The sequence below is a fragment of the Centropristis striata genome, chromosome 19 (assembly GCF_030273125.1).
Source record: "Centropristis striata isolate RG_2023a ecotype Rhode Island chromosome 19, C.striata_1.0, whole genome shotgun sequence".
Classification (NCBI taxonomy): domain Eukaryota; kingdom Metazoa; phylum Chordata; class Actinopteri; order Perciformes; family Serranidae; genus Centropristis; species Centropristis striata.
In genome coordinates, this window is record NC_081535.1 from 21578118 (window position 1) to 21722296 (window position 144179).

The following is a 144179-nucleotide window of genomic DNA, read 5'->3' on the forward strand; positions in this document are numbered from 1 at the left end:
TGGAGGAGGATGGAGTGACAAAAATAATCGGGAGGAGAGGTGAGTGACAGGAGTAGATGGTGTCACCGGGAGCATCTTCTGCCTTCTCCAAAAGTGACAGATATGCACACACACCCACACACAAATACACAGATGATGTGTACCTTCGTGCCAAAGCCAATACAGAGAAAGTGATGAAATCAGGTGGGAAATGGTAAGGGTAAAAACAAAAACAGCCTTCTCCTTATTACCAGGTTTAGAAAATAACTTTAAAGGTGACAGATAGAAGTTGTCAGTCAGCATTTCTGTCTCAAGAATTTTAGTGACCCGTTCTCTGTTTCATTTCTATTCTTTTCTGCTTTTGTTCCTTTTCCCCCTAAATTACCATGACTAAAGGGACCATATCAGTAGTACACTGACTGCAACCCATGCTATATTCAGGGTAACAATTGTTTTCTCAACAGTACAACTTGCAGAGAAGTGAAACTGAGATATTCCATCACTATGGGCATCACGTTTATTTTTGTAGCTTGTGCATTCTAATTCAATAAATAGGGGATGTTCAGGGGATAATAGAATACAAGAAACAGGATTTAGTGGCTGTACACTGAATTCAGAGCATATCAGTTGCCTGCACACAGCTCTCAACATGGCGGTGGCCGAAGCAGCCTGTAGCAGCTAACAGTGCTAACACCGCTGTGAACAACAAGATCTCCAACCTAAACGACAGAATAGGTGCCCCATAATGAGCAGTTCGCGGTACAGATCGGATCATTCTAAAAATAGTGCACACATCATTATACATACTTGATGCTTTGCAGTTGTAAAAAACAAAGGCTGCTGGTTTGTTACATTTAGGCTACAAAACCACTGACCTAGGTTTAAGGCAAAAGAAATCCCTGGTAAGGCGCTATAAAAGACAGTTTAAACAGTGATTAAATGCACATAAATGAACGGAAGTTACAGTTATGAGGGTGGTGTGATTACCGGAAGTTATATAGTTAGGTAAAAATGTGATGCACAAAACATGAGTCACGGAAGTTCAATGATGTCTAAATCACGTTGTTTACTTTTGTTTTCACATGGGACATGAACCCCATTCTCCTGGGTGAAAGTCCCCAAAGTCCCTCCTGCCCATAGACTGTATATCAATAATGGACGTAGTCACCGTGACGTCACCCACTGGTTTGTGGACCGCCCGTTGGAAGCCTCGAGTTCATCGTTATACTCGTCACCATCTTGCGTCTCCATCTTGTTTCCGATACGCGGAGCAGACCATAATTGGACTGTGGCGGAGCGAGAGGGATCTGACGAGACTGACTACACGCCTCTCTACACCGGCAACCCGACTGAGAGAAGCCGCTGCTAATTCATGTTAGCATTAATTGGAGCATTAACTGGGATGTTAGTTTTGGCTAGCAAAGAAACAAAAACAAAATGTATCTTTCTTACCTCAGAAAACTGAGCAGCGACTCCTTGGAGTGTCTGGTAGTCCAACCAAACGCTGAACAAGACATTTACTGAACAAAACGTTCAAATAAACTGTCATTAAGTGAAAATACAGTGTGAAAGGGTCAAAGTTATGAGACCAAACGTCCTCTTTTCTATCTATATAACGTTATATATAACTTTATTGACACATTGCCGTGGATACGCATTGCTCTGCTTCTCTCCTGATGACGGCTCGCCTTGTCAGTGACCTGTCAATCAAAGCTAGAAACGCCCCAAATCATACGATTCTTTATCTTATATTTTCTTCTAAATGGGGCCATTATTAGAACTATTGACATCAAATTGTCTTGAAGATGATTTGAGACCGTAATGTTGTCCTGAAATTTTTTTCTGAGGTAATAAATCAAGTGAGAAGTTTTCAAATTTTGCACTGAAATGAATGGGCAGATTTTTTTTGCAGCCAAACTAGCACCCCCTACTGGAATTTTCTGTGAATTGCAGGCTTAATGCACTTCCTGGTTGGCCTCCATGCTCAGGCACGGAGATTGCCAGCTGCTCCTGCCACAAGTGCAACTTCTGTGTTTTACAATGGGCCCCATCGTCATTCATAAGTATTATGGCTGCTAGAGGGCGGGGATGATGTAACGACAGGCTCACCGTTACCCTCATATTTAGTGCATCATTGAAATGAACACGCATATGAGATGCGGGAAAAAAAGGCAATTATTGATCGACTGAGTAAATTCAGGTGTGTGTTTCCGATGAGGGCGGAGACAGTCCGCTCATTAACTGCCTGCACACAGACATGGACCGAGGACACCGAGGGTGATTATTGCAAACAAATGGTTAAAGATTATGCTAATTGAGCTAAAGGTAACGAGGCAAAATTTACCACAACCTGTGGCTCTGTCCGCTTGAGGTGTTACGGCGAAAGAGATCCCCACGGGCGTGACTCTTTAAATATGGTTCCACAGGGACAAGAGCAAGTAGGAAGTGGGAGATGGGGAGTTTGTGTAATTATGTAAATATGTTTATTCATGTATGTGTATTTTTGGGGTGTTTACTAATGGTATTTGAGTTTGTAAAAGTGTTAAATGTTTATATTGTATATAGTGTATTTATGGATTTATGTAAATATTTATGGTTTATTATTAATTATGTAAATATGCAAAACTACCTAATAATGGTTTGACCCGATTAGTCACGTGATGAGGAAATATTATATATAAGGGAGAATAATTGTTTGTTAATGGCAGAGAGTTATGGAGTATTGGTTTGGTTATTGGACAGTGTTGAATTGCAAATTGGATTGAGAATTATTGTTGTAAAGTGTTTGGATTTTGTATGTGTGGTAATAAACCCACATTAATCACCACCGGAAGAGTAATTTTGCTTGTTTTGCCTCATGACCGCTCGGGCAAGCTGACAGATGCACAGTCTTAAATGTAAATATGGGTTGTTTTTTACTAACTGTACATATGACCTATGGGGATTTTGAGGGGAGACCATTCTGCCTAAAAACAGTCTGGACACATCTAACAGTGTAACCTGGGGGGAAACTGGCGGGTCGCTGCTCACCTCCGTGACAGGACCATGGGTCGAGAAGGCTTTATCAGCACTAACCGATGCATGAGAGCAATGCAGGGCAGCGCCCAGTGAGACACACTCAGGAACTCACAGAGACAACTATCGCCAACAATTTGTTGTTGTTGTCAACAAAGAACAGAGAAGCTCGGATTACACATGGTCACTCTGGTCAGGACACCATTCTTTACATGGTAAATAGTTGTTTACTGCTATATGAATGTTCTCAATGTCATGTACAGCACTTTTCAAATACAAATAAATATAAGTAACTGTATTCTGTTACAATTTACAGGTTAAATTTATGGTATTGTGTTACATTTTTTTTATTCAGGTACTATGCTGTAAAATATTCCAATCACCAAAGTTCAAGTTGAAATTGGCAATTCTGCAAAAACCCAGACCTTTTGCAACATCTGCACATGGAAACAGTTGATGTGAAATGAAAACTCAAGTGTTAATTGCAGGTCATTGAGAAAGCAATTACATTACTGTGCTAAATTGAATGGATTCATTTGGAGTCAGGTTTTATCACCAAGTAAATCCAATATAATATCCTCTTATCTCTACTTTGGTCTCCCTTGACTTGCGACAAAAATATCGACCATGTTCACCAGCTGGTTGATAACTTTATCTGTCAGCTGATGAGTTCTGATACAGATAAAGCAATCAGTCTGATGGTAATTTAGCCTCTGGGAACATTGGCCAATATTTCTGGGGTTCCGGTGTAACCAGCTAATATCCAAGCCAAGACTTCCTCTTCTCTTTGCCAGTCAGTATTTAAATTAGACACTTCATCAATACTTTTTGTAGGTATTTTAAGTCCAGGAGACAATTTAGCTAATTCCTAAACTGATGTCTGCATAATATTTTTTTTAAAGCAAATCCATATTGTTGTGAGACCCAGCTAATGGGTCCCGAGACTGCATTTCATCTCTTTCGCTCTCAGCAGACTGTTAACCTGCATGAAACTAAAGCCCACTCAATTATGATTGTAGTCCAAGTAGTACCGACCAAACAGAAAGAGAAACAGAAACCAGAAGTCTAAGGATACCAAACTCTTGTCCAGGTGGCCTACAGATTCAGCATTCACATGCAGATACCTGTTTAAAGATTAGGCCCATAATATTCTCAGTGGGCTGTGCTGCCATTGAGCAAATAGTTTTAAAGGTTATCTGTTTGGCAGTCTGCGAATGCCCCAACAATAAGACTTTTCAAAGCAGTCCCAACTGATAGCATACCTCTCACCAAAAAAGGATTAAAATCTAAGTTTACTGTGATGGATTATCTATTACAAGCCATTTTTAATTTATCTCTGAGTTAATGAGGTTTTCTGAAGTGCTGGAGTGAAACCAATGTCTGGAAACAAATGGCTGCCTGGAAGGAATGAAAATCAATCTAAAAACTTCTGGTGTGCTTTGGAAAACGGTCAACAGCAATGTTGTGTGTGATGTGTAATTAATGTTCTTAAACATACAAATCCACCAGTATGGACCTTTATTTGTCTAGTTCATACAGTAAATAAAAACCCGCTGGGTGTCTGGCACTGTCTCATTTCATTTTTCCATGTTTTGTTGTTTTCTGTCTTGATCTAAATCAGCATCTCTAATTAGAAGGGGGATTAGATGGCAAGGATAATGTGTTATCGCCAGCTTCTGTCTGCCCATGCCTTTATTAGCTCTGCTCATCATCATGGATCATGGAAGAGTGGGGAGACAGATCTAAGTATTGATGGATTAACACTGCCCCTGAGAAACCAGGGAGCTTAGGCAGGGTACAGCTAATACCAGTGCACAAATTTGAGCGTGCTTTAAGAGCCTTTATGATCCTCAAACTACAGTAACCAGCTCTGGGACGTCAGCTGCGTGGACGCCATCGGCACAGGAAGTCCAAAACTCAGAGGTCTATGACGCTTGAGTGGAGGAGGATTTGGAACATGGTGGGCTAGGCGTGATGGCCGCTGAATTGAAAATCTCTTCCACATCCTTCACATCTTGACAAAATAAATGGCCTGTGGACAGGAACTGTGACTCACTGCCGGCGCCGTGACTGGCCCCTGACAGCTGTTTTGGCAATGTCTTATGATCCAATGTCTCATGTTCAGTCACAGGTTTCATGCAGAGACTTTAATCCTCATGAAACATTGAGTTTCTTGGCCACACGCCTAAGGGAACACTGAGACATGGCTGTGTGTGTGTGTGTGTGTGAGTGTGTGTGTGTGTGTGTGTGTGGTGTTCTGCCTCTCCCTCTGCCTCTCTGTCTCCGTGCATGTTTATGCCATCGTGCTGCAATTCTGCCATCTGTCCTAGCTGAGAATCAGGTGCTGAATGCTTTGTGACTTGGCTTCCAGCTAATTCCGTGTTCCCCAGCCTTATTCTCTCTCTGAGGCCAGTTTATGGCTAAATGAGCCCAATTGAAATTACAAGGATACTGGCACTGAGCTGTACAGGTCCAATTTGCATCCTGGAACTAAGCAGTGTGTCAGAATGACAACAGTGCAAACCCCTACCTCCAATACTGAACCAAAACTACAATCTTTTGTACCATATTTGCTTTCTTTTCTTTCCTCCAGAAACAAGAAAACCAATTGCAGCACAAGAAATGAATAAGGTGGTGATTAGTAAGTACTCAAACAGCTGTTCAGCTATTAAATAATTAACACAATATTATCAGTAATAAGCTGTGGTCATGAAACCTGGTTGTCTGAGCATCTTGGTGCCAGATAGAGTATTTTTTCCTTTTTGTGTCCCAGCCCATCCTGTACTGGACACTTGCAGTGTTATCGCAGCACAACATCATTAATAATGCACTGACTGAGAGAACCATGTGGGCCGCAGCACAAAAGCTATTTTCGTGTCAAAGCAAATACACTGATTTGTCGTTTATTTACAGCAAGAAATGGCGACCACGCAGCCGTTATGAGCCTATACAACGTTTTGTTTTCCCATACTGCCACTCTCACAGGAATACACAGGATGATAAATAACTTTAACTAAAAAAAACCTCATACAGACAAAAACAAGGAGAAGCAGGTATTGACAACAATATAAAAGGCTGTGTTGCCTTTTTACAAGCTTATCGTCAACGCAGATTCTTAGTTCTGGCAGTGAATCACACCCACACAGTGCACTGCTCAGTTAGTTACTGCCACCTACATATAAGACCCTGTTGGAGTTTATGGCTCCTGCAGCCAGTTGTCGTGTCACACAGCAGCTCAGCTGTGTTCATTGCTCTCTGTAATGAGTGATACCCCACCTCTCCCCGCTGATCTATCGTAATATATGACATCACACGGCTCACTCTCATTCCCCCAAGATCCAATTTCCTTCCTATGTAACCCCAGGGTATCTGACTGCCGTGCAGCACACTCCCACAGCCCTGTGCAAATAATTTTGCCCCCTTTCTCTTCCCATTGACTTTGGCGTTAATGAGTGGATGCCTGCACATTGCATCAGGCGCTGTGGAGATCATCGGGGCGAAATAGTGACTTAGAGAAAGAGGAGGAATGATAGAAGTGGATGGTAGAGATGTGTCAACAAAGACAGATGGCTGAAAGACTATGCTTGTGTCCAGAGTAATGCATGAATAGCAGAACAGACTGCCGGTATAATTGATGTGTACTCCGAATGCAGTAGTGAATGAATAACCTATGACCCTCCCCCCTTTTTACACACAGTTTCTGAGTGAGACAGATTGCACATAAGCCATTTAACATACAGGCCTGCACATTGTTATACTTTTATATCCACATCAGTGGCAGCCTGGGGTTGGCTGTTTAGGTGGGGCAGATTATCATAACACCCACGTCCCTATCCCGTGAAAGGCTGTGAGTAGGCAAAATAATACATCATTACTATTGTATATTATATAGAGATTGTATATTAAAGCACATATTTCTATTGTATATTATAAACAATCACTCATATACAAAAATTGTAATATATCAATATAATCAGGATACATGCATTGTATGTTTTTGATTGATAATGAATTTCTATTTTTGGTAAGGAAAGGTATAGCAGTAATTCATTTATATTTTTAATACAGAGATAAATATAACCAATATATCTATACAAATGTAGGTATTTGGTGTATAGGTATCACATAAACAAGTAAGCTGTTTAAAAATCTGTGGAGAAGGGGTGAGAATTAATAAATTTGTACTTCTTCTAACTCCTTTTCAAACGTGTAAATCAAGGTAGACAGTTTTTTTAAATAAATGTATGTCCGAGATACATTTCAAAACGAATGAACAAATTAAGGATAAAATTATTAATAGAAGTCCCACAATATTTTTTGTAGTTATAATATGGTGCGCATTAAAAGGTTTGGTATGATACTATGACTACAGCTGACATCCGGTGTTACGGACTAACGAGTGACCAAGTTATCTGGTGACTTTCAGCCGAATGCGGCTGTGGTTGCTGCGATTGAAAACTTCCTCTTTGTTTGGTTTTACGCTAAAAAACATAATGTTTTTTTAAGTTATAATGAGTGAAGATGCGTCACCTAGATGAGCCACTTAGTTTACTTTTAAAAGTAGAAGGGTAAACACTCGGATAAAGTGACTAGATAACACCGTCACTCGTTAATCCATAACACCGGCGTTAGCTCCGTTAGCTTAATTTGAGGCATTTTAACAGTACGATTATCACCAATTCTGCAACTCTAAACCTAGAATCAACTGCCCCTGCTGACAGCAGTACTATTTCGCGGTGCGTTCACGTGTCAGATACTTAAAATAGGAAGAAAAAAAAGCTTAAACCCTCTGTATTTACCATAGACTGCATAAAATGGTATTTACGTTAGCATAACGGTCCCACCCAGTATCATTTATCATGCGCATTTACCGACATCCATTGGCCATAAAACGTACATACATATTTGTAGCCACATAAACCGACCACAAGCAATTCATTAACGTTTTCATTAGTGTTTTAGAGTTATGATGAGCTGTACTTTTTGTGATTCACACAGCTAAAAGAGTTATTAAAGACTTTACAGCTGTTTTACTGCCAAGATGATAGCAGCAGCAACTGCTGCCCACCTGCCTTATGTAAAGTTAAAGGCTACTCAGATCGAAAAAAAAATAGAAATTTAATGGGATAAAACTGCCTGCTTACATATAAATAGCAACCTTTTCCCAAAATGCAGCTGGTTCAGTGGTGTTGGCATTTCAAATCCGATGACTGCCGGGCAATTGACAGCTTCAAATTAGGTGTGTCAATTAATGCTCTCAGAATGTTTGACCTGACACATATACCTGTTTTTAACCACTGATTAGTCTGCTCTCTCTTAAACAAAATACTGTATTCAAAATTGGGTTAATAGCAAGACAATACCATGCAAGTCAATGGAGTCTGGCTTGTAGGTAGATCAGACCAGTAGGCTATGATCATTATATTTTTTGAATGGTAAAACTTGCACACAAAACACACTCCTGTTAGCATTTTAAACATAGATTACTTATTTGATATGAATTTTAAAAATACAGGCTATATATTTTATGTGTACCCATCTGCCCCAGTGGGTCGCCACAACAATATAAAAATAAGATGAGTCTGTCATTCTGACACACTACGACCATTCTCAGCCAAAAATACAGCAGCAGCACCTATATTTTTTATTTATTTTTAGGTGACAAGAGTGGCTGTAGATGTGAGGAAACAAGGAAGTGAAGCCACTTAAATAAAGTTGGAGACAGGTCCAACAACCAAAGAATTGACCCAACTGACTGGTGTTCATGTTCCCTGTGTTTTGGCTTGAAGGGGATATTCTACGTGGCTGCAGCTGTATTTTTACTGAACACCAAGTTAATTTGCATATGTTACATAAAGTCACTTCACATAATGACATCACGTCGCCAAGTTGGAAGTTCAAATATCTCAACATTTTGTTGCACACAGGACAAGAAGACTTGATTTCCTGGGAGAAAGTCCTGTATTTGTTTGACCCCCAACCTTGTAACAGTATGTGACATCATCTAACGTAACAATGTCACATTATCAAGTACTTTTGTTGCCCTACCATAACCGAGTAGTTCAGTAGTTCAACGTTGACCATGTGAATTTGAAATGGTCACATGTTTAATAGTCCAACCTTTTCACAATGTTAACTAGAGCGATATATTTCCAAAATATCCTCACAATACACGCTGTGATATCAGTCCTGACAAGCATCGCTGAACCTACTCACACAAATGCAAAAAGCCAATACATGTTCTCAATAATTGAGGACATTTTTACACTAGATGTTCTGCAATTCTCCCACCAAGTCTTGCAACTCTCACAGTCCTTTGACAGTTGATGCAATGCAGGACGCTTTGCTGAGGACGGACCTCATAATAGCCTGCTGTGATGTCTGAGAGCCCACTGTAAAAATTTCTCATGGTCACGGCCTTCACTCTCAGAGCTCAAACTGGGTTTAATTCCATCCTGTCAGCAGTTGCACCACAGCGAGAGCTGTAGTTACCAGCTACTGCAGGAGACGTGGCTCTCATAATGATTTCCCCCCCGACTGCTGCAGGGTTTTGCTCTCCTCAAAGCTAATACACAGTCCCCCTGCTGAAGATGGACGCAGGGTGTAGAGGAGGCTTGACAGCTGGGAATGAACATGATGCCAGGCTTGGTATCCACACTGTTTCTGAACCCCAAACAAGAAAATCCTCAGGCAGACAGGTGGAATCCAGCAAATTGTCATTAGGAGCTTGTATAGTGAAGCGTTGAGTTGTCACTCTTTTCCAAGCATCTCGGTATAGGTTAACATTTTGTCCCCAAGTTTTCCTCCAAACTGGGCCACAACATAATTAGTATTCGCAGCGGACAATCTGCTTTGTTTTTGCAGTCCATGCATCACATTTCACTTGTTCTGGAAACTTCTAATTCCCACTGTATCCTCAATAAAACTGCCTGCCCTTGTGCAGCTCACATAATGCCCCTCTTCATTCAGTACTTTACTTTATTGCTATTAAAATGCACAAAGATGTCTATGTTTTGAAGTGGTTAGTGAGATATCACACTGAGTTTTCAGCTGTCAGAGCTGTTTCTGCATGAGGCTCTGTAGTTGCCAGCTTCACACCTGTGCTGGTACTCAGTATCATCTACATGTCAGACAGGCACCGCTGCACACTTCTCCGAAAAAGCCACTAAATTGAACAGTTACTGACAACAACAAATGGTAAGGAAGGTTGGGGAGGTATAGAGAAGCGTCTGGATTTTGGTGATAGTCTGCCACTTTATGACAAATGAGTGGTGGGCTGGATTCCTAATTTAATGTTTAGTGCCTTAATTAGTTGAGGAAAAGCATATGCTCATGAGACGTATCCCCTCTTATCTCATGAAGAAGTTACACTCCAAAAAGTCCAAGAAGTGAACGTGTATGTGTGTGCATATTTGCAGTAAAGCAGGAAAGAGAAATCTATCTTCTTGATTTATCATTGATGGAATAAATTTATTCACTAAGCCTGGAAATTATAGATATGCAAATGTGTGTGAGCAAGAGAGTCAGAGGGAGAGAGAGAGAGAAAGATAGAAAGAAACGGAGAAAGGCAATTATTTGTAAAGTAGACATACCTTAATTAATAAAGGAGGATTCAGCAGGGTTGTAGATTCAGATAGATTTAATGGAAGAGCAGGAGATTGAAATGAGGAATGAAAGAGGAATGAAAATGGAACCAAATAAATGTAGCGCAAAGAAGTGCATTAAAGAATCTGAATCTGACTGTATTGAAGTGCTTTTATCTATTTGTCCTCTAAACGCAGAAGATTGATATCCAAATCATCTGCTATCTGAAACCTAAAGGAAGAATTTACCTCAAATTACCTCAACGGTGATAAGAAAATACACCTGTGATGTACTTTGATACCTGTAGAAATTCTAAACCCATAATTTATTCACCGCAATAAAACTCTACTGTCTGTTGCAGGTGTGCCTTGAAGTAATAAGCTCATATTTTTTTCAAAACTAAATTAAACAGCTTGTCACAACATAATGTTGCCTTGATTGATGTAATACATCATGCTGAACACCATGTGTGCTTATGCTTTTGCCATATTGTCTTTTTTTTTTTTAAAAACAGCTGTTGACTGTGTTCCTTGTAAATCTGGGCCCATGTTGTTGTTTGACGCCAGATTTTATTATTACTTTTGCAGTTGATCACTGAGTAAAGTTACATGACATCACATTAGGACACTTCCTGGGCAGCGTGGCCAGACTAACCTGCTGGGGGATTTAAAATGAGATTCTGGTGGGAATGTACTAACACCTATTCATGCTATTGTCAGTGTGTGCCGTTTTTGCTTCAGTACAACCCAGCCCATAGAAATGTTTCAAACAATATTTAGAAAAACATATGCACAACTATATCCTTTTAACGTTGTGAAAATGTTGCATGATCCCTGTTTTAAGCACATTGTTAACATGGTGAAATGGAACTACTTGGTTAGGTTTAGGTACCAAACCTGCTTGGTTAAGTTTAGGAAAAAATTCAGATCAGGGTTTGCGGTAAAGTAATTACTTCTATACTACTATGTAGTTATGTAAGTGATGAAGAATGTGACATGAAACATGACGCATTTATGTCGAGCAGCAATCTTCTGGCATGTGATGTCAATGCGAAAGTGCCTTAAACCTGTATTCTATCTAATGACCAGCAGGTGGCGACTCCACTGATTGCAAAAAGAAGTCAGTTTAAATGAAAGTCAATATGAAAATAGGCTGTACTTCTCACTGTATTTAATACCACAGTCAACATTTTCCTTATTAGTTCATGGTCTCAAAAAAGACATATCAGTTGTAATAATGTATAATAATGTAAATGTAATGTAAGCTGAGCCTTCTTGTTCAAATTTATGTAGGTTAGTTAAAATTACAGTGCATGAGAACAATCTTCACAGGGACCCTCGACAAGAAAGGGCCTCAGAACTCATGATTCTACATCAACAATAATCAACAGTTGTGTCTGTATCCTCAGCAGGAAGGCAAGCGTGTTCTCAGTGGGTGTTTGGCTCTGTGATAATTGTGCCTTGCCACTTATTCTGTTTGTCATTTTCATCGGCAGAATCTCAGGGTGCAGGAGAGGAGTGGAGAATGTCTGTTTTGGTGACCTGAGGATTACATCTCTGCTTTCTGCGGTGATGTGATTCTTCTGGCTCCATCGACCTGTGACCTCCAGCACTCTCTGGCATTTTTGTGATATGTTTGGGATGACAGTTAGCAGCTCAAAGTCTGAGGCTATGATAGTCTGCTGGAAAATTGTGACCAGCTCAATCGGGGCTGGGAGTAAGTTGCTGCCCCTGGTAAAGGAGTTAAAATATCCCAGGGTTTTGTTTACAAGCGTAAGACAAGGCCATGAGATCGACAGGTGGATTGTTGCAGCGCTATTAGAAATGCAGGCGATGTTCTGCACTGTTGTGGTGAGGAGGGAGTGAGCGTGAAAGCAAAACTCTTGATTTACCACTCTGTCTGTTTTCCTATCCTGACCTATGGTCATGATCTTTGGGTAGAGACCAAAGAAATGAGATTGCGCCTTAGAGACGGGGTTAAAAGGTCATTCATCTGAGGAGAGGAACGCTCCTCTTTTCCGTTTAAAGGAGTCAGTTTGTGGGATGAATAAAATGGCATATCTCAAAACAATATAATAGATAGAAATCACATTTTTGGAGAAACTCACAAAAGCTGAAATCCTGAAATAGGTCACATTTGAGGCCTTTTCATAGATGAGAGCATGTCCCAGGGAAAGCTATGCAGTTCAGAGGGTTAATGTTTTGGCATACAGCTGATTAGATACACCCACAGTAACTGACTTTAATTCCAATGAGTAACCAGTATCATGTTCAATTTTTCACATTTATAAAAAAAAACAAATTTCATGATAATCAGATCAGTATTAAGCAATTTACATAAAATTTTATGTAGAAGTCTGCATCTCTGACATGTCTCAATACATATCGTTTAGGTTTCAACGGAAACATAACAGTGACACACAAGGGGACAGGGTGTCACACCCATGCAGAATCCTGGCTTTTTAAAAAAATTGCAGACCACCTGTTTTTGAGTTTCAGACTGTGAGATAATTCTGCCAGAAATCACCTGACTCACCAGCTCACCACTGTGTGGGCAGATCTCTGAAAAGTAGGTGTTGTAAACTCAGCTCTGAAAGAACAGCCTGCAATATGACTGTAAATGTACAACTGCAAATTTTCAAAATAAAGTTTGAACTTTTTTAACATATGGGCACTATTCACAAGGTTTCAAAGAAGGTGAGTGACGAATTTGAAAATGTGTTAGAGAAACACTGTAAAAAGAGTCCTGTTTTAATTATCATGGGGCAGTTATGTTTAATAAAAAAAATGCAATTAAGTGTTCAATGCCCTTTGATTTAAAGTGGGCAGTGAACTCTGGGGGTTTAAAATTAACTTAGACACCATTCATTTGGCTGACACTTTTCCTGCCAAAATGGCAGCATAAACAATACGAGTGACATGACCTTCAGAGCTCTATTAAAGCATTATGAAAGCCTTCAAAAAATGTTTTAATCAAAGTATTAAAGTAAGAGTAGAGTAAACCTTTCAAACCTTTTTTTTTTTCAGTTCTGAAATATGCCATTAAATCAATCCCATATCAGTGGTTCAGGCATCTGGACACCTTCGGTGAAAGGTTTTCCAGCCGTAATGAGGCCCTGGGGCACCTGTTTTTGGGACATCTTGGCGTCCCCCAGGAGGTGCTGAAGGACATAGCTAGCGAGAAGGACGTCTGGGCTACCCTGGTCAGCCTGCTCCCACTGTGATGGAAGATAGATGGATGGATGGATGGAGTCAACAACCATGCAAAAAGAAGCAGGATAGATAACATTTTCTCACATGTTGTGGCCACAATAGACCAGAGTGCAAAAGAAACTCAAGACACCCTTCAGTTTGAATAAAGGGCATGGTAGCAGTGATAGACACTCACCAATGTGTGTGTACTAATTGGTGAGCTTGCTATATTTATATGCTCTTATTCCCGCCTTTGAATAAAAGCTTCATCTTCTTCTTCTCTTGGGTTTGTTGAAAGCCTTTAGGGGAAGAGGAAATCACAAACTGAAATAGAAGTCAAGGTGGTTGACGACCACAGAAGCACCCTACAAACGCTCATCACAGGGGTGTCACAGAGTGATGCTAACTAACAGTGTAAGAATACCTGAGGGTGGATTATTCCTTAAAAACCTAATGCTTCCTGATGCCTGCCTCGGTGCCATTAAAGATGCAACACCCAAGTTTATTTGATCCAGCTCGGTTTTTGATGATGAAACATCTTTGTTGTACTTCTAGCAGCGTGTGCTTGGCGTTTCCTGATCCGGCTGTCATTTTGGGTAACGATTGATGACATCTCACACAGACGAAAGTAATGTGAAGTCAGCCTTTAAACAGAACCGGTTTGACTGAATCACGGGTGATCAGAGCCGTGCTGCCGAGGCACAACAGGTAGAGACGTTTTCAGGTTCCAACACTCAGTTTGAGACTAAAGAGAGGTTGTCTCTTTGTTGAGGACCATTTAGGGCTTATTCTATTATTTGCCACATGGTATGAAACATATTGAGTTTAATAGATTCTCTCTTTTGCAGACAGAGAGATAAGTAGTACTGTAGCAGTGAGAGAAAGTGGAGAATCAGTTGGGAAATGTAGGGCAGTTAAGAGGGAGAAGTTTTCCTCCTGGACTCTATATGAAAAAATATATATATTGGTGTCTGCATGGATGTTGGAGAGAGTGTTTCAGTGTGTGTGTAAACACAGAGTGAGCCAGCAGCCTGGGCTTCTGCTGGTACCAGGGGAGATGTCTGATGACAGCAGTGAGCAGTGTCAACTTAATACCATTAAATGAGTTATTCTGCCCATCAGTCAGTCTGGCACTGGACAGAGAGCTGCACAAGCCTGACAAGTCGTAGTCCAGTTGGTCCGGCTTCACTGAAGTCCTTCCAACACAGAGAACACAAGAACAGAGACTGCATATTGATGATGTATTTAGCATTAGAATAATGATTAAGCCTAATTTGACATGCATATGATTGTTTGTTTGCCATTTGAATTCAGCTATTGCCTTTTTTTTTTTCTTTCTTTTTTTTTTTTTACAGTAGACATGTTTCCATTTACCCATTTTTATGCACATTTTACAGTTTTGCTCCATAAAAAACGATCTTCCTCAGTTTGCGCATCTGATTGTGTTGGGGTAGTATTTGCCTTTGTCAAAGAAGAGTTAATACTCTAAATGGGATATGGAAACACCTTTATCAAGTTCTGACACTGTGACCATTAAACATGACTAATTGCCATTTTTTGCTGTTAGTCTTTCCAGATTTTATATACATTTGCCTTCTTCTCTCCAGACAGCATGAAACATGTCCAATACTGGCTGACAAGAAAAAACATTTAACCTAATCCCTGACTTGTTTTGTTTTAAGGTTGCTATCTTTATTTCTTCTACTGCATAGCATATAGTGCCAACTTCTGATGGAACTAAGCTGTAGCCCAGTTAATCTGCTCCAAGCCAGTTTATGAAAACTGGACTTAATTTCCTTTCCGTCTTTATGATATTTCAAATGTTCACTTAAAAAAAAAATCACTTCACAATTAAATAGAAACATGGCTAATTTGACGTTAAAGCATGAGAAGCACAACTAATTACATAAATAATAGTTCTGTTCATGTCGCGGTGATGGCAGGTATTACCAACAGCATTTAAGTTCAACTTTGGTAAATATTGAGTGGAAGATTCTTTGTCTATGGCTAATCCCATGAATGTATTTTAGAACTGGATACAGCACCGCCACATTTTTTTTCTAGTGGTCACTCTACTTCGATATCCCCATGGCCCAGAAAACATTTTTCACATAGACCACCATATTGACAAACTGTAAAACTGGTGACAGGAGAAAAGCATTTAAATATTGTGACATCACCACAATGTTTATAGGTCAATCAAGAAATGGCACGGGGGTTAAGAGAAGGAAGGAAACATTCATGTGCATATTCAGTGGGCCGTATAACAAGGAAGTAGGCCTGGAAGCAAGAAAACTTTGCTCAATTCCCATTAGAATGAATAGGCCGTATTTGGGTCCAGTCTCCCGGTAAATCCATGGTTATCCTGCCATGGAGTGCAAAAATGACTGCCATTCATCATTATCAGAAAAATAAAAATTGACACATAGAAATATACATCTCGAAAAAACTCGGAAATAAATATATTCCATGTTAAATGATTGTATGTCATGCTGAGTAATTTCACCTGCTTTCATTTGCTCTGTTAGTCTCAGTGGCCTTTCACAGGAACAAGATCTGAACCAATCTTTTTTCCTGCTTATTATTACTCAAACTGCGTAACCAAATACACGGACACTAACCGTTGTGAGGTTTGATATTACTGAAAAGTGCTTAAATGAAAAACATTTATGGTAATTGTGCTTAAAATGTGCATTTTGTAATACACTGAATTCAATTTGAATGTAATGGGAACAGGCATGTAATTGGGGTTGACACATAATAATCTAATACAATCCAATATAATAGCTCTGGCTGCCATACATATTAGCCTTGCAAAGCATAGTCATCATTTTTTTGTTTGGATGGAAGATTGTTGATTTTTGTATTGGACTGCATCATATAATGAGGTTACCATAGACCAGAGGGGAAAAAAAGGAAAAAAAAAAACCCAAATCATTCACAAGGTTGCAGTCGTCTATTTTTAGAAATAAAAAAATAAGAAGAAAAATGATGTTAAATTGCTGTGAGCGATATAGTCTCATTATAATCAAATGTTTCTCATAGGACTAGTTGGAGATCTGTCTTGCTTAGCAGGCAGGGGGGAAAAAACCTCGTCTGCAGGCCGAAAATGCCTCACTGGTTTGATTCTCCTTGGCATCACTGTCTCCACTTGATGTTTAATCAGAGGAAGCTTTTTGACCTGCTGGAAAGGTGTTGATGTTGAAATGACAGTGATGAATTACCTCCATGTGCTGTGACCTCAGGTGGTACATTCGCACTTCCGTAATTTAATATTCCCTTTTTTCAAATTATATCTTTTTTGGCAGGATGCGGTAGATGTGGATGATTCCAGGTGACTTTAATCAATAGAAAATCAAGTTTGGGCAAGTTGGTACCCTGGTGTTTCTCAAAATTTAAACACCAAATGAAAAGAAAAAAGAAAAGTGGAAGTTATTACAGGGGGCTCAGGGACAAAATACAAGCAGTGGAGCAGAAAGGGTCAAACTTCAACTGCTAGATACGCACGCAATGACAAACCCTGCATTGTAGAAGCAGGATTATAAATCATGTAAATGGCCATTTGTATGACGGAGACTGAAGTATCTCAGGCACTGCATGTGGTCAAGGCCAGTCCAAGGAGCCGACCAGTGGCTATTTTAGTGGCCATTATGGTCAGCGTCTCAGTCTGCAGAGAGCTACAGAAAGGCCTTGGTCCCCCGTTTGCATTTGATATATAGAACATATAACAAAATATGCCAAAGTGTGATATATGAAGCCAGTGTTTGTAATCGGTGTGTACATGCACGTACAAGTGTCTCTATGCTAATTCATGCATATGCTTTAGTGGCTGAATTTGCATCAGCAAATAGCCAGGCTGGATCCTATTTTGTCATTTCGCGAATGATTTAATAGCAAATAAAAAGGCACAGAAGAGGAATGTCGATAGCTTTCCAGCCAGCATCATGAAATATTCAGTTGAGTTGTACTCAAATTATTCTATCACCTGATTCTGTTCGGCACATGCTGATGGAGAGCTGAGAGACGCTGTGTCCCGCGGAGAACTGACGACTGAATCAAACTTGCATTTAGAGTAATGCCTTTCATTTTTGGAAATGGGTGATAAATGGTTTGAAATTGATGCTATTTTAACATTCATCTATGTATAGATGGTCTTGATAGACCTTTTTGCAAACTGAAAAAATAAATGTTTTCCATGCACTGCTCCATTTTGAGAATTTTGGCTATTATGGCTTCATAACATCTTCTTTCAGTCTATAGAAAATATCTCAAAATGCACATTTAGGGATCATTCATAGCCTAAATTATATTTATAACATTTTATTCCAATGACAATTTTATTTCATGGCTGTTTAGACTGATTTAATTCCCTCTGTAATAAAAACTAAAATACATTTTATTGCTAAAATCATGGTGGAAATGTGTTGTATTTTTATTTATTTTTTTCATGGCTGTTGGGGGAATTTGCCAATTTAATTCTCTCTGTAACAAAAACAAAATTAAATGTTATTCCTCAAAACAGGACAGAAATATATTGAATTTATTACGAAATTAAATTTTAAATTAAAATTAAATTAAATTAAATTTAAAATTTTTAAAGTTTTTTATTTGTTTGAGAGTGGATGGAGTGATAAAATGGAACTCTGACTCTAATATGTCAAAACAAATTTGAAACCAGTTATTATCCAGTGTTCTGGAAATGTATGCAAATTAACACAAAATAATGCCTCGTTTGCATTCCTATATCCAGGTTTGAAAAAAATATGACATATTGCACTTCATTAAATACAATCATGAGCTTAAATCATGGACACATAAAAGAAAAATTGAGTCCAAAATGTTCATACAGTCTACAACTTTTGGCTGAATCCTTGAGCTACTAATGCAACCGCACAGCTCGGTGCATACTTGCATGATAAACAGCTACAAGATGTCAACACTGTCTGCTTTCACCTCCTCCAAATCCATTAACAAGTCCACATTTCTTTCCCACCTTTTCTTGACCAGCGTATTCATCTGCAAAGACATATCTGTGAGGAGGAGGAGGGGAAAGAAACACAACAGCAGAAGAAATATTATGAGAAATTGTTTGTTGACAGCCAACTGAGCCACATATAAAAATCTCCCAATTGAATCTGAGAGCAAACAATATTGGTTTCTGTGTTCATCGACCTAGTAAGCCCTCTTCAGGATAAGATTTTTTTTTCTTGTCTCCAAATGTCAAACCATAAAAGACCTCCATCTTTTCCTGCCTTTCCATCACCACTAGTTTCTCTCTGTGCACTTCAGGAATGAACAACATCATACATGTTGATTTCCTTCCGAGTTATATTGTCTCCACACGCTTCCACACAGATGAATGAAGACGTGCCGGTGAGAAAGGTTAAGTGAATTCCCTTTGTGGCTTGTAATTGGTTGGTGTCCCTGTGGTTTTATTGGACGTATGATACTTAAAAGACCCTGAGAAGCAATATTCCCAATTATCTCCTTACTGTGAGCAATTGGGTCCAACATAAACAGGAGGATTTTTCTGCCAAAGTTTTGGTTATTATCTCCACCTGGTGTTGGCCTGGAGGGGATCATGGACAAGCAAAACTTTGGATTCTTCAATCACAGTGGACACATTCAAAATATATGTTTTCTTCACCATCTCAAGGATAAACAGGTTGAGTAAAAATGTTCATTTTGGGGATGCGATATTTCTTGAATTGGCCAGTAGGAGGCGCTTATGATCGACCACTGCTTCAGTAGCAAAAAGGCATTTCCTAACCTAATCTGTTGCAGGCCACATTTTGGCTTTTGTCCTTGCTCAAAAACTCACATCCATAAAAAAAACTTTGGTTTCATTTAGAACCAGAGCATCTGCAGAATAATTCCATACCTGATATATTATGACAGGCACGATACAAGATGAATAAACCTCTGTTTTTCTTATGCTTGCTGCCATCTTGACTGTAAGGGAGCCGGAAGGGACAATTTATTGAATTTCAACTCTTCTATATTTAGGAGGGGAGAGAGAGTCACAACTGGCGAAGATCTTCACTCTACTGAGTGCACCTTTCAAGTATTAAATGAGATTATTTTTTTTGTAGCTTGGGTTCTCCCTTAATTTTCTTGTTGGTTTGATGGGAGGTGATGTCATATTGCCATTCACCAATAGGAGTTTAGCACCATTTGAATCAAAACCTGATAAAAAAAAAAGTAGGATCTTTTAATGTTTTTGCTTGCACTGCCAATCAAGTTTTTCCATGTTAAATGATGAATGAACTATGAATGCTTTTCCATAAAAGTAACTGTTGGAGCTATGAATTTCTTGTTAGTATTCAATTGTCTATTTAGTTTATTAATAATAATGAGTATTGTTTGATTATTCTAGACATTTGTTTATTTTGATATTTTGTTTTGCTACTTAATTGTTTAGTTTAATCATCGTTTTTGTTTAGCATATTTAGTTTACATAGTATTTTTGTTTTTTATGTAAATTGGTGCATCAGTGGCATTTTAATTAAGTTTGTGTAAAGTTTATTTTTGTTACTTCCCAGACAAAATTACCACTACAGTTACTTTGATTGTTGCTTATACATTTAAGCCACAACTTGCTGATGAATGATTCATAGACTGTATAAAAGAAGGTGCATGTAGTCGCTGTAACGTCATCGTCACCATCTTGGTTTTTGTAGCCAGACGTGACCATATTTGGACGAGGCGGTGGCGGTCTGGAGGAGTGAGGAGTGGACTGAGAACCTGCAACTTGCCATGGTAGAGACTTTTCAATCAAAAAGGTAGCCACGTCCCAATGCATACCTTCTTCGTTGTCTATTTTACTCTAAACTGGACCATAATTTGCAAAATGATCATTATGCTGTATTGAAGAAGACTTGAACCTAGCAATTGAAACCATAAAACCATCAGTAAATTGTTTACTGAGGTAATAAATTAAGTGAGAAGTCGTTTTTTTCCCTCATAGCTTTTTACTCAGTCTAACTTATTTTTGCCGCCAGTGCAGTCGCCCCCTGCTGAGCCCTAGAAAGAATGCAGGTTTAAGGCACTTCTGCATTGCCTTGCCCGGAGGTAACCACTTGGGATGCTCACAAGAGTCTGTATCATGCAGTCAGAAGGCAGGATTTTAGTATTTGGGCATAATTTTAAGCCTTTAAGTTTTTATACCAAGAATTGCAGCAGCATTGCACACACAACAGTTTTAGGGCAGAAGTGCAGAAGACTGCAAAAATATTTAAAGACACAAACCAATCGCAGAGTCGACAAGCAAGTGAATAATTTATCCCGTCCTTGTTTGTCTCTCTTGAATGACATCAAGAGGAAGAGAGAAAAAAGAAAAAGCTGTGCTCACACTGTGTCGAGGAGAAGTAATTAATGCTGTTAATATGGGCCCGTCCTTGGCTGCTGTTTGGGTCCTGTACCACACAGGTCTCTTTGACCCTGTGTCTCTACAGGGGACCACCAAAGTGTGGAGGAGAGGCCCGGCAGCTTCAAAAGCTGATACTCTGGGATCCCCAAAATAGAACAGAGCTACTGTATGTGAGTGAAGGAGGGGGGGAAAAACAGTGCAGGACCATATGCTCTTCCTTCTGGCCCTGAAACAAGATGATCTAATTAAATCTAGTGCTAAGTTTTACATGAGTGGGACAAAGCTTCTCCTGCTGAGAGAAGGTTCAAAGTCACATCGTTAGTTACCCCTTTTTGGCCCTGAATTCATCAGATTATTCCTCAAAGTCTGCCTACATGGAAACATAGTATAGAAAATGTTCTTTTTAATCTTTAAACATTTTTAATTCTGGAGACATCTTTGAGGATCTCAGCTGTTTGTACCCCTCATGACAATGCTACGAGGTACAAAAGAAACAACACAGGACGAGGGGACTCGTTTTATTCTCTGCTTCCTAATGATGTCTGCTGACACTTATTTGAATATTATTCTAAATATGAACCAAACTCATGTGTTATTTACCTGCTTTTCTGCAGGGAAAACATCACCGGCTGTGTATGGTGTATTTACACATCAAACATCTCCCTCACTTCCCCCACTGCTGCTCTACCTTTTTTTGTCTTCTAGTTTTCCTGCGATTCCTCTCTCTGTCTGCTCTTATCTCTGCTTTTACCTCCTCTCAAAGGACAGAATTATCCCCTAATCTTTGTTGTATTAATCTTAGAGCTATAATCTTTAAAAAAAATCAGACCACAGGATATATAATTACATGCTATACTACTTAAAACTGAATGAACGCAAGCTTGTAGAATTACAGAGCACACAGTCACAGCTGCAGCTAATAAAGTTATTAGTGTTTGACATGATCTTCAATAGTGTACTTTTCATGCATTCGCGAAAATAATTAAAACTCTGAAGACTGCAGCATCTTAAGCCTCTGCACACCCACATGAGTGTCGTTATTTAGCTGATTAGACCTCTCAGAACCGCGTGGGCGTGTACAGGCTGCGCTTGATTGACACCTGCCCGACTCTCCCGGCAGTCTTGTGGCACCTTTGAGCTTCTTCTTAGATTTTAATGACAGTGAAATGTATTTGCTTTTAAGTGCTCGGAGGCTTGTGTTCTCAGTAAGCACGGGTTCACCGGATATCAAACCTAAAAACGGGTCTAATCAGTCGTAATAAGTGCAACACTTGTGTGGGTGAGCAGAGGCTTTGAAAAAACTTGTTTTTGAAGACATGCTCATAATGATCAGAGCTTTGCTTAATCTAGTGCTGTAAAAAGCTCCTGACTTTCTTATACAAGTATGCTATATATCTCTGTGTTTTTCTGTATTTGTAGCTCTTTTATAGGATGAGGCAATAACAGGGCAAATGTGATTGTTGTTTTCTCATCATATTTAAATATTATCCGTACAGTGGGAGAAAGAGGATGGAAGGGCTGTCCCTTTTTAGTCAACTAATGTAATTTTGGTCTTTATTTCTTGAGCAGATTTGTCATTTTTTGTGTTGTGTTTTGTGTTATTTTAATGAATTATTTCCAAGAAACGTAGGCACACAAATCTGGTTAACACCAAAGATTTACAAGTGCATCTCAAAAAATTAGATATCATAGAAAAGTTTATTTTTGTCAGTAATTCAATTCAAAGAGTGGAATTAACACATTATATAGATCCATTACACACAGAATGAAACATTTCATGTCTTAATTTATTTAATTTCTTCTAATTATAATGATTATGGCTTACATTTAATGAAGACGTAAAATTTAGTTTCTCATGAAAAATGAATATTACAAAAGACCAATTTTAAAAAGTATGTTTAATATGGAAATGTTGGCCTCTGAAAAGTATGTCCATATATATGCACTCAATGTTTGTTTGGGGCTATTTGACTTGAACTACTCCAAATTGACTTTTCAATCATATTGTAATTTATTGAGATTCACCTGTGAAGTGGCTCTTTTGCTTTTTTAGATTTTTTGTGTGGAAAAACTTAGATTTCTCTATTTTATTTAACTGATTTATTGACATGCATTCACTCCAAAATACAAAATAAACCTTGATTGCAGATAAATAAATTAGAAAGTAAAAAACTCATCATGTGTGGACCACTTTAGGCCTTCATCAGGGCTTAAAACGTACTTACAGAGGACACAGCTGTGACCTCACCTTTGGGAGGTGATCACATAACCTGGATAATAACATGACAGGTTAAACTAATTGACAATAGCAAAAACACACATTCAAGCTGAATCCATCAACTCAATTAGATTTTTTTAAATGATCATTTAAGATTTATTTAAACTTAAATGTACCATTATGCCCATGACTGAAATGTTGAATGTGAAGAAATAAAAAAAAAAGTAATAATGGTCAAACTACTTGGCTGAAAAGTTAATTTTAAGATATTGTCAAAATATATCTTGTCTTCTTGGACACATGGACTACTGTCTTGGCAAAAGGGAGAAAAAAAAATATTTCAAGCATGTGCCCAAAAACTTCATATAGTATGTATCTGTAGCTCAGAAAGTACAATTAACACAATCAAGTATTTGGTCAAAATGAACTGATAACCATTTGAATATCAAATATAAGCACACATATGCAGTTTAAGCATTTAAGACAATGCTAGTTTTTCAGCCATTGATAAAAGTCAGAATTTTCATGTGATCTAAATTCTTCAAAATGTAATGTTAGATACTTTCATGTATTGAAAGTATCTAACATGTTTAAAATGTTTCACAAGCTTTACATGTCTGCAACACATTTCAAGACTCCAAACAGAACTATTTTTTAGCCATTTTTACTTTTCATAACTCAATATAGGCTTCCCTGTTTCCTTAGAGCCTATGTTTTCTTTAGCCTATTAATAGCTCTCCATCTTTTATTTATGATGTCTGAAAATGTGAAATCCCATCTCATGTTATTCTGTGCTTTCATTAATTTCAAGTCGTTGCACTTTTCAAGTCATTGTGTGGGCCACTGCTTTGATAAAGTCTTTTTTATGTGTGTCCTTCCTTTATGTTATATTTGTTCCGATGTTTTTATCTATATGACTAAGTATACAGAGTCACTTCTTTCCCCTATTCTTCATAAAAAATTGTCCTATAGCAGCTTCATAAAAGGGGTATTTGTAATTGGGAGGTTTGCTTCACTGGATGAACTACAGAGCAGACTGTCTCTTGTGAGGTTGTAGTAGATTTCTGCTTCTCTTTATACCTTTTGCATCATCTAATTGGATGAGCTACAGTAATGACTGAGGGCCTGCAGCTGTGAGACGGTGGGTGGAGTCCATCATTACTGCACACTGAAGATGGCTTGAGGCGGAAATGTTTTGCTGTTTTTATTCTGTCTTTGCTAATAAAAAAATGCCAAAAGGAATCTGAGGTCTTGGACCTGTTTTTTTTAAATGCAGGCTGTGTCTTCACTTAGTGGTTAGATGCATCTTAAAGCTGACATGAGGCTGTGGATGGTTGTGAGCTCCTAACATCCATCAAGTGTGTTAAATTACCGTCTGCAAGGTATATCGTTACTCCTTGATCGAAATTAACATGGCAACTACAGATCATGGATGGATAACTCAACTGGCCTACCAGGGGCAGGCACAGGGGGTCGCACCTGGCCTCAACCTACAATACATCACTTAAAGAGACATGTACCAACCAGGAAGAGACTCCAAATGACCAAAAAGAAAGATTAAATGACTACAAAGAAACATTAAAGACTACAAAGAGACCAAAAAAAATAAAAGAGCTACAAAACAGCTGGAAAGAGACTTCAAAGAGACTCACAAAGACCATGAAATGGGGGGAAAAACAACAGAGAAACAAAATGACCACAAAGAGTGACAAAGCAACTATAAAGAGCAACAAAACAGCTGTAAAGAGACACACAAGAGACGCCAAAGGGATTTACAAAGACTATGAAAAGGGGAAAAAAGAAAAGAAGGGACACAAAACGACAACAAAGACACAAGGAGACTCAAAATGACCAAAAATTTATAAAGACAAGGAGACAGGAAACAACAACAAAACGACAAAAACAACTACAAAAAAGGGCAAAAGATTTTTTAAAAAATGGATCCCAAAACAATGTGCAAAGTGACACAACACACTATAAAGAGACATAAATACCACAGAGAGATGGGTAAAAACAAAACAAAAAGGCTCAAAACAACTATAAAGAGATATAAAATGACTACACATAGATACCAAACAATTACAAGGAAACACGAAACCACAGAGAGATGCGTAAGGACAACAAACAACAGATAAACAACAAACAAATCACAGCAAAATCAGGTAAAGATATGCTAAAGAACTATAAAGTCTGTGTGTCTAGCTTCTATGTTGGAGAGGGGGTGGGGCCTTTTATACGTCTATGCCCGGGCCCCATTGTCTCATGTTACGCCCATGCCAGAGATGATAGCTGAATGTTTTGCTAAAATTAATTTCTGATCTTGATATGTAAAACGGTGATGTTATGGCTCACACTAAGCTTAATAAAGCAGCATACACACACAGCAGTGACACTGTAGAGATGCAGTCACTGTTTGGGTGGCCAGCCCCTAATCATATTAGAAAAACCAGCATCCTGAACTGCAGCCACTCCACGATCTCAGAGTCTATTAGAGTGGAAAAGCCTGGTATTAATATCCCAATATGACAGTCCCTGTGTTGTAACACTATCTTGTTCTCTCTCCACTATCTGATTCATATGTAAGTAGGTCAGTGGTGCCGGGGCCCGGCGATGAATGGGCTCTGTTAGCCGAAGATCCACAGGCTCAAAGCAATTACACATTAACACGGGGCTCCGTCCCAAATTTCCCTTTAAACGTCTGCTGCTTGACCCTTTGTCTCTTTCTTAACCAGCCTGGACCACACATTAGCAGCACTCCTTAACATTTAATAATTGGGTTTTCATGTATTCCATCAATGGTGAGAATGAATACATAGTGAGTGAGCTAAATCAAAAAAGCCCCACCAAAAATCAGGGGTTCAAAAATGAAAAGCCAGGGTACAGAGAGACTAAGAAAATGAAGGAAGCAAAGAGGCAATGGTGAAAAAAAGAATGTGTCAAGAAGCATCAAGTATGACAGGTGAAGCTTAACATGGCAGAGTTGAGGAGCTTGACAGAGAGGCAAAAAACCCCACAGATTTAAGGCTAGTGAAGATACTAGTATCATATAAAACTAGATGATCTAAAGCATGAAAAAAGTCATTGCATCTTGTTGGGAAGGGGCTAAATAATGCCTCAGAGTAAAGTAAATTTGGTGAGGGAAAATTTGTGTATTAAGCCAATTTGACATAGTGGCCAAACTGTGAAATTACAACTACTGAGGCCCACATGTCATGATATTGTGCCCAAAAAATGTTTTCCTCATAGGCTTACATTCAGAAAGAGACACCTCACAACCTCCGGTAATTGACATTGAATTTGATTAATTCTGTCCGATAACATTTGTGAAGTATAGAAGAGATCCACATTCAAGTCTGCGTGGTGCTAAACTGAAGTAGCTGACTCAGTTTGTAGATGTCTCTAGAGCACACGTTCCCATAGAAGATCAAGGTATTTATGCACAAAAGTCAAAGTCACCTAAGTGTTTTGGTTTCATGAGGATTTTTTTTTAAACATCCATGGATCTGCACTCTTGGTGTCTCTACACTGTCATTGCAGCTGGTGAATGACTGCTGGAAATATACTAGTATAATAGTTAATCTGTTAACTACGTTCCCATGGCTGCCTTGTGTGTCCTGCATCTGTTTGGAGTGTTGCTTGTGCATGTTATCAGAAATGAACACTGCTAGGGGTAGTACTCACCATTTTCCTGTTGTGCTTGATTTAACGGCCTTCATATATTTTTACGATGGTGCTGCTGTCACTTTTTCTGCCATCGTCTCAAAATTACCAGTATAGTAACCTCCTGGAGTGCTGCCATGTTTGTTATTTACATCCTGCAAATCCAGTAGTTCTAAATGGTCTGACTTTTCTGGTGCACCCCCTAGTGAAAACCTCCAGTAACACAACAGGCACAAATGTGAACAATTCTGTTCACAACGCAGAAGGTTGTTTGCCAATGCATGGTTAAAGTAGTGCCGCTGACCTAACTGTGCTGTAGTGGCACTTTCTACCAATAGCTGTGACATCACAACCTCACAATAATCCTGACGGCTCGTTTAAAGGCAGTTTCTGAATACATACATACATACATACAGTGGCGGACTCAGACTGTTAGAAGGGCAGGGGCGAAAAAATAAAAAGGGCACATTCTGCACAACATGGGGTCCCCACGCAGAAAGCTATGATGCATCATGCATCATAGCCCCCCCCCCCCCCCCCCCCCCCCCCCCCCGGGAGAAAATTTGTACATTTTTAAGTAAAATGCATCTATTTTGTGCACTTTGAGAGCTTAATGAGAGCAAACATCTCACATAACATTATTCACAGTTGGGTGATACCATATTATAGAATCTCTAGAGGGCACATCATCATAATTTATTGTATAAAGGGGCACCCTAGAGGGCAATCAATAAGTTTTTTCATGTGTAAAGGGCAGCCAATAAGGCACTTTCTCTCATTTTCACCACTCTAGAGGACACTTTTGCGCGCTTTTTCAACCACGGAGGTCCACACAGGAAAAAGGGCACTAGAAGGGCACTCATTAAGGCACATTATCGAATTTTCTTGCTCTAGAGGGCACATCATCATCATTTATTGTATGAAGGGGCACCCTAGAGGGCACCAAATAATTTTTTGCACGTGTAAAGGGCAGCCAATAAGGCACTTAAACTCTCGTTTTCACCACTCTTGAGGGCACTTTAGCGTGCTTTTTTAGCACGCAGTACATTTTGCTGATCATGCTTCTGTACTTTAATTTAAGTAACATTTTGAATTTAGACTTTAACTTGAAATGGAGAGTATTTACATGATGATATTTCTACTTTTACTTGTGTAAGCTACTTTTCCCACCACTGCCTGTTTGCTTTGAACCACTGGACTAAACAACCTAGCTGCATAAAAGTACTTGAACTTTGCTTCACTTCAACAGGCTGCAACATTGAATAATACAGGGCCACTTTTCTGCAGAACAAGCTTTTCTACTTTTGATACTTTAAGTACATTTTTCTCATAATAATTCTGCACTTTCACTTAAGGAAAAAAGATCTGAGTACTTCCTCGTCTATCTTTGAGCAGCTCAGTCTTACCTGGCACACTGCACCGCTCTGCTACACGTCCCAGAGTGACCTCTTCACACATTCTGGACCTGCTCGTTTAAAATGTTTCACAAGCTTATTACCCTCGGATGCTGTTGTAGTCTTTTGACACATCACCTGTTGCCATAATTGGAAGGAGCTAAATCCCGACCTGCTGTTCTTTTCTTTTTAGCTTCTTCCCATCCTCAACCCACTTTGATGCCCCACTTATCCCCCCCGCATTGGAAGCAGTCCTGTGCTTAGATGAGGAATTAGCTTTTTTTTTTTTCGCTTTGGTTTCTGCTTTACTCACCCAGGGTGCTGCCTCAGTAGAATCCATGCATTTTGATCGTCCTAAATCCATCCTGTAAACACTGCATTAAATATTGATCACGGTTTCATGCACAACAACTCTTTTTTTGTTTTGCTGTGCAAGGTTTTCTGCTAATGAGACACTTGAAGTGCTGCAAGTCATCTCCACCACCAAAGATTTGATCAAAGCTTTAAAGATGATTGAAATTAGTGGTGCATGAAAAGGTTAAGGAGAAGATTTTTTATTTTATTTTAATGATCACGAGGAGGGTTTGCATAAAATACATACAGTGGAGGAGTTATCATACATATATTATCTGGCTTATAATGTGCCGCAAGGCAGCGTAGAAACATGATAGAAGTACATACATTAGCTGTCCAAAAATGGCACACAGGAAGAGTCTTTAAGCAGAAGGGAACATTCAAAGGCTCGATACATGTTTGATGACGATTTGCAGCCTGAGAACTTCTTTCTTGTGGTGTATCTGTGGAGCAAAAGTTGTTTGAAACTATTAAAAAATACATAGCATGCATTTATTGGTAGCCTTACCTGTTATGCAGCTTAAACAGCTCAATCATTCATTTAATTTAACCTTCAACACACTCTCTCTCTCTCTCACACACACACACACAGCCAAGAGGTTGTTCATGAGGACTGTATATTTATATAAATGTGGCCAAATGTATCCTCCATTAAAAGGAGCTCATATGTTGTGTAAAATGTGGTAAATTAATAACTTTGCATGTAAAGAGGGGGCCTCTTACACTTACACTATGGTATCATTTAACATTTATTCTTTTATTTTAAATAATACAATAAATATACTACAAACGAACATTGGCTTTGGTAGAGTTACAAGTTCATCATTTCCTCTCCACTTCACAATTGTGGACATGACCGTTTTATTCATCTGTAAGCATTGAAAAAAATGTAAAGATGTATCCCGATGAATAAAAAACGTGGACTTGGCGATCATGTCACTCTACAAAAATTATAACAAGAGAAAAAACTTTACAATTTCATGCATACAGATAGGTTTTAATGCTTCAAAAGACATACAAGAGTGGGATGGCCACAGTAAACTTGAATTTATTGACATAAAAACCAATATAACTTCTATCCTCTTATCCTTACACAGGTTTGACAAGACTGTGAAAACAAACAAACAGACAGACAAACGGAAAATCTACAAAATAAAACAAAAAACAAAACAAAACAATGGCAGCATCACTGCTGGTTCTGGAAATTTACAAAAATTTGTTTCTCCTTTTTCTTTATTGAGAGGAAAGTGTTAAATTTGGGCGCCACAATGATAAAATAAAGCCAAGGATCTACAAGCATATTGCGTTATCTTAACAGAAATGGTTCAAGTCACATATTTGATAGATTAAAAAAAAAAAAAAGGAAATAAAACAAACGTATGTATGAAGGGCTGTAAAAATTCTGTGGTAGATACTAGTGGTCATAAGCATAGAGAGTGCATAGTTCGAACAAAGAGCATAATTACAATAAGGGCAAAAAATAGGAGACCAACAAGCGATTTTTGACGCTGCATGAGCAAAAACTTTCACCTGGCTAATATGGCGACCTGCTTCTACAAGAAAAAAGAACTTTTAAAGTTGTTTCCCGTACAAAAACAAATGGATTTCAAGCCACAATGGCCCTTAAAGCTAAATATATACCTGATAACCTTTGGTGGAAGGGTTTTTATTATTAAAAACACCAAACAAAAACTTTCCCTTTTGGACGCTTTGGCCCAATCACAACATTTCTTAACTCCCATCAGTTTGATGTGGCACAGATGATCCAACAGCAAGAGCCATTAATGCAGCGTCTTAAGAGCAATGATATGCAAAGCCTTCGTTTTCCTCCCGTTAATCCAACATTTGTACAAGTTTTTATATCTGTGCTGTTCCGCTCAAGCAGGAGATAACATACGGCGCCATGCTGCACTGATGTGCGGGTGGATATGTAGAGAAATGGCATGCAAACACCACCGCTGGCTGAATAATTAAAATAAAAAAATGGATGAAGCAAAGATCCACCTGCGTCGGACGTGGTGGTTTAAGAGAGTCAAGGGGGCGGCTGGTGACGGAATATTATCACCACAAATTTCCTTTCATTCAAACAACACAAACTAGAAAAATACATAGCACCACAGAAGAGAGAAAATAGCACCTAGGTTTTGATTTCTTTGTGTTTTCATTAAAATGTGACATCATCTCCCATTGCATAGTCAGACAGATGTGTATTTCAGGAAAAATAGAAGCTGTTTATTAAGTTAATGATATTATGGTGTTCTGTTCAGAGGGCACAAAAGGAGGAATGTATTTTTTTTTTTTTTACGCAAATCAAACTGTCACATAATATCACAGAGCTTGTTTTCGTCTTTTATTTCCATTCTGCTCTTAAATTACAACAAGGTGTGCTCCACAACTGCAACAAGACAGGACTTCCCAATTTGTTTTTGCTTGTTTTTGTCAATTTACAAGTCGAATTTCCTCACTTCACGATATATTTCTACAATTTAGATGTTATCCCTGTATCCATCGTCTCCTACCTCACAATTTATAAAGTCACATGCATGTTTTGAAGCCAGAAGCAATAAACATTACCAGGAAAAATATACAGAATGTACTTACAAACATAAAAATTATTTATATATATTTATATATATAAGGTCCATTCCAAGGGAATGGGGAGAGAATTATGCACAAACAAAGCTCCCTTAGTGAATGAGCAAAAAAACAAAAACAAAAGACTAGTGGAAAAAAAAGCCAGGGAGATGAGGGAAAACATGAGAAAAGAAAAGAGCCAAATCAGATGGAGTCCGTGGCAAATACTGCGACCGTCTGGAACGGCTGCAGCTCTCAGGGTCGCCTTCGTTGGTGACATGGGGGCATGGGTCGTGTGTTTGTGTGTGTGTTTTGTGTAGGAGGCAGGATCTGACATCCAGTTTCAAAACTTGCATGTGATGGAGAAGGCACACTGAGGTTATTTCGTTTTCCTCTATTCCTATAGAATTTCACTGTATTCTCAACTTGATTTTCATTTTACTCATACTTGTTGCTTTATGGAAAAAAAGTTACTTTTTTACAAATAGAATTCTCCTATTCTTTTTCAATTGTTTTTTTTCTTTTCTGAGAAAACAAATATATGCTTTTTTTTTCTCCATTTGTTCAGTAAACAGTCTTAGCCGATGAAACAGACAGGGCCCACTTCAAATCCGAACTTCTGCGTGGAGCCGCCAAAATCGTTGAACATGATGTCCACAAATGGCACCTGTTCCACCTTTGGTGTGTTGATCTCAAGTACTGTCTTTTCATAACCCTTTTTCAGCTAAGGGAGAGAAAAAAACAACAGCAGGAGGGAGAGTCAGCGTGTGAAAAAAACCCATATCAGAAATGAAAACATCACACAATTCTGCAGGGCTCGTATTGACTGAGCCACTACAAAGACAACAGCAACATCATTTTCCGACAGAGTTCATCAAAGGCATCCTGCCGACAGCTTACACACACCCACACATATACGTCTGTTTGACTTACCGCGCAGCCGTCGACCACAGAGCGGATGTAGGGGTTGTTATCATAAGACATCTCCTCATCGTTGGAGCCCAGGAAACGGATGGCCTTGTCGTAGTTGTCCTGGTCCTGGTCGTGCCAGGCCACCGACTGGTAGCAGTTGTATGTCATGTTCTGTCGGGCCGCCGCGCTCAGCAGCCGCATGAAAGTCATCTGCACCACGCTGATGGGGTTGCCCTCCGCGTCCACGTAGGAGAGCTGTAAGGAGGAACGCAGATGGGGTTGAACATCAAAAACGTAGCAGTAAGAGAAGGGACCAGAGTAAAGACTGAGTGGACTGAGAGGAAGAATATCCTAAAGATCCATAAAAAAACACGCTGTCATGTCTACACTGTGCTGTGATTTGGTCTCTTGGGAGCCATTTTCATTAAATTTATGAGGAGCGATTTGTATTCATGTTTTACAGCTGTGTTTGTTTCTTATTGACAACAGAGGTGTCAACCAAGGATACAGAATTAATATACAACCACGCTCTGTGAGCTCACAGATGAAACTAATAGAACTAAGTTCTTACAGTACTGCATATTAAACTGGTCACTAAAGGATTGAGTTAATGATATTCTATGATTTTCTTATAGTCAACAAATCCCATGAAAAGACCAAATACAATAATACTTTCCAACTTAACAAACCTGTTTTTGGCATTCAGCCCCAAGGCTGTTCATTGTCATTGGACACACTTTCCATAAAAAAAAAAGACTTAATTCCTTTTTGGAACTTGGCTCTGTATTTTTTTTTTTTTTAGCAAACTTAACTTAATCTGAAAGGAAAAGTACCATTTTGAAGCCTTGAGTTTAGCATTTTGATGGTCGCCATCTTGTTTCTGGAGCCAGAAGTGACCATATTTGGAGGGTGGATCTGGGAAGGAGGATGCTAAAGTACCAGCTACCACTAGCACTATCTAGCTAGCTTGGTTGACAATGTGTTATGCATCACATTATTATTTGGAATGCTAATTTTAGCTACTAAACAAACTAACTGTACTTACCTGGAAAAAAGAAAAATAAGCTGCTGATTCAGAATGTCTTTTAGTACAACTAAATGCCAAGCGACATTTTTAGACAACCAAAATGTCATAAGGAACTGTCATGAACTGAAAACATACTGCAATGGTCAAAGTTTTTTTTCACTCTAAATGGGAACATGATACAAAAAACCCTCATGCTGATTTGAAGACTTCAAACTAGTGATTGAGACCATAAACTAATTAGGAAAACGTTTACTGAGGTAGTAAATCAGGTGATTAGGCTCATTTTAAAATGAATAATTTCTTCTTGCAGCCAATGGAGTCGCCCCCTGCTGGCTACTAGAAAGAATACAGGTTAAGGCACTTAAGCATTGGCTTCGGTTTTCAGACCAGGTGGTATTTTCAACCACATATGAATACAAATTAAGTGTATTGGGTATTTAAAAAACAAAAGGTATATATTGTATTAACTTAAAATAAACTACAATGCATATGTTGACTGTAATGAAGAATCATGGCAGTCGATGCAACTGTGCAGCTCACTGATGTATTTTTTAAAATAGTTTTTGTACAACAATACGGCCCTTGTTGGGAGAATCAATTTGTTGGCTCTGGTCTTTTCATGGGAACTTGCTGACGATAAAAAAAATATGAATATCATCCACTTTATCTTTAAGTAATGTGCAAATATCCCCAGGGTAAATCTGAGCGTGGATAAAAAGTCCATATTTCTTAAACAACAGATCAGGTGAAACATATATAAGATGTATAGAGTGTATAGATGGGGAAGAAATGCTTAGAATTTTTTCTAAGATGTAATGCCTGGAAGCTGTACTGATGTGCATCGTTTGATGTGGAAAAAACTGCCATCAAAGAAGAAAAATTAAGCATAACTAAACACCTAATTTAAATGTTGATTTTGTAATTATGTAAAATATATCTCAAATATGAGCAAATTATGGTAAGCACATGAAAATGTCATTAACTGTTGCAGTAATGATATGTTAATTGCTTGGTAATTAACCTATAATTAACCTATAATTTTGCTTTTTTTTCATCCCATGTTACAGAAAGCAGAAATAAATTCCATTAAGCTGATTATGGCGCTATGTGACTGATAAGATAGCAGGTTTGGAAGCAGTCACGGTTCAGTTTAAATATCCGTACGTGACTTTCTACATACCAACCGTCAGGAATCCATTAGATCCACATAGTCGCGTCGTCTTTGAGACAAACAGGACTTACTGAGAGTAGAGCGCATGCAGCATCCACACCATGCAACCAGAGCAGCAAACCGTCTGTGAGTCTGGATGTGGTCTTTCTCGACTTGTTGTTCTTGCACATAAGCTCACACACACATACACACACATGCAAAACCCAGAGCACCGACACTCAAACTTGACATTAACAGATGGAGCTCATCATCATCTCCGTCTATTTGTGCAAAAATTTAGTGCCAATGATTTGATTTAATAAGCTAATTAATCACAAGATATACACAATGAGGACTTTGTTGTGCAATAAGTCTGTGAGTGTCGGCGTCGTGGCTCAACAAAGTGCCACCGCTCTGGTGTTTTATATCCTCGGAGTGGCCGGGTAGCCCCATGCTTTTCCCATTTACCCCACCACTCCTCATCCCTCTTCCTCCCCGCGCAGCGTGTGGATCCAGCCCGACATCGCCACAGAAACATTACCTCTTTATCATCACAGCCGCAAGTCAACAGTGACTGAGTACCCAGAAGCCCCTGGGTGGGTGACTGAGTGCCTGACCTGTTTGACTCAGAGCTACTCTGCCGGATCTAAGTAGTGTTTAAGGGAGACAGTGGGAATGTGAGTGCAGCTGAACGGCTGCAGCAGCGAGGGAATGACACTTATTTTTCTCCCCTTGTGGAGGATGGACGACCTGCTGAGGCGTGAACTACAACTGCAAATATGTAATGTGTAAGGAAGCAAAGTGTTAAGTGATGTATTCACTCTTAGGTGTTTTTGCCCAAACTATTAATTCAGCTACGTATGGATATTGCTTCTTGAGTCATGGCAGTGTCGAGGCACACAGTCACTAGGAGATGCTCTCTTAATGTAGCAGAGGTGTGGCAGTGGAGACATTGTTTTCCATTTGTTGAACTCCATTAGATGCCGAATTTATTGCCACATACTGCTCCACAAACCTCTCCTCCATTTCCTTGTAAGAGCATCACCTGTGTTATTGGACTGAAGGTGAGTGCAGCTTGTGCTGAATCATGCACCACGATAAAGTAACAACAAACAAACTGCGTTAACATACTTCACAGGGTAGAACCATGCAGAGCCTGAGGCACACAAAGTCCAGGCCTCAGCCAGGACTCTGGGACCACAGGCAGGGCCACTTACCAGGGAACCTCTCTTGTAGTGACTATACCATGAGCCTGGCGAGTCTTTGGGCCATTTTGCCATTTTGCTCTGCAAAATATAAGAGGCGTTCAGGGAAGGGACTTGGGAAAGGCAGGAGTCTGGCTTACCAGTTTACCACGTTTGAATTCACTGAACCAGGAGCCGGGATTCTCCTTTACCCAGGATGTGAGCCTAGCCTGGGGGCATGGATCAACAGAGAGGCAGAGGAGGGAGAAACAGCAGTGTTAAAGAAAGAAAACAGATCTGACAGAAACACATCCCATCTTTTTTTTTTTTTTCACTCCCTTCCCCATCTTCCTCCTATTTGGCCTCTGAGGAGTCTTCCAGACCTGAAACGGTATTCAGTAAGATCAACCAGACCAACCGGTCCGGGGCAGAAGAATTTTAGTAAGCCATTATGCCATTTTGTACAGTACAAACTGTAGCTGGCAGCTAATTGCTGCTGAAAAATTCATGAGTACACACAGTGATTAATTAAGAAATGATCGCCTGCAAGGAGCTCTTATTCGGCGGCCTCTATCCCTGCTGTTCAGTGTTAGTGCAGTGCAGCCATGGTGCACTAACTTTGTTATGCCATTAAAAGCTGTGAATTGGCCAACAGGGCATGGCTCTAATGATCTCAGCCATGACAATGATGAATTTCGCTATAATTAGATAGCATAGTTTGATATGGAACTGTCATCAATAGCTTAATGCGCTAATGAGTGATGAGCCGGAGATCACTTATCGCTGGGAGATGGCATACATTAGACCCATGCTGCCTTGAAGGTGACCTTGGGTTGTTTTCACTGGAGTGGACTGAGCAGAGGAGGTATTATCTGTGACTTTCTCTCGTCTGTGTACAGTGCATGGGCAGTATAACTATGTGCTCTTATAATAACTGTGCCAATCTAAACGCATGTGGGTGTGTTTGCAGTCCCTACGCTAAAACTGACAGCGCAGGCTTTTCTCTTCACCCCCCGACACAAATGAGAGCAGCCCATCACCGGCACGCTATAAAAAGTCTGCTTCATTATTCTAAGCTTAAGCAAACTCCGGCTCCTCTGAGGCTTGGTGAGTGGGATCATTAAAATGGCTGTAGCACTGTGCGATTACACAACCCCGACTTGTCAAAGACAGTGTTCTCAATGTTTCACGACTCCGCTGCTCGCCTCTGCTCCACACGCTCATGCATAATGAACTGAAAAGCTCCACTATGTGTCTGTCACCTGCCAAAAGGCTTTACAGGTTCTGAATGGCATTCGATCTAAAAATGGCACAGAGACAACACTATGGACGAGTGAATGTGTGTGTTTGAATGAGGGAGTTGTCTCCAGGTGGTTGGCGATTGTAACAACTTAACTGAGATTTAACATGTTTGTGAAATAACTTTGGCCCCTCATGGGAAATGTAGGGAGCCCTGTTGCGTCATCTTCCACTTCTTCTTGGTAGCAGCAAGCAAGGTAATCTCATGGAGGCTAATTATACGGGTACATGAGTAGGCACAATAGAGTTACTTTTGCACATAGTGCTGTCTTGAGATGTTCGGGTTATTTATACAGTATGCGAGGCGGTTAGTCCCAGACGAGAGGAAAAAAGACAATCGTTCACTTATCTGGAGTATTCAGCTGATGTAACTTTACTGTCAATCAAAATAGTAAGTTATTTTTTTTTGGTTTCCTTCTTGCTTGCACAAATCCCGACCTTTTTCGCTTAATATATCCTCAGCCTGACTGTGCACTGTGTGTTGTTGTGTGTGTGTGTGTGTGTGTGTGTGTGTGTGTGTGCTTGCGAGTGTTTGTCTACACGCGGGCAGACTTACCCCTTCAGACTTCTTATCTGGGAAGATGCAGCTCTCTCCACCTGCTGTGAAGTTGCAGTAAACCTTGAAGGAGTCCCGCGAGCAGCCCTGGTTTGGATCAATCCAGTACTCACCTGGAGAAAAGGAGATAGAGAGAGAGCAATTATAGAGCGGTATGTATGACTTGAAGCCTGTACTGTATTCTGGCCATCTCCAAATGGCGGCTCTATTCAGACCCGTGAACAATTTCTAATAGACAAATGAGAATAAATAATAATCTTTACGGGGCATTGTTTTTTTTCTGACATTTGGCTATAGCTCAGGGGCGCAGCTAATCCAGTTAATATGGCAAGGCTTCAAACACTGGGTTCCCACAGCTTCTTAAACATCAAATTCAATGGCCTTTCAAGAACTTCAAGGCCCAATTTCCTCAAATTGAAGTGAATTAATTACTGTTATTACAGTGAGAATTTTGACAATAAGAATTAGTGGACCACAAAATATATACATTTGAGCACTTTCTCACTAAAATTTTATGGATCTTTGCTTTGGGAAACAAGCAATGAAATCGATTGTTTACCATGGTTGACAGTGTTAGAGAGATGTGAGAGAGACGGCAGCATGGAGAGGAACTGACCTGCTTCCTGACTACAGAGAATGTTTCCCCTGGAAAAAGTAGCACTACACACCTTGACCACGTTTGGATCGACTTACAGCTGTGAGCCAGCTCTCTGAACATTATTGAAGTAGTGTTCCAGGCTCACCAGTGAACACCTCCACATGTGCATGAGAACGACACTAACTCAGTAAATAAAGTAGGAATAAATATTGTAGAAAGTAGGCTGCTCAGAGCTGTTTGTATTTTTATATTTTACCTGTAATGTAGGCCTTTAGTTCATTATGCTATAGGACTTAATTTGTTTCCTGTAAAGAAACATATAAGTGACACATAAGTTCAATGTGTCTGTATGTTAAAAGTGCCCTACTTTGAAAATTGGCTTTAAATATTGTTAAAATGATGCATGTTGTGGATTTTATATGATAGACATAAAGGTAGGTTAGGATTCAATTTAGAAATTATGAATTTTGACCATTGCTGTGGGGACATTTTAGTGACTGGGCCCCTTTAAGTTATAATTGAAGAGCCCTGTTTTACTACTTCAGGTCAAACCAATGGGTGAAATTATATGGCCTGGCTAAAAGTATGTTGCATGTCTCTATATCTGTCAGTGTGTACTGAGCCTGTATCATATTCTGAGATGTTATACAGTGAAAACCAAACCAAATCAAACTGTGGGATATTGCTTGCTTAAGGCAAACATTTCACATTTTGTAAAACACAATATACAATACATTCATAATTGATGTTGTTTCTATTAAATGTGGTTTCTGGTAGACAGCATCCTCATGCAGAGATGGAATATTATACAGAAATGGAAACACTTGCATTTACAAGTAACATGTAAACAAGTGGGGCGGATTAGCATCTGATCTGATTTGACGTCCAAAATGCTTGTAATGATGATTGATGGTTAATTGCAGGGCTGCAACTAATGATTTATTTCATTAAAGATAGATGTATATCATTATCTCAATTAATCCAATAATCGTTTGGTCCATAAAATTCCAGAAAAAAGATTATCTAAAGCCCGGGGGAATGTCAAAATATTCTATTTACTGTCACATACGAGATAAGACGAGCTGGAAGAGAAATTAATTTTCTATTTTATTTTAGCTGGAGTGTAATACAAACCATCGGGGAAATCAGGATGGCAGAGCTGCAGGTCTTTGCAGGTACGAGCGGGGTTGGTCTGTGTGCCCAGCGGGTGCTTCATCTGCTCGATCTCCAGCTTAAGGGAGTTGAGCGAGCCAAAGATTTCCTCCATGCCGTCGTCGTAGTCCTTGTAGTTGGCGTCCACGTTTGCTTCGTCCATCATTTGGCTGGCATCGATGCTCCTGCGGGTTCTGCCCTTCATAGAGGACTGGATGGGGAGTGGGTGGATGACATCGCCAGGAGGACCCTGTGGTGAGGAGATTAAAGGAGGGGAGACAAATGCCAGTTAGAGGGAAAGATGGATGATGTAGATAATGACCCACACTAAGGATATAATCACAATAATGACATAGTGACAGTCTCAGACTTACAGGAGGGCCAGGAGGTCCAGTTGTACCAGTCTCTCCTTTTGGTCCAGTTTGACCCTGAATCGGACAAAAAATATATTTTTTTGAATGTCATGATTAGTGCTTGTTACTGTTTCTGCTTCTGCTGCTGTCAGTCAAACACTTACCGATGACCCTTTAGCTCCTTTGGGACCAGGAGGACCCTAAAGACACAAAAAACACTCAAATAATCAATACTAGCTCAGACATTAGATGCTATTAAAATACACACATGCTGTAGTGTGACACATGACGAATCTTACAGGTAATCCAGGAGGGCCGATGGGGCCAAGTGGACCGGAAGGACCAGCAATACCCTGAAGAGAAAAGAAAACGTGTGAAAGTTTATTCTGGGTGCACCAGTATTGACTAAAACAAGGCATATTAATACTGGTGACTTCATTATGACTGAAAAAAAACACCACAAAGATTATCAATAACTCTCAGTGGGCTGATTATTGGCACTCACAGTCTGTTTTTGGCACACACACTTTAAAAAAAGAAGAATGTGTGAGCCTTTTAACATGACTCCAGTGTAGTTTCGTTTACTTACATTGTCTCCTTTGGAACCATGTGATCCTGGTGGACCAGGAAGGCCTCTGTCTCCCTTCTCTCCCTGTTCACCCGGGGGTCCGATCAGACCAATAAGACCCGGATGGCCCTGAGGACAGAGAACAACACACACATATTATCAATATAGCAGTCAATATTACACCATCATCTGCATAATGCATCTGGCTTGCACACCCTCTAATCATTAAGGTAATGATTTGATGGCTGGAGGCAAACAACAGATCTAATCAATCTGTTTGTAAATAGGTCCATTAGTCTTATTATTAAAGCTTCTGTTCTACATAAAAACATTCAGCCGGGCAAGTGGCTCACCTTTTCTCCTTTGACACCAGAATCTCCTTTCAAACCGGGTAAACCAGGAGGACCCTGAGAGAGAGGGGACACATTAGAGAGAGCTGTTGAATGAAGATTCAGATCAGATTGCACATGCAGCTGTTTTCTCTATGAACTGATAGTGTCGCATTATCTGGAGTTGCCCTTTCACACATGCTGCACACAACGGGACTGTTTGTGTGTCTGACACATTGGAAATAATCCATTTGGTGAAGGTGAGGGGTCATGCCTTTGTAGAGCGTGCAGAAGACAGGGCATGGCGCTTGGTTCTTAATTAGGTCATAAACAACCAAGCCTCTTGATGTTAATTGAATTTGTCTGACGATTTTTGAGTTGATTCTTACTGACAAGTTCTTGAATGTCGTTGTCACTCCAGTCAGACATATTTGTTGCTGTATTCGTGTAAATTACCTTTTTCTTTTAACCTCAGATGTTTGTATTTTTCCAGTTTTGCACTAGTTGCATGACAGACATCATCAACTGCCCACTCACTTGCTGGGACTTCAAATAACGACTATTTTCATTGTTGATTAATCTTTCGATTATTTTCCTGACCGATTGATTAGTTGTCTGGTCTATTAAATGACAGACAATGGTGAAAAATATCGATCAGTATTTCTTAAAGCCCAATATAACATCATTAAAGTCTTATTTTATCCACAACTCAAAATATTCAATTTACTTGATCGTTATTGTTAATTTGATGGGGACATTGCACAGTAAATGTATTGCACCAGAAATGGCTGTAAAGCTTATTTGCATCTACAGTCCCTAGACAGGAGTCAACAGTAGCACTTAATTCTGCACATAAAACAGTCTGTCCATACCATAATAGAGTCACACAAAAAATGTCAGTAAAAAATAATAAAAAAATTGAATAATCAGTTTATTTGATCAGTTTGAGACAGTTTCTTTAACAAGACACACACTATTTTTCTACATTTTATGTTTAACTACACACAATATATCATTAACTCATTATTGTCATAGAACATTAAAGCAACCAGAAAGTTTTCTCATATTAGAAGCTGAATCAGATACATTTAGCCATTTTTCCTTAAAGAACTCCTTAAATAATTTAATCAATTATCAAAATAGTTGGTGATTAATTCAATCTAATCGATTAATATTTGCAGCTCTATTGATCAGTGGTCAGGGAACGGCTATATTCACACAAAGGCTGGATCACACATTACACAGACTTTGTAGTATGGAGCCGACAGAGTAAATTCTGGTTTAACTGATTCAAACATTTATGTTCTCACATACTTTACAGCTCCTCCAGGTAACTTATACACGTTTAGAGTTGCAGTATATGTGTGAAAGGGGTTCAAGGAGATACCTCAGTTTAAAGTTCAGGAGTCACTTGTACTCACCATAGGTCCGGGAGGTCCATCTGGGCCTGGAGAACCAGGTAGACCTTGCTCTCCCTGCAAAGAAATACCAATTATGCAGTGCTTTTACCCGCGGCTCAAAAGAAAACAAGTTTCTATAAATAACAAGGCTCCTTTATGTTCAGCAGTTTATTGAAAACCATTTATACACACCTGCTCTGTAAGCTGTTTTAACAACACAACACAACATTGAGACATGACTGTGATAAATTGCTGTGATGGTAAGAAACACTTTACTTACAACTGGGCCAGGGATACCCCTGAGGCCTTCAGAACCGGGCTTGCCAGGTGATCCTTGAGGACCAACAGGGCCTGTCTTTCCTTGGGGACCTTCCAAACCAGATTCTCCCTTTCACACAAAAACAGCAAACACACAACGTCAGATTCTTGCTCATTAGTTGGTGCCCTATGTGAAGAGAATGTCTGCATTTGTTAGATGCGTTACCTTGGCTCCTTTCTCTCCTTGTCTTCCCTCAGGTCCTGCTGCTCCAGGGGGGCCCTGTTTTAAAAAATAGATGACAGATTAATATTGTGGAACACAAAGACAAAACATTTTAGCATTTTGACATTGATAACATTTCACATCAGGACAATACTTACTCTCTTTCCTGGTGGTCCAGAGGGACCAGACTCTCCAGTGGGTCCAGGAGAACCCTACATTGAATTTAAATGAAAAGAAAATAATTAAACAGCATTCTTTTTGTGATTTAAATGGCAGTCTCATAAAATAATTCCTTGTCAGCACATAGAGCTGTGGTAACACAATTGGTATACAACACTCACAGCTTGACCGGCCTCTCCATCATCTCCCTTGTCACCAGAGGGACCATCTAACCCCTGCATAACAAATGAACAGCGCCTCAGTTATGCTGCATTACATCAAAAACAAACTGTAAAAAAACAGAGTTTGCACAATTCATTCACTTATTCGATACGTACAGCTGGACCGGGCTCTCCAGGGGGGCCTGGGTCACCGGGGAAACCACTGGGACCCTGAAAATCAATAAAACTTGCATTACTTTTTATATTGAAGAGATATTTAGTTTAAGGTCACACTGGCCGTCCTTTGTGTGAGGTAAAATCAGTGGTCAGAGTACATTTATTTCTAAAATAAAAGTTACTTTGTGAAGCCGAAAGTGGAAAACAACTTACAGGGCTGCCTTTGGGACCATCATCTCCAGGGGGACCTTTAGGGCCAGGAGGTCCAGCAGTACCAGCCGGACCGCCCTCTCCCTTTTCTCCTCGCTCTCCTCTTGGACCCTGGAATAATATGTAGTATGTTACAGGACTGTTCAAATATGTCAAAAATAATAATCACAATTATTTTGGTCAATATATATTTAATACAATATGACATTTATTTTAATTTATATATCATTTTATATAAATTATAAATGTATAATTCAACTGAAAAAAATAAATGTAAAAATAAATAAATAAATGTGATTTAAAAAAGAATAACCTGTTAATATATTAAAATAAATAAAAACAATAATTACATATAATTACATTATTTTAAAAATGTGATAAATGAAATAAAAATGCATAGGATGTTTTAACATTAGTGCCAAAATGGTAACTGAAAATAACATTTGGTTAAATCACTCAGTTCTAGCAAGTTAATACTTCTAATTCAGAGATTGTAGTAGAAAACAAGTGGCGAATGAAATGTAAATGCCAAAGAATAATTCAACAGTGTCATAATACTTTATGGTCAGCTGTTTTGAAGTCCAGCTATTCACCAACAATGACTCATGTAAACATGGAGGAAAGATAATGGGATAACTCACTGGAGGGCCAACTTCTCCCTGAAGACCGGGCTCTCCTGTTTCACCAGCATCTCCCTGATAAGAGAGAGAGAGGGGGGAGGCGATATTAGAGGGTGAGAGAGAGACACACACGTTATCAGAAAGGTGATTTGTTGATCCAACAAGGTTCTAAAAATCCCATCATTTACAGCAGCTCTTACTTTCCCGGTGCCCTTGTCACCCGAATGGGGACAGAAAGAGATGACACAAGAGATTTCAATCCATCAAGTGCAGGCAGATTGTGAGGCTGGAGCACAGGAGGGCGCTGACCTCACTGTTCTCCCTGGACCCTGCACATATATCTTGTCCTCTTCCCTGTGCCTTATTGGATAGCTGCTCTGTTGACTCACCTATACACTGGGCACTATCGTTACTCACTGTCACATAAGACTACCGTCCTCCCTGCTGGGGTTTACTGCAGATGCCACACCTGTTTAAGGGACAAATATGAGCTCATATTTGGGAGACGCAGAGCAAAATGATGGCTCTGCTAAACCAATGTCAAGCTGTGCGGTGATGTGCTATGATAAGCATGTCCAGATTCTCTCTAGCATGAACAACAGCTCTGTATTGTGAATGTCAGCTGATACTCTAAATTAGTGTCTGGCTGTCTTCCAGACCTGTCAGGAAATCCACTCTAAGCAGTCGGTACGCCTCTTTAAAAGCATGACTGATCCTCCCGTATTAGGAGCTGGTCTTTATGCAATGTTGCAGCTGAGACGCCCTGCACAGGCCGCGACTCCATCCTTACAACAACCTGCTCGTGTTCACCACGGGGAAGCTTGTAAAATCTGCTGACGACGGGGAAATGGAGAGCATGAAAGACAGCTGCTCATCACAGATATATGAGGGACGAGTGTAGAAAAAATAAAAGCCTCGAGCTCAGTCGCTTGCCAACTCCCTCGGCCGGCCAATAAAATGCCAGATCAGCTTAAGAGCGATTAGCCAAAAGAGCGCAGTGTTTGTTTGCACAGAAGAAGGACAGGCTATCCTCAGGGAGATTATAAAGGAGCAAAAGGTGATTCTATTGACTGAACCAGATAAAACAAATCGCACTATCACTACAGACAGAAAGTGATGAGAAAGTGCACAGCGCTACAGTCCAGCAGGTGCAAAAGCTGCCAAAGCAGGCCTTTCATAATGAAACAGCAGCAACAAATAAGAACGGGAGCTGATTTTATGAGAGGCGCCTTTTAATAATGCATTTATCATCTTGGAAGTACAGTGCCTTTTGAGTATTAATTCATACTCTCTCCAGCAATAGTACTGCCGGGGATGGCAGCTTGTACATTAGATTAGCTGTGCATCTGTCACTCTGCGGCAGAAAAATGTCTAATTTAAAAGGGTATCATATAAATAGGCATGGGAAATATTAATGACTGCAAAAGCCTTTTAAAGAGGTATCATTCACAGGCTGCACCTCAGAGCACTCACACAAACTGCTAACACGCTGAAGCTGTCGCTTCGAAAGTGCTTTAAAAACCAGTCAACTGGACAAACTGAATCGTGTATATCTTACAGGGAGGTTGCAATGAAAAAAATGTGTACACAATCAGGCACCACTGCGGTGCAGTCATAACACAAAGCTCTGTTGTCTGCGTCTCTGGAAAAACAGCATATTTTACTTTAAAAATTCACATCTAAAGAGAAAAGGCACTCTGGGTTTTTTTGGAACAGGACCAGAGGTGCCATCTGGAACAAAAAGGCTGTAGCAAACATTGAAAGAATACATTTCAGCAGGTTGAAATTTCAGCTCCTCACATCCACTTTAAAAAGCCATAGACGGGCTGGCTTCTCCGGGCGAAAAGTGTTCTTCTCTGGGCGGTGAAGAATTTATGATTATACAGAAATCCAAATACAGTTTCTTCATGGGTGGGCAATGCTCCTTTTTTTCAGTTGAAATAAATCACCATTTCTGTGTGTAGTTATGGGCACTAAATACTTTTGGTTGACAAATACCTGCAGACTGGGAAGTACAATGAAATATAATTTTATGGGTTGCCTAGATTTTTGTTTACCAAAGTGATTATATTGTCCATTTACTGAATTGCCTACAGGATAGATATAATTACTATGAGATGAAAAGCGACACAAAACAACACAACTAAAAGGAGTTTATGTGACTTTGGAGATGTCTGTGTTTACAGTTACAGCAGCTAAAGAAGCTGCAGGTGTAATTACAAACATTTCTTGCCAAAAAAGCCATCAAAATGACATTATGCTACAAGACAAAACAGCTGTACCACTCTATTCCCTAAAGCCCCTTCCTGCTAGTAAAAGAAAAATTAAGATGAATACTTGTGACTGAAAAAAGTCATTATAATAAGAAATGTATACAAAATGACTTATTATTGAAATAGGGATTTATTATTACAAAAGATTTAGAATTTTTCTCAAAATAATTACTTATTATTGAAAAATAATAATTTTGTATTTTTGCATAAAATTTTGATTTTATATGCAAGAAAATAGGAAACTCCAAATAATGTATTACTAAGCTATCTCAAAATGTGAAACTTTCTCAAAATTATAATGAGTTAGTGTCTTAAAATGAGGAGAAACATTCTCAAAAGAAACTATCAATCAAACTAACAAACTATCTTAAGAAAGTTTCTCATTAATGTTGCAAAAGTCATAATTTTGAGAAAGTTTCTTCATCATTATAAGTTATTACTTTGAGATATTAAGTCATTATGAGGTAATTATTTCTCAATACTAATATATAATAAAATATAATAAAATAAATATAATTTATTTTGAGATAATAACTCATTATTTTGATATACAAGGTCATATTAAGATAGTAAGACATTATTAAGCAATTATTTTAAGAAAATATGTCATCATTTTGAGATACTGATTTATTACTTTGAGACATTATTAAGTCATTTTTTCGAGATATTGAGTATTTATTTTAAGATATTAAGTAATTTTGATATACATGGTCATTCTTTCAAAAATACTAATAATACTAAAATGCTAAAATACTAATAAGTCATATTAAGATAGTAAGACATAATTAAGTCATTATTTAGAGAAAGTTTCTCATTATTTTGCTAGGTCGCTATTTTGTGATACTAAATCATTATTATGTCTCACAGCTTTTTTCCCCATTTCATTGGCAGAATATGACTTCCATACAAACCAAACATAGAAAAGAGGTTTACCTTTTCTCCAACATTACCAGGATTTCCAATACCACCAGGAGGTCCCTGAGGGCCATCGGCTCCAGGGGGTCCTGAGGGGCCTCTGGGACCAGGGGGGCCGGGTGGACCCTACATGTTAGAAAGGATGCAGATGAATGAGTAAAGACACTTAACTTGTAAACTTCTTGTAATGTGATGTACTGAGTATTTAATACAGTCACTCATATATTATATATTATATATAATATAGACTCACCATCTGACCGACGTCTCCAGTTTCACCTTTCTCACCAGGTGGACCAGGCAAGCCCTGAGGAGTGTGCAGAGGATTTAATCACATTGCTTCTTAATGATAACATTTAACCATAGTTAATATGCTTCACTGCAGTCCGCACCTGCAGCCCAACTGGACCCGGAGGTCCGGGGAATCCTCTTGATCCTTCATCTCCCTTCTGGCCGAACAGACCCTGCTGACCTCTGGGACCAGGCTCACCATCTGCACCCTGAAAGATTTGACGGATGAAAGGTGTTACAATCAGGAGAAACAAAGGATGGCGGTACTGTAAACGAGGCGCTGAATGCAAACTAGATACTTACAGCAGGACCAGGTGCTCCGACGGGTCCTTGAGGGCCGGTGGGGCCAGGTGGACCCTGAAAAACATTTTCAAAACCCATAAATTCACAGTAAAAATAAGATCAAACTTATCTCAGGCAGTAAAATAATGATTAATAATGCATATTTTACAATATTTTAAAATAAACAACAACTTACATGCTCTCCTTTGTCACCCTTGCCTCCTTTCTGGCCTGGCTCTCCAAGCTCTCCCTGCGGAGTGACACGATCACAGTGTGAAAGGAAGATAAAACTTTCAAAACAAGGTAATACACAAGTGAGAGGAAGATAAAAATGTGACAAAGAATAATGTTAACTTATCATCAAACAAAAATCCCCAGAACAGAGACTGACATATGAAAGCACAATAAAACCTACACTCAAATATATCCCCCGCTTCAATCTTTATTTAGAGATCTGTCTATGGCTATTTCAATTACATCTATTCTTCTCTGACAAATATAGTTCACATCTGATGGGGGCTTATCACGATGGCTGAGTCACAGTGCTACTAGCAGCCAAAACTGAATAGATCATTAGTCCAATTTCAACCTGTTTGCACCAGCATTCCCAGAGTGAAGAACCTTGCACCATACTTTCAAAGCCTCCACATGCTGTGGGTGTTTGGAGAAATAATGTTAATATCTGCCAAAGCCAAAGGCATTTACTTTTGGTTTGAGTCAGACAATGCTCTTTGTGAGGCAGTATTAGTCTTAAAATAAAGGCCCCGGAGTTGTTCGTTCCCCGTGGACAGGACTTAAAATAAGAAAGTGTCTGAATGTGTGTAAACATTAGCTTGCGAGATCCTTTTTATCTGCATAGCAAATACCCTCTGTATTCTCTGTGTCCGTCTGCACCTTGGGGACCAGTGTAAGGCCAGTTAAGAACCGAGGCATTCTTCAAAGGATAAGAGATTATCCTCTGAGTATCTCCGTGGCTGATCTTCCCGCAAATGTTTTTAGAGGGGATGAAGAGTTGTTCTCGCTTCTGAATACTAAGGGGTCACTTTCACACATTCTGTCACTGCCACAAAATTCCTCCCTCTCTTCTGTGTGTTTGTACAGAGGAGTACAAAGCTGCAACAAGGCAGGTTCGCCTTTTTAAAGATCCGTTAATCGATGCAAACTCTGTCAGACAAATTCCCCTCAGAGAGCTTAAGGTCGTTGGGAAAGAGACAAGACAATATCGGCCTTAGATCTTAACTGTAAAGTTCTGTGTCTTTGTGAGGTAGTAATGTACATGTGCAGCAGACTAGTGTGTGTGTTGTTCTAACTTGGGCCACTTTTGGGGACATATCTGTGAGTAAAGACCAGTTAAATGGGGATGCTTATTGAAGTGGGGACAATAACCATGTCCCCAATAGGGGGAAACCACATTTTTTGGGTCAGTGGTTAAGGTTAGGGTTAGGCAAGTAGTGGTTATGGTTAGGCTAAGTCTCTAGGAAATGGAATGTCCCCAAAAGTAACATAAGCAACCATGTGTGTTTGGTGTGACGCAGAGTGCTTAAAAATTAAAAGCTTCAATGCAGCTTTACTGAATTTCATTATATTGCTCTTTGCGACAAAAAAAGACACAAAAAGTAACTCACCTTGTCTCCGTCCTCTCCAGGTGGTCCAGGAGGTCCTCCAGGTCCTGGCAGACCCACGGGTCCCTGAATACCGTCTCTTCCAGCTGGGCCTTGAGGTCCTTTCTCTCCCTAAAATATTTTTTTTTTTCATAAACAATGCTTAATCTGTGAAATATTCCATTGTATTTAATTTGGTCACAGCAGTTTCTATAATGTGATGTTCTTACCGGTCCACCTTTCTCTCCGGCAGGGCCTGGAGGTCCCTGAGGGCCAGGTCGTCCAGGAAGACCTGTAGGACCGGCTGGGCCAGCAGGGCCACGCTCACCAGGAGAACCCTACAGCATAGTAATGTTAGTAATCAAAGTAACTGAATGGAAATATTGTAGATATCAAAGTGTTAACACTGTACATAGTCATACCACCAGGCACATCTACCAAATAGGTCAGACCTCCCTTATGTAAGTAGTAAACTGTGCATATAATTACATTATGTAAGAGCCTGGAACAACTGAGGGTGGGAACTTTGCTATGAAGATGATTCCCAGAGAATAAGGCAGGTGAGAATGAGAGTGACAAAGTGAGGATGCGGATGCAGTAAATTGTACTCACAGCAGGGCCTGGTGGGCCGTGAGGTCCTTCATTCCCTTTCAGACCGTGAGCACCCTGCAGAACAAGATAAAATGAAGGCTTCAGAAAACAAACACATCTGTTGGGGAAGCACACATCCTGCCGTACCCTGGTCTCTGTATCTTCAAAGAGGCTCAGCGTGAGATGGAAAACCTCCTACAGTCCCCAAAGTGGAGGCTGAGAGCAGCCGGGGAGAACAGTGATTTACTAAAACTGCTACGAGCTTCCTTTATACTACAGCAGAACAGGTGTATCTGCATCTTACAGTTAAATGAAAAGATGTTTCCATTTCATTGATTTCTTTCGAGCAAGTTTGCAGTAAGAAAAATAGTGTGAATTGCATAACTACCAGGACATGACTTTGTCAAGTTAGAATAGAATAAAAAATTAAAAAAATAAACAGCCTGGAGCACACTGTTCCTCTACTGAAGCCCACTCAGGGAGTTGATAACATGACTGAATCCCGAAGTCAACCACAGTCTTACAGCGACTTTATAGCCCAGAACTATTATGCAATAACCAAGCTGTGAGAGATATTGAATTTGTGAGATGCTTTTGTACTGAGCAGACGGGAATACTAACCACAGGGCCGGGCAGACCTCTCTCTCCGGGGAAACCTCTTGGTCCAGGAGGGCCATCTTTACCTGCTGGGCCAGCAGGACCGGGGTCACCCTGTAGGTCAGAACACAATGAAATTAATTCTGTAAATGCAGTGCTAGGCTCTTGTGTGATTATATGGTACAAATAACACTTAAATTAGTGTAGTTCCATCATCCTATGAAAAAGATACTGGGACAGGAACAGTGTTGTTACTGGTACTAAAAAGAAATTAATTAGAACTTGGGGATTCACCTTGGCTCCTTCTTTCCCTGCCGCTCCAGGTAGACCCTGCTCACCAGGTGGGCCTGGGGGTCCTGGATGACCACGATCTCCCATTGGTCCAGTCTCACCTGTTGGTCCCTACAAAAAACAAAATGAAATCATAGACACTACAGCTATTAAACCCAGTTGCAGAGGAGGTGTGAAAAAATAAACTACAGTAAAAGGGACACTGTGAGCAAAATCAGCAAGTCAATATGAAAAAGATGTTACAATTTCTCCATGTATTACAAAACACAGCATGGACAAGCTAAGCATTTGCTGTGTGGGAGGCCTACTAGTCATTAAGGCCACATACAGCTCGGTTATCATCGATGTTCTCAGCTGGCATTAGCAGAGCGGCTGGGAGGGAAAAGTCTGTTAAATGCTTATGCATAATGGATGAAGAGCCCATTGCTAATATGAAAGAGGATAAACAACACTTAAGTCATGGCTCGAGAGATATAGGTATGAGGATAAATCTCTTTTTTTTGGTAGGAAAGACAAACATCTTGATGATCACCTACAGGTTTGTGTTCACGCACTTTTACAACTGCGTGTGACTTTAAAAACAATTTGAGGTTAATACAAATACTTATTTTTTCAGCATCTTTATGGAGATTTTTCTCTGCATAAAAGAATACAATCAAGTTGGACTGAAAGACAGATAGACTGACAATACACGTAAGGGAACAACACAGCAAGATGGTCAGTGACTCTGACTCACCTGAGGTCCAACCACGCCTGGGGGGCCAGGAGGGCCGGTCTTGCCTTGGAATCCCTGTTTGTTACAGAAGAAAAACCCCAGTTATATGAAATATGACCTTCTCTGTTGAATACGGATGAAGAGCTGAGATATCTGCCTGTTTACTCACAGTCTCTCCTCTCTGTCCAGGATGTCCGGGCAGTCCGTCTTTTCCTGCAGGTCCCTGAAAAACACATACAAATATATTAATATAAAGAAAAAGGCATGATGGGATAATATTTCATTTTGTGTGTGTGTGTATGAGTTTGGACTCACAGGAGGGCCCTTTGGTCCTGGGAAACCTGTTGGTCCCTGAGGCCCTGGCAGACCCTGAAACAAATGTTATGATATCTGGTCAATAATCAGTTGATTCTTCATGTCATGAGAATAAAATGATGGTGGTGTGAGTGTACGTACCCTTTCACCGGGAGGTCCTGGTGGTCCGTCATTTCCTGAGTTACCCTGAAGAGACAAAACAAGGATTATAAAATTGAGAGTTACAGTCTTTGATTATGTAGTAATGTGGTCACAGCTGTGTGTTTATTCAGTATTACTGCACCAATTAGTCCACTGGTAAAAAAAAAAGGATCCAATGAAGTCATTCAAAAAAAAAGATGCTGGCAAATAAACAAAGAGAGCTTTATGTTGAGATTTATGTTTGAACAGCCAGCAACCCTGCTGTGTCATGTTGCTTTGTTGGAAAATTACTTTGGTTGCTGGCTTTTTATCTCCATCCAAAGCGGCAAACTTCACCAACAATCGATGGTAAGTAACAGGTATGTAACTTGCATGTTTTTATTTGTAGCCTATTATTTTGACTTTGCCTGTAGTTTTTGGTTACTGTGTAATTTTCGTCACAGAGTAGCTTGATGAACCTGCAATATTCAAGCTACAATGTAACAAAAACTATATTCCTGGCAAGTGACAACAGCTGGGGGAAAGTGAGCATAATAGTTGCAGATGGTAGATAATGTGGTTCTAATGTAGCCGCAAGATTAAAACCTTTTTTTTTTCTCTTTCTGCTAATTAATACTTGCATTTCTTTGTTGCTGTGAGTTTATTTGATAAACATTACCAGATGTATGTAATAACTGTTATTTAATATCAATAAGCCAATTGAAGATGTGGTTATATAGATTTCAGAACAGCTAAGGTGTTCTAAAATCACAGTAAACCATGGCTTTTTGTGTAAGTGGTGAACTTACTAGTGGCAATGAAATATTTGACGTACCTTTGGTCCAGCTTTTCCTGTTGGTCCCCTCGGTCCTCTCTCTCCTCTGGGTCCCTTGAGAATAAAAGACAAAGTGATTAAAATCAAAGAAAGCCTCCTAAGACATATTTGTGACCTTAAAGTGTTTCACTTCACGGCTGAATCAGTGTGGGTTCGCCTCAAGCATGCCCAGGTCGAACCTCCATTTTCACTCAAGTGCCAAGCTCGCCATCTGTATACAAGCACGAGTCTGCTGAGTAAGACTAACCGTTGGTCCTCTCTGTCCGCGTGGGCCAGGCTTTCCTGCTGTTCCCTGTGGACACGGAGAACACACACAATGATCAAAGGAGTCGCATCATTAAGAGGCTGCATCCTCGAGAAGAATGACTCTAATTCCAGCAGACAGTAACATTTGCAAACAGATTTCAACAGAATTGTGCAATTGAGGAGCTCTGAAATCATCTTTTATCATTTATTACTATCAATATTTATCGTGACTAAAATTAGATGTATTACTTCTTCAGAATAGGACACTTTAATAAACAATAAACACGACATAATGATTTTAAAGCGATATAACAATTACAGTGGCCACATAAAGCTTTAATGAGAAAAACAATTATATCTTCTGTGTGGCTTTTAAGTGAAAAAAAAAAAAAAAGATGTTAATGGCACTATTATCCCTTTCTGTCTGGGAGCGTGGTCTCATAAACTTCACAAATGTTTTGTGAAGATGAAAAGCTTTATGTGCCTTGCTCCACTCGGGCTGGCAAACCATTACTCTTGCAGGCAAGCTAATGGCCCATCCCTTAAACAAAGAAAATGAAACATTGCTCAAGCCCTGCAAAGTGATAAACAATGCTTGTGCTGGTTGGAAATGAGTTGTGCGAGTGGTAAAGAAGGAAGAATGCAATTGTCTTTCTGTCCTTGGTAAAAATCTTTATTTTAGACCCATGCCACTTCCTCTAGGTTGATAAATCTGGAGCTGGGACAGGAGCCTGTCTCCAGCACTAGCCAGTATTGATCCTACCCTTGTAGCAATGAGAAGAATAATAAGAAGTCTATCTGACATACCCGAGCTCCTTTCTCCCCATTGGCGCCAGGGAAACCTTGGAAACCTTGAGATCCCTGTGTGACAGAAAGAGAGTAATTAATCATTTGAGAGACAAGCCTTAAATATTATATCCCTTGTTTATACATTGAGGTAGCCATTGCATATTTAATGCAACAAGAGATAGAGTGCACCACAAATGAATGCAGTGTTTTATTGTTGTCATATCAGGAGCAGAGGGGTGACACCAAAAGGCATATTCAAATCCCTGGCTCTTTGATCAGGGAGCTTCAAGCATGTCCACTTGTCAGACTGCGGCTTTGCCTCTGTGAGGCTAAAGGATGAGGCATCAAAAGTTCAGCAAAGCAGCCCTCACATGCACATGTATGAATTTTTAAATCGGTTTTAAATACACACAGGCAGTGTGGACTGACACTTTGCTGAAAAATTGCATTGCTTACCAATAGGGTTTTAAACTCAATCTATACTGATATCAATAAATGACAACATTAGTTGAGCAATACATGTTTGCAATCACCTTTGGTCCTTGTCTTCCTGGGTAACCTGGCAATCCGGGAACTCCAAGTTTACCCTGTAAATGAGAAAAGACAAAACTGATTATGTATTCACTTGAAAGGCTATTCCAGTTATTTCATATTGCACTTCCATAAAGTTGGGGGACTCATTGGTAGGCTAACCACATTTCAAAACCAGGCCCCTAAGTACATCGCATATTCATGCATGCACACATGTATGCACTTATACAAGCACCATAGGTGTTCTCATCAGGATGAAGGAGAATTATTCCACTGCTTATTGCACCTACTGAGTTCATCACCAATGCCATGAATGCATCATTTTTTGTCGCCAGGTATTTTATAAAGGAAGGAGTAAGCTTCCTGGAGCATTTTATACTGACTGTGTGTTCCAATACCCAGACTACTATACTATTTAGCATGCCAGAAAAAGATTTAGCATGTCCCACCTACGTCTTATGCAGTATGCCAAAAATAACGGAATGTCCGACTGCATCCAGTAGCATTTTGCAGTATTCAAGCCAGACCCAAATCTTTTGTGCAGCATATATATGATCAAGAGGGTAAAAGTTCAATGCATGATGATAGGATGAAGTAGTATGTGTCAACTGTATGCATAATGCATGCAACAGTTCATACTTTGTTAGGGCAGATGCACTGTGTAATAAAAGTGAATTGTAAGAGTGTGCAATATGGAACACAGCTTGACTTTGGCATGACAGTTCTGTCAGAAAGAGCTGCTGTTTTATGCATGTGGCACCTGGTGTGTCCCACTGCACCTCTGTGTCTTTGTGGGTTATCAGCGAAGCAAAAAACAAAAGAAAACCATCAGTACAATTTCTACACAATGTTGATCTCCTAATGTGTTTTGCCAGGCTAAATGCAAGGCAAACAGACTACATCATACTACATTCATACAGCTGTGAATGGACACACAATGGTAAGTGTTATTCTAGTAGTAAAATTACATTAAAATATAAACACCTGCTACACACAGCAGCATTTATTAGAACCAGCTCAGTGTTGCTGAAATGCTGAAATGTTGGCTGCTACTCAGGCGTCAATCACATATGAAAATGACTCAGCTGTTAGCCCATGTGTGATCCAGATACAGACTAGTGTCTTTATGTATAATGCAGCGTTGCCACCATAATGCAAATCAGTGTGTGATTCACATTAAGAACAATCACTTTAAGCTTGAAGGATAATAAACACATGCACTGTGGTTAATGTGGAACATAACCACAGTTTTCCCTACAACTTTGGCAAATGACTTGCCAAATCAGATTTTGTTTGGCACAGACTCAGCGATACTCAACAACTGTTCAAGCCAATCTTTAAGCCTTTAAGGAGAGACCACTAAGAGGCTGTATCCGCTGGAAAATAATTATGTGTCTCTTAACCACATAAATGTCTGAGGTATTGTCAGCAACAGCTTACCCAGTGTTCAGTTTAACAATAAAGAATGTTAGGAACTGAATAAATTTTTTACTCACAGCTGGTTCAAGAGCAGCAGCAATGAAAAATCGGTTTCTGTTCAGAAGAGAACGATCGGAAAAACTATTTTCCTTGTTAAGGCCTGCTGAGCTATCATCCCAGATCAAACATGACAATGATAGAAAATTACAGCTTATTTTTTATTATGTTTTATCAGTCAGATGGCACAGTATGTGGATATCGACGTGTGGAAGCCGAACTGGCAAAAAGCACCTTACCTTCTCACCACTCGAGCCAAGAGGACCAGCATCACCTGGGAGACCTGAGCGACCCTTTGGTCCCTCGGGACCATCTTCTCCTCTGGGTCCAGCTGGTCCTAACTCTCCCTGGAAACGCAGAAAACACAAATGTCACATCCTTTGCACTTAAACATGATCCACTGTCAGCATTAGGTGTAAACTTCTACATACTTGAATTGATCATTTTCCTTAAAGTTACCATGTGGAGTTTTCTTGCAGAAATAGTTTACATTCAGTTTTTTCACTAAACATATTTACTTGTGTATTCTTTAGGTAAGACAAAACATGTTGAATGTATTTCCATCATTATAAACCATATAAAATAACAAAAATAAAATACAAAAAGTCAATTTTGTTGGATGTAATTTAACCCCTGGTGGCTGGCTGCAGTATAAGTAATAAACCCCGCTCCTTCCATGTTAACTGAAGGGTCACTGGTCAAAAAAAGTTCAGATTTAATAAATGTTTCCCACAGATGGTTTCTGGCATTTAAGGTAGCTCTTCAAGTGCTCATTTTTCTTTTAAGTTTGGCTATAATTAGTTTTTGGTTGTTATAAAATGGGGGTGTCATGTCATGATTGACAGCTTCTCTTGACTGCAACACTGTGGCTCTACTGCACGATCATTACGCTGCAGACTCTGGCTCCAAATTATATCACGAATAGTTAACTTACTGGCATATTTTGGCAAATTTGACCAGCAAGAAGAACTACAGACACAACGCCCATCTTCATATACCAGCGAGCACTTTTCTATCTTTTTTTTTTATCCAGTCTTCAGAAATGCTCAGTTATGAGTTGGCAAGGCTCAGTTGGAAAAAGCTGATGTCAAGAATTTGTATGCACCAATCATGATTTAGCAGTATTTTATCAAAATCTGGGGATGGTTGTGGAGTCGTCTGCTTATATTAGCAGCCAATCTCAATCAATTTTGCTCTCTAACTTTACTCTTAATAAATAATATCATGAGACATAAGATTTGAAGCCAAATTATAAGGGACATTAACAGCGAAATCATTCAATATGTGCAATTTTTTCTTGCAAAGCAACCAAGTGCATCCATTTGTGGTAACTGGAGATGTCTTTTTAAAACCGTTGCATGTGTAAAGTTCTGTAAAGAATGAAGTAAAGCTATTTTCCCTCGCCGACTGCCCCTCAAAGCTGTTAGCGATCCTATTATTGCTTCTCTCCGTAAGCGTGCTCCGCTTCTAGCAGGACACCCACTAAATGACAGAGTACAAACTTGCTCTGACAACCAGTCGCTGCTGCGGAGACCCAGTGGTGTGTGAAAGGTATCTAGTTAAATGCTTGTGCGGAGTTGCACGAGCGGGCAATGGCGCGCACACACACCCCGCACACTCAAGTACACATTAAACGGCATCAAGCAAACTGTACTTGACTCACACTTGCAAGCTCATCAAAGAGAACACTTTAAATTGAGCACTCACACACACACACACACACACACACACACATACACACACATATACACCCTTTCATAGGCGTGCTTAAAAATGAGTCATTTAGATTCAAGTCCATGTGTGTCTCCTCCAGAACAGAGGGCCTCCTCAAATCCTTGCTTTCATCTGGATCTGCTACATCTCTAGAGGAAAACAGGCCGGAGCCCGTGTCTCTCTCTCGGGTTTGAAGGGGTTTAGAGTGCCATTGATTTCTCCTTCCTTTCTGTACTCAGCTATAGACAGCCTGGTCAGGGATTGGGGGATTGATGTTTGAAGTACAGGTTTGAGCGAGTTATGTTTCACGCTGTAAAAGACTGTTTTTCCTACGACTTGACATCGTAAATCCCTAATGCAGCTCGGAGAAAGAAGCTGTTCCTTGGGTACACCTGTCAAACTTTTTCTCTGCAAGTTGTCGGGGTTAGGACTTGCCTGGAAAGTGGCAGAAGGGGGAAATGGAAACTGCTCACGAAAACACACGCAAACAGCTGGCAAAGGGAGCAACACCTTATGTTTGCTCATTACCCACAATTCCACAGCAGTCAGAGGTCATAAGGGGCTTACATCTCAGGAGTGGTTGGTGCTTTCACTTAGTTCAGGTCACCCTCACACGGAACTAATCCAAAAACCAACACTAGCCTTGTTTCCATCAAAGTAGAAGCAAAATTATAAGGGGAAATTTTGTTTAAAGGAAATGTGAATTAGGGACGTTTCCATCAACTGTTTAGAGCAAATAAACAAAGCTGCATAAACGTACTTTGGTCAGAAGATGGCAGTGTAATGTATTGCTGTGTGGCTAATCTGTCAGTAAACAGTAGAAGACGTAGAGATTGCACGCGAAAGAAAAAACAACAACAAGAAAGAGGTTGCTAATCGGACTACTTTGGCCACAGACGAGAGAAAGTTTAGAGAAGACGCCAACAGCGGAAACAGCTTCTTCTTTGTCTTCTTTTGGGTTTTCCAGCAGAGTGGAAACAGCTGATTGGTCATGTGGGTTAAATGTTCACTACGTCAGAACTTATTCTGAAAAATCATTTCCATTTTCAATTTAGCGCTTCAGCTATTTCTTGAAAAAGACAAAAAAAAAAAAAAACACCTTTTATGCATATTTTCAAAAGTATAATCGAATTTTGGTGTTTCCAACAAGCTTTTCTTATGCAAACCTTCGAAATGTGCATAGAAATTCTACTATTGACTGCCAAAGTTACAGCTGTCTAATGTTTAAGTACAATATAAACAAAGAAGCCTCACCCTGTCGCCCTTGATACCCATATCTCCCTTGAAGCCGGGGAAGCCGTCTTCTCCCTGGAAGGAGAATAAAGGAGACAAAGAGGTAATGCAATGAAGGAGAAAGAATGGGATAATACAGATGTGTAAAACCATTTGTGTGGCATTCATATGCACACTCAAAAGATTAACACACACACACACACACACACAGATCCAAAGTCTTGGCAAGATCCCCTGTTGCCATAGAAACTCTTGATCGCCTTTTTTTCTCTTCTGTAGCAGCATCAGTTTTACAGGATTTCATTGAGATTATCATTAGCATGAAACATTCCATGCAAGACCAGCACAAATGTTCATCATAATTCACATAAATACAACATTTTCTCACAGCTTCTTCACTTCACACAGGAAGGGTTTCTTATCCAATAAGTCTGAGCTCTCTTACCTTTTCACCCTTATGTCCTTTAAGACCGCGTACGCCGTCGGCTCCCTGTGATGCAAGAACAGACAAATGTTACAGGCCAAGAGGGTGAACGTTGGACAAACAGGAGGGTGGGAAGTACAAAGCAGTCAGCAAGGAACATATTCATCAATGTCATGATTAAATTAACAAACTAAATTAAATAGGGCTGTACTCCATAGTTCAAAGCCTCATTTATAACGTTAACATTCAAATTCTAAATCAACATTTGAATTATGCACAGCTTTTTTGTCTGTTCGTACAGTTTAAACACAGTTTTTTTTCTGCACAGTTGCAGATAAAGATTAGGCCACATAATATTATTATTCTTAAAATTATTGTAGAATTAGATTCCAGAAGTGGCTGCTTAGGATTGTTTCTTGTGTGGTCCAAACCTTTCAATAACTCCAGAGCATTTTAAAGTCAAAATTGATTCACGGCTGATGTAACTATTTCCAAAATTCACAACATGTTTTTACAGAACAAAACATTCAGCTTCAATATTTGCTGGCACTAAAAACAACTTTCTTACTGTTTGCTTTCTTTTCTTGCATGTATTCATGTGGACGAAACTGACAACTTATATCGCATTAATCAAGAAAAACAGACTTTTAATTGCTTTATTCAAATTGAAGATTGTGTTTGAGAATTTTTTTTTCAGCAATGAACATAAAACATGATATCAGACATTCAAAAATCTCAAAAGAAATTTCAAATGTGATGAAAATGAGGTCTGGTACTGCCCTAAAATTAAGACTGCAAAGTCAGCTTAGTAAAGTATTTAAAATCCTCCCAACTACTTTTCTTGACCACTCATCTCATCTTCCTGGAGAAAGCAGACTCTTCGGCCATGTAGTTGGGGGACTTTTTAGCTAGAAGTCAAGCCACTGTGTGATCCCTTCTGTCAGAGGAAGCTTTAATGATTGGCTCAGTCATACTCTCTATCCAAGATTTTATTCGATGGGATTTTCTTTTGTCTTGGCTTTCTATCAGCTCCTGATGAAGGGCTGAAGTGCCTGGAGCTTCCGTCAGCCCCTGTGTCTAACCTTAGTGACAACCTTACGTGAGCAAAAATGATGTAAGATCTGAAAAGATGACCTTCCTGTCTTAATGTTTGCATCACTCAGATCATTTTTATGTCTCTGTGACAAGAGCAGAGGCTATCCTATTCTAGACAGAAGCAATTAATAAGTCCCTAGAAATTAAGCAGTAAACTAAGGCTTTTAATTTGTCGAAGGAGAGCTCTTAATAAAACCACTCTTAGTTGTTGGAAAAACCTTGAAAGTAATAACATTGTTTTTTTTCAGGCATTTTAATAAGCAATTGGGCAACTATTAGCCCAGAACGGTTGTTAATTGCAGGGTAACACTACCTGATGAAATTACAAATGGATTTATTAGTCGTTGATAATCATCTCACCTTCACGCCTCGGGGTCCAGGATAACCAATGGGTCCTTGAGGGCCAGCAGGGCCCTGGAGAAACATAAGTTTAGTGAGAGCTTACACACACACACTTAGAGTACACACATCCACAGTGCTAATGTTATCTACATTAATGCAAAATGTTTTATGCAAATGTGCCTGAACTAGGACAAAGGGAGGGGAAAGAAACTTAAAAAGCTTAAATAAATTCAGAAAAAGAACAAATGCAGGCTTAAAAAGTAAGAGACGCTGAGAAAGAAATTAAACTTACGGAGTGTCCTTTCTCTCCATTAGGTCCCTCCTTTCCAGGGTGACCCTGTGAATTATTAAGAGACATATTATTGCATCTCATTTCAGAATAATAACCACCATAAATACTACAACATCCTCTATAACTGAGAGATGGAGTTGTAAAACTGTGGGAGGATGTATCAAAGTGGAACATTGGAATAAGAGCCTTTTATAGTTCATCTCATTTGGGATTTTTTAACCTCAATGCATGGGTATTAAAGAGGCACTATCAGCCATTACTGAGCTCTAAAAGCTACCGTTTAGGGAGTTCACAATACATTATGTACATACTATACATGCATGTGTGCAAACACACAATGCAGAAGATGCAGAAACACACATCGAATTTGGATGTCTGGTAAAATGGGGAGAAAAATGGAACAAAATTGATTGCAATCTCATGAGACAAAGGGGCTTTGCAAAGCCTCTGATGGGGTTTTAGTGACTAGAAAGAGGATGAGGAGGGAATAAATACAAGAGAGGACAGAAATGAGGGGCACGGATGGAGCATTGAGATTGAGAGAGAGGGAATACTGCGGTTGATGGAAGATGCAACAAATGGATGAATAAAAAAGGCAGGGTGTGTAAATAGTGGGAAGCTATTTCTACTCCAAAAAGACTCTGAAAGCCATTAAAGAACCAGGGGAGGTTGTCCGCTCTCCTCCATCTCTTATTCCTCTCTTTCAACAAATCCCTCATTTTCTACAACATCTCATTGCGTCTTATTCTCTCACTACAGTTATTCATATTTCACAGCCTCTCTTCGGAGCCACCTGGCGCCTTCTAAAGCACACCTGCCATTAGCGCAGGTGTCTCTGTGCAAAGATGGGGAAGAGAGTGTTTGCATGTGTGTGGGCGGGTTGTTCCACTGTTACACAGCTGTGTTAATGCGTGGTTTCATACATATGTTTCAGACAAGTAATTATCCCAGGATGTTTTAAGTGTATCAAGTGGGGTTTTTTGAACATTTGAATGTGGTGTTTCTCACAGTTTCTGCAATTGTTACAGGCAAACTGCAGTTTTCATGTTTGTCCAAACTCAAATAATATTTGTAGTGAACAACGACTGAAATTACTCCACTACAAGTAAAAGTCCTGCATTCAAAACTTACTTAGGTACAAAATTATCAGCATCGAAATGTACTTAAAGTATCAAAAGTAAAAGTACTCGTTATGCAGAATGGACCCACTCAGATTGTTCTATACATTCCAAATACAATATTAGATTATTATTATTATTGATATATTTTTTTAATGTTAAATCTCGACCTTTAAGATTGTAAGAAGTACAATATTGGCTTCAACTGTAGCGGAGTAAAGTATAAAGTTACATAAAATGTAAAAGTATAAATTTGAGGTACTGGTGTTTTACTTAAGTACAGTACTTGAGTAAATGTACTTAGTTACATTTCACCACTGATTACATCTTTAAAATACTGCAATTTTCAAAGGTTGCCAGTTTAGTTAATGCTGTAGTTAATGCTTAACTAATGGTTGTGTTTGATGATGGTTTATGCACTATGGGGTTTTCATTCTTTTTTATTTACATTAAAAATAGAAAAAGGAACATTTTGAGTAACCGCTCGTCTTGTGTTACAAGAGCAGAGTCCTCCATCAGAAAAGCAACAAGATTAGAGTCATCAATCTCACCAATCAGAATCCCCCTTTCTCAATCTGGTTTATTGCAATAATTAATTAATGGCCAGAAGAGTGTTGCCACAGTGAAGCTGACCTTTGACCTTCAGAATATAAAACATAATTACGCCATAATATGATCCTATTAGACATTTGTGTGCAATTTCATCCCAATTAGCGGATAAAATGACAGATGTGAGGTCACACCGACCTTTGACTTCTGACCCTCAAATGCTAATCCTCATCCTTAAGGATAAGCAATTTTTGACAAATTTAAAGAAATTCCCTCCAGGTGTTTCTGATATATGGTGTTCATGAGGACCTGATAACATTACACCTCTGGCCACGGCTGCTGTCAGCACGGACAGAGACGGAGAGAGAGAAAGGCTGATTCACAAGGTTTTTTAATTTATATGTGAAATAAACGGACTCACCGGTGGACCATCAGCTCCTGGCATTCCTGGCAAACCTGGCTTTCCAGTAGGACCCTAGAAGACGGAGTAAGATGAAGGTTAGAGGTGTCATAAAAGTCAAAAACAAGACTGAGAGTCCACAGGCATGCTAGCAGCTCTGTGACATCCAGGAGAAACACAGTACCTGCATTATTCATTCTCAAATTTCAACTGTTTAATAATAAACTGAATACCCTCCATACAAAGTGGCAAATGTGATTTAGCTGAAATTGGATTAAAATGTACTATCAGGATTAAAATCTGCCTGCATTGCCTACTAGGCACTATTTGGTCCTGAGTTGGGGATGGGGCCGCGTTTGCATAATAGTGTGATAAGCATTTGGAACTGAAAAAGATAGCAACTTGGCTTTCAGCTCATACAAATGAATGAGACAATTTCCTGCAATTTTAAAGATTTGGGGTCTTTGTGTTTATTAACATTTTATCAAGCTGGCAGTTTTTTTTATTTGTGCAGAAATGGCTTGTCTCACAATATGTTATTGTTATTCAGTGATTATGTGATATCTCACCTTCTCTCCTGGAGGTCCGATTGCTCCTTGGGGCCCTGCAAGTCCCTGTGGAGAGGATACAGAATGCTCAGAACATTTTTATTTGATGGATGAGAGAAACATCAAATGTCAGACAACCTGTCCGTCACTGACCTGGGCCCCTGGGTTGCCTTGCTGTCCGGGAGGTCCTGGCTCTCCTTGAGGTCCCTGAAAACAACAAAAAAACAAGTCAATCTTAGAAATCTCATCACAAATACAAAGATTGATTGCTTTATTTACTTCCCACATGAAGGTAAGAGTGATTTGTTGCTCCATATGGTCGATTAAAAGTGAAATGCTGCTTTCAACAGATATAAATCAGAAGCTGTCTAACAGCGCATCACTGCATTATTACCTTCTTATACATAAACAGGCAAATAGCACAATATCTGGCTCTGGCTCAAGGTAGAAGACACACACACACACACACACACACACACACACATTCTCACACCTACTTTTGTAATGACAGAAACTGCTGAACCACAAACACAAAACACATTCTCTCTCAGATAACTGGCAATCAATTATGTCGCCCCGGTCCAGGAGCGAAGGAAAGCCGTTGATCTTCCATCTCTACCTAGTTGGAACATTCCCAACAGAACAGACAAGCGGCACCAGCCAGGTATTCTCTCATTACAGTCAGGCGCTGCACCAAATTGACCTGGAATGATACAACTGGCTGTGGTGGACTGCTCAAATGGATCTAAACACAGCCGGTCTATACTTCATTATCTGCTAAGTATCCTGTGATTGTACTGGTGTGTGAGACCATGACAGGGAGCGGGCTCATGTGGCAATACCGTGAATTCCACAATAAAAATAAAAACAAAGATGGGGAAATGGTGAATTTTTACTTTCTGTGACAGGTGTGTTGAATTCCTGATACTGAAGCTTCACTTACAATGTTTCCTTTGGGTCCAGAGTGGCCATCCATTCCAGTAACACCCTGGAGGAGAAGAGACAGATACAACATTTAGCAAATAAAAGGAAAGGCCAGCTAATCTATATTACACTGAAAATGTTAGTATTTTGGATGCACTTCTAGCTGCTAAATCTCACTCACCTAGCAGGATTTTTAATTTAAAGGAGATTATGCCCATTTTGAAGTTCTTACTTGCATTTATGGTGCCCTCCGGTCAAATTTCACCCAGTTTCAAAGTTTTATATCAGAGATTTGGGGTCTTTCATCTAACTATTCATAAAATAATGTGGATATATTTTTTTATGAAGTGTAAAACTTGTAGTTATGTGTTGGAATGAGGTTTGCTAAAAAGGTGAAATTAAGGATTGGTTGATAATTTATACTTATTTCTTTATAAACATTCAAACTGTGTTAATTTTGTTGTTGCCAAAGTTTTTTGCATGGTGAACAGGTCTGAACCCAGTCTGCTGTGATTGGTCCGTGTTTCCAGGTCTTCTGCATCTCCGTATCTCTGCTTCTCTGCACCAACATTGCAGCCAGGGAATGACTGTAATGGCACTATAGCTGTACTTTTTATAAGGGCGGAATTAATTACCGGTAATTGAATTTTAATAAATTGCAATATTTATGGTGCAATATCCAAATTATGGGAGGTGCAATATTTACTAAAGGCAATAAACCACTAGGAATTAAGTATTGTGTAACTGCAGAGATCCCTTCAATATTTTATTTCCCAAATCTCCCTATAAGCTATATTTCTACCTATACACACTATAGTTGTGACATCACAAGTCTTGACTCTTGCTGTGTGCATTTCTCAATGGACTGAAAGTTTTGATTCTTAATCTAAAAAGACATGGAAATCCTTTTTTTTTTTTTTTAAATGTGGAACCTTTACAAACCAAAAATTGGCTTTTGCATCCTCACTGTATGAATATGAGCATTTGATTTATTGTTTGTGATATTTCTACATGCTGCACAGGAATATCAGTTCAAAATAAGCTGCCTGATTGATGCACACTGTCCACGTTAAATCAAATCTGTTGAAACAATATAAACATTAGGTTTAAGCTTTGCTCCGCTGTAGACAAATGTCTGAAATGCTGAAGGTAAACTCAATAACATAATGCTACTCCTTGTGCATGCTGTCTGAAATATATTGAGTTTTGTATTTCCCTGTGGGTGTTTGCAGTGTCTTTTCTTCTATGAGATGGTAAAAAAAAAGTGATTCTGCTGTGTAAACAGTGAATCTATTGTAACAGCATGGATATGAAAAGGTGAGTGGAGGGTATGGTGACTCACAGGGGGTCCAGGAGGTCCCTGAGGTCCTTTTGGTCCCAGCAAACCACGGGGCCCCTAGGAAAAAAAGAAAGAAAGGGAAATGAGATTGAGAATGATATCACACCTGTGAAAGGTCTGTTGAATTATTAAACACGTTCAGCTAAATCAAGTTTCAAAATGATACTTCTGGAAACAACCTGACTTCCCAAATGTCCTTGAGGATATTCAGCAGAGTCAGATTGTGAGGGAAAGCTGCTGAAACCCCTTCTTTTTTTTCCTTTACTACACATTAATTCCCCACAGCTATGCCTATCAAACATTACTTTGAATATCTGTGCTTTGCCTCACAGCTACAGTTACCTAACAAGACCTATTGTCCTGCCAGTGTGAATTCAAGCCGACGTAGCACACCCTGGTGGACAAAATCAGTTATAGCAGCAGATATAAAGGGCTTTCTGGTGGTTTCTCCTTCCCTGTCTTCCTCCCCCTCCGTGGGGAATATCCTGCCTGAGAGAGTGGGAGGATATTATAACAAGCTTGATGTGAGCTGCCTGCATTTCCCACCTCCAAAGCTTCTCTTGTGCAGATGAAGCACGGGCAAAGCCTCATCAACATACACTTTCCAGCAATATAATGCTAAAAAAAATCTCAATTTATGTGACTATGAACAGAGGCTGCAGTCTGCAAGATGATATATGAGATCATCAGATCATTTGATTGTTCGCTAACACAGTGACATGATGGGAGCGGGGGCCCTCTCAGCTCTATCACACTATCTCTCAGTCTAAGACCGAATGGTAATACATGTGATCACTCACTGGTTCACCAGGAAGTCCCCTGGGTCCGATCTCTCCATCATCTCCCTGGGAAAAAGAGAGAACGGGTCAGAGTGTGGAACAGACAGCGAATGATAATGGAGGAGAGAGTGAGGATCGAGAGATAATGGGAAGGCACAAAGAAAAAGAGGGAAAGAGGGGATCAGGTTGCATCAGCTGTGGGTAATGAGGATGGCGAGGGAGATTAGAAGCAGATGAAGGTGTACAGAGATCAAAAAATACTAAGGAGAAAATTGAGTGAGGGAGAGGAGACGGGGGGGAGAGTGGAAGCGGAAATTCGGGTGCTGACAAAAAAGGTGAGTTTGGTAAGAGGAAGAAGTTCAACTCACAGTCATTTCTGCAACTTAATAATAGCTGAGAGATGAGATACATCAGACACAAGCGTGCACCTTCTATTTCTGAGAAAATAAAGGAAAAAGAGATAAGAAATGATAAATGTTACCCTTTCTCCATCCTCTCCAGTAGCTCCAGGAGGTCCAGAGGGGCCAGATTCACCCTGTAACAACAAACATTTAGCTTTAACAGTGGCTATCATACTTTATCATTTAAAAAAACACACTTTTCCACCACAAAAGAACTTACTCTGTGTCCTTTTTCACCAGGAAGTCCGGCCAGACCATCAAACCCTCTGTCTCCCTGAAGAGCAAAGGAAAAAAATCAGGTTGCATGCCTCTTGTACAGGCTTCAAAAACATACTTTTTTAAACTGGCATTATAAAATAAAGTGCATTGAAGTGCATTATGAATATAGTAGATAAGGTACCTTGGGTCCAGACTGTCCCGGCATGCCCCTGGCACCGTCAGCTCCAGAACGACCCTGTAAAAATAACAACAGTTACATAACAGGTCTGTTAACAGACATCACTGTGAATGTACAATGAAGAGTATAATATGTCTGGCTTTTAAATCAGCACTCCACAATGCATATTTCTGCAGGTTTAAACAAGTTCATTTAAGACTTTAAGACCATTATGAATGCAATGTAAGACTTAATTTCAAGGATATGAAGGAAAATTGGAGGCCCGGACTTGCAAAGTAAATTCATTTATTTACATTGAACTGAACATGACTACACAAAACTGTGTGCACTCAAGAGTAATGTGTTTGGTGGCTTTTTAAAGCAATCTTAACTTTTAACATCACTTACTTGTAACAATTTTAACTTCCATTACTTCTAGAGGTAGCTTTTTTCTTTTAAGAGGAGACATTAGCCCACACACCACTGATGCACACTTTGCATTAGTGGCTGTTGGTTCCAGCACACTTAAAAGCCAGAGTGAAGTTAACTGCGACTTTATAAAAGTAAGTTTAACTTCATAATAAAATCCATTTTAATGCCTAAAATGTAGATTACTGAACTTTTTAACAAACTGTATGCAAGTTATTATGTATGAGTATCAGAAAGTAATATGTTGCATGCTTTGATGCTCTCTATTCAGTCTGTGTCATGCTTACCCTTCTGCCAGGTTTTCCAGTGGGTCCAGGGGATCCCAAAGGTCCACGTGGTCCCTGAAACAAAAACACTTATAATAAACACAGAAGCATTTCTTTATTTTCTATTATTTCATCTTTATATTTACATCTTGGGGATATTAAAACAAGAACAGTTGCATATTATTCTTTACTTTGAAAAGCATAAAAATAACTTATGAACTTTAGAACTTATGTGAACCTACAATAGTTTAACAATTAGTTTGTTAAGTTTAATGGGTTTGATTTGTTTTCAAAAATTGATTTTGCATTATTATATCTCATACCTGAGGACCTGCTTCTCCAGACTCTCCCTTCAGTCCTGGGACACCAGGAGGCCCCTGACAAGAAAAACAACAGAAGATTTAATGGACACTAAACTAATAAAAGTTTTCAACTCAGCTACTGTGTAATAACTGTTGATTAAATTTCTCAACATACAATTTCGTATTGATTTCGAGTGTGTTTGTCATGAGGTGCTCTGAAATACAAACCAGTGGGCCGGATCTGCCAGTCAAACCCATTGGACCGGTGGGGCCGCGCATAGCCAGCTGAACACAGGAGGGAAAGGATTAGAACTAACATGAAAACTAAAAGGATGAAAGATTACAAGCTGATGTACATTTAGCAAATGTATGATTAAATGTAACATGGATCATGAGTATGTGTGCTGTAAGTAAATTCATAGTCATTCATTCAATTCATAGTCGCTTTGGATAAAAGCGTCTGCTAAATGACTAAATGTAAATGTAAATTTGAATTTTCCCAAAATGTTGGGACACTGTTAAAAAGACATGATAAATACAAAATGGGAAACTGTATATATATAGATATATATATTCATCACATCATCCCAACTTTTTCAGAAATGTAACAATGACATTTTTTTTTAAATGTAGTAATGATGAAAATAAAACGAGTATCAATAATGTATGAAAAACACTATACATACAAAGAGAAAACTAAAAAAGAGAATTTAACTAATGCAAATAAAAAAGGAATAAAAAAAATAAAAAAAATACGAAACAGTATGTAAAATAAGATATATGTCTTAAGCAGAAACAAGTTTGGTGAGATGTTATTAATATATTACTATGTATTATTGACTATTGCAGTGTGTTGATGTGTGAACCGTTACCCTAGCCTGCTGCATGATGGCCTGCATCTGGGCCTCCTGTGCTGATACTGCAGGTCCCTTCTGTCCAGAGTCACCTCCAGAGCTGAATCTGAACTATGGAGGGAATCACAGATTGGTGAGACTTCACTGCAGTACAGATGATACCACTGACAAAAGTAATAGCTGTGAAAACGTGGAATGACCATTGCAGGAATTGCAGTTTAATCTATTCCCAACGACATGCATTTAGTACAGGGTCCCTATCCTGAAACGATGCAACAGATGTGGAACTAGGCATCAGCCTGCTGCTGTCAAACCAGCACCATCGAAGGCTGCGTCTGCAGGCCACAAGCCTCGAATTCTACTGGCATCTGGTGGTGATAAGCCATCATTGCACTGTAGGTGAAGATCCAGGTTTGTGGTGCAACACAGGTTTGTCTGGGCCAGGCATCTCGGGCTGGGTTACATAGCACAGTCCTCAGGAGGCTGATTTTTGGTTAGTTTACAGATGCTCAGCAACAGTGAAATGTTGTGCAGGATTTCACCATCACAATAACATTGTAACCAAGAAGCAAAATACAAACAGTTGATTCAGAACATCAGGGCTGAGTCAGATCTACTGCAGCTCAGCCATCATAGACCCAATTTCTCACAAGTACTGTGCTAATCCCACAGTTTCTTCTTCTGTATAAATAAATTCTGCTGAGTTTGATTAAATATTGGCCCTCCCTTTTGCTATCTTAGTTAGAATCAACTAAATTCAGCTATTTCTTTTTTTCTGCCTGCCAATCTGTGAGCCTTTTGGTCTGTCTTTGATTCTTCCTCTCTTCAGCTTTTTTCTGTCATTCTTTCTTCAATATGCATTTCTTTACCGATCGAGCGCAACCTTGAACAAAATGTTCTGCTACATCACATTGAAGTCGAGCGAGGCCAAGGAAAGAGAAAAACACTGATGGAAAATACATTAATATTTTTTACATGACACAAAGTCGCGGTAGAGCAGACTATCCTCACAAAATAAAGACAGGAAGCATCACTATTCACTGGACTATTAAAGCAAAAGTATTTGCAAAGATTTGCCATTTAACCCTGTGATGTTGACTCCACGTTTTAAACACTAAGCCTAAGAGTTGACTGGTGAAACAACAATGCATGTTTCCAATTAGACTCGGAGCTCAAGGATCAGATTTCAAACTGTGCTTTCTGCCAGTGGATACACCAGAACGGCTTGAGTTCCTGTCCAGACGGAGCTTGCCTCATGGCTCGCCCAGACAGCTCTGCAAACCCCTGAAACCACAACTTCTTCACAACATCTGTACAACTAATCAGATCCAACAGCAGCAGTATCAGGAATCTTCCAAGTACAAGGGAGAGAAAGTAGAAAAGGTAGACGGCGCAGGAAGTCGTTAGCGCAGCTGTGTAACTGTCGAATCATTGGACGCAGCTGAAGCTACAGAAAGAACCAACGGTGTTGCTTTGCTTGCTGGAAGGATAGGATAGCTTAAATTCTAGATGAAGAATGTTGAGTAAGTTAAAACTATATAGTTAGAGTAAGTCCTTTAATACGACCTAAAGGACTCAAAACAACTGAGATTGAGGTGTTAGAGAGGGGCGCTATCTCACTTACTAAACATACCACAAGGGGCTGCTAAAGCACCGATTTACATTACAAAATATTTGTAAGGGACAGGACCATCAAACATGATCTCAAAGGAAACCCCCTTCATTTCACTACAGTGTGTAAACTACATGTCAGAGTTATTGATAAAACAGAGAAAGATACATCATACTTGGCCTTATACAAGGCTAAACAAGGATATAAAGCCACATGGAAAACGTTTTAGCGCTTTCAGCAGGCTAAACATGAAAACACACAGCGCTTCGTATTTTTGACTCTTTTTATTAACAATTTTAATTTACTTACAGGCAGCATCAGGACAGTTCCAGGGGGTCCTGGCAGACCATCAGCACCAGGAAGACCAGGACGACCCGGAGGACCCTTAGACGGAAAATAACAGAAGCATGAGCACACACACATGGACAGTTTCTGTATATTTAAGGCTTTGAAAATCAGTGTGACATGTACAATGTGTACACACCCTCTCTCCAGAATCTCCAGCACTGCCTGGTGGACCTGAAGAACCTGGGGGTCCGGGGAGGCCCTACGTGAAGCCAAAAAAATCTCATTTTACAAACATCGCACATACATAATGCATCACAAAGTAACAGTCATCGTTGTTCCACTAAAAAGTTCTCGCCTTTAACTTGCAAAGTGGTCACACATGGGAGAAAGGAATGCATGAGGCAATATGGGACAGCTTGTTGAGTTGTAAATTCTTTGTGAGGCGCTCTTTATTTGTCTATAGCTCAGCGCTTGAATGGCTGGCCTCTGTGGGACTCCATCTGCAGGGTGTCAAGAGCAACTGTGTCTGAAAAAAACCGGCCTAGATAAATAATTAAGCTCTTCAACATCTGTGCAAGTCCATATCTCTTCAGGGGGAACTGTTTTGGCCACTCCCTTTGCATTACAAATCAGGCAGCCAGGGGATTTTCACAGCAAAGAGCTACAACAGGAATTTTCCTGGACGTAGTATGCACAAAGTGGAAGAATGGGTGACATAAACTGTTATCAGCTTTTATTTATAAACAGAGATTACGCAGAAAATTGAGGACGAGAAAAGAGAGGGAGTACAGAAGGAGAGACTTACTGTTGGCCCTTCAGGCCCAGGCGGACCCTCCACCAACATTCCCTGAAAACACACAAGCAAAGAAATCATCAGTTACCACAAGGGTTGCCACAACTATCTCATGGCCTCATTTATAAGTCTGTGTGCAATGATCTCACAGGGTACAGATGCACCCACAAGCATATTGTGGTTCATTAACACACAGCTTTAGTTAAAGGGGGGAAGTGTACATGAATGCATGTCCCAACACACCTGAATATCAACTTTTCATCTCAAAGTCTTTGCAAACTTAATGTACATTCCTGCCTGTCATTCCCGTTTGCTATTAATCCATGAAGAAAAGGAGGGTGAATGACGCCCTGAGGTGTTCTCCTATCTGGACAAGCTGAAGGACGCACTGATAAAAATGAAGCCATAATTAATTGGTTCATACTGTCAGATGAAATATTTGATCAAGCATGAAATATAAAGTAGAAGTGGGGGTGAAAGAAAAATTGATTCACTTAAATATTGTGATCTTGAATTTTTTTAATAGATTTTTAAGATTTTTTCCTTCTTTTATTGTCTATTGTTCTTTTACTTCTTTTATTGTTTTTATGGTAGTCTATGAGTAACATGTGTGAGAGAAAAACAATGACAATTGCACAATATCACTGAGGATAGCACTTTAAAGCATGGCTAAAAACTAGGGCTGTCAATCAACCAATAAAAAAACAACTTAATAATTACACAAGTTGCTGTGAGTAATCATGTTTAATTGCCTTTTTTCATCTAAAAAGGAAGCATTCGATAATGAATATTTTATTATTATTATCATAATTATTTAAGTCTCTTTAAAATTAAAATTAAAGAGACTCATAGGTGCCTATAGAACCCATTTTCATTCAGATATCTCAAGGTCAGAGATCAAGGGCCCCTTTTGAAAATGACCATGTTTGGAGCTTCGCTTCCCAATAAGATATCATGACATGGTATCAATGGATTCTCTATCTCTTCTGGTTTCATATGATACCAGTATATTTACTGTAACTTTAAAACTCAGCCCAAGATATTTCATTTTGCGTACATGTTAAATAATTCAAATTTATCGCAAAATGAAAACATTAACATAATTTTCTGCTGCATACATGTCATGCTGCTATCATGCTGTCAGAAAGGCTGACTGATATAAATATGCCCGTGATATACTGACTACTGAAGTTTTTCATGGTCTAGTGTTAAAAAGGTTTTTAAAAAATCGTAATATGGAATCACAATACTTAGCACAATAATAGCAATAGATATCGCATCAGCATCTAATTATCACAACAGTATCAAATCAGGAGATAATCACATCATCACAGCTCTAATACAAAGTCAGTTTCATGTGTCTGTGTTTTGAAGTACATGAAGGTTCAACAACATTATGGAAATTAAATTTAATCATATATCCCTAAAAACAAAAGCAAGTCCTCTCAGTTTGGTGTGGACGACTTAGAAGCATCTGACTTGCAGATGCATTGTTGCAGCGCTGTGGCTGCAGAGATATTGCTTTGTTTGTTTGCTCTTGTGGTAACATTTTGGCTTCCTGTTTTGTTATGAGGACACAAACCCACACATGCACATTATCCAAACTTATGCGAATTATGTGATGTTTTTCATCAACCCCCAAACTGTACTTTCTGAGCCTTTTCAGCATCAAATGACTGCAGTTGATCTATGATGCTCCCCAGGTTGCGCCTATGTCTCGCCCACAGTGTGTGTGTGTGTGTGTGTGTGTGTGTGTGTGTGTGTGTTTGTGTTTGTGTTTGTGTGTGTGTGTGTGTGTGTGTGTGTGTGTGTGTGTGTGTGTGTGTGAGATGGGAAAGGGGCTGGTCCCTGAGGGATGAAAAAAAGTGCGTCTGTGCTCATGTTTGAGTGAGTTACTCAGCTTTTTGCATGTTTACAAAAGAAAAGTCACATTGGGTGGGGATGTGTACACAAATTTGGTTGGTTGAGTCTTTGGACATGCAAACAGACATCTAGGAAGATGACTTCAACATGCACCCCTTTCTGCACTCACATATAAACATAAAGACACTCAGTCTCAGAGGGATGTATACTTACTGAAGCTCAGTGACATTTGTTTGAAGTGAAACAGCTGGAGCTGTATTAGAGATAAAAAGTCCTTCTGTGTCGTATATACCTTTGCAAACCAAGGGAGTTATCCTAACCTGTGTGTACTGTATAAATACCTAAATCAGGTCGGATGTACTCCACCTGTTTGCATTTAAAGAAGCTTAGGTTTTTGGCAGAGAAGCAGGAAAAGTACTTCCTTTTGTTCTCCTTCTATCCCCTCCATCGCCCCCCTGTGTTTACACGCTACCCACACTGTGTTTAGAGATTATTGACAATCCCTCCATGGCTGTTCTCCAAATGTTTATACTGTCGTCCTGTTGACCAGTGGGACAGGACATTGCCCGACTACACTACTAGAAAGGTCTGGTGGGTCCCGATGAGTGTGTTTGGCCTCAGGATTCTCACTCTGAAGTGAGGGTTTGGATTGTGTTTGGATGTGGATCATACATATGTACTCGCAAATATAAACATCCACGCATACACAAGAGCGCGCAGCCTACATCTGTTGCTCGAGTATGTTGTTTAAATAGTGACACTCACAGGCTCAATAACAGCAGGCTCTCCCTTCTGTCCCTTCTCGCCACGGGCTCCGTCGACCTAAACGCCAAAAACACACACAGAAACATAATCAGCCAACCCTCCTCTTCAACATCCCCATTATACTTTCATCATCATCTTCTAGATCAGTGGCTCTCAACCTTTTCTGTGTCAAGGACTCCTAAATTCATCCTTAAAGAGCTTAAAGAGCTGTGATTATGACCAGAATGCTATTGTCTTACTCACATTGGGCTCTCTAGTGAATTAAATAGTAAAATAAACTGTAGCCTATGTTTCTGGGGACCCCCTGGAACTCCACCAAGGTCCCCAGACTCCTGGTTGAGAACCACTGCTCTAGATCATGTCTTTGCCACGTATTTTTTACCTGTCCATAATACTCGTCAGTCTGAGCAGGCAGCACTTGGCTCTCTTTGTCACTGTACTCCGAAAGGTCATCATAGTTGTCATATGCTCCTAAATCATCGTAGTTGCTGAGGTGTTCCTCTTTGAATCCATCCTCCAGATCGGTGTAGTCACCATCGAGTCCCGCGCCCGTTCCAGTGGCGACGGATCCCCCTCCTCCGGTGCCGGCGCTGGCAGATCCACCTCCACCTCCGACGGTGATGGTAGAACTGCTGCTGCCTCCGCCCCCGATGTGGACTGTGCTGCTGCTGCTGCTGCTGCCGCCCCCGCCGCCACTGACATGAACTGTGCTGCTGCTGCCTCCACCGCCAAGATCGACTGTGCTGCTGCTGCCGCCACCGGCACCGGCACCTCCACTGCCACCTCCACCACTGATGTGCACAGTGCTGCTGCTGCTGCCTCCACCACCAATGTGAACCGTACTACTGCTGCCGCCACCTCCACCAGTGGTGTAATGGCCATCCACGTTGTAATCATATCCGTCGCTGTAGTCATCGTAGGCAGTGCCAACCTATAAATACACACATATAGTTAATAAAGTTGCAGCATTGCTTGTTTTAATTAGAGGTTGATACCTGTGCAAACAAATACTAGGGCGGCAACAAAGGATTGTTTTCATTCTCGATAAATCTGTGGATTATTACCTCCATAGGAGGTTATGTTTTGGGTTCAGTTTGTCCGTTTGTCAGCAGAATTACTGAAAAACTACCTGCCCAATTTTCCGGAAATTTGGTGAAAGGATGTATTATGGACCAAGGAAGAACCCATTAAATTTTGATCTGCATCACAGGTCGGATACATTCATTATTTTTCACTTTTGTTAACATTGCAAGACAGGGCATTGGGCCTAGGTAGAAGTCTGTGCTCTACCAAGTACATTTCAAGTTATTTTACCATCATATTTTTAAGGAGGCAGAACTTGAAAATCACTTAAATGATTATCAAAATAGTCGCAGATGTTTTAGCTTTATTGTGTTCCATTAATTTCCTAAATCTGGAACAATGGCGATTTCTATGAAAGCCTTTATTCCTTCATGGTGGCATTTTAAATACATCCACATTGGCTTTGCTTCCCCCATGTGGATTGGTGGATTATAACACTAAGAAGGACCCAAAGAAGCCCTTGCTTATGTATCCAAGTGAAGAATGAGGTTTAAAACGATTTTTAACTGCTTATCAATACACCTATTAGACCTACAGTCGGTGTGGTTAATGTCAACCTACTGTTGTCTTATTGCTGGTCATGGTAATAGTAGATCCTCCTCCTCCGGTGGTGATGACCCGCCTTTCAATTCCAGTCCCTGTACCCAAGTCAATCTTTCCCCCTGCTGCCAGCTCCAGGTCGCTCCCGGTGCCGGTGCTGGTGATAGTGACACGTCGAGTGATGTCTCCATCGGGTGATGCCGTGGACTCGTCGTAGTAGGTCTCGTAGTTGCCGTAGCCGTCGTAGCTGTCGTAGGGACTCGTCTCCTCTCCGTAGGCGTCTCCTCCTCCGGTGCCAGTACTTGAAGAGCTTGATGAAGAGCTGCTGGATGAGCTGGAGGATGAGCCGGCGGATGAGCCAGTAGATGAGCCAGAAGATGAGCCAGTAGATGAGCCAGAAGATGAGCCAGTAGATGAGCCAGAGGATGAGCCAGAGGATGAACTAGTGGAGATGGTGACTTTGCCGCCTTGGACACTTGCACCACCGCCCAAAACTTCCTTCACTGAGGTCACCAAGCTGTCTACACCTGTAACCTGTAAAGCAAAGATGGTTATTTTGGTGTATAAGAAACAAAAAATGATTCAAATTGAACCAATATATTGAACAGCCAATATAATTGGCTGATATTGGTCTTGCCCAGACCTATTGTTATCTAACAGCATCAGTTTATAGGTTGTCCGAAATCCTCTGATATGAAAACTGCTTTAACAGAACTTATAATGCAGACCAGGGGTGATTTAGAAATGGCGTTAGCTGTTTATTTATTTTTTTATTCATTCTTTGATTTAATGGCAAAACAGAACATACAGTACTGATGTTTATTTAGCTATTTATTTTATTTGTATTTATTCTTTATTTGCCCTGTTTTAATTGTTAGAATTGGTTGAAAATGTAATGCATTCTATATATATATATATATATTTAATGTACAATAATGTTAAATATTCTTTAATAAAACAAAATAGCCTTTTGAGTACCTTTGCATTGTCATAACAGTGAAAAATTGGTGTATAATCCACAAAAAGAGGTCTATTTTTATTCTAGGTCAAAAATTAATCTGTGAATTTTTCCACTCTAAAACTGCATCAGTGTCAGTCTCAAAAATCCCACAACGTTCAGGCACTAAATATTATTGCATTAACATATATGAAGTGATGAAGATGATGTGTGGTAAAATATATATTAATAGACTACCTTCACTTCTTTCTCGGTTGCGTCAGCGTCATCTGTTGACTCAAAAGCCTTGCCGTCCGCATCCTCATAGTAAGGGTATTCGTAATAGTAGCTGTCATCTGTGTTCTAAGGGAGAGAAACATGACACAAACAGTGAGAGGGAGTGTGATTGAGAGTGAAAAAAATAGCCATCAATTATTAAAAACGTGATTTTTTAAACATGATCCAGTGCTCTGTTGCTGCCGGGTCTTGGCTGATGTATGTGTGACAGACTGGCCATCGATCAGACGCACACAGGAATGAATGTCTTCTGCTCTCGAAAAACCTCACGCTGCATCTCCCTGTTGCAACTTGTTACGACTGAATGACAAATTACTTTTTCCAGTGCTTGCTTAATGAATCTGTCACACATCTTTAGAGACAAAAAACAGGTCAAGTTTTTGTCTATCTCGCAGGCATACTGACAGGCCCCCGGGGCAAGGAACAGGTCAAGAGGAACAGCTTCCTGTCCATCTTTTAACACTTCTCTGACACACCTTTAATCAGCACGCAGTGTATTGGTATTCAGTGCAGTGGTGCAGGGATGCAGGCTTAGGCAGGCACCACATCATTCCTGAACATTATTAACTAACTGCATAGCCTGATAACCCTGTTCTTCCCAGTCAGCACTTTCCTCTGGCAGAGAGCAGTTCTCTTATATAAGCCAAGAGGCTCTTTTCAGCACAGGATCCAGCTGAGATCTGATTTCAGTATTACAGACAATTATAGATTAAGGAAATGAACTTCCTTCAGTAAGGTCAGCCATGAGAACACTTGGTGGTTCTCTACACCAAAATTACCTCTGGTTATAGGCAGTATAATGAACTTCTGATCAGTGTTAAAAGGAACATAATAAAATGATGAAAAACTGAAATAAAGGTCTCATTACTCACATATTCATCTGTGTTGGGGTCCTGGTTCTGAGGCTGGTCGGGCACTGCCACTTCACAATCGGGGCTGTAGTGCTCACAGTAGTCATAGGCAGCACGATGGTCTGCTACAATCATTAGCTGCTGGATGTCTCCCTGGAAACCACAAGAAACAGGAAGTCATGAGACTCAATGGACATAGCTGCAAGTCATGCATGTAAATAAACAAGCAAACAATCGGCAGCGACAGAGACGGCGGTCTCACACTCTGTGACCCCTAGGGGGGGAAAAAATGAAAGCATATAAACAAACAAAGATGAGGGGAGAACATCTGCGAGCAGCATTATCACATGGAGAACAGGCAGTCGTGAAACTAGGTCAAGCCAGAAGAATCTGAGGCTGACTAAATGATGAAGAACTTTGTCCGGGGTCCAAGAGTGTCGTTTTGCATCAGAGCTGAGCACCGGAGTGTGAGACGGAACGCTCACAGCAAACAGTGCGGAGCTACAAGAGAACATGGAACAAGTGACTTCATGTAGCTGCGGACGATGACACAAACAAACACACACACACACACAAAGTGAGTCTTTAACAAGATGATAGATTTTGAACAGCGTACTGAAGCACTGCCCTATATCCGAGGACATGAGTGATTTCGCCTTTGAGTCGATTGTGCAAGATGAATGGATTTAAGTTAGCATGTGCAACATGGAGAACATGAGCAGACCTGCATGTACAGCACACTGACCTGAGCCATTTCACTTTAAGGAGTGTGTACATATACTGACTCGAGGTGCAGGGGAGTGGAACGGTAGCAGAAGTGAGAGATTTAAAAAAAAAAAAGAGGAGGAAACAGAGATTGATAGGAAAAGAGCAAGAGGGAAAAAGAGGCTCAGAAGGATCCCCAGGCTACATAGGGAGCTGGGTGTGTGTTTTTGCCACATGTTTCTGAACAGAATGCATATGGCCCCAAAACTCTGTATTGTATCTATCCAAACATTTTCTGATCAGACGTCCAAATACAGTGATGTCATGCCACATCAATCAAATACAACTCAACTGAAACACATACTTTTGGGGGGTATGAGAATAACGAAACAACGCAAGTATGGGAACGGGCCCCCACAGAGGATGAAGTGTTTTTAATTATGTCCAATTGCAGAAAATCTGAAACCCTTCAACATCTCTTCCCAGCTGAAACTCTCCACGGATAGTTGTCTTTTTCTGACAAACATGAATGAATTGCATTTGTGGTCTAACCAGTGACAGCTGAGTGAGGAGCACCAGCCCCACTGCTACACTGGGACGTACCACACAGAACTCCCCATCTCAGATCCTTTAATAACTTTTGCAACACTCCATGAGATGCTGTTTCCTGCTCCGTCCTTGGCTTATGCTATCAGTGGGGTTTATGGTGGATGCAGGAAAAACAAATCCCAAAACTTCCTCCAAGACACAGAGCCGGAGGAGCCATTACACAACTCCCCCAGCTATGAACTCCCAGGAAACTTTCAAATGGCCACCTCTAAAGCGCCTAAAGTCGGGATCTGTAAGGAGCCTTTACTTGCTATCAGTCTGTCTCTCTCTTATCCTGGCAAGACTGTGTGTAACAGCTGCACTGAGAGGGGATGATGGGAATTCAGTGTTTGAAATGAGGTCACATTCAATAAGGAATAAGCCCTTTCGTACAACAAAACAGCCCTGCTGTCTGCAGCAATGCAACTGCTTTCCTATTCATATGCCATTCTTCTGCTTTCTCTTCTTCTCCATCTCCCCGAGCAGCCAAAGGAATGTCAGGCTAGATCCTGACCACAAGTGTTGTGATCCTAATTGTACCAAGACGAGATAATTAATCATATACCTAGGCATTAACGAGAACATCCTCGCAGCCCTGAGAGCACCGTGGCAGAATGTGTTTAATGATGTGTGACGTGTACACAGAGAAAGAAAAGAGGCGTGTGCATGCCTAGAGAGAAAAGTGTGCTGGTATCAGGATCTTACTGAGGCTGGAAAAGATGATGGCTGCTTTTGATTGTGCTAACTCTACAGCCAAAGGCATGAGAGAGGGAAAAAAGGATGAGAAGAAGCTGGATAGGGAATATGGACCTGAGCTAAGCTGTGCCATTCAGCACAAATGGTTCCAGCCGTCTGAAGTTTTATTCCGTGTTAAAAGTTCTGGACTGTAAAAAGAGGAGCCAGGCACAAAACCAAAGGCAGATGTATGGGCAAAGAAGCAACAAACATTTTTCATTTAAAAGAGCGATTTAGAAACGTAAAAATGCACTTAGCTTAATTCTAGAGTATGGGGAAAGAAAAGAGGATGGTCAAAATCAATTATTTCTAGCTCTTTGAATGGGTGCAAATCCAAAAACACTGGTTCCTACATTTCCCACAGTGCAACAGGCCCTCTCTGCCGGTTTAATGTTGACATTAATCAACCTTTATACTGTAAATTTCTAAACTCCAAGCCCAATCTGGGATGACCCTGATGACATCACAATGACATCAACAGGGGTTATTTTCGCAGCATTGCATAACACAAATCTTTTCACAGGTTATTTCTCCATGACTAGTAAATTGACATGGAGGGCCCCTTTATTTGCATAAAATTGTGGCTAAAAATGAAATATATATAATTATTTGGAAGCGCACACTTCTATCTTTTTCTGTTTTTGATCAGATATAAACAATGATGGAAAACTAAAGTGCATTAGTATGCAAAAGCATATTTTCTTTTCCCCCTTCATCTTTGCATATAAGTTATTCCTGTTGATATAAAAGGCATACGGTACATGCGTTCCATTGAAGCTGCACACCTTCACAGTAAAACTATTGTCAAAATCTTGATCCACCGTGACAACCACTAAAGCTGGTTCTGATTTCCTTTCTTCTAGCCAGAGCTGCTCCTTTCAACAAACGTCGCTCGACAGATTTCGGAGCCAAATGTTATATAAGCTGCTGTTTTACAGATGTAGGGAAGCAGTAAATATTCCTATACTGTACTCCAGCTGTATGCTAATGCAACATTTTTCATTGAGTATTCTGCCGCTGAATGGTCAACTCAGTCCAGCAGCCCATTAAAGCAAGAGATATTTACTCCATTACTTTATATAGGGGCAATTTGTCTAAACTTTGATGACAGGAAACCGCACTGCAACTGCTGTTTGTGCAGAGTCAGGGATTCAGCATTTGATAACACTTATTGGTTTAACCCAACATTTAAAAAGAACAGGAAATTATAGCTCATTCTTCTCTTCAAGTCACATCAACAGAAGCTGATACGTGACACAAAAACAGACTGGGATATATGTAAAATGATTAATTTACAGCAACGCATGCAAACTCAAACACACAAGAACCGACAATCCCACACCCAAACAGAGCACACCAAAGGGAAAAAAACCCTGGAATTATACAATCACACCCAAATCCCTGAGGGAACCATAAAAGACATGCAATCAACTTTCATATTTGAGAGGGGACAGCGACATTTTTCACTCTGGAGCATCATGTGGCACATCAGAGTGGTGCTTAAGGCAGACATTTCAGACAATAACAGGGTTGCTGCTGTCAGCATCTCCCTGGACTCAGCTGAAATATGACTCTTCTTCTGGCCAATGCTTTGGTGGAAAAGCCATTGCCTGTGGCTGCGAGCGGCGGCCGGGCTCACTTTACATACTTTGGGTTGAAGAAACTGTTGAAGACACTTGCATCCAAACAGGCACATGAATCCACAAGTGATGACAGAGCTGCAAGATTGGATTATAGAAGCGGAACGAAGGCTGATTAATAACCCTTAAAACATTCTGATTCATCTATTCTTTCTGTATTTTATTTGCTCAAATGTCACATCAACGTTTTGGCTTTCGGTCTAGAGCCTCACCCTGACTGGCCCACACACATTAAATCCCTGCTGGATGTTCTAGTTGTGTCCAGGTGGGGGCAGGAGAGTGCTCCAGTGAGCATAAAGCCAAACATTTGTCTCCATCAGAACCTGACCCACAATCATGCAGGGTGGACAGAGTTCATTGTGTTCCCTCATCTGAAATTTGAAGATATGATGCATGCGATGGAAAGCAAAATTGGTGCGGTTTAAAAATCACCACGACACAATAGACAGCTAATGCTAAAAACATTGCAAAATTAACTGTATGCATGTATCTTCTCTTTCTTATACAGACACATACTTTATGCATGAGGTGCAGGGAGCCCAACAGGCTTATTTTCATTAGAGTAAGGTCTTGAGGTGATGTCAGGCGACCCCCTGCTGATCGTTTTGCACTTTCTTGGCTTGGAGCAGCATGGCATGAAATAAACAGCACAAACCAATGCTCATTATTTCTTCAGATCCCCAGGGACACCCGATAATGGCTCTGTTTACCTTCTACGCCTCACACAACAGCTCAAAGTAAAAGAACAGCTCAGGTCTAGTTTCTCATCATTTTTCTGGATTATATGTCAGCAGAGGAAAAAATGGGTAGGAGGGCCCCACAGAGCAGGATAAGACTCTGGGAGGTCCCAGCTCTGGCTGCGTTTTAAGACGAGCTACTTTCACAACATATTTACACAGTCAGCCCTGAGCTCTGAGCCAGGCCTTGGTCCCACTGCCAGCCCACACCCGCACACTCGCTGTCCCAGCGCCTGGGCATACTCCAACCTGACCACAAAAACCAAACAACACATTGCAGGTCAGCCCGCTGCACAGAGGCCATAAATCAGCACGGACGCACACACAAAAATGCACATGGATGCATAAAGAAACTAGATGCAGATTGTCTATTTATCTGTACATAAATGTTTAAAACACCAATGCCGACAGAGAAATTCCACTACAACAAATTTACCAGACACCAAGTACTTTTTCACCCACATACACTTTCCCCTCCAGACTGTAGCTCAATCCTAACTCTCAGAGCAGCTGCCAAGAGCAACAGGCCCGTCTGCCACCCCACTTATCCACCGCACAGCACCTTAACCATTCCCTCTCCTCTGTGTCCTGTTCTTTTGGATCCCATCTAGGCCTCTCCATCATTTTAATCCTCAGCTTCCCAGCCCCCATCACACTCCCTTCTGTATAAGATTTTAATTCCATGTCTCGGAGGACCACGGGCAGCCATATTCACATTTCCCGTTCATTTGGGGTGGTGGAAACCAGAGCGGGCTCGCCTCATCTGACAGACGAAGAATCCGAGTGTTTGGCTTGGCCACTTGCTGAAATCTACATAAAAAAAGTGCTGAGGGCACACTTCAGGGCTTGCTGACACAGTAAAGGAATAACAGAGGGAATAAGGGGGCGAAAGACAAACATCTGACATGAGTTAGGGAAATTCTCTTAATTATCCATGCTGGAAACTCCATCTTCCCCGGGGCTACTGAAGTCTACGTCCAATTCCTAAGCCTGAAATGTATAGAGACAGTGTGTTTTGACAGTGAAGCATGACATATACTTTGGACAAGATAATGCAGACATATGTGACTACAACAATGTACATGTATAGGGATTTACTAGCGTATGCTTTGTAAAAACTTTTAAAGAACCAGGCTAATTTAAAGCTAAAGACAACAACAATTCTTAGTTTCAGAAGATTGTACGCTATTGAAAACACAGCTATGAATATCATATTCCATTTCCTCCAATTGATCCCCCTAAATCCTCAGCATTGGTGCTTAAATAAAGACAACGGATCATTCAGAAGTGACAATATGGCAACATTATCACAGTGAAAAAAACTGTGGTAAATGCTTGACTTGAATCTGTATCCATTAAATCCACTATCATATCGGTCACAACATCCGTATCAATATATGTCCGAATCCAGCTGGGACGGATTGCAGTTCCCAGCTTCTCCAATTACTTGATTTTATCCGTGAGAATCTGAAGTTTGACATAAAAAAACATACAAATTGGCACCCAACTCTGCAGCGAGATACATTCATTTGGCCAGTTTATTACATGCCTAGCTAAAACAAATGCATTCTGATATAACATTCCTGTGATTAATACTATATTCATGAAAGTTAGAATGTTTCAGTTCAGTTTTTGTTGAAACTGTTGATTCTGTACTGACTGTAGGGTTGGTCCATTGATGGCTGATAGGCATTGATTACTGAACCCAACATCATGAGTTCAATCAGTTAGAATTCTACAAGTATTACGTAGGATTAGCCCAATTTTGGAGACATTGCCAAGCCCTAATATACCTAATAAACTGGCAACTGAGTGTAAGATGACTGAGGTGAATTCTTGGGTACAAACTTCCAAGCTTTTGTTCTAAGAGTCCATCAGTGCTGTCAAGGACTAATTTGTGGCCCAGCCTCAGATTCAGAAAGAATCTCATTTCAGAACTGTCCACTTGAGATCAGATTTACTTTGCCAGGTTACCTTTTAGTGCTTTGTGGAACCAGGGCTTCAGTGCCCCATAATATTTCTGACAGCAGATCAGTTATGAGGACCCAAGCAGGGCATCATATTTCCAGGTTCTCCTGTAATGGGTGTCCAAATCAGAAGTCATTATTCATCCATTTACTGCCCACGTTAGACCGGCTACTGCTTTCTGATACCCAGAAGTTCTTTACAGCAAAAATCAAAGAGGCACGCTACATTTTTGAAAAGTGTTGAACTGTGGGGCTACTGATCCAGAAAACTTTACTGGAGCTGCTTCGTGTAGCTACAATAATAACAAATTCTAAAGCCCAGTTAAGGCCTGGCAACATTAGACAAACCAATGTTTCTACAACCTCAAACACTGGGCCAAAACTGGCTTAGATTGGATTTTGAATTTGGAAAATCTACTGTAAATATGGAAAACAACTTCTCTTCAAACAGTGATAAATCAGGGGAGCCTCTTCAGGTGAAAACATCTTTACCTTAGATGACAGAAACATGTGAACTGTAAACAACATGTTCTAACAGGAAAAGAAGAAGAAGAAGAAGAAGAAGAAGAAGAAAAGTCCTGGGGTAAAGATGAGGAAACAGGATGTGTAAAACTCATCATGCCATCACAATATTAAAGCTCTTAACGAGCATCAAGCACATGTTTTACTACTTTTTCCTGGCTCTGGTTGCACCATGGGAGCCACACAACGAGCTTTATCCCAGCCCTATTAAAGGCCTCCCAACACTTGCATTTCTCTCCTTACTCTTATCATAACTCCCCCATTCATTCCATCTCTAATCCTCTATTCCAATCTAAACCCCAATCCTCTTCTTTTGAAGCACATCACACTTCCCTACCTATCCTCCCTCCACATATCACCCACCACCCACACACATACACCCCCCCTACCTCCCCCTTGTTCAGACCATCAGCCTGGGACAGCCTATCAGCGGATACCAAGGAAACCTCTGGATGATGTCATGTGGTATGGCTGCTGTTCCAAGACTGACATCAGTGGGGAGAGAGCTCCTCATTCTTTCCAGAGAATGAACCAAAAGTTTTGGCTCCACTACCTGGACCTATTGCTCCAGCTTCCCCTCTCCTCCACACTCTTCAACCCTGAACATCTTGTTCTTCTGATCTACTCTGCTCCAACTCTCTAATACGCCAAATTGTCACAAAAAGCCACAGTATATAGTCGCCCACATTCACACTGATGATTTCGCTCTGCTGCGACTGCAACAATGGAGGCCGGGCAAGAACTGCTGTGTTTGCACAGCTCCACCTCGGCTACTTCGATTCACTCGTGGTCCCCTGCGGTCCCCTCTGAGTGAGGCCAAGAGGTCCATCTGTCCCGTTTGTGTTCTCTCAAACTAAGCACGGCCATTTATTTCACTGAGTGCTACTTAGAACCCAGGGATGGGCACTAAATTATCTCCAGTTTTTCTTGGCACACTCACAGGGAAACAACAGTGAACACGGAAATCTAAGGACACGTTCTGCAGATGGACTATGTCATGCAGGCCTTAAATTTTGAATAAAAATACTCACATGCTTTCAACATCCATAAAACTGCAGTGAGGAAGGAAAAACAACATCCTCAAAAGTCATTTGCAGGACTTTACTAAAGATTCTGGTTCTTAATGAGTGATTTTACACATTAAAGTTCATTACAGTCATTACAAGGACTAAATACTATTTCATTCTCAACAGATGAGCATTGATTACCAGGTAAAATACCTGTCTTCTTGTATAATCATCACCTTAATTACCTTCATAGTCTTTACTGGCACACGCTACAGTATTCTTATGTAAGCTTCTAAGAAAAAGACTAACATTTTGGTACTTATAGAGGATAGACGCTTTCTCTGTGACCACAGTTACCATGTCAGAAACCAAACCACAAACCACCTCAGCATACAGTAAGTACTACTTGCCTCTTGACTGATGTATGTAAAGAAAAGGCTCAGGCGCCTCAGAGGGAAAATAAAAACATCATTCATTGTAATTTAAAGGTGTGATGATTCAGATTATCTGCACCTCCTCAAGACCTTATGTAAATATGAGTTTGTTTTTTTAAATCTTTCTCAACACGGAATATTTCTTTTATCTTTTTTTTTTTTTTTACAGGAAATCTTAAAAGTTATGATGCATGGAAGGTCAATGTGGGTTAACAAGTGACTGACAGGCTGATAATAAGACAAAAGTAGTCTGTAAAAACAACAAAACTTTACAATTGGATATCCATGCACGCAATAGATTCGATCTCAAAAACCACCCACCTCTCAGAGGGATAGGGCTAGGGTTGGACCAAAAAATCTAAATTAAAAAAAACTAAATAAATAGATACATTATATCTATCTATCCATCTATCTATCTATCTATCTATCTATCTATCTATCTATCTATCTATCTATCTATCTATCTATCTATCTATCTATCTATCTATCTATCTATCTATCTATCTATCTATATATATATATATATATGTATAGTGTTTTATATATAGAGAGAAATATATATACATACACACATGTATACATATATACAATAAAATAAATTATTTATAAGTAATAATAGTAATAATAATAATAATAAAAATAAAATAAAAAATAAGAACCAGACTAAAAGATAGATAAAAAGACGAAACAAAGACAAATAAAAAAAGGAAACTCTTGACTCAAAAACTTCTGAGAAATCAAATCACTGCTGTCAAAAACAGCTCTCTCAAATTGACAGCTCTTATTATTTCCTGTTTTTCTAAAAAAAAAAAAGAGACTGAGTGGAAATGGTAGACCCTTAAGTCAGCTGAATTAATTGGCCTCCCGGTGAAATCACATACGTTCTTTCGTGTTTTTTCTTGCTCAACACCTCTTGGTGGTAACTGACTCTGGCAAAAGTCAACACAGGATCAGACTAAACTACAGAGGGGAGAGGGGAGAAGGGAGTAAGAGGAGGAAAGGAGCGCAGCCTGAGCATAATTTGGAAACTATGTGGCATATTTTCCATTTTCTGCACGCACTGGAGCCTGTCCTGTCTCCCAACTGGCAGACGCACAGCAGGAGGGCTTCAAACATCTCACACAAAATATCTGTCTGTTCCCACGATAACCATTGGACTGTTAGCGCCGCTGTGATAGCTCGGTGTGATTTAAAACTGTTCCTGTATCACCTCAATCTCATGTATGCTACGGGCAGTAATAAAATTAGAGCAGAATTATAAATGTAGCGGATAAATGCTGTAATCCTGTTGCCAACTGTAGGAATTTACTCGTGGCCATTAGGCTAAATAACAGCTATGACACACATCCAAAAACATACACCAAAAACATCTGTATTTAAGCCCCATTAAGTCAACAATTTCACTAGAATGTGAACATAATCCTTGTAATATAAAACAGTGTTTCCTGCTTCACTCATCTAACATTATTATGGAAATAAATGCATATATATACACAGTAGAGACTATATGTCGTTCTTGAAGTCTGGCTGTGGTTGCGAGGCTATGACTAATGGTTTAGACTAGGGCAAGAAGTTTGAGTTTTATATCCCATCATATATTTATCTCCCCTATGGCTTGGCGGATCAACTTCAGGGATTGTGGGGGGGAGTGATGTCATATTTCATTCTTTTTTGTCTGTTCTCGCTGAGCAGCAGTGAGGTTAAAGGTCAGCTGGCTCAGCATCAGTCACATCAGTCAGCCTCTGTTACTAATTATTATTGAGGGCCTCAGCCTCACAGACTAATCCCCCTTTAAACAAGCACAACTCTGACGGGACAAAGACAACACTATTCCTTGTGCCTCTGTGTGTGTGTGTGTGTTTGTGTGTGTGTGTGTGTGTGTGTGTGTGTGTGTGTGTCCCTCACAGGGGTCATGTTTAAGAGCCACAAACATCCACACAAAAGAGTGTTTAAGGCAAAACTTCTTCACACTAAAGCAGAAAAAGTACATCAGGTATCTCTGGGTATTATAAAGCCCCCAAAAGGCTTCCTGTCACCAGTCAGATTACCATTCATCTTTCATCTCCTGCCACAAAGCATTTATCCACATAAGAAGAGGAGAAAGGAAGAAGCAAAGCTCTCGTTCTAATAACGAAATCCTGTCACCGCTTGTTGGAAACCTCTGTAAACAGAAATGTTGCAGCCAATTCAGCGAAAGAATTCAGACGTGAAACCACAAACAGAAATATAACAGTTCGACTTGTAGCTTTTTACTGCTTAGTAGCCACAGTGAGGCGAAACTTCAAAAACAGCAACAACAGATGCAGAGCTGAACGGCAAATAAATGCAGCACAGTGGGAGATAGAAAGGGGACATTCTGTTTTTGTGTGGAAGATGTGGAATATGTGACACCTTAAATTAAATTTGATTTGCGATCGTATGCATGTGTACGGGTTGGTGGATCAGACGCTGGGGGTTCCACGAGCTAAATCCACACATCTATAGAGGATGTGGCCGCTGCCTCAGTCGCCGTTCTGTGCGGCATGAGATGCAAAATGGTGATTGGGAGTGACAATCATTTGCACCACAGCCACATGTGTCCGTACTCAAGTTAGAATGGAGAATCTTATTTGCCTTTAGCTAAGTTGCCTACAGACTTTAAATCAAAATCCAGTTGGCCACAACTTGAAAATAGCATATAGCAAGAAATGCAAAATTGCATTAGTTGTTAAGCTTATCAATGAATATATTCGGTTCACAATCAATTCACACACACGCATCAAGTGGACAAAGTAAAGTGGGAAACTAGTGTGCATCTGGTAAAAATGACACAGACTCAACATACAAATAGTCTTAAATGGTGCATTAATAGAATAAATTGTAGGCTAATACCAGACATGTATATTAAGATTTGAAATATAATGTTTACCTCAAAGACTTCTTCATCAAGTATTCTAGTTCCAAAAACTACAATTCCCTTGGTATCGATGATGGGGCTGGCGCTTCGGAGCAGCTTCTGGGTGCTCTTCTTTTTACAGTCCAGAATGAGGGTGATGGTCTGCTTGTGCACACTGATGGCCACTCGATGCCACCTGAAAGGAAAGGTGAAGTTACTTCACACACTTACTAGGTTACATGTTAGCCCACTTACACCCTACTAAGGCACTATTAAAAGCCACTTTTGTGTTTGGTTTCTCATTCAAATTCAAAGTCCCATTCTGTTTTATGGGGGGTTCTTTTTGGCGATACAAACACAATTCGACACTGTGCTTGTAAGCAGAAAATCAAAATTTAAAGACACTGCAATCTATATTAACCTTCCAAACCCTGAGCAGTTTTTGGCTGTTTTTACATGACCAGAAGTAAAAAATATGTTTTCTGTGGAGGAAGTTTTTAACATTAATAATAATAAAAATGAATATTGTCCGATACTGACAAGTTTTACTCCACATCCTAAATTATTGAACTATTTCCATTTTTCCCATCTCTACTTTCCCACTGTCTTGTCCTCTTCTCTCTGTTCTGTGTAAACAGCCTGCAGTTCAGCCTGATTTTCAGGATTTTTTTGCCATGTGACAAAAAAGTAAATCATGGCTTTCCTGTTGCACTGAAAAGCACAGAATTAAATGTTTTTTACAGGATCTCACTAGTGCAAAAAGTATATATGTTCATTTTTAAATAAAAATGATTTTGATTAAATGTAATTATTTAAAGCTTAGATATGGTTACTTTTACCGATGGAATCATTCATCATCAAGTTCCACTGGAAAGCTGATAATCCAACAGTAATGCTTGCTCTTACATTATCTGTCTGTATGATAGATGGTGTCATTTTGGCAAGTTTTTAAAAGATAAATATAACCATCAAACCTGCTGGCAGGGTTGGGGCTTCAGATGGTGAAGTGTATGGGATCAAATGTAAAATATTACAAATTATCACTGACAAGGTTGCATGTCACTAATTTGCTGCAAAAGAGACACCTGGCCCAGGTGCTGCCTAATAAACTAAACCATCATCAAAGCCTAACACATCCACCTGGACTTTGATTAGAGGGAATGATGCATAAACAAAATGCAGAGTCTAGCCGGCAGCAAGTGCACCTACTTTCCGTCAGCTAGGTTGACTCCTCTGAAGAGGGGGTAGTCCTCGGGGCTGGGTTTGCCTGTGTGGTCCTCGTACAGGAACACTGGGGAGCGGCCCACTTCTAGTCCGAGCTGCTGGATGCCCTGTTCATTGTACACAGACAACAGGAAGGACTGGCTGCCCCTCTTAGGCTTCACTGTGGCCAAGATGGAAAAGTCCTCCGGGAACACATCACCTGGCGGGACGGATGGTGGGTTGGACAGACAGAAAAGTTTTGGAAAGTTATAAGTAGCAGAAACCATTAATCACCATAAAAAGAATGAAGTGTTTGTGTTCAGGATGTTGTAACATTATTATTTTAGGAGACAGTCGGTCCTTTTTGATGTCAAGAGGGAGTGTGAGAATTATTATTTTTACAAAATGTTACAAAAGCAGATGATTTAGATTGGAAGAATTGGGAAGATGGGCTTTGAGCTCCGAAAGGAAACACCAGCTATTAGTGGCGTGCCCAAAATGTAACAGGATAGGATTAATCTGCAAAGGGATGGCTGGCTGACCAGAGGCCGGTCAGAGGAAAAAAACAAAAGCAGAAGTGCAAAGTGGAGCATTTCCAGCACAGCACAGGATGAGAAGCATAATGACAAAAGCATGTGATCCTGGGAGACTTTGGCGAACCATCCTTCAAACCCCTCCTCTCCGCCTCTCTCTTCTTTCCCAGCTGATCGATCTAACAGACACGGAGGCGCTCCAGCATAGGGTCGGGGAGGAGGAAATAGGAGGAAAAAAAATTTACAGGAGAAAGTGTTAAAGACACATAAGTATGGAAATGGAAATACCAATAATAGTTTGGTATTTGAACACATAAAAGGTGCAGAAACAGAGAAGAAAGGCAGTTCGCCTCCATGTGCATTGTTCCACTGCTCAGCCTCAACTATTTCCTCCATTTTGCTTCAATGTGGGACACATCTGCCAGACAGATTCTTTTACTGGGGTGTTCTCAGGACCCCAGAAAGAGGGCGGCCTTTCCAACCATCCGAGGAGACAGTTGCTTGCTAATGTCGAGGTCAGACTGCACTTGAGGCAAACGGAGCCTTCTGATCTTTTAGTTTGGAAAAAAAAAAGAAAACCAGAGGCAATCTGACCATATTGAAACCACTAAGAGAAACCAGCTATCTGCATTATATTTAACAAAAGCGAAGAAGCCACTTGGATTCCAGTAGCAGATCTTTGCTGTTCAGTATGTGCAGCAAAGATTTCCAGACAGCCGGAAAAGAGAGAGGCAGGGTTTGGGGCTGCAGTGGTTTTGTAGCACCTCATGCAGCCATGAAACCCCCTTACTCTGCCCCCATTTTCAGAATAACAGGACACAGGCTGGAAAATGTTAAAACTGGAGGGACTAGCCAATCAGAAGCCATGAAGAATAAGACGTCTCGGGGGGAATGTGGTGTGGAAACCTGAGGTTAGGAAAAGATAGTGGAAAAGGAAAGGAGAAAGAAAAGAGGACCAAATTTTGGCACCATCGTCCATTCACTTTATTCTTTCTTTTATCCTTGTCCTCCAACCAATCAGTTAACTTCCTGCCTTTTTCTATGATTCCTCCATTAATGCCAGGCATCACATCATGCGGAGAGCACATGCCTTGGCAGTGTGCTCCTTCAGGAATTCAGCTTGGCATCATACAGTATGAGAAAGATTGCTTTAATTGACAGATGCTTCGTCTGGATGGTGTAAGGCAGACATCAAGAGAGGGAGAGTGCAAGAAAAACGGAGAAGAGACAGACAGCCCTTCAAAAACCATCGTATGGAGGAGTTTGGTGACAGATAGAGACAGATAGAAAGACTTGAGCGGGCAGAATATTATGATATAAAAGTGCAATAAAAGGATGGTGGGAAATATCAGAGAAAAGAGACCAGATGAAGGAAAATTCGTCACCACATCCTGTTGCATGAGACATGTCTGTCGCAGAGACAATGACTCAGCGCTGGCTCAGGACAAGCTGTTTGTGGGGAGGTCGAGGGTCGACTGTGGGGCGAAAGGGACACCATGGGAGTCGGGGGAGGAAAGATATAAGAATGACTCATTTATCAAATTGAAAAAGCTCTTCTTAGAAAGCAGAAATGCAGATGAAACTGTCTGGGTTTGAAGTAGCATTTAGGTTTCTCATATGTTGAGTCATGTTTATGCAAGTGTGTCCTGTCATCCCTGCCATCACGACAAGGACTCCAATGCCCTGAGAGAACCTCATCCGAGAAGAGGAGGTTAACAAAAATAGAAAACTGAAGATGAGAAGAGGAAAACGATAAAATGAGCATAAAATGAGCCTCTTGTGTCTGTGACCCTCCTTAGTCTCTCCTCAGGACCTCATTGCAAAGTGGGATGGGGTGGGGGCGGAGGGGTCGTTCAGAAAAGCTCGGGTTTCTCTGGAATGTGTCTCTCAAACTGCTACTTCAGGCCACCAGATGAGAGATACTTCATTCCTCATTTAGTGCGTGTATGTGTGTGTGTGTGTGTGTGTGTGTGTGTGTGTGTGTGTGTGTGTGTGTGTGTGTGTGTGTGTGTGTGTGTGTGTGGACGTGGTGGGAATGGAAAGGCAGTGGTGCCAGACGTCCTGGGAGTTTACACTGGCAGCACCGTCATCAGAGTGAAAAGGTCTGGGGCAGTCAAGAAAAAAAACCCAGACGTCTCATCCAGCCAATCAGGATGGCGAAACTATTTCCTCCAGATTAAATAACAAATTAAAGCTGCTTTTTATTTTGATAAAATATCTCTTTTATTCAACCGTTTTCTGGGAGAACTAAAAAGACAAGGAGGAGAGAGTGGTTTGTCACCCTGTCTTCAATTTCACACTGGAGGCATTTGACATCTATACCTAAATTATTCTCCCTTATCTACCAAGCTGACGAAATCTCTGAGAACACCTCGAAAGTCAGGGAGGGGCAGGAGTGAATGCCAGGACTTTCAGTGAGCCTCTCCACCATCTGTCAGTATGCATACAAGCAGGTAAATGGGCTAGAAAGTCTTGTGTCCTGTAATTGGTCATTCAGTCATCGCTGTGTCCAAATCCCTCCTTCTCTATGAGACACGCAGCATTCCTGTGGGATTGCACATTGCTGCAGAGACAACAAGTGTACCTGTGTGCCAAGAAAGGGAGAAACATGGACAAAGAGGTAGAGAGAGAGAGGAAGATGGATGTGTGGGTCCTTCAAGGCTCTAATGGGAAAGTAGGACTGTTTCAAGTTCAAGGTCCAAATAATATCATGTTTTTGTTGTTTGGGAACAGTCTAATAAATATTTTTACTCCACTACATCGCAGGGGGAAAATTTTTACTTTTTATTCCATTACATGTGCAATAAACACTAAAACATTCATAGAATAACTATATTACTATATGATAAAGGGTTATATTCAATTTAGAACTATACAAGGCAACATATTCTATGTTCAAACTGATAAACTTTTGTTTTTGTATACTGAATGTGATACATTCAATTTTTGTTCATGTTTTATACAGCGTCCCAACTTCTTTGGAATCAGGTTTGTGTAATGATCAGAAATCAGATTTTGTCACAATGTTCTCTATCATGCATCCTCATGTACTAACTGTTATGTAAAAACTTATAACTGTAATCACTTTCTTACTATATTTTTTATGTTTGTGTAATAAAAGCCAGTTTTCTTAAAATGCTGATCTCATTTTATTGTGTTTTTGCATCTGAACTCATCAGTAATAAGCCCAAAATGTATTTTATTTCCATTTATTTGATTTATTTATACAGTTTAAAGTTAGGGACAGTACACATTAATAGACATTTCTGTAAATGCCAGTTTAGCCATCTTGGCTAATTTTCAGGCTTCTAAGACAATAAATACAAGCTCCATTTTTGCTTTTACAGCTTGTGATGTTAGCTTAGCCATTTGAATCTCACCGTAGGCCGCAGCAGAGTGCCCTCACTAAATTTCTGGTGCCATCTAACCACAGAGTCCAGACCACAAGTCTGAGTGCCAAGTGACAGCTAACCCCAGTCAGAGGCAGTGTGAGAGCCACTGCATCATTCTTTCCTTGCTGTTTGTGATAATTATAACAAACAAGATGGGAGAAAAGTAATCTGCACAGATTGTCAAAGCTACAGCCAGAGATTTACAGCATTTTGAATTTGCATATGTACTCATATGTGCTATTTTTTCATAGATTTTTCTGGAAAAAGAGAGAATTACTAGACAATTAGAGCCTATTGGGACACAGGAAATGTGAGGTATAAAAGTTAAAGAGGGCTGGCCGCTTCATCGCACTGTTTCCTCGCTTCTCATTCACATCATAAAGGTAAAAAAGAACTCTTCTGTTTTCAGAGCATCAGTAGTTTCAAATGAATCATCCCTTCCACATGTTTGCCTAATGATTGCATGTCTGCACTCGCTCTTTTCCAACACATCATCACAGACGGTCTGTGGTTATGGGGTCACGGGCCAGCATGCTCTCAATCAGAGCTACTGTTTTTATAACCAACGTTATAACAAAACACGTTTGCATGCCTATATGTGTTGTTTTTTTACCTTAATGAGGCAAGATGCTGTGATGATAATTTAAGCAAACTGTGCCTCCAGGCTTCGGGCCAAAGTCATAACTTACTTAAAAAGGGAAAAAAAAGATGGATAAAGTGATCTCACAAGTTTAGCTGCCCTCTGGAATATATTAGCTGTAAGTTCTCTTAATGTCAAGGCGAGAGAGGGGAGACATCACAGACGCTTCCACTTGGTTTTAAGGCTTTCAGTTCACAGACAGCTAGTTATTCTGTTTGCACCTTAAGACTATGTGGTGCCTTTTCTGAACTCCTCCAACTTGGTTTGTTTTATGTAGACTGTTATTTTGGATGATCCAGAGCAGCATGTGTGTAATTATAGCATGTGTATCTAAACAGAGACTCATTTGGGCTCTGCTGTCTTGGAGCTTCAAAGTGAACAGTATTTGTTTGATTGGAGAGCATGATAGGGCACGCAGGCCACAGGAGCTCTGTGGCTCGACTTTAAGCCCCAAAGAAGAGCCATGACATGGATCAAAGGTCCACTAAGGCCAGTGCAGCATCTCAAAGGACCATGACTGGGGCTGTCATCCAATCTAAGCTTTGTGGGAGATTAACTCACAGGACGGGTTATTATTTCTCTCTCTTTTCTGCATCGAGACCACATCACTGCCCCCCCCTTCTTTTATATCTTTAAGCTGCAGGAAAACCAATCATAATTTTAAAAGTTGGTTGTCTGGGTTAGTAGAATTATGGTTTTCAATTTCTGCACTGTAAAAAAAAATACAGAAAATGGAGCCCAGCATGTCTCACAGAGGGAGTGTAGATGAAACACAAAGGGGAGAGAACACTGCGAGGCAGCAGCAGTCTAGGAGAAATGATAGAGGGGAAAATGATGGCGCTTGAGGGAAAATAAAGAGAGAAGGAGGGAGGAAAAGCAAGGAACGAGGAGGAGAGTACTACTGCAGCGCACCATAAAGCAGTAACCCAAAGCCACGTCAGCACAATAGAACAAGGCAAAAGTGGAACCCCAGACTTCCCTCCCCTCTACCACCCCTGTTTTCACTGCTTTTCCATCGTCCGGCTCCTCCTTCTACATCAAATATTACAGGGCTGGATTTCTCATGCATCTGGTGTGTGTTTTCAAGAGGGGGAATTAGCGCATTATCTTTCCCAAAATTATCTTCAACATTTCAATGTGTGTGACAAAGCAATAGAAATAGTCCAGATGTGCCCTCATGTGCAAAAGCTCATGGGTTTTAGTAAGGGGTAAACAAGTTCACGGAGGAGAGGAGCGTGAAACAGCAGGCACACATTGCCTAGAAATCCCATAAAGCAAAGATAGAGTTGACATAAATAATCAAGTTAAAGGAGCCAATAAAACTTCTACCTGGAGGGGAAGGACAGGAACAGACTAGGTGAGAGCAAATATAAATTGCTTTCCAGCTTCGTTTAAATGTTATAATCCCAGTTTACTATGATGGGGGGTGAAAGGTCATGAAGCTGACCAGATGGTAAGACTGTGCAGCAGAGACAACTTGTAAGGATCTTGGAAAAACATCTGTAGTGATTAACGTGGAGTAGGAGAGGGGAAAGGGTTTTTAAAATGGCTTTGAACCGGATTGTTTGATGTCTTGAGAGAGAATCGTAAAAGAAATGCTTAGAAAATGAAAAAGAGATGTTGATAATTGTTCTCAGAGTTGGTGGAAGTTGTGTGATACTCACCTGGATACAGCTGTATGGTGGGGGCACTGAGTTGGGCGTCTTTGGATACTCTGTAAGCCACATCGGGTCCTTGTGTTGACCTCCGATGTGAGCAGAAACCCGTTGTTTTTGTAACACCCTCAGGTAAACTGTGAAAATCTAAAATCTTCAAGAGGTCTGCTGGTTCCGCTGCAGAGAAGAAAAAGAGACAAAAAGAAAAAAAGCATGTTAGATTGCTTTTTAAATATGCTGAAATAGCACCTTAATTGTTTCCAGATTGCTAAATTTGCAGCCAGTATATCATATTGTTTATTCAATTTATATATAGATACAACCTTTAACAAACAATTTCTGTCAATCAAATTAGCCTTAATTATGGACATTTTTCACCATTCCCTCTATTTTATGTCCTTTGCTGACTCAAAAACTCTCGTTACTCAGCAGGAGATCTCACTGTTGTGGTCCAGAGAAGATCTCTGTTATCCATTTAGGCACTAAACAGAGATGTGCCCATTTATAGATCACCATGATCATGGGTTACTCTGCCTTAAAACCCATCCTTCCATCCATCTCCCTGCGATGCTAAATCTACCGCTGCCTCCCTTTGGCCACAAGCATGCAATTAGCACACTTTCAGGCCGGTCGTCCCGGCTGTAACCAGGCCACCGCAGAAGTACACTGGGTCACAACAATGTGACATGGGGTTTGACCTTGGACCGCACCCTCGCATGCCAAAACCACCCAGGACAAACAGCTGTTCCTGCAGCCAGATGCACACACAACAAGCTGCACGATGACACCCATTAGCATCCAGCCTTGTCGCAGCAAAGATGTGGACAGAAAAGGACACTGGGTCACGTCTATAGGGACAGTCACATATGGAAGAGGGGCTGTCAGGGTGTTTTAGAGGAGGGCAAACACTAAAGTGAGGAAGCAAACTAAAGAGAAGGATTTTATGGCACAGGAGTTTAAGAAATAAGACAAAAGCAAGCATGCTGTGGTATTCTGCATGGATGCATTTTTTGTAGGATGTGGAGTAGCAAAGGCAACCCCTCGGACAAGTATAAAAGCATCCACACATACACACCCACACACAGGTACAGAAGTCCCAGTGTCAGGCTACAGAGACCACACACATTGTTCAGGGGGAGGGGGGGCTTTCAATGGCCCCATCCATCTGAGAGTGAAAGGGATGCTGGGAAAGGTGGAAAAGGCGAATGGGCAGAGTGAGAGTGTTTGTACATTCTGCGTTACCCTGCAACAACCTCCAGCTGGATGTCATTACACAGGGCTCACGTGCAGCACGGATCAATTATAAAAAACTTGCCATTCTTATACAGAGGTCTTCATTTAGGAGCATTTCGGCTGCACGTGTTCCTCCACAGCTGTACAGCGAAATCTCTTGAAGAACTTCCTCCGATTGCACTGCATGATCTTATCATCAACAAGACAAAAGACCCAACTAAAGAAAGCGGTCTGAGAGTATTCGAGACCAAAAGTTAGTCTTTGATTTACAAAACACAACTGAAAAAACTTCAGTTTACAGCATAGACATGTGGCAACTTTCAATTAAGCCTACTCAACACATGAAAAAAGATATAAACATGCTAAATAACAGTTTATACCTGTTTATACACACAAAAATACACAGTCTGGAACAAGTCTGCATAGATCATTTAGAGGAAAAATGTTGGATTTGGGTCAGATGAATTTGTGGTGATTTCCTAATCAGGATGTTCTCATCTCATCTCACTCATTCTATCTCCGTCCTAAGCCAGCCCACTCTTCCTGTTTTAGAGGAAGTCTATCATCCAATCCCAAACTCTGTAATTGTATTTCTGCACATGTGAACACTGCAAACTGCTTTGGGGGACATATAAGGCAGAGGCACAAAGATCTGTAATGTGGGAGAAATATATGAATCCAAGCACCACTCCCATTCGTTAAAAAACCCATCTAATTCAGCATTCAAGCATGTCAAGAGGATAACTACATTCCTGGAAATGCATGCACAGGATGACAGAGACTCCAAGCAGGTGAAGGGTCTAAAGTAAAAGACAGCTTTGTCTGTCGTCAACTCATAATGAAGAGACCGACAGAAACTCCCCCAGCAGCCAGAACACTCAGTCATTCATCATGAGGTGATGAAAGAGGTTAATTTAATGAGCTTGTCTCCGCAACAGTGTAATAATATGTCAGAATGTCATGCTAATGGGAAATGTAGTTCTGTTACAAATTTTCTGATTGATCGCAAATTAATCTAAAGAAAGCTTGTATTTCCTTCCTTGGGACAGCCTACTACAGCCTATTACTACTTATAGTATTAGTAGCAATAGTAATAATAGTAAAAAAAAAATATAAAATATATATATATAAAAAATAATAATGCTAATGAGATAGTAGTAGTAGTAGTACTACTACTACTACTACTATCTCATTAGCATTATTATTTTTTATTTTCACTTAACAATTAGTTAATAATTGGTTAATTATTGTCAAACTGAGGTGGGGTGATCTGGTTTTCTGTCGGACACCTGCCATGACCTGGATTTGATGTACTCACATGTCTACAGAAAATTCAATCAGAACATTTTTGGAAAAATATGTTCCACATTATGGAAGAGTGGCTGCAGATCATATGATATGAAAAAATGGGATGCACATGATACATTTTTCTGGATTTGGAGAGTAAAAACTGATGTGCTCAGAGACCTGCATGCCTAAACTTCTGAAAAGTTGAATAAAGGTGAAAGCATATGTCTGCTTAATACAGTATCTTCATATTAGCACTGACTGAATTATAACTGTCAGAATTAGCAACTTAAATAATAAACATGTTAGCTTTTAATGCACTTTTTAACCTTATTGTAGACACAGTTTAATTTTTGGGTTGCAACCCGACAATTATTTATCGTTCCTATTTTTTCATCAATGTAGAGAATTGTTCTTTAAGCTGCAAAATCTCCCCTTTTGACCACAATCTAGAACTTTATTTAGACATTAATCAGTCAAGCTATGAGACTTTCCATAAAGTCAAACTCAGTTTCAGGGAGTCAGACACAGTTACACTTTCTCAACCACTAATATAAGAGATGTCAGTGACGCATAAACTGGCAAATAAAGTGTTTTAATTTAATACAGTTTTTAACAAGGCTTATGGTTCACCATAGCCAAATATCACAGTGTTTGCCCTTTTCTCAGACAGCCACTAATGTTCCCTGTAAAAGCCCCAACAGTCTGCTCTGACACAACAGTAATCCCTCTGACCTGCCAACATCCAACAGCACATCATTCCCTTGGGAAATAATTCAATCGATCACTAGCAGTTGGGGTCCATACAAGGCATGGAAACAACTTGATAGCCCTGCAATTAAACACAGTGACCGCCATCTAAATGATGGAGTCACATTTAACCCAAGCTACTGCCAATGGCTGTTCATGTGGGGTTTGTTGGTTAGAATTAACCAGCCATAGCCTCCCTTTTTCCATCTTGATTCAGTTTCATATAGTCTCTTCCTACCACACACAGTCCCCCATTCCCTTATATGGACATAACGTTGAATAAGCCCTGCTGCTAGACACTCTGGTGGTGACAGGTACAAACACACTTCATTTCCTACCTCATGTATGAGTATTATACTCATAGATGTAAGTATTTCAAAATCTTTCTGTCAACATGGCAACACATTATCATTTTAGAGCCACTTTATGCATTAATAATAATAAAATTATTTCTAAAGTGTGTCTCCACCTTTGAGTGTCTCAACACTGAGAGATAAACGGCAGCATTGGCTGATGGCAAACTACCTCCATTGATCAGATGTTTCCAACAAGCCACAGCCATATTATTACTTTACAGATGACAGCAACACACAAAGAGTGATAAATGATTCAAATAATGGGCAACAGCAGCCTACACTTGCAGTGCATCATCCCAATATGGCTGTCATAATAACAATAACAACATCATTATAACCGCCAGCTCAGCACCACAGGGAAAAAAAGAAAAAGAGGAAAGTCTGTAAGGAGCATCCAGTCGATGCTAACTGTGTCACAACCCCTGCTGAGGAGTGTTGCTTTTGCTAATCCACACTGACACAAACTAATCCCATGAAGATCAGAGGATTTTGGGGAATTGTCGTCAGGATGACCCTCATTCCATACCAGATCACCACTCATTTCCTTCCATCAATCAGCCTGGTTGATTATCAAAGCGTTCCACTTTCTCATTTCCATTTTTCCAATTTCCTTTTTCCTCATGCAAAATCTGTTATATTCATTTTTCCAACCAAGGGGTTTTAGATCCCCTGATGGATCTAAAAGCAGCCACAGGGCCTCTTCTGGGTCACCTGGAGGTGAGCCAGATGGAGAGGGCCAATTAGCAGCTTACAGGAAAAGAGGAGGAAGGTGAAGGTATCGCATAATATATCTCTGTCCAGACGCCAACTGCAAAATAATAGACCTATCGGAAACCCATCTGAGAACAGCAAATGTCTTTTCGGATAATCTGATGATGCAACAAGTCAGTCAGAGAGTTATAAATATTATCAGCTCTATCTCCCTCCCTCTTTCACACATTCTCACACACCTTCATTCATGAATTTCTGTCACCGGCAGTCGACCTTCCAGCGGAAGCTGTCCTGACCACATCCTAAGCCGCAGGTATGGGTCTCAGTCTCACCTTGTTAAGCTGAGATGTTTACCCACTTAGCATGGCAGATCCCTCGAGGGACCAACACCTCTGGCCAAGGATGCTAAAAATACTTTTCCCTCTGACCACAGCCCCTCACATCCAAGAGGCAGGTCCCCGCAGATACACAGAAACTGTTTATACGACACGGTCTTGTGTACATTCCCTCTCTGCCAGTCTGCCGTCCCCCTTTCACTGCTTTCATGCAACGGAGCACAGAGAAAAAAAAGCAATACTGTAAATATAATGCATCCTTTAAGACTTAGCGTTCTTTAGAAGCTTTTGCATGCTTCAATAACAACATCTCCTTTCCTTTGCCTATCATGTTTTCCATACATGGTCGCCACAAACACTGGGGCGCTATTTCAGATGTCCTTATTGCTCCAACCAGCAGGTAAATGCACACAATTTAACATATTCTCATAAATGGATTCGTATGATATCTTAGGGAAATGTATGCATGATTCGTATGATGTCCTACGAAATATGAGTTTTCCATTTAACGTTATGAAACAGTCGCACAGTCACTATTTCAATGCCATTAATGTTGTGACACTGAACTACTTGGTTAGGTTTAGGCACCACAGGTACTTGGTTAAAGTCAGGAAAGACATCAGAGTTTGGGTTAAAATAACTACTTCTGTACGTAACTACTGGACGCTGTTGTATAGGTGACACAGTCTGTGATGTAATTACATATCGAAGTTACAAGGTCATTTAAAATAGGAAGATGACTTATAGTTTCAAACAGGACATGAACAGAGGTCTCCTAGTCAAAGTCCTCTATGTTTCTTTGGAACATCCAGAACCATTTCCACTGGTCCGAAAAAGGTTTGATTGGTATTCTACTGCGTCGCCTCACCTCCAGCTTCGCTCCTTCGTTGATTCCGTCACAATTACTATGGCCACTAGAGGGCGCCAATAAAAACAAATAAGCAGCACCTTCTGGCTAACAATACATTTTAAGCCTTGGAATATCTACAAAAAGTTGATAAGAACAGCCAGGACAACTACAGAAAATGGACATTAAAAGAAGATTGTAAAAAAAGGGGAGTTGGAATGTTCTGCAAGTGTAAATTTGCATCAACTCAAAGGATTCATAAAGGATTAATGCATCTTGACTTAACTGATGAAAAATGTGCACAGTTCAAACTGCTATAAAACTGTTATCGTCAATGCTTTTTCTGAAAGATAAACTCTTGGATGTCTGGGGAGTAAAATATCCACTTGTACTTCCATATTTAGATCTTCCCAGGCCATGTGCACACAGCAGGAACTTGTAAGTGTTTCATACAAATGAGTAAGCAAAACTCTCAGCTTTGATGTGATGTACTAAAAGAGGAGCGGCTCACTTTGTCTCCAGCCTTTTATGGGTTTGTTTGTCAGACATGGGCTGGATGAGGTTGCAGCGTAAAGAATAATGAAATCATAAAAGTATATAGTTTAAGTGTGAATTATTTTTAAATGTGTGGGGAAGCTTATGACATTACAACCGAGTGTTACAGAGAAAAGTGGGCATGGTGTAGTTTTTGCGAATATCTTCCCCTACCTGCCTCACTGCACTTTCTTTCTACCTTTTTTCTTTCCTTCTCTCAACAGTAGCTTGGGTGCCAGATTCATAATCCTGCTCTCGGCTCAGTGCCAAGACTGTGGTGGATCCCATTCCCCTAACGTATCCATCTACCCTCGATTTCCACAAATACACACATAGATACACATTCAGCAACAACACTCGGTGACTCCAGACGGCACCATTTCATCTGACAGGAGGAGGGGTGCCGGACCAGTGAATTAGGACTTTTTCATGGGGGGGGGATTAACATTCTTCTCTCTTTCCCTGCCCCCTATCCTCCTCCAGCCCTTCCCTGAAGTGAGGCCTGACTCTCCAGGCACATGCTTGACCTGGCGCTGAGGACAAGGAGTAATTAGCAGCCATAAAGAGGACCCTGCCTCTCTTGGAAACCAGCACAGCCGAAAACAACAATGCCCAATGAGAGACTTCCCCCTCCTAGAGCGCATCACAGACAGGCAGGGTGTAAGTTTTTTTTTTTTTCACCTGATTCTGTTATAAAACTTTAACTGAAGCCAACTGTTGTGAAGCTGGAGCCTCACTGTGAATTCAGCAGGTTACAATTAAGGCCCAGACTTTAATGACTTAAAACAAGACTATGTAACTTTAAAAGGAAGTGAGACATTCTTCCTCTTACAAATTAAAAGTGGAATTCATAAAGTGCTCTGGCTCAGTTTAATGTACTCTAGCCTTAATGGGTGTAGCACAAGCAGTACCTGAGTTAGTCACCTGTGTCCTGACACAAGACATAATCAATACGAACGCTCATTAAATATATGGCATTTGCAGAGTGAAAATAGTGCCTCTAAACTTTTTCCCTTAAAGGTTAATGTTGTATATCATAAAAGTGTAATAACTTTGCAGAAGTGCAACCCTCCTCTGCTACAAAACACAGCAGAAAACCTTTCAAACCTACTGCATTAAGATATCACATCCAAGAATATGATAACAAAAAAACCCACTTCCATCAACATTGACCTTAAGTTGTTGCTTCTGAGATCATGTGACCATACTGCGGACATTACGCTTGCTAGATTAAACGCATTACATACACTGCATGGACATCCTGTGAGAGGACACATACACACTGCTGCAGACATGCAGCATAAACTAAAAGCTGAATGGGATATCAGTGAGAGAGATGGCCGAGCAATCACACACACCTCTGCAGCTAAGCTTAATTAAACCTACCAAAACCCTATCAGAGAGATTTCTTGGCAACTGCTGCGGAAGCTTTGCAGCAAGGCTCAAAATACGGTTCAAGCTGCACCAACATGTCCAACATTCTCACACAGTTCCATTATATTTCTGTAAACAGATGACAATTAAGGACAATTAAGTCCTACAAAAGGTAGAAAAAAAGAAGAATTAGTACATTCTTCCTCTTAGAAAATAAAAGTTAAATTTATGACTAATAAAAGACGCTGACAACTTTTAGATTAGAGCCTGACAGATTTAACAGTCAGACAATATTAATGGCTAATATGTCTGCTATATATCACAGACATATTGGTATGGGCGTAAGTGATATGATACATTTTTTTTCTTGAACATACAATGGGGTGATTAAGAGCTGATTTTAGCCATTTTTTTATTCTTTATTTAAATTATCAGCAATTGGCAGAACATACAGTACTTATGATTATTTGGCTATTAGTTTATTTGTATTTATTCTTTATTTTCTCAGTTTTTAATTCTCAATTGTTTGCCAAGGTAAGACACTGTATGTATCATGAACAATAATGTGTAAAACATTTAAATATACTTAAATAAAGTTATTTGTTTTGTCTTCTGAGCACCTTTGCATAATTATATTGTTGCAGAATTGGTGCACAATCCAAATAGAAAAGATCTTTTTTCATTCCAGCTAAAAAATTCGCTATCAGCAGTCATATCCGCAATCAATTAATTTTTACCTTTCAGATCAGTATCAATATTGGCCTTAAAAATGTAACTGGCAGTAATGAGTTCAGTTGACTTCACTTTCTTATTTTTCTTGCCTATTACCACTTGTGGCCACAGGAGGTGCTGTTCAGCAAAGGCTACCACTTGCTCACAAGTGCTAAATCATTAGCATTAGCTATCATCATGTTGTCTCCTGCTTTGTTTTGAATAAAGATTAAGAACAAATACCAGTCAGCTTTAACTTTGCAACTGCAACACAGTGTTTTTGGGGGTGTTTACACAGACACGAGCAAGATTAGGCCTGTAAAGGACCTCACATGCCAGTATCAGTTAAGTTTCCTGTTATCGGCCAGCTTTAATCCAGAGTTTTTCAGGACACTGACCCAGTGACCGGTGCTGAGAGCTGCACGAGAAAGGAGCAGCAGGGAGGAAGAGGCAAAGGAGGAAATGAGAAGCGAGAGATCTTTTTGTTTATACACCTAATGCTTTCATTTCCCTGGTTACGATCAAGTCGCTCTGACTCATTCATAATGAGACGCTCAAACATTAACCCCAGCCTCTAATTGCAAAATTACAGGAAACAGCAAGCAAGATGAATTTGGAAAACGCAAAAAATGATAAACAGCCTGACAAAAACACATGCAAAGACAGGCAGGAAGATCCACCCAGAATCTGCAGATATAGTCTTGCATATTCACCCACAAACATACTGACACACACACACAAAAACAACACAAGCACACAGACCTGAAAGCTGATCCAGAGAAAAGAGTTTTTGTGACCAGAGCTTCTCTTGTGTACTCTGAGGCTCAGTGCTTCAGCCAGACTCTTATTGCTTTAACAGGGGGAATACCAGATGCTTTACTTCACTGTCTCCATGCTGCAGCTCACAGCAGTGAGGATAAATCACTGTCTGCAGTCCACCACAGACTAAGATGGAAAAACTGAGTCAAGATTCCATGGTGCACCTCTGAACGCTCATTTTACAGCAAGAAAATGCAGGAATGGTCTATTGGAGGCACATGTGTGATGGCCTTTATCTCTATCTTTTTATGCCTTCTTCTGCACCCTTTGTAAGTTTTTCCACCAGCTTCATTTATTCTCCAACTTCCATTAGCAACTTTATTTCCTTCTGCCTATTTTATCTTTTCCTCATTCTGTCTCTCCCACAGCAGATATGGTTTTGATGGCTGACTGCTGAGAAATTTATGATAAAAGAGAGCCCTGCAGCACTGACATTACAGAGCCATTTCCTCTCACCCAGCCTCACTGATAACCATTATTCCAGCACCAAACACACTGACACAAAAACAATGAAACTGAATCTAATAAATATTAAATTCTGCACAATAATGAAACTTCCCCTTTGTTAAAGACTATCCAGCACTGGTAAGGCCTTTCAAACCCATTAGTGGCACATTTTCTACCACTTCACTGAGGTTAGATAGAGTTTAGAAAGATTTCATCATCATTTATTCAATGTTCTTGCCCAGTCCAAATAATAAATATATTAACACCAATATACAGCACCATGTGTAGATAAAACCCAACATAAAAATTATTTGCAATGATATTTGCAATATTTGCAATTTGATCTCATGCAACTAAAAGCACAAACATTACAAAATAAAATACATAAATAAATAAATACATAAATACATTTGTTCTCAAACTGGGGTATGTGTATCCCCAGGGGTGTGTGAATTGATGTAGGGGGTATGAGAAAAAAAATGATTAGATTTTTTAAATGTGCCTATAAATAGACATGCAGTCTTAAAGGTATAGTATGTGATTCTGGGGAAAGATAATTTTATTCCCAGACAGTGAAATACTGACACTTTGGGTTGGCGTACCATCACGATACACCAACCCAAATTGTCAGTATTCGGCCTTTAAATAGTCTGAAAAGCCCATTCGCATTGCCACAAATACACTCATGTGTACCCTCTAGTGTTCAGCAAAATAATAACACTAATTATTTCTGTGAATTAATATTGTAGGGGGTGTACAGCTGGAGGTTTAATGTCTGAGGCTGTAAAAAGTTGATCTAGACCAATAATGTTTCAATATAATAGGATCATCACTGAATACTGACAAATTTGAGACAAAAAGGAAGTTAACGTAGGTAATACATCAAAAGCAGCTATTTCCTGATGCGCAAGCAACCATGTGAACAATGTCTAAAGGGAGAGGAAATCACAGAGACAGGATGGGCAGAGTATAAAAAAAAGATTATAATAATAGTACAGCCTCAGTGAGGTGTGGAAAGAGTGACACATCACGAAAATGGAAAAATAAAGGGGAGCATTCAGGTTATCAATCACTGTTCTTGTGAAAGTGATAACACACATTGTAATTGCAGCCTGGGGTGAGGAAAACTTGCCATATCATGCAGTGCCAAATAATCTTCCAGAGTTGCAGTGACAGCCAAGTCAACCGCCAATTCATCTCCTGCTGACACTTTAACCAGTGTCATATTTGAGGAACATCCCCCCTGTGGGTGATCACAAGTTACTGTGCCTGACTGACAGTAGGCTACTTTACCTGAGTCATCAACTATGAATCATCAAAATCGGCTTCTGAATTCAAGTACCTGGTTAAGTTGAATGTTTTGTATATTAAAGAAAAAAGAGAAGAGGAGAGCTGAAACCAACCCTGTCTCCTAGGAATAATATTTATATTCTACCACTACTACTAATTAAACATTTCTCGACAAATCAAAATTACTGGGGCTGTTACAGTTTTTGTATTCATGCCGAACTGTCAAGGTATGGGAGTCACGGTTCGCTGCAGAATACACAGTACGTAGATTAATTTTCAATCGATTTTCAAGTGCAAGTTCCGCCCATTAACTTTTAGTTGCGCACCCTTTATAATAAATGCTGAGATTAGCACAAGCAGATGGCCATGCCAGTCAGTCACACCATGGTGATCGAAAATGGAAAACTGGAGCTGGAAGACCCGACTGCAGGTTCCCAATCATTCGGATCAGACAGAGAGTTGTGTATATGATGAGAACAGTGCATCAGCGTTAATCCACCACTGTCGTGTATGTGAATGGAAGCACATCCAACATACTAACACACTCATTTTATTTTATTATAGCCTGTTATTTTTAACTTGTTGCTTTTTGGTAAGTGCTTGTTCAATGTTCCTAAATGTAATGCAGAAGTGTTTGAAATGCTCCTTATTTCAACAATGAAAATCATTTACCAAAGTTGCCCATGGACAAAATGCTACCTCAGTCCTCAGCTGGAGGATTATGTCTCACATTACTCTGTTCAAAATACATGAAAAGAAACATTGTTTTTTTCCATTGTACCAAACTTGCACCGAACCGTGACTCCTAAACTGGGGTATGAACCGAACCGTGACTTCTGTGTACCATTACAGCCAGAGTAATGACTGCCTGGTTTATGTATTTATGTTCCCTAGCGTTTCTCTTGGTACGAGGTGCAGGACTTGGACATATGCTGCATGTGGTTCAGTCTGTACAACAAAAGCATTTTGGCTAAGGTTAGGGAAAAATTGGGGTTTATGGTTACATGTTAGTCATCGTTAACTTTTTCAATATGGGACCAAGATCACACTTTTTCCCAAGTGCGCAAACATAACCATAGTTAAGTTTCATCATGCTTTAATCGCAACAACATTGCATTGCAAAAGCGGATATTGTAAAAACAGAAATATGTCATCGGTGAACATATTTTCAGACATTACTTAACAAAGTTTTTCATTATGCCGACAGAAAACATAATCCAGACCACCACAAAATTCCTTTACTGTTGCAAATTAATAGTATGTAAATTGAATATCTCAAACATGTATTTCTGCTGTCTTCATTTGTCTAAACAGATTTATTTCAGCTTGCTTCAGCACAAACTAGTGTTTGCGGTCAAACGAGCTCAAGCTTGGTCCCTTGTTACAACAAAACCAAATTAATTAAGCCTTAGGCTTAATTGCAAAATACTGCTGAATAAGCAGAAAGTTGAAGTCTTAATTTAATGTTGATCTTCCATTCCAACTGTGTTTTTCATCATCACCTTATAAAGTAAAAATAGAATACATCTGACCACAGCAAAGTTTCTGGAGTGGTCAGAAAGCATTGTATCTCCCTTAGTAGGAAAGAAATGCTTACACTGAGTATTCCGACTGCCCAGGCTGTGGCTAAGCTCGGGCTGGGGAAGGGGGAATGGGTTTGGAAAGGATGAGTCATACATTGCTTTCCATGCTCAATGATTATAATACCCCATTACACAGAAAAGCACTGTTTCCCAGCTGAAAGTGAACACTGGGCTTGTGAGCCTGGACCAGACTTAACTTCTCACTCTTCCATGCACTGCAGGCTGCAACAAAGCATACTGTTAAAAATCAAATACAGGAGTGGGAGTTGCATCATGAAGGAGAGCATCCAACTTTTACATCACTGATGTGTTCGTGTTGACAATTCAAAACCCACTGCCTCCATTTTGTCCTCCTTTTCTGTAAAAAACCAATGATCCATCTTTGTTTGAGTGTTTTAAGCAGCTTTGGGCAAGCAACACCTAAAAAGAAAACCATCTGTATCTGGCTTCAAATCAAGCATGCTGTGTCATGAGTACAGAGGACCATTGAGCAGTTCAAAACAATAATTTGACCCTTAATTAGTCTGGAAAGGAATAGACGATATACTGTCCAGGATATGGCAAATAAAGCACTATTTGTGCAGCACAAAGGCTCTCCTTAATTCTGACACGGGGTCAAAAACTTGCCCTGCATATTTTGTTTTATCTCCCATGTTGTTATCAGGCATTAGAGCTGATTTACGGAGTCCTTTCCACAAAGCCTGCATTTACAGGCTGAAGTGGCACATGCAATTGCAGGGTCACTGCTTTTCTCCACAGTCCAGCTAACTCAGATTCCTTCCTCAGCGCCATGGCAATAGGCACACACAAGAAGCCACTTTTTCTCACCGCCACATATCTGATTGAGTAGGACATGACCCCTGGATTGCCACCGAAAGGTAAAAAGTTTAAAAAAAAACAACCTACTGACCCCAGGAAAAAAATTACAACAACATGTCTGCCTAAAAAGAAGATAACTGATGGGAACGGATGATGTCAGCACCTCAAGTCTCTTGGCTGCCATGTAGCTTGGTGATAACTGGAAGGCACATCCTTGTCTGTCTTTCACCTGTGAGTTTGATCTGTGAAACCAACTGTTCTGAATAAAAAATAAGCCTTTTCTCACAATAGAACTTATTGAATCCAGATGTGAAGGCACAGCTGTATCTTCAATCTGTTATTCGGTCAAAAATGGGTAGACAAAAAGGGACCTTAGTTGAATAGCATCCTGTAAGACTGTACAAAAGCACACTGGAAATTATGCAATTTGTTCAATTTTGCATGGACTCAATCACCTTTAGGCACTTTTGTATTGTGCCTCATGAGGAACTTTATACAGTGACCAAAAAGGCAAAATTTACTCATCCATAAATTCCTTTAGAAGACTAGCTGTCCAGATGTAAAGAGACTGTCAATGAAAAACAGCTGCAGACCAGCTGTATTCGACCTTTAACCCTGTCATAAAGTTGGATGGCTAAAACAAAAAGAACCTTTTAATGACCCTGGATGTGTATGTGTAAACATGGCGGAAACGCAAGGCACACTGCTATTACTTTTACAAACTCAGCTTTAAGGCTGCAGTTATTCGATTAGGAATTTTCTCTAAAAACCAGCACAGAATGGTGTGTTTTCTTTTGAAAAATGCAACAGTATATTTTTTTCATGGTCCCCTGTTCCACCAAGAATGGAAGAAAACATCTGGAAGACATTTTTTCTGGGCTTTTGGAGGGCTTAGCAGACAGCACAATGGAACTTATCGAATCCAGATGTGAAGGCGCTCAGTAAAACAGCAAGGCCTTCTTCTGTTTATCCCTTTAAAATGTATAGAAGGATAAAACAAACACCAGCTCCTAATATAAATGGCATACTTCTTTAATCATCACCATATTAATGGCTTCTTTAGCATATATGGTCCTTCTAATACTGTTGTCTATTAGCATAAGTGGCTTTGGACAAAATCCATCCTTGTTTTCATTTGCACAAGGTATTCAAAGAATGTTATTTCAGTATTTTTGATGACTAAAGTGCTCTGCACAAGTAGTCCTATGTGAATGTTTGTTACAGACAAAAAAACTTTTCCTTAATTAATGATAACAAACCACAGTGAAAAGAGTCAATGCTGATTTTCTAAGACTTATGAAAAGAGTCCATTGATTGAGGAAACCAAGTTTTTAAAAAAAAGCAACTCAGCAGAAACATAATAGAAACCATTTGGAAAGGAAGTAGATTTGGTTGACAGCAGGAAGAACAAACACCATTCTGGACTGGTAAACTGAATTTTACCACTAGGTGTCGCACTTGACTCAGAAGCCACTTTCGAGTGGAACATAACTAGACTGAGAGAGCCCATGATTGAGGCCACGGTCACACGTACGAGAATGCATTAATTCTGGCAGCGAAGGATGTTACACACACAAATTTCAGTTTGCTTGTTTGTAGTCCTTTTGAAAGCTGACCACAAACACACTTCTTTGTTATTGGTTGAGGCTGAAATTTCACTGGTCAGAGTTCACCAAAGTTGAACGCAAAATGTTAAATTTGAGGATGTGCAACTGTGCCCTGAGATTTGTTGCACCTCCAGTCGGCTTGGGGACCGTAATGCACCTCTATGTGCGTTTGCCAACTGCAAATAATCACAAAAATAAGAAGAAGATGCAGAGCGTGAGGCTCACCTCTTTCATCAGCTTCAAATCCAAAATATTTCCATAGTGGTGCAGTTTTTGTTCTCTATTAGACTAAATCTACCATGTCTTGTCTCATCAACCCAAAAAGTACAATCATAAAGTAATATTTAGTATCTCCTTCATGTTGCCGGCCTGAGCTTGGCAGTAGATTGTGCACAGCCTGTCAGACACTAGTGCTTCCATTAGTCGGTTTATAAACAAGGTTGTTGATGTAAGCTATTTAAATATGCCAAAATATGTCATAATGACAAATGTTGGTTTAGCTGGTTTGCATAAATCAAACCGTTTTAAGCTCGTACACTGGACTAGACTGCAAAACTGTAAATTGACCAAACTCTAACAGCAGGTATGCTGATACCAAATGACTGAGAACCAACACTTGGAGGTTAGGGTGTCAATTACATTTAAATATTACTTAGTCAGACAAATGGAACTTAATAGAAAACGACAGAAAGAACACCTTTGTTACCTAGATCCATTTAAATTATGCATCTCAGGGTTAAGATACCAATAAGATTGTCCAAAAAACTTTAAATTGTTACAGAAATTCTATTCTTAAAAAGGTTTGAACAGTGACCTAAAATATATAACTACACACGCCTTGTGTTTGACCTCTAAGAGTCAGGAGAGAATTTACTGAAACAAGGAGCAGTGAAGCTTCAACAGCAAGAATTCCTTTCTTCAGGCTATGAAACTGTAAACCTGACAGCAGCAGCAATCCTAAAGTCCTGACCTTCACCTTTGAACTCTAACCCCTCTTCTCATTCTTAACCATGTCTTATAGGCCTTCTGTTATTACCACTTCTCACATAGTAAGGTTCTCTCATTAATACCAAGGCAAGATGACCTCCCTGAAGAACTGTGGGCTATGACTTCTCTCAGCTTGTCTCACATTCACTGCACCGATCCTCTATGACCTCAGGTTAGTGTTAACTTCAAACAACTAACTTCATACACTTTGAGAATAAATTGCAGCCCCAGAGGCATTAGAGATGCACTGATACTGGTACAAGATATCGGGCCCATGCTGACTCAAATGGGTATTGGGGGCAATGGGGATGATTTATTTAGCTTAATTCTATGATTATGTGCTATATACATTATATCCTGGAATTTTAATTCCTGTTCAACTTTTGAACAAGTAGCTGCTGCATGGTGTATTATTTTAATTATAAATAACAAATATTGGGAGTGGGAAAAGTCACAATTTTGCATCCCTGAGAGGCTATTTCTCTTTGTTCTCATTGTTATGTTTGTCAGCTATTACATGATATAATGTTAAACTAACAGGCTAACAAGCTAAGCTACATTTGACTGCAGACCAGTAAAACCTCAGACGCTACACTAATTTAATTTATATTACAAATTGACGTATGTAATGTCTCTTGTGTAACAAACCCACAGAAACTGATCATCCTAGTCTGCAGTTTGCCTCAGCTATATGGAGCATTTAGCATCTTTCTGCTAACCATTTTGACTTAACGGCCCACAACTTTATTGTTTTTATTCAGTGTCACTGTTGTCATTAACCTTGTTTCAATCAGGCAGCTGTTTGAAATCACACACAAAGTTAGTAAGTTAGCAAGTTAGCACGAACCTTTAGCTAGCTAAAGATACAGATTTTCCTCTCCAAAGCAGAGCTAAAGGAAAGCTAATATTAAACTTGCATTCGTCATGTGGACAGAATTACAACTCCAAATGAATGCTAACGTTGCTTTGTGTCTGCTGGATGTGTAAACACGCAACTGTTTGCTAACACATGACTTTCATAAAATGATTGTCTTATTGTGTTTTCAGGTTGATCTGCTGCCTCCAGGTGGTAGAAAAAAACACCACCAAAATGAATGCTAAAAACTCAAAATTTACATTTAAATGAATAAATAATGTTGTTTTTTAAATGACTCATATTCAAAATTACATAAATGATTTAATTTGATCTGTTGTTAGAGTCTTAGCTGAGCAGATCTGAATCCATTGTGGACAGAGTTATTGGACCCCAACAATCCAGGAAATGTCATTATATAAAACAGCTGACAAACACAAAGATGTAACATAAACTCTAAAAACTGTGTTAATTATAGTTGCCCAATCACTTTTGTGTGAATTTTAGTAGGATATGAAAAATCATAAAATTTAAAGAAATACAGCTATTATATAATAATAAATCCATTCAATTTTAGATTAAATTAGTATAAAATAGGCAATAAATATTTATTTTTGTTATGGTTTACCACGTATAACTTTTTTCTGTTAAACTTGTATTTTAATGCAAGTATACCGAGTATAGAGTTGCCAGATAACCAGTGGTGGTGTGTCTGGGCAGGCCTCTGCAAGCCTTCAGATGAATGTATATCCAGGTCCTCCCTGGGGCTAAGAGGTCGTGTGGTTTGGGTCAAGACAAACCTTTTACTGCTGACGACTGGCTAATCATCTGCAATTACCATTTGTATGTTGATGGAGAAGACACATAAAAAAATGTTATATTTAACATGCCAATTTGACACCAGTGTGAATATTAAAGCAAAAGCAGAGTTAACTGTATGCTCAACTAAACTTTAATGATCAAAAAGTCTAATAAAAAGAAAAATCTGAAACTTGAAGAACAAGATAATTAGTTTACATAAAGCGTGCATGTAATTGGCATGTTGCTAGTCATCAAGTATTCCCCATTCAGCATGTGTCAAGTGTCAAGTTTCAGGAATTGTACTAGACCCCTTGAGGATCCCTTACAAGACTCTGGTTTCTTTTCATCTGTATGAAGAGCTGATTAGATCCAGCTTGCAGCATCAAAATGGATTCAGTCCCAATTTCTCTAAATGCCCCACCAAAACTCAAGACCAACCCCTCCTCTGTCATCAAAAATGACCCAGATATGGGTCCAAGTTCTGTTCAGTTAACAACCAGTGTTTATAGGCAACATGAAAAAAAAAAACAGGCTGCAGTAATCCATTTATGTTAAACGGTATGGCCCATATGAACCTGTAAAACCCAGCATCTGGTTTTTATTACAGTAATTTTGAAATTCTCAATAACTTTAAATTGAGCATCTGACTCAGGAACATCACGGTCATCAGCACAATCTTGGACACTCTCTAAGCAGACAAGAAGAAACCACCTGTTCACCTCAAAGTCCTGTGTCAGAGTCTCACAGCAGACAGCAGACCACCAACCATGCCAGGCAGCCTTAAGGTGCTAATAATACATGCAGGCCAGCCCCCAGCCCCACTACCACAGCACTGTGACCTCTGAACACCCATGGGACACAACAGTGCTACACAAAGGTGTCTTATGGTGAAAAAATAGTCTCCTCTTCCTCCCAGCCTATAGACACACTCGGTCTAACTGATATTTAAACCACATATCATACTTTTTCATTCATATTTCCACACTCTGAGTTGTATAACTGTTACTACCAAGCATGTGGAGAATTTTTAGAATGCAATTAATGAAATATTTCGGGTTTTGAGCTTTAGCAAAAGGCTCTGTGCTTTAGAGACTGGTTGCTCTGATGTTAGTCTTTAAGGCGGCTCCACCCTGCCACTTCAGATGAGCTCCAGTCCCTCCCTCTTATGAAAAGTATGCTCATCCCTCTCATCAGTTGAAAAGAATAAGGGGAAAAAAGCTACAGAAAATGTGTTTTTAAACTTTCTTTAACTGCACTGAAGAAAAAGCACTATTACAACTTTATAATAAGTCAAAACAAAAATCAGAAAAATACATTTTATTTATTATTCAGGGACATACTGTAGAGTAAATCCTTTCACTATCTATTGCATGTAAACTTTGCTACAACGAGCCATAAAGATTACTAAGGCCCAGATCTATATTTTTCAGCTATTGGATGTTTTTGCAGAAACAAAATCTTTGCACAACTTCACTGCAGACCAGCTCCTCAGACACAATAAGTTGCCAGTTGCATACGAGCCTTTCTCAAAAGAAGACGCTTTCTCTCAAAACTTGCAGTCTTTTGATACTTTGACAAGTCCCATAGTTTCGGACAGACCAAGCTGAATACATTAAGGCACCAATAAAGGCACAAAGATGAGTTTAGGAGGAGGGGGGCGCGGGCATCGCAGTGATCCACTAGTACCAAAGAGAAAAAGTTTTTCAGCGCAGCTCCGAAGTGTATCCACAAATCTCACAGCTGCATCTTACCTGAACTTGCTTGCGTTGTGACAAAAAGCAAAATCACCGCTAAAGTGATTTGGGCGTCCCTTATCCTCCGTTTAACTTTCCATCTTATATGGGTATCCATGACCGCCAGATACGTCCACGGCAAGTGGATTCACTTTTTCAACTTGGAGCAACTAATTAGACTTGCAACAACTTCTGTTCAGGACAAAAACTAAAAGCAAAAAGTCCCAGAGAAAGAGAAAAAAGGGGGAGGGGGGGTGTATCGTTATTTCTCAAGCAGCCATAAGGGTTTGTTAGTGTGCGTTCCTCCAGCTAGTTGACGGATGGACACCCGTCTCTCCCGCACTGCTCCTCTCCTCTCTGCTTTTCTGAACTGTCCTGCACCGCTGCGCCTCCGTTCAGAAGTGTTGCCCACTTCAGTCGTCACGTAGAGCCCCTTCAAGTCCAACGGGGCAACGCACAAAAAAAGTCTTCCCCCCAGGCTGTCACTCACTCCGCGGACAGGAGACTCAGGCAAATCAGAGCGGTCCATACATTAGAGCCAGCCCTGTTATTGGCGGTGGGTGGGAGTAAAAGTTGAGGGAAAGTTTCACGCCTCCAATTCTTGCGCTCTGAATTCTTTTACATGGAGTCCACTATTTTCAGAGGGGAGAGTAAGAGCGGGAAAAGCAAACTGTGTAAAGATAGACATACACTTAAATATGCATAATTGAGTTTTGTATAACTGTGAATCTTCAAGATGGATCTAATAGTCAGGAAGACATGATGAGATTTTGTTAAATCAACAGGTGTGCACCACTAAAACCTGTCAGCCCATAGATTTACACATATGAATTTGAGCCAGTATCCTATTAAATATTATTTTGATCATCTATACTGAAACGCTTTTTAAATTATGTTAATAACATGATGTCTGCCAGGTTGTTTTTTCTGTCTGAAAGTGAAGTCAATGCAGAAGTGCCTTAAACCTGCATTCTTTCTGATAGCCAGCAGGGGGCGACTCCAGTGGTTGCAAAGCTAAGTCAGTTTGTATTGAAGTAAATGAGAAAATTACTCTACCTCTCACTTGATTTATTACCACAGTAAACATTTTCCCAGTGAGTTTATGGTATTAACCATTAAAGTTTTAAGTCTTCTTCAAGTCTTGTAAAGTACGATCTCATTTAGAGTAAAATAGACAGTAAAGCAGGGTATGAGAGTATGATTTAGGGTGGGGCTACCTTATGTTTGACAGGTCGCTACCACGATAAACGTTGTTCCAAAAAGTGTGGTTTTTGCCTCCAGTGGACTTTCTGTACTGTAAAAGGTCCCTTCAAAATTTCCATTTTATTAATAAAAGAAAATTAAACTCCCAAATCAGCCCTATTGTACCTGAAAAAGATCCAATTTGAGCTATAAACACTGCATTTTCTCTGTTGTAATACAAACTTTTAAAGGAAACATTTACAGTTTATTAACCAACAAACCAACCCGCCAACATTTAGAGCGAACATTTAATGGAGACTGTGATCCGTACAATATGAAATGTCACGGTTGTGTTTTAATATAGTGAGCTGTGAGAAAGCAGCTCTTATGTGTGACCTAATCACATAAAACAATTAGCTAATGTTCACCCACATTGAGGAACAATGCTTTTTTTTAAAAAACTTTTAGAGCCACGTTGAGATTCAGAAACCAGTTCTTGCTGACGTTGTGTCAAGAACAGCCAAAAATGGCAGCTGTCTTTTATAAGCTGTCATATGGCTGAACCAGTGGGGGGCAGACTTCTATTAACTGCCCAGTAAAAGTTGGTTGTAAGTAGACAGTAAACAAACAGCACAATATTGTGGCCACATTTGACATGATGTCACATTGTGAGGTGTTAAGTCAGACCATTTTAGTCATTGTCAAGACACACAGCCTTATTATTCTGATGTTAGAAGCTTTGGAGGATTTAAGGTTAAAGAAGAAGAAGAATGCCAACATGATATCGATCCATGTCCACATTCAAAATGCCCTACATTCACTGACATACAGAAGCATTAACCTAAAAGAGAAGAACACACCTGGAATCCCCTGTCAGATGTCATTATAGTGCTGTATAATCACGTCGAAACATATCAACCTTTTGCCTTCAAAGCAGTTTCACCTCAAGTCACTCCTCCCACCATATGTTTATATTTTCTTGGGTTTTAAAGGCGCTAAATGTTTGATTCAACTGTATAATATGAAGAGCTTGTCTTCAAAAGGGGAGAGGATATTTACATCAAGAATACACTAGCCGTTCTAAAGTGACCACTTAGCCATATAATGGTTACGTGGTCAGATATATGGTTCAAATTATGGCCTGAGCCCTGTATTTAGGGTGGCTTTATACCTACACCACACTAATCTCAAAGATCTCTAACTACTCCTGTACAAGGCTTTAAACTATCATTTAACCAAAAACATGGCGTTTTATCTGAAACTGGAACATTGGTGGTTTAGCCTCGTTTGAGGACTTTCAAACTGAGAAATCTCTCACAAAATAAGTCCCCGTGAGACAGTTTATACTGTACATTCTGAAACAGAGAGGTGAATTCTGATTTAGTGTCTAGTTTTTAAGTTCAGGACCATTCCTTCATTCTGTCTCTCTGTCCTATTTTTCATATTCACAGGTGTTGAGTTGGATATGAAAGCTAGAAAGAACCTAATTCAATCCATCTTTATTATTGTCTTCAGATGAGGAAGCCAGCTGAGAAATTCCAAACTTTTGTTTGACAGTTCTGTCAGTACATACACATAGGAGAAGGTTTCACCAGCTGTTTCCAAGTCCTAGTTACAACAATAATGAATGCCGTACGCATATTTACACCATATTTGCTTTAAACAGCAAAGCTAATGTTAGCCTGCAAGTGTTAAAAATAAACCCATTACTGTAGAATGAAGAGGAAAATAATATATATGGTTATATATGGGATATGGTTGGCACATAAAACCCAACATTTGATTAAAATTCTGGTTAATAATTGTGTAAATTAGGACGTTTTTAGAGTTAATGGAGCGCAAATGACCAAGTAACATCAGTTATCTTAGCTAGAGCAGAGTTTTTTTGTTTGTTTTTTACTTTAAAGAGGGTAAACTTTAAAATGACCGCCCAGTTGGGACAAATTGTTTCAACCTTGAGTCATATCTTACTCAAATCTGGACACACAGTCATGAAACACACACTTATGGAGTCAATGTAACTTACACTTTCTGAAGATACAATCTCCATCGCGAATAAACGTCCGGTAATCCACTTAGAAATCAAAGAATAAAGGACGCTCCTTATAACTCCAGAACTTGCCTGGGAATCATCGCGTTTTAAAGTTTTCTTCAGCTTCAAAGTAATACAGTGATAGTTGTTTGTACATCCATAGGGAAAATCTAAATGAGAACGTCTAATAGTTGCTTCGGCATACTTTTAAAAGTGCAACTGTGCCAAAATGTGAACAAATATAAGCTAAAAGAGTGGGGACTCAAGTTGTGTCCCACAGCGAGCGAGCTTATTGTCTCCATGGCAACATTGTACTTCCTGTTTATGTTGAAGCTCCCAAAGTATGGGAGTTGTAGTTCTAAAACGTAAAGCACGATCAGCCTCCAACTAGCAGCTAGAAATATCATAATAAGAGAGTTTTTCATTATTAATTAATTTCATTAATACATTATCAATATATTATTTTGAAGGTATAGAATGTCCTATCAATGTGGTTCATACTCAGGTAGTGTTTAATAGATATGTGAACAGAAGGACAATAATTCACTGTTACAGTAATATATCATTATAAGTCTAACTAATATAGGCTTTTTATTGATATTTCACTCTAAACTGAGTGGAAAACTACTCATTGTGAAACAGATATACTTACTCATGGACATTAATAAAACAAAGCTATATCTACATACTTAAGCTAAAATGTAATATATTGTTTATCCTCCTAAAGCTGCAATTGTTGGAAGTTATGCCACAGCTTGTGTTGTTACTTTAACCTCTCTCTTGAATGTTTTTGGACAGCACTAGGCTACACATATCTCTTGTCAAACAATTTACACATCTCTTAAGCCTTTACCAACTCAGACATTGCTTCAGTTTCAATAGTGATGCATGATTTAGTAAACAAATAGTTTGACTCTTAATATGATGTAAAAAAAAAAACAACTGGTGCAAGTAAATCCAGAAATGCCACTACAGAAGGGCAGACATCGATATATAGGACACATTCTTTGAACATTGTAAATAATGTCACAGCTATTTTCTGTGGTTAAGGGTTAAAAATCTCTTTTTCCTGCATTTCAAAAATGGTGCAACAGCTTGAATTGATGACTTTGTGTTTCTACAAATGCACAAGGTTCCAATCAGACAGTAGCGTGTTAAAATATATGGAGGATTTAAGAAGGACATCTTTATGGGCAAGACTGTAAAGAAAAGACTACACAAACAGGAGCTTGCATCTGCATGTCTCCTTCCTCCTCAGGTTCCCTGTAAACTGAAGCATTTCATTTGTCAAGAACTTGTAAACTTTGTACAAGTTGAATTGCACATACTTAAAGCTTCCTTTTAGGCCTTTTCAATTATTTCCCATATGCCCAATACTTTTTCACAGACCTTACATCAAAACATTGCTCTCCAGTGTTGTGATGGAGATGGATTACAGAACGGAGTTGATTCTGCGGTTTCACTTTAATGATACATTCTTAAGGAGCCAGGAGGAGGAAACTGAAATACAGCACACCAAAAGACCAGATAAATTGTGGATCCTGGCACTGAGCAGCTCCTGGCAGCTCCAAACACAGATTAGATTTTTACGCAATGTAGGATGTTGCGCTGCAGATCAAAATACTGGGAGGAACAAAAGGAGTGTGTATTTGGAATACAGTTTTGCAGTGCGAGTTTGCATGTTTCCTTCTCTTGTTTTGTTTGTTTTCTGGCACGGAAGCAAGTCTTTGATATAAAAAGAGACGAGTGCACTATCAGAAAGAGGGAAGCTCACTTTCTCTTTAAGAAAAATAAAGAAAAAAATAGAAATAGTCAGTGTCAGGCAGCCGTTTTATTTTACCTCCAGACCTCCATCTGAAACACAAATGTGCAATTGCCCAAGGCCTTATTGCAGATGTTTGTTTGCTTTTCTTTTTGGTGTTGTATTCTGATTATGTTTTAAAATGTTGCAGAACAAGCAGCTGTAAAAATAAAATTAAAAAAGTATTAAAAAATGTTGAAAAAACTGTTTTTAATCTTGACAACAGCAGTAGAAGCGTTTGACAGAAAATGAATTGAATGCCTTCTCTCTGTGAAATGCACAATGGTGTTGTTATGCATTGTTAAAGCCTGTTTGGCACAGTGCACCATGGCAGAGCACCATATTTTCCATTCCACAATGTGTGACTCCATTCTGTGCCAGATTTTGTCATGGCAAAGCTCCCTAAACACACTGGGGAGACATTTTGGAGCAGAGATTGACTTGACTGTTAAGTCTAGCAAGAAAGAAGAAAATCTCAAGTGTGCATATACACTTGGATTTATGACAAAGCAATGTCTGTCATCAGCGAAGAAAAACACAAGGACTCAGTCTCACCTGTCGGCTCATGCTCCCAGCTGCAGTCCATCGACATGTTGTACTGGAGGAGATTTGTGAGCACAGATTTCCTCTTGTACAAATACACAGGCCAGAAACATTGATGCCAGGCATGAATCAATCAATGAGTATCAACACAATAAGACAGTCATGCATGTGTGGCCTTGCACTGTATGTCCTGCTAAAGTATGTGTGAAACAGAGAGGATTAGAGAGCCTCATGGTTTGTACAACAGTGAACTGTTGCTCTTATCCTTAAAACGGTTGCAGAGACTACAACTTGATTTTGTTAGACAGCAGCAATGACTTTAAAAACCCATGTGGCAAACTCTTGTGTTCTCCGTGATCCTTGAGTTGAGTTTCTTCCTGTTTTAACAATACTGAGTCTGATCCAACTTGTGCTATTCAAGAAATGTAGAACATCTGCTTAGACTCTTCGAAAGTGAGAACTGACTGATGCAATCATCAGCCCATTATTTCTTATTGTTAAGGTAGTGCATCAATTCATTGCATCAGTAACAATAACCCAAGTGGAAACCAGTCAAATCATGTGTATTTGCCATAGGGCAAATGTGAACAAATGGCTAAAACCGGTAGAAAATAGTAAAACCTAAAGTTGCGAAGCCAGGTCTCTAGATTGAAAACCTGATAATGTAGAATATCTGATTTTATGCTGTAACGGCCACAGAGTCAAAAATTGTGGTTTTAATGAGTTTTAATATGGACATGTTTGTCCTTTAGGGTCTGAATGTCTGTGTTTTGGCTATGCAGTTTTTTATAGAAATATTCTTGGAGCTGAGGGGGAAAAACAAAACAATAAAACAACTCCCACCCTTGCCAAAATTATGCAATATGCACTAATATAAAAAAAGACATGGAGGCACCAGAGTTGAATGAATACTGTTTAGTTCACTTTAGGTGTCTTTACAACATACCCCTGAAACAGGAAATTACATATTTTGCTATAGTATTAGAGGTAAAAAATATGTGAATATTAAATAACACTTCCTATGAACTATCACCGCAAATGAACTGTTTTAAATCATAATAATATGTCATCTGAACATGGATGACTGATTTATTTATTTATTTTTAATTAAAACATAAATATGTGGGTGTCAAATGCAGCCACAAAAAAATTGTAAAAATGCACGGGTGGCTTACTACTTTGTTGAGCTCCACCAGCTCTTGATTAATGTTTATAGCAGAAAAAGTAAAAATCTTATAAGTCTAACTACATGAACAAAGCCCCGGGGTGATGACACATAAAGTGCATAAGGACTGATGAACAAGAAGTAATAGAGTTGCCAAAACAAGAAGACTGAGCAAATAAAGAATGATGAGGAAAAAGAGCGAGCCTATACATGTTTTCACTGAAGTGTGAGAGGAACACTTTGAACAAATTACACTTTGAGTCATTACACAGGCTTTGATGTAGATGTTAATTAACTGAGGGTTGTCTAGCATCATGAATGTACTGCTGTGAAGTGCATTATTTCTTGGCTCACTAAATTACACTTGTTATAGCAATGTAAAGAGGGCAATCTAGCATCTATTTGCAATATTTGCATTATAAACATCAGTTTCTATTGTATATTTTTATAAACTGCTTTATCACATATTGTATGTTCATATTTGGGTTCATATCCAGTTTCCCTCTCGAGTGAAGAGATCTGAAATTAAATCTGTCGACCAAAGCAGTGTGAATTAAATCGCCAAAGTTGTCGCCTGTTGTCTAAAGAATTAACTAACCATGTCTCCTTCCCCACCCCTGCGAGCCCAGCTCCGCCCTGTCGGCTGTTTGTAGTGGTGACTGTAATTATGGAAGGCAGTTTATACCCATGTGTTTTAACAAGACCCATTCGTTATGTTCTTCTCTCACTGCTGAAGGCAGCTCGTCACATAATTGCAAAGGTCTGAGAAGTGACACTGTGCAAACAAGTTGCTCGTCTGTGTCCACTGAGGTTTCAACTGCAGTTCACTGTATTACAGGTGCAATGGTGTGGTACTTACATAAAAAGATGTAATATATATATATATATATATATATATATAATGCATGATGTGCTGGTATTAGATTCAATATTTCAACATTTAAAGGTGATGAAAAATGATTAAAATGCATATTTACTCTGTAAATGGTAGTTAATTTGACTGTAGTTGGTCTTCCAGCTGTTTATGGAATTTCTTAAAGTGGAAATAAGCATATTCGTATTAGAGAAGGCCAAAGTCAGCGCTGGAGAATCTGAAAAATGTAGACCAGTTTATATTACATTAAATTCTTCAGGGCATTTTCCATTTTATTCCACTCAAAAAGGTTAAGGCCTGGCAGCTCACTAAAAGTCTTTTTACAATCTGTGACCTCCTGTATTCTTACAACAGAGCTCAGAACGGCTTTGAAGAAAACTCAAATGAAATCTTGCTGTCAGCATGATGAATAAGATCTACTGGCTGATTAAAGTATCAAGAGTGACGAAATAATGCAATATTTTTTCAGAAGAAATTTGAGTGCCACTGTGTTGTGAATATCTATAAGCATTGGGATTCTCCTGTATAGCCCTGAACAATCCAAACTCCATTCAGAAAATAATCATTTTAAAAAGTGTTTGCTTGGGCACTTGCAGACAGACGTGACAAAGCATGAATATAGACTTTTTACAAATCGGCATCATGATGTAGTTATTTCAGCATACTTTTGATACATTTATTGCAATGAAATGACAGCAAAATCTGTTTATTTTGGAATGAAACTGCCTTTTTCTTCTTGATAATGCAAATAAACATAATTTTTTGCTTTATATCCAAAGCTGACACGGATTTTTGGTCAAATTTTTCAAAACTTCTGTGGTTAAAAAATGACTACAAAATACATTAAATCACACTTATCTTTAAAAGTGACTTTAAAGCGTTACCAACATATTTTTGATTACACAGTAGATCGCCAACATGACCATATAACCTTTAGCAGGGCCTCTTTTTAGTGCCTCCCTATAAACGCATGTGTTGATTACAAAGTACTGCTCTCAACTTGTGAGGCGTTACATAACATGGCATCCCAATATATCATTAGTTCACAAGCCTTCCACATTCTCCGCTTGCAGGATGCAGAAATCGTTCCTGCATTCAAAAGAAACAGCTTAGGGTCAGGGTCATCTTTTATGGGGCCTGCTGCCTCTCAAACAAGCCAGCATCCATTGTGTGGGCAACTTTCAGGATCTCCGCCCCATGCATGTACAGTTCCACAGTGATTTATGTTGAATAGAAGGGACAACTGGGCCACACCAGCTGACCTAATGAATGAGAGATTTTGCTGACATCATAGACTTTCAACCTTTTAAATCTCCAAAATGGGGCCAGTGTAGAGTGCCCTGTCACCCCAACCATCACGTCATGGATGAGTCTACACAGTTTGACCACATAGATTCAAACATCAGGCAGACAGCACTGTGGTTGGAGAAAAAACATTTTTTTTAAGCCACAATGAAAACATTTTATTAAAAACATTTTTTAACCTATTTTATTGTGAATGAAGGCAATCATTTTACACTGCAGTGAATACATCAGCTTTACAGAATCAACTTGGTATGTTATATCATTAAATTGTGTGTGTCTTGTCTCTGTTTCTGCTTCTTGACCAAAATAAAGTCTCCAAACAATCACTGCTTGGTGTTTGGTTATGTTAGGACCCGCCTCCTGTCAATCAAAACCAAGTCAAGTCAATAGACCTTGTTGCTTTTGTCGGCTATAGCCTAAATAATAATGACAAAGAGCCAAATTTCAGAATGTTGTTCTGAAACGGGAAGCTTCTTCATTATGTTCCTATGTAATCAGAAAGCATATACTGTATTTCAAAATATTTACATTGTAAATAAATAAAGGGACTGGGGAAATGGTAAGTATGACTGCAGGAAGCTAAAACTGTTTTCATCCAGACAGACAGTTTTGATGGTTGCTTATCCCTTGTAGGAGTGTAAAGACACCTACACAGACAAAAAATAAACTCACACAGAACCCCCTTCTTTTGGTGTTTGTTTTGATGATGATAATGATGATGATGATATGAGTGCTTTGGACACAGAGAGTTTCCATTGGCCTTTAGTTGGATCTGAGCTCATATAAATATTATCATGAGTGCATAATACTCATACTCATGCACATGTGAAAGTGTTCAGCAGTCGCGCACAGGAGAGTAATACATCAGATTAGACCATAAAAGCAGGGATACACAAAACTTCACACACGTTAGTGAACGCAAACACACACACACTCTACACACTTGACACGTTGTCATGAACTCACCAGCTGCCAGTTATCAATTGAGTGTGAATCTCCAATTGGCAGGCATCCTGTGGCCTGCATGTTTGGAGGAATACCTCTCCCTGGAGCCTGGAGCGTAATCCCTGTGGAGAAAATTTCAGCACATAAAACTTGTTATGAACGTTTACAAAACAAAAGCTGTAGGATTGAATGTTACCTCATCACAACGTTTTGAATTATTTGTGCATCAAACTTTTCTATGCTGGACACACACTGAATAAAGTCATGTTTTTTGTCCTTAATTTTCTGAAAATAATTTCCCAAAGCATTATGTAACTTCTTATACATTTTTATGGCAGCCATTTATTCCTATCAGATTCACACACACACACACACACACACACACACACACACACACACACACACACACACAATAATTTATATTTTTCATTGTTCCATTAGAGTTTTATGGTGAAATCCTTGCAGGCATGAATGTTTTTCTTTTTCCGCCCCCAGCGTTTCAAAAACGAGATCAGAGAAGACTGCTAATTTTTTCACTATTTTAAAACCTACATTTTTACACTTGTTGGGGTTTTTTTTAATTCAAATTTGGCTAGGTGTTTAATAACACATGTCTGTGGTGTGGAAAACTTAGATCACATATATATTTCTGCTTTACCCGGACTTTAAATGTTTGCTGTCTGGCAGCTAACACTAAATTCACAGATTCACCAACTATGAACAATTAAAACCAGTCCCGAACAAAAAGCACTGAAATAAATTTCCTATCTCAACAACAACAACAACAACAACAACAAGTTTCATGTCCCTGCAACTATATTTAGGACTTATCATTTCATGTTCAATAATTTTCTTTTTGTTTTTAAACTTGTTTTAAAAATGTTTTTTCCATATTGCTGTGTTTCCTGATGCAGAAAATCACTGTAAACCTGCATTCTTTCTAATGGCCAGCAGGGGGCAACTCCACTGGTTGCAGAAAGAAGTCCGACAGTATGTAAGTTATGAGAAAATTACCTTAATTAGACACTTTATTTGTTGTTGCATTTTTAATTGTTTTTTTTATATATTTTATTGCTTGAAGTATGCCTAGGTTGTTCTTTTTATTTAATTGTGTTGTTATTGTCTCTGTGTGTAATGCTGCTGCTACACTGTAATTTGGGATAAATAAAGTCTATCTATCTATCTATCTATCTATCTATCTATCTATCTATCTATCTATCTATCTATCTATCTATCTATCTATCTATCTATCTATCTATCTATCTCTATCTACTTCTCACCTGATTTATTAAATCAATAAACATTTTGCTAATGAGTTTATAAACTCAGTCACTAGTGTCAAGTCTTCTTCAGTACAGCATGATTTTCATGCTCTGGAGGAGGTGGTGGAGAGATGCACTGTCAAGATGTTCCCAGGCCATCTTGAAATAACCGAATCATCCGCTACACAAAACCTTTATGGACCAAAAAAACAGCAGTGGAAGGCTCCTCTCTCTCCGTTGCAGGAGATTCAAAAGATCCACTCCTACAGCCATCAGGCTCTCTCATTCTTCAAGAGATTCTACCCGACTAACTGAATTTCCCCTCAGGGATGAATAAATTAATTTTGATTTGATTTGATTTTGATTGATTTTATAAATTATTGTCCCATTTAGTGTAAAATAGATGACAAAGCAGCATACACTCTGGCTACCTTGTGATTAAAAAGTTGCTACCAAAGTACATTTCCATGTATTTATCTTAGAACTTTGACCTACATATAGCAAGTTTATGAAAGTTAATTGTTTCATCTTGGCTGTCTAAAACTGTCTTGTTCAGCGTTCTTTTGTAGGCCACAAAAAGACATTCTAAGGAGTCACTGGGTGTTCATTTTTGCACCTTATTCCCCAAGCTAACAAGTGCTAGCTGACAACTTCGCTCCACTTGTAATCCAAATATGGTCACTTCTGCGCATAATGGAGACAGGCAAGCATCAGGCAAGCATCTCTCATGACCATCCATAATAGCATCAACCCTCCAAAAAGCCAATACAGTGATGGCCAAACTGATAACACAGTAGCCAACAAACCAATGGTGACCACCTCTTTAACAACCCATATAAACAGCGTCCTTGGTTAGTGCCATTAGTTTAAAAAATAGTCAGATGACTAAAAACAAGGTCCAATTCATGATCATGTTAAAAAAAGGGAAACATTTCAGTTAATGTCCTTTAAATCTGCTTTCTTTTGGTTGACTTGTTGTAAAAGACTAATGCTGTGTTTTTTGTGGCAGAATAAGTTCTATGTATGTTCTTTGGTTGCAAGTTCAACATTTTATGTGGGACTTTATGTTTCTGTCTTGTTTCACCACCACTATACATATTTGGTTTCTTGTAAATGCAAGCCTATGTGGGTTGGTGTCATATGTTCACGACAGAAACGTGAACAACGGCCAATATTAAGAAAGGACATGCTCATTTGAGATATAAAACCAGTAGAGTTGATGTCATGTGTTTTGTGACCACCTGCAACTGTGCCTTGGAGGTACTGTAAGTAATTTGCATCACTATGAAATTTAAATGACCCCAATGACTCTGTCAGCAGCTGAGAAACAGCTTGGACTGCTCGTTGCCCCTGGGCTGACTGTACACTCAACTCTGCAGGCAACCAACCACTCAAATACACTGCCCTGGTTTCACATGTGGCATGCAGCCCCTGCTCTTGGCTCGCATTCGTCCTGCTGTTCTCTGTCCCACACTGTATTTTTTGTACTCTTTGGAGAGCTGATGTCATAAATTAAACATCACATACATGCTGTAATAATTAAGAGCCAGCAGGATATGCTAATCAGAGACTCCACAATGGAAGTTGAGTTGAACAGTGGAGATAGAGCAAAGGCCAGCTGAAGTCTGCATGGGTGTGTCTCAGTTCAGAGCAAAATGCCCACATTACATGTCTGAAGTGGTGGGGTTGAACATTAGCAATGTCACTTGGGGGTAGGAAGGGGTTGTCCCAAAATCTGGATCAAATCTTTTTTTATCGTATCTCAGTTTCTGTTGGGTTTGTTGAAGCTTTGATGATTTTTGGATGTTCAGAGAAATCTTCTTCCCCGATGGCCTGCCAGATTATATAGCAGAAGCAATTAGAATCATAAATGTAAAATTGGAAGGAAAAGGTTTGCGGTTGCAAAGCCACTTATTTAAAATTAGTGAAATCACTGAAGCTTTTTAGCCCCGCCAATGATGTGGATGGCAACATCAGTCATTGGTCCACCACTTTGGCCCAAACTGGAATATCTCATACATGACTGGATCGATTGCCAGACATTCAAGCAGTATCCAGTTTAACATCAGCGTGTGTCGCATAACTGTCCAATCACTGCAGATTTGGGGTTGGAATGTATTAGGAAAGATGCAGTGGACCCTTATCTTCATCATGATTGCATTGTTTTAGTTTTGATCAGACAGAGAATGATGTGATTAGTCTCTGAATCATGTATAACAAGACACATTAAAAAACCTCCAAAGGAACAGTCTGTTCCCAAAACTTTTTTCAAAAAAAACTCAAAAAATTTTCATGAATCATTCCCAAAGGCTTTAAGTTATTAAAAGGAAGATACTGGTTGGGTTTGTTGCTGCAACTGAATTTTCTATTTTCTATCTATTTGTAGTTAGTTGATTTGCAGTAAAGTTAAGTAATTAAGTTCAAAACATCTTGTAACTGTATTTATGCCAAAAAATATAATTGGGGGGGGGGGGGGGGGGGGGGGGGGGGGGGGGGGGGGTTCTACAGTGCATGGTCCCCAGAGGATGCCTTCTCATTTTTGTTTTTTATTGAGATGTCTTGGTAGAAATTAGATGCCATAACATTTTGTACAAAGATTCATTGTCCCCAGAGGAACTTTACTTAAGTAATCCTCAGACTTTTCCTCTAGTGTCACCAGCTAGTTAAAATGGTCAATTATCCAGTGAAATATTTTAACATCTTAGAGATTAATTGACACAAAACTTTGTGCATACATTCATAGTTCCATGAGGAAGTATCCCATTGACTTTGGTGATCCTGTGACTTTTTCTCTGAAGCCACCATGAGGTTGACATTTGAGTGAAATGTCTCCACAATGAAGGATTACCAGACATTTGGTACAGATATTTACATACACCTCAGGGTGAATTGTAATGTAATGTACCCTATTAACTGTAATGATCCCTTAACATTTCTTGCACAGCCTTACAAAGCTTGGCTGTGGACATCTGGCTGGGACCTGATCACAATACAAGCCTGACCATCTCCAAATGTGGTCTGGCTGATCCATTGTGTTTCAGTCTCAGTGTGTTCTGCATGCACTTACACCTGGCATTAACATGCATTTTTCATTATCCAGATGCAGATCACTTTTCAGTGCCAGGCTCAAAAGGGGTATTAGTTGGTTGTTCCAAACCTCTTTTAGAGTTTAACCTTTTACTCATTTCATCAGATGTTCTATGTATGAAGCATTGTGAGATATTCGGGAAATGCTGGAAACACTGAGATGTGCTGAGTCAAGCAGTCTGTGGTCATCTTTTTTCCCTTAACTGGTCATGATGCCATTGGCTCAGTTACCTCCCTAACTAAGAAGGCCAATCTGAGGGTTTGGATTCAAACTCACACTAAAACAAAACATTCCCTTCTTAGAAAAGAGACACTAAAGCAATTCTTGGACTTTATCTTTCCATCATAAGGTTCAACGTTAGAAGCAATTCCTCCCAAATGTACAAAGGTCGCAGAGATCAAGTACCGATGGACTCTAGCTTTTTCTCATCTTAATCCCATCCCAGATCTGCCCAGCAGATGTTCTCACACAAAAATGACCCACCCTATGTAATACGGTTATGTAGTGCTGAAGTTAATGGGCCTTTCTGAATTCCAGAGGCACCCGTCTCAGACATTCAAACTATTTCCCTGTGGTGTTTTAGGCCTTAGGGGTGAATCCTTCTCACCTCATTCCTGCTTTCTGCTGGCTAAGAAGATCCCATGTTTATTGTATGCATGGATGAGCATTTAAAAGAGTGAGTTAACAGCCAGGTGGAGCTGCACACAGGCAGGAGAACCTGAAGTACATAAACTTGATTTAAAGCCACCAATCATCCCTTCCCCCTGCCTTACCTTACACAGAAAGAGTAATGGATTTCTGGGGAAATCGCATGTTTATACAAGCTTCCCTGCTCCTTTGTGAAGTGTAGCACGCACATACACAACCACACACTCATATACAATGCATATAAGAACACAACTGTTCCATCGCTCATAATTTTACTGGTAATCTTCCTGCTCAGCCCTGTTTAATACACTTTCCATCTAACGCGATTCATCACAAACATCTCATTGAGGTTTGGCAGCTCTCCTGTGGAAAATCTTAACACTGCAACCCATGCCAAAGTGCTCATTGGTCTTGATAAACACAATGTCTGGAAAGGGGACTCGCAGAACAGTGGTGACTTCTTGTTGAGGATTTATTGTCATAGTATGTTTTAAAATCAACATTTTCTAGCAATGCTCAGATGAATGGAACATAAGGGCACAATTTGCCCATTCATTACATGCCGGTTACAGTACTACCACCCCTTGGATGTCTGTCATTTTATGGCTGCTATTTGCCACTTCTCTCCATAAGATCATAAAAGCTGGAGCTGTTGCCGTGTAATGGTCTGCAGTTGAAATCCAGATGTCTGCTGGTGAACGCACGGCTGGAAAAAGATAGAGGAGTTTGGGGGGTCGTGAGAGGATACATTTGTTGAAGATGGACAGTGGGAAAACCCATATGGTTCGAAACTGTTTTGGCGTCTATGTTAAAACACAGATGGGCACAGATGGTGTTGAAAATATGCAGACAGCCGCAGGTCATGACGGTCTGAAGAAAGAGTGGTACCAGGGGGTACGTCAGAAATCCCAGTGTACTGGCTGTTTCATGTGGCTGATGACACACTCACACGCCCAGACCACGAAACTCTGAATGAACAAGAAATGTCTGTAAAGATTTTCCTCTAATATAATTCCAGACTACAACAGACTGGCACAGAATTAAGTCATTTACTCCACAAACGAGACATAAACTGTACATGTTGAAATGCTGATGAGTACATAATGGAGACAAAACGGTCCTGAAGCATTTCTGTGGTGCTCAGTGGAAGATTCTGCCTACTGCCTGTTCACTGTCTAACCTTGATTCAGTCAGCTCCCATTCAGACCTCATCCCTGAGGACTGGAACCACTGGTGAAGGAGGGAGAGAGGAGGAGATGTAGGGAGTGAGGGGGGACTTTCCCACTACTCACTGGGAGCTACTCATCCGCTCTGTGTTCATTTTCCTCCTCTCTCGTTCCCTTTATAATCCTAACACCCTCTCTCCTGTCTTGTTCCAATGTTTTTCCACTTTTACTGTTTTAACCAGAGACTGTGTAAAAGAAGTGGACGTAGCCACCATGACATCACCTATTGGTTTGTGGACTACTGTTCTGAAGCCAAAAGCTTCGGCTGTTACATCTTGGTTTTGTGGAGGTGATAATATTTGGAGGTGAGGGTAGAACTGGTAACCTGTGTAACCACCCCCAGCAGGGCCACCTACCGTTAGCATAGCAAACCCAAGTACGTAGCAAATTTTTGCCTAGCTAACTAGCTTGGTTAGCAAGGTGCACCTTAGGATTACATTATTGATTCAGATGCTAAAAACAGGCATAAAACCAAAATGTACTTACCAGAAAAAAAGAACAATCAACTCCTTACAGTTCACTCTTTCACTCTTTTCGGTGACAAAAATATTACAATTATCTTTCATTGTTTAGGGTCAGAGTTCAGGGAATGGCAATGTCCAGTACACCACTTTTACCCAGACTTAAATATCTGTGACGGTCTCTGTATAGTGTTGATGTGCTGATGTGGTTGACCAGTTATTGTTTCTCCCATGTGTCCTTGAAAGTACCATCATACACTTCAGCAGATTGTGGATTTGGAGCACCTGGTTCAGGCGCTCCTAAAAGAATAAAAACCCATTTTCAAGGCTGCTCTCTCTCTCTCTGGGCTGCATCCCCACCAGCAGCACATTCTCTTTGTTTGGTTTCTGCTTTGTTTTCACTTTACAACATTTACACTTCATATTGCTCACACATCCACATTTACATTACTGATGTTACTGACTTACACACTTCACATTTGTACTTATCACCTCGGTTATTATGTTTAAGTTAATTTAATAAATTCATTAATTTCTAGACATCCTTTGTGTCCTATTCCATATTCACCATAGCCTAGGAGCCGGGTTATGACATATCTCAGCTTCTATTGGATGGATTGCCATGACATTTTGTACAGACAATCATGGTCCTGAGGGGATGCATCCTAATAACAAATGTCGTCAACATAACAACAAAAGGTTTTACAAATCCATCCATTTGTTTATCCGGGGCCGGATCACAGGGGCAGCAGGCTAAGCAAAATATTCCAGACATCCCTCTCCACAACCACAGTTTACAGCTCCTCCTGGGGGACCCCGAGGCGTTCCCAGGCCAGATTAGACACATAATCCCTCCAGCGTGTTCTGGGTTGATTCCAGGGAGTAAACTACTGACACAAACTGGTAGCGAGGCTGACTGGGGACACAGTAAAGTTTCCACGTGTATTTTTTTTGAGAAGCTCAAAAACGACAGTATTCTGTGAAGACACACTTTTGATACAGGTATTCATGTTCTGACATTTCCACTTGTGCCACTGTGAGCTTGAGCTGTCATCCCCTCAGGGGACCATGAATCAAGTCAAAATTTTAATAGGTTATTGTTTTTTTTGTTACCAAAAATCGAAAAATCTAATGACAATCTGATCAGCTAGGAGGTATGCTAACATCCTGAACTAAGATGTTGAACATGATAAAGATTATACCTGGTTAAAAGCTGCATTTAAGGATTAAGATGAAAGCACAGGTGTAAGTAAGGACAGCATCATGGATCTGCTGGCGTGGCTGTAGAGTGTTGTTTCTTCACCAGTTCAGACATGCGAGCCCAAAATGAGCACATAAATATAATTATGATGCGTCACTGTTGTCAAAAAAGCAGTCACACAGTCAACAGGGGGACACACAGATGAAAAAAGGTGGAGAGTGGCCAAAAAGAACAGAGAGGAACTGGATGGTGTGATGGGGAAAAGCGTGTCTAGACTGTTCCTGGCCTGCCTGAGCTGTGCTCTTTGAAGTGTGCGTTAGTGATGCGTGCTACTCTCTCAGGGCATGTGTGCAGGGCTCTGATGAGGCTTATTCTAGATCTTCTGATTTTTAGACCATCATCTCCAGGTTTATAGTCTTTGTGGCCATTGCACTGTGCTCTCTCTTCTTTCCTTCGTCCATTTATATTCCTTTCACAGATCTCTTTTCCCTTCGTGTCCCCCCTTCTCTTCACCCTCCCTTGCCTTCCCTCACGCCATTTTCCGTCCTCTGTGCAGCGCTGGCCCCCACCACATTCCAAGCAGATGTTAGATGTGTGTGCATATATATATATATGTGTGTGTGTGTGTGTGTGTGTCTATGTACAAGAGACGGATTTTACTTTTCATCAGATGCAAAGACAGGACTCATACCTGGATGCTCTAATTGATTTTCTGTATGATCTCCTCAGAGGCCTGTAACTCTAAAGTCAGGCAGTTCCTTTCAAAGTAAAACATGATGGTGCTAATGGCTCCACCAAAGCACAGAAATAGAAATTCAGAGTATTGTACTGTACTTTAACACATGGACAGGGTCTTAGACAGTTTTAGCAGTGGTGGAAACATTTCAACGAGTCACACATAAAGTGTTGCCCTGTTTAAATGGGGGTTTATAGAAAGGGTGAGGTAGCACTTTCCAGAATCTTCTGAAAATTACAAGAAGGGAGGGAGGCCAGAGGGTAAGGAGTGGGGAGAGAGGAAGGGAAGGGGACATGAAGGTTTGTCTTCTCAACTGGGAGCTGCTGGCAGTTATTAAGCTATACAACCCACTGAGAAAAATTTACACCCAGAAACTTGTTAAAAAAAGTCAGTGGCAGGCAAAGTCTGTTTTGTGCACTTTCAGAAAGAAAAGGGGAAGAAATAATGAGCTAAGTTAATTAAACAAGATGACTTAACACTTTCTGCGGTCAATTTTGTTGTAGTTTGGCGTCTACACATTTCAGCATTTTGTCCCACAGTGGAGAGGTTTAATGTGATGTCAGAACTTACTGGAGAGTTGATTTTCTGGAGAAAGGTTAAGAAATGTATATAAAGCAGTGTTTCCCAACCAGGGGAACGTGTACTATAGGGGTACCTCTGCAGTTACCATGGGGTGCATGGACACATTGTGGCGTAAATCAACTACTTTAAACACAATGGCCCTCATTTATCAAGCGAGCGTAGAAACGAGCGCAGATCCGAGTGTATATTTGGTCTTACGACAGGGTGTTTTAACACGTGTCATTTATCAAACGATCGTATCTCTCCAATCACAGCGTAAGAATGATCGGCTGTTGATAAATGTGGCGGCTCGAAACATGCGTAATTTAAATACCACGCCCTAATATATACGATATATACCCGATTCAGAAGACTCGCCTTCAGAGTTTACGACACCGAAGGGCGCAATACGGCCAAAAAGAGGATTTTTTTCACCCTCTAAACTCAGCTTTATTAGCAAAGTGCACCGTTACAATTAACAATAGGGGCAATATAGACCTATTAAAGAAATACGCAGCGACGGAGGTTTATGAAATAAAAGTAGCCTACTTATAGTTATAAACTCAAACAAGTTCACTGAATCTTTTACATTTGGAGCACGGACTTAAAAGTTTTCAGCTTTTTGGTTGAAGGAGGTAAACAATGTTTTAAAGTAAGTTTTAATTCTAAAAGAAGAGGAATTTCTCAGTCAGAAAGTGAAACGCTGACGTCCAACAGCTGCAACACAACAAACTGGTTTTGTTTGGCAGCATAAAAAGTGAAAAAGAAGGAAATCAGTGGTGCCGTCAGCAGAGTAGCGGACTATTAAACTCCCGGCGAGGTTTGAGTAATTACATCGTGATATATAAAGCCCAATAATCTATATAATATCCGAATATTGCTATTATTATGATGGAGATATATTATTCACTATATATCATTATATCATTACTAATAATGATGTCCTAGTCAGAGGAGCGTGTGACGGCGCTGATTGGAAATGTTTCTATTCGGGCAGCACCGATGGTAAAAGAGACGCTGACGCTCCGGTGTCGGAGCTGTATAACAGTAAACAGCAGAAGACAACAACATTTAATATCCTTGGCTGGTATTCTGTTTAAAGAATTTCACGATCGCAGGGTGTATTTTTGGATTATGTTTTAATGATAAATTATGTAGTCTAAACATGTTTTGCTTTGTCACTATTAAAAATCAAAACACCACAGAGTTTTATCACCTCCAGGCATCGATACAATAGTCTAAGATCAATTCTCCGACTCAGACGTGTGGACTTCACGCTGACTCAAATTTGCGTACACGAGCTGAGAGCAGACGTGAGATCTGATCGTACCGTCCGCTCACGTCCATATTGATAAATGCCGAGGCTTGCGTAGAAATCATCTTACGCCCACTTTACGCTCACTTTCTGACGTACGCTCGTTTGATAAATGAGGGCCAATGTGTTTCAATTAAGTGTGTAAAAAGTAGTTAGCAGAGAGCAGAGAGCTCTAACAATTAAGTAAGTTGATACCCAATCAATAAAATACAATTTTGGGATTGCAACATAAAGTTTCTGCAAACCACAGATAAGTTGAAACCCGATCTCTAAATTGAGTTATATATTATATTACATATTACATATTTTCATAAATGTTCCATAATTTAATGCTGCAATAAATGGCTTTTATGTTGTGACTTGACTTTGGACTTGACTTGCCTTAACTAATTAATCAACTTGACTGTCTTGCAAAATCTGAATCTGTAAAATGACTTGACTTGCCAAAGACAAAATTACTTGGGACTTGCTTGAGACTTGGACCAAATTATTTGAATTGCATGTCTGCATATTACGTACCTGTCCATTCAGGATTGGTTTTGAATCCTTTCAAACCCTATTTTTATCTCACAAATTTTAAGAAGGTAATAGAGGATCTTGTTTGCTCATGTAGGTCATAGAGGTGCGTCACTCTTAAATTAAGACAAAGAGGAATTTGAGTTATTCAGTTAAAACCTACAAAGGCTAAATTCCATATTAAAGAGCACTCAGATTAGCAGGTTTGTAGATAGACAAACCAACTGACAGACAGACTGATTGACAAATCATCTCTTCTGGCACAATGCAGTGCCTCAAGTGCTCCTTGGCACACCTCAGTGGAATTAGCTGGTAACCGAATGAGCTTTATTACATTGACAGCATGGCATGAAGGGAGGAGGTCATTGAGTCTAATATGGCACGTAGACTTGCTGACATCCTTTTCCACACCACTACCTACAGCGGGTCCAGGCTCAGCCCAGCAAAAAAGGATCCTTCCTGACCGACATTTTCATCTGCATGTCGAATCCCAGATTAGAACTGCATAAAAAAACTTGGCTTTGCAGTAGACTGAGCATATTGAAAGATCTAAGACTAAGGAAGAGGCAGATCTGTCATTTCATGTATAAATCAGCGGTATTACAAAGTACAGAGCCTTAAGAGCCAACATTCACATCTAGAGCCAACATTTACATCCAGAGCCAATATTTAAGTGGAAAGACAGGGGTGCTGGATGGACATTTTAGAAAGTCGAACATATAAAATACCTTTCCCTAATAGTGCAAATACATTTATTTACCCAACTCTAAACAGTCATTTATTAACCATAGACATGTGACTCAAGTCATTATATAAAGTACTTTTTGATTATTTAAATCTGAAAACATAAAATGAACATGGATATGTCAATCACATCTTAAGTCAAGTCAGTAAGTCTTGACAGTAACTTCTAGATCCGAGTCTGAAGTAATTTATTTTCAAGTAAAGTCATCAAAACAGTCATGAGATTCTTCCCTAACCTTAACCATACCATAGTTGCCATGTGCAGATATTATTGAAAGTGATAATTTGAATAAAACATTGGTGCCTTTAATGTAATATACAGCAGCATCTGCCATGCAGATCCAGGGAACCAGCATAACAGTTTGAGTTTATGGTTTTAAGTTCTTCTTTTCTGAAACTTCTGCTGCCATTGGAATCCAAGGGAGGTGAGTGGAAATTCATTTATGGGTCCTATTTCTTTGGAAAGAAGTAGAGGTAGTGTAACGGTCCACAGCAGGGTCTGTTTATTATCATGAGTAACCACGACATTGTTTCTGGAGAGACATGTTGCTCTAGTGGGAAAATTTGTGATTTGTGTGGTCTTGACCTTTAACCTTTTTTATTGTCCAGTTCAACACACGTGTGCTAGTAGGACTCGTCCTGCTAAGCGGCTGCCTTTTGAATGTTAAATCTGCTCTAATAATCCTGTTCTCATAACTGCCGGTTACTGTATCCTTACACAATATTCACAAAGCCCTGCACCTGACCTCCCAGGAGCCAAAACTTCTGTAAGTGATTATGAAGTAACATAAAATCTAAGCCTTAGATGGTAAACAGGAGAAAGAACGGGAAGTGAGCCTGTGGTGCTCACCACCCACTGAATTACATGTCGCTTTATGGGCTGGATAGTATTTAAAGCCTTTGAGAAAATAAAATTATGATTCTTACTTGTAGCTTGTAATGATTTTAGATTACCTGTCCACCTGTACAAAAGTAATCTGCAAAACTGGAGTGCTTATTTTTATTGTGCTCACCAAAAATCAACAACATCTGTACAGCTTGCCTGCGCAAGCACCTTACAAAGACCTTTATTTATGCTTATTGTAAGACTGATATTGAGGAGAGCAAAGGGGGTAGTCGTGTGACGTAGTATAAAGAGCGACAAAGTCCGCAACAGGAGGAGATTGCAGTGGGAGGATAGGTCAAACAAACAAGGGACTCATCCAGTAGATCGCTATTTGTGAAACAAAAACTGACTTATTTTAACTTACGTACACATCACGTCCCATATGTAATTACATTGCATACTTTTGTGACCCCTATAAAAATACAGTTGGGTTCACTAAATGTATTTGTATTGGCTTAATGTTAAAGAGTTCATTTTTGTGTGAATTCATGAAGAGAGTATGGTTGCAATTACTTGGTGTGGCCACACGAGGGCGCTTCATGTACTTTCAATGAAGGAAATCTACTCATGCGTGCATCGCATGCTGGGAAGGAAACAAGCTAGAAATGATCCGATACTGATGCTACCACGAGATATTACCGAGTGAAAGAGTGTGGTTTTATTTTCATAGGTACGAGTCAATATGTGTTTTTGAGTTTTCACAAGGAAGAGCCTGCACGGCTGTGACCGGAGCAAACACTTTGTTTTGTTTTTCGTCCGAGGCTTGGCGGATCGGAGTGGATGCCAAATCCTCCACCTTCATCGTCTTCATGGAGAGTCGCACCTGGAGAAGAAGAGCCTGAACAGCACGCAGTGACCATACATTACACACCTACTACCCGGGTAGCATACACATACACTGAATAGACTTGGACTGACATGGATTCAAACTGAACTTTGGACTGGACTCATTGAACTTTGATATAAGAACAGCTGCAAGCTGTCAGAGGACAATTTATTTGATTTTTGATTTTTTTTCCATTGGGGATTCTGAATCTAAAGTGATTCCACTTTTTATGTTGTTGTGGGAATAAACATATTTGTGTTTTCTTCATATACTAACCTTCCCTCGCTCCTTTAGTTGAATTAGAGTACAGTATTTATTTATCTATTTATTAAGTGGTCTTAATAAATCACAAAGAGTTACACTTTGTACATAACATGATATTTTTCCTAAACGTATCCAAGTAGTTCAGGGGCCTAAACCCAACTTTAGCCACAGGTTAAAAACTGCAACCATTTGTTGCTTGGATTGCCACCCTCTTTTCTGGTTTAACAAGTCTAGTCAGCTTATGCTGCCCCTTCAGCAGCTACAGTGTGCTATTGGATAAGAAAATGGCCTGAAATATGACATATTAGGATATTTTATACTCGTAGTGTCTTTTGGTGTACAGTAGATGGCTCTGCTGTGAGAAAAAACTGAGTCAGTTCCTCATAGTTCCATAAACGTTGGCGCAAATTTCCAAGTAGGAGTTAATTGGATAACTGATCACATATTGGGAATTGAAATGGTTACTTTCCCCATTGAGAAATTCAGCTTTTTTAAGATGAAAAACATTCTTTTGGGCTTGTAAATGATGATGAAGACAGTGACACAAAGCAAAATAATCGTACAGTCTAAAACGGAAGTAAGACAGCACCCTAGTTTGGGCAAAGAATAAGGTCAGTATGTAAAGAATATAGGTTTGAATTAATTTGATTTGATTTGATTGTATATGGATGGGATTTGTGTTATGGTGCTCCAGTTAGAGCTGACAAGTGCTGTTACAATCCTGGTTGTAGAAAATGTACATTCTTATGTGGTTCATTGACACTTCCCATGAACTGACCCACAAACAAATCAGGAAATTCCAGTGAAGTGGTGTGAACATCTTTCTATGAAACCAAACTGGACAACAGTGACGCAATATTGAACTCTGCTTGAACCCAATGAACTGTGTTTCTCCACCATATTATCTAAACACAGGCAGGTAGCCATCAAAAGACATGGAGCCACGAAATGAAAAGTGTGCTAAAGAGACTGTGAGCCGCCATGACTGCCAGAAACCTGCAGCTCACGCTGGCATTGGTTCGCCGACCATCTGGACCTCTAGTGGAGGAATGCAACCCAATTCTTCCACAGGATATGGCATCACTTGGTGTTCTCTTGATGGGAACACAAACTGCTGGATCAATTGCCACTCCAATAGTCTGATTTGAAGAGGTGTACAAAAGCCCTGAAATAGCCATCAGCACTGTTTCTACTTATGTGAACGCAACAACAAAGCAAAGCCAAAATCTCTAGCTGAGGCAGATGGAAGCAGCAGGAGATAAAGCAAGCATAGCTCAGGATCAATAAAGCCATCAAGATAGTGTCATTAAGAGCAGCAAGGAATTACAAAGCAATAGCCAACTGGCTTACTCTTTTTCCCCAGGTCCAACTTTTCTATATAAAACCATATGTCTGGCAAATCAACCTCTTAACCACTCGCTTTCGAGAATTTTTTTATCGAGCTGGTTCTCAGTGAAAGGCTTTCTTGACATAAATCTGACTCTTGTAACGATATATCAATGCAGGATCAAACTACTCCTTACTGCAGCTATAGAGGCTGGGTGTTTTCTATTCACAAGGTCGACTTTTTTATTCCTCAAGAGCCCAGTTGGTGTACACATCAGAATGGTTTGCCACTTGAGCACATCATCACAAGTCGACAGCAGCACGTAAATGACGTAGAACGCCAGTGGGAACAATATTCTGGAGGACGATCAGAATTTCTTCTTCTTGTGTTGCTGATTTTGTCCAACTGCATCTACTGCCTTAAACCATTTTACTTGAACATTTTGGCAGGTGTTGTGAGTAGCGCCAAATGGCAAATGCAGAGCCATCATTTTTCTGTTTATAGAGTTTGAGGAATGACTAAACTCTCCTTTAGCAAAGTGAATCTCTGATTTGGAAAGATTTAAAGGAACACTCCACCGTTTTTTCATATTAAAACATGTTATTGCATGAAATAGTACGAAATAGCACTTGGGAGCACTTCGACTCGGCGCAGTAATATCATCACTCCTGAAAAAATCTTCTCCCCCTCCCTCTCTGTGAAACATGACGGCACTATATACCTTCTGCTTGTTATCGCAACCCTTTACGATGCACGTTATAACCATGATTGTTCACAAATATCTTCCTACAACCTGATACTTCGTCAGCTCTGCTCGAACTACTACTCCTGGTGCAGCTCACGTTGGTTCTGTTGACGGAAGTGAGAGGGAGCGGAGGTGAGAGGGAGAGGGAGAGGGAGGGGGAGAAGATTTTTCAGGAGTGATGATATTACTGCGCCGAGTCGAAGTGCTCCCAAGTGCTATTCCGCCATACATTATAGTTATCCTTTTTATCCGCTTAGAAAAGCGCCACGTTTTATTTTGTGTCGCCATACTTGGTCGTTTAACTACTCGTGTAGCTGTATTTAAATAGGGAAAACGTGGAGGAGTTTGGTCGCTTCTAACTGTCCATCTGTTTGGATCCTAATGAATGAACTGGGCTAAGCTAAGTGCTAGCCAAGTGGCGCCGCGCGCCAGGGCGATTGAGTGCACGCATTGAGACGCAAGAGGTCTGTATCAACTCGTCTTACTTGACCGAATAACATGTTTTAATATGAAAAAACGGTGGAGTGTTCCTTTAAATGAAAGGGTCACAGGTGAGGAAGCATGGAAGAAATTGGATTATGCACATAATTTAGCAATATGTGAGAACAGAGAGAGCTGGAAGCAGGGTACAAAATTATTATTTTTTTGTCCACTGGCCAAATGGCTGTTCAAATATAACCAACCTCAGTCGATAAACATTTTTTTTTGGCTGGTGAGAGAAGCAAATCTACCAGCCACTTGCATATTTTACCAGCATTTGGCTGGTAGCTGGTGCTAATTTTGTGCCCTGAGTTGGTTTCCACTGGAAGAGAAACCCAAAACAACTGTTTTAGAATCACTTTCCTGCCAAAAGTAAGACGGGAAGATCAATTTCACTCATATCTGTAGACAAAATTAGGGGCTGCAACCAGTAGCCGGTTAGCTTAGCTTAGCTAAACTAGCCTGGCTAGGGCTAAAGGGTAAAAACTAATTTCCTACCAGCATCTCTAAAGCTTGCTGATTAAGAAGTTATGGTATAAACACTAGCGCTCAATATTTTGGGGTCACCCACAAAATGTCTGTGTTGTTTTCCATGAAAAAAAACTGTTTTATTCATGAAATGAGTTACGAAATTAATCGAAAATATAGTAAAGACATTTTCACCTGTACAAATAATAATTTTCACCTGTACAAATCTCCAACTTTACCTCAAGATATTCAACTAGCCTGAGGCAGGATTATTTTATTGCTTCTCAAATCAGCACAAAACAGTTTTCAGCTGTGCTAACATAATGCACAGGTTTCTTAATGATCCATGAGCCTTTCAACACTATCAACGTGGATTAATACAATGTTCCACTGGAACACAGGAGTAATGGTTGCTGACAATATAAAAGATATTTCATAGACTGTATGTCTGTTATTTTGATATTAAGAAATTGTGCTTTTCTTTCAAAAATAGGGACATTTCTTAGTGACCCCAAACTATTGAGCAGCAGTGTATGTGAGAGTCCTATTGATTATCTAATTCTACTCTTGGCAAGATGCAAGTACGTGCAATTCCCAAATTCCAGAAAAAAAGGAAGTACTATGAGTGCGTGTAGCAATGTACCTCAGTCGTCTGTCTCAACAAGACCCACAGTCTTTATTCATTATATATGATTCATACGAAAACATTCAGTCGTCTTAATCGAGTAAAGAATAGAATGAATCACGTAGGCCTGTGCAGACGAAAGGGTCAGGAAAGGAAATTGTTATCAATTTTCGTTTGTTGTGAGAAACAGCTGTGTGTCTTCACTTTATCCATGCAGCTGTCTCTTTGGCTGACTCACAGTGCTGTGGTCAGTCTGTACTGTCTGCTTCACCACTACTTAACTCACCTTATGATTATGTCTGCTTCTTATGGCTGCACTTTTTTAGACTTGATTTACTCAGGCCGACAGGACTGGTCAGCCGTGTTAAGCTAGTATGATTTCTGCCGGGATACTGAAACAAATAGGTTTTAAGAGCACATTTATCTAAAAAAAAAAGATACAAGATTAACCACACAGATACCCCACTGCCATAACATCCCTGGTGACAATCACAAACCAGAGAGGAGCCCTGTATACTCAAGTAAGTACCACCTGTGCATGGTGGTTGTCTGATGAAAGACAGAGAGATAAAGAGAGAAAGGGGTGTCAGCTCAAATTTATTTAGAACGCTCTGTCTATATATACAAAGGACTAGCTAAATTTAAGTCTGTTGACATGGGACACACATAACCCCTCTCTCTTTTTACTATCCCGACCCCTCCCAAATACACACACACACACACACACACACACACAGAAATGCTTGGTATGTTTATAGCCCATGCATTTTGAAAGCACAGACATAAACCACATGAAAATGTACATTTGCACAACAACGCTTTAGTGTGACAATATGAACTCATTAGCAGAGGAATCTGTCTGTTTCTCTCTCTCGCTCTCTTGCTTTCTGTCTTTTTGTTTCTTGCTTTCATATACACTCAGTCCCACACACGGTTTGTTTGACAGGCCCATCTGCCTTGAGCCGATGTAAAGAAAGTATTTCCTCTACTATGCCTCTGGGGTATTCAGACATTAAAGGATGTAAAGGAAACACCAGTCTAAAGATCAGCTGCTAATGATTTAACTTATACAAACCATATGATTGGATGAAATCCGGTAAGATAAAAAGACATTAGAAAGCAGCAGAACTTAACCTTACAACTGCTCTAATCAAAATGTTTCTATCAACAATGCATTAAAAGACTACGTGTGATTTAAAAAGAGTTTCTTGCAGTGACAGATTCTCAGAAAATTACCTGACTTTTTTTTTCAGCTCTTTGAAGTATTGTAGTGTCTTGCAGCTCAATG

At 39.8% G+C, this 144179-nt stretch overlaps 1 protein-coding gene across 2 annotated transcripts; it reads right to left on the reverse strand.

Annotated features, from left to right (window-relative positions):
* Window positions 1-29740: 29740 nt before the first annotated feature.
* col5a1 (procollagen, type V, alpha 1) lies at window positions 29741-116036 on the reverse strand. 2 transcript variants are annotated; one of them, XM_059358310.1, is made up of 66 exons: window positions 115684-116036; window positions 96598-96765; window positions 90375-90588; window positions 89199-89361; window positions 77977-78108; window positions 77066-77170; window positions 75892-76404; window positions 74630-75178; window positions 74248-74304; window positions 71632-71673; window positions 71023-71085; window positions 70848-70922; window positions 68945-69037; window positions 68301-68357; window positions 68094-68147; window positions 67792-67845; window positions 67100-67153; window positions 66920-66973; window positions 66780-66833; window positions 66320-66364; window positions 65523-65576; window positions 64200-64244; window positions 63410-63463; window positions 63278-63322; window positions 62730-62783; window positions 60642-60686; window positions 60368-60421; window positions 58934-58978; window positions 58510-58563; window positions 55782-55889; window positions 54069-54122; window positions 53554-53607; window positions 52748-52792; window positions 52501-52554; window positions 51687-51731; window positions 51546-51599; window positions 51400-51453; window positions 51252-51305; window positions 50519-50626; window positions 50249-50338; window positions 49649-49702; window positions 49267-49374; window positions 49061-49168; window positions 47632-47685; window positions 47457-47510; window positions 47255-47362; window positions 47116-47169; window positions 46881-46988; window positions 43696-43749; window positions 43058-43165; window positions 42845-42898; window positions 42689-42742; window positions 42506-42559; window positions 42351-42404; window positions 42147-42254; window positions 41888-41941; window positions 40491-40544; window positions 40159-40266; window positions 39869-39922; window positions 39734-39769; window positions 39591-39644; window positions 39199-39466; window positions 37467-37579; window positions 35645-35713; window positions 32272-32505; window positions 29741-32062 (listed from the first exon to the last, which is right to left on the reverse strand). In XM_059358310.1, the coding sequence occupies exons 1-66, from the start codon at window positions 115781-115783 to the stop codon at window positions 31916-31918; spliced, it is 6141 nt and encodes a 2046-aa protein (XP_059214293.1). In that variant the 5' UTR covers window positions 115784-116036; the 3' UTR covers window positions 29741-31915. The 2 variants fall into 2 exon arrangements, with proteins under 2 accessions (XP_059214293.1, XP_059214292.1); XM_059358309.1 differs by lacking the exon at window positions 35645-35713 and adding an exon at window positions 35773-35841.
* Between the last annotated feature and the right edge of the window lie 28143 nt (window positions 116037-144179).

What these genes read in the sequence shown, in the direction of transcription:
- col5a1 (XM_059358310.1), bottom strand. Translation starts at nt 115,783, where the DNA reads ATGGATACCCATATAAGATGGAAAGTTAAACGGAGGATAAGGGACGCC. An exon ending in CACCATACAGCTGTATCCAG is followed by an intron (nt 90,589 to 96,597) that starts GTGAGTATCACA and finishes CCGTCCCGCCAG; the next exon opens with GTGATGTGTTCCCGGAGGAC. An exon ending in CAGGACCAAAGGGCCCTCCT is followed by an intron (nt 51,454 to 51,545) that starts GTGAGTCCAAAC and finishes TGTGTTTTTCAG; the next exon opens with GGACCTGCAGGAAAAGACGG.